This window comes from Mytilus galloprovincialis, chromosome 11 (genome assembly GCF_965363235.1).
Source record: "Mytilus galloprovincialis chromosome 11, xbMytGall1.hap1.1, whole genome shotgun sequence".
Classification (NCBI taxonomy): domain Eukaryota; kingdom Metazoa; phylum Mollusca; class Bivalvia; order Mytilida; family Mytilidae; genus Mytilus; species Mytilus galloprovincialis.
In genome coordinates, this window is record NC_134848.1 from 56,650,776 (window position 1) to 56,794,954 (window position 144,179).

General features: G+C 32.3%; 3 protein-coding genes, 1 long non-coding RNA gene and 2 pseudogenes across 5 annotated transcripts; 3 read left to right on the forward strand and 3 right to left on the reverse strand.

The window, feature by feature from the left end:
- Positions 1-16,272: 16,272 nt before the first annotated feature.
- On the forward strand, positions 16,273-18,860 carry LOC143050830 (cathepsin K-like; annotated as a pseudogene).
- A 6,232-nt stretch (positions 18,861-25,092) lies between these two features.
- Positions 25,093-31,007, reverse strand: LOC143050831 (uncharacterized; annotated as a pseudogene).
- A 5,796-nt stretch (positions 31,008-36,803) lies between these two features.
- Positions 36,804-71,218, forward strand: LOC143052427 (cathepsin L-like). 2 transcript variants are annotated; one of them, XM_076225461.1, is made up of 9 exons: positions 36,804-36,960; positions 37,531-37,676; positions 38,031-38,136; positions 38,981-39,133; positions 41,250-41,373; positions 44,853-44,953; positions 66,782-66,944; positions 68,354-68,459; positions 68,981-71,218. In XM_076225461.1, the coding sequence occupies exons 1-9, from the start codon at positions 36,955-36,957 to the stop codon at positions 69,078-69,080; spliced, it is 1,005 nt and encodes a 334-aa protein (XP_076081576.1). In that variant the 5' UTR covers positions 36,804-36,954; the 3' UTR covers positions 69,081-71,218. The 2 variants fall into 2 exon arrangements, with proteins under 2 accessions (XP_076081576.1, XP_076081575.1); XM_076225460.1 differs by lacking the exons at positions 66,782-66,944; positions 68,354-68,459; positions 68,981-71,218 and adding exons at positions 46,119-46,281; positions 47,709-47,814; positions 49,111-49,318 and having other exon boundaries at positions 36,805-36,960.
- LOC143052428 (uncharacterized) lies at positions 54,986-59,305 on the forward strand. Its single transcript, XR_012971117.1, has 3 exons — positions 54,986-55,129; positions 58,438-58,499; positions 58,817-59,305. It is a non-coding gene; the product is annotated as an uncharacterized LOC143052428 (long non-coding RNA).
- A 2,069-nt stretch (positions 71,219-73,287) lies between the features above and the next one.
- Positions 73,288-83,432, reverse strand: LOC143052426 (uncharacterized). The gene is made up of 3 exons (XM_076225459.1): positions 83,390-83,432; positions 77,341-79,237; positions 73,288-75,895 (listed from the first exon to the last, which is right to left on the reverse strand). Exons 1-3 carry the CDS (start codon positions 83,402-83,404, stop codon positions 75,756-75,758), a joined length of 2,052 nt encoding a protein of 683 aa, XP_076081574.1. The 5' UTR covers positions 83,405-83,432; the 3' UTR covers positions 73,288-75,755.
- A 6,495-nt stretch (positions 83,433-89,927) lies between these two features.
- On the reverse strand, positions 89,928-93,774 carry LOC143052429 (uncharacterized). Its single transcript, XM_076225462.1, has 3 exons — positions 93,684-93,774; positions 90,837-92,733; positions 89,928-90,223 (listed from the first exon to the last, which is right to left on the reverse strand). The coding sequence occupies exons 1-3, from the start codon at positions 93,687-93,689 to the stop codon at positions 90,084-90,086; spliced, it is 2,043 nt and encodes a 680-aa protein (XP_076081577.1). The 5' UTR covers positions 93,690-93,774; the 3' UTR covers positions 89,928-90,083.
- Between the last annotated feature and the right edge of the window lie 50,405 nt (positions 93,775-144,179).

The window sequence follows — 144,179 nt, forward strand, 5'->3', positions numbered from 1 at the left end:
AAACCTCTTAGTAGTAAAACTTTAAGATTGGTACTCTTTATATTGTATAACTTTCATATTCTGGCTTTCTCCTCAATTTTTAAATTATATTGAGAAGTCGCGTTGTAATGCCACTTGCAGATCTTTTATCATTCATTATACCTGTATATAATTAAGTCAAAGTAAACATTAAACTTATGAATGGCGGAAAAGAAATATATGTAAACGTTAGATGCAATGTGCATGCAGCCTTGCAAATGATATTTAAAAAATATATTTATTTACTTTATAAAACTTAGGTCTTTGATTTAAGTATTGTTGATGGGATGTTGAAGTTTCAAAAGCATAGAAAGCACACACAAAAATCTATCAGTACACTATTCTATCAAAATGTGTTTGGTGTCAATTTTTTAATATATTGTTTAAGAATTTTATTATTCATTCTGACATCTGTGTCCATGGCTCTTAACAAGAATTTGTGAAGACGTTATGCCAATCTGTTCACCTTTAAAAATGATTTTTATGCCCCACCTACGATAGTAGAGGGCATTATGTTTTCTGGTCTGTGCCTCCGTTCGTCTGTCCGCTTCAGGTTAAAGTTTTTGGTCAAGGTTGTTTTTGAAGAAGTTGAAGTCCAATCAACTTGAAACTTAGTACACTTGTTCCCCATGATATGATCTTTCTAATTTCAATGCCAAATTATAGTTTTGACCCCAATTTCATGGTCCACTGAACATAGAAAATGATAGTGCGAAGTTCAGGTTAAAGTTTTTGGTCAAGGTAGTTTTTGATGAAGTTAAAGTTACATCAACTTGAAACCTAATACACATGTTCCTTATGATATGATCTTTCTAATTTTAATTCCAAATTAAAGTTTTGACCCCAATGTCACGGTTCACTGAACATGGAAAATGATAGTACGAGTGGGGCATTCGTGTACTATGGACACATTCTTGTTCAACAGAATATTAAATATATAAAATTGTTTAATTTTTGTTTTTCTTTGCGAAAACAAAATAGCCCTAAAGCTAAATGTCATCGTCAGCATGTATAATAGAAGACGATTAACACTTTAGAATATACACCACCTGCTGGATCTTTTTTCCTGGGCACATATCTCGTTACGTAACAGTTATGAATGTTAAATTCTCGATATGGTACATGTATATTCAGCCGAATTAATAGCAACCTGAGAATATACACAGTATCTCTGGACTGGGGTATTTAAGATATTTTGATCTGATAATGAAACATGTAAATTTATTTGTGCTTTATGTAACCATGTTTTTTAAACTTCGTTAAAATAAGTTGACTTTGAGCATATATTTATTTAAAAACCGAGGACAAATCGCTGATTTCAAATTTTAGACCAATCTCATTATTATCAGCAGTGGGCAAAGTATTTGAAAAAAAACTTATTTAAAAATGTATTTAATCACTTAATTACTAAGTAGTTATATTTCAAATATACAAAATGCGTTTCTGTTTCAAGTTCAAATTCGCCTTTTGAGAATACTAATGCAGGAGTTCCACAAGGCTCTGTATAAGGTTCTTTACTATTCCTTATTCATGTATATGACATAGGTGGTAATTTGGTAAGTCTAACTCGATTGTGTGCTGATGAAACATCCCTTTCTCATTCAAGTACTAGTCCTTACACATATTTCAAAAGGGATACGAAATGTCTTAATTGATAAGTTCTACATTGCATTTAAAACATCTATTGAAAGAATATTGTATAATAAGAAATCATTGTCCGCTGTTGGAAGTTCTGTTTCGCCATTTTTCGTGCTTGTCATAAGACGATGTTTCAGGGGTTTCGATTGTTAAGGTCGTTAAATCAAATAACGAACATATTCCATCTCAACCTGAGAAAGAGTGGCTCATTTACATTTATCAATGATTATCGTTTATAAGATGTTGTACTTTCAATGCTATTTATAAACGCCGAGTAAAATTTTAAATGTTTGGTATACAAATGATCTTAAGAAATTTTCAGTAGACAATGGGACATATCGAAGAATCATTATTTATTTATTATATTATAACAATTTTTATTCACAAAGGCTTATAATGATAAATGAAATCAATCTTTTGCTGTCAATATTACAATTTATGTATTGTTCTCTGGTGATGAGTCTTTGAGTTCTGACGAAAATTATAGTGTTTTTCTATCTTTTCACAAAGAATATAAAAGTACCAAGCGTTTTTCTCAACTTTGACAACCTTCTTCTGTAATAGATGTAGGCAAAATTTTTCAACGGCAATTTTCAAAGCGCTTAGACAATTGCAGTGCACCGTTACGATTCAAATATGATGTAATGGTATAGACAACCCTTGCAGCTGAGTAACTGTTGACAAAAACATGCTACATTTGAGAAAAATGGCTGTAAAGATTTTACATATATCTGCCGTCGCCATATTGGGATAGTCGTAATTCCAGTTACGGTTATCAGTTTAATACCAGTGGAGTTGAGAAATATGGTACAGTTATTCAAATGCAGATATAAACCTTATCAATATTAAACCCAATCCCGCAAGCAGCTGTGTTCATCCTGTTGAGGATAGTATTCACTATTTCTTAAGTGCCCTTTTATCAAAAGAACTACTATATCCATTTTGCTTTCATTGGCTGGTGAAGGAGACCTTTCATTTCAACTATTGTATCTTCAATTATATTGTATGTTTCTCTGGAAACTTGTATTTAGTTTTTAGAGAATAAAGTATCTATTTATCTATTGATCTATACCAGAAAAAACAAAGACATTTTTGAGTTTATATAAAATAACGATTAACGACTCTCGTACAGTGTCGCGTTTATATCTTTTTGGTGCATTGGTGCAATTGGATGCAAACAATAATTACCATAAAATGTCAGGTTTGCGAGATCAGACAGTAACCTAACAACTAAACAATTGAAAACCTAGAGATCAATGTTTAACATTCGCCATCAATGAGCAATTTTCATAAATAAAACATGATTTAGTCGAATACTTTGCGCGTAAAGAAGAAGAGACTACCATAGATTTGTTATTAACCCCAAATGCTTGATGGGTACAATCAGTATTCAGGAATTACATCTTTTGCATTACACCACATTACACCAGAATTAGAAAATACATGTAGGGACTCGAAGTATTTCTAATACATTGTTGTTTTCCTGTTCTATGTAGCTTTCGTTCTGGCAAACACGGTTTTATAAATGCTGACAGGCACCGACCATTGAAAAGCAATCGATCTGTTTAAAATAAGAAATGCAAATAATTGTTTTTTTATGGCAAATAAGAAAAATTACCGTTTAATTTAAAATTGTTTAAAATTATTTAGAATAGATTTATGAAAATAACGTATTTTAATGTGAAAAGGCTGGACTTTAATTTGTGCCGTAGGGATGTTATTGAGTGGTTTTGTTTACAATTATTTCCCACGTATTTCCCTAGTGAAACCTGCAATAATTATTATATTATCATGTTGTTGGATTTTCACATTATAACAAAACTAAGAATATGACAGATGAATTTATAGTTAGGTGTTTAATGTCAAGTGGCAACTATTAGATGTATCATTAGGAGGACATGTACAATTTTATAATAACATTAGATGTATGTTTCATTATAATACGTAATTCTAATTGGCTTCTCTGCAATCTTGCGTTATTCCTTATTTAATTCCAATACGCAATTAAATGTATAATTCATGATGACACGAGGTCCGAAAATAGAGTGCACAAGTAAATAAAATAAAAACTTGCTAAAAATGTATCGTGTTTTCATAATCGCTTTATCAAAACTAGTGAATTAGTCTAAATGTCCGTACAATGTACATGTAATATTCTTTTCATGACTTGTTTATTCTTAAATATAAGCGTTTTCTATTTTTATCTGAAAAGTCCACACCTGGACTTTTCATTAGTCTAGAAAGTTTGCTACAGTGTTCCATCAATGTCTTAGTGCAGGTTCGAGAGCTTAGTGCACCAAAGCGGGCTAGGTGGTTTTTAGCCGTACCGACAAGTCCCTGGCGCACAATAGCACAATCATCCTCTTGATGATCAATTTGTTAACTTGCTGGGACTATCATTCCAATAGCATAATAGTCCCCGTTAAATCAGGGCTTTACCGTTAAATAGTACTGTAATTGTAATTAATGTTATTATTTTATTTTTACGCTGTTTTAATTTGTAATTTTATTTAGTTATTTTTAAAAGTATAATATAGTGTCTTGTAAGTCATTTTTGGGCAGGATATTGTTTGTTTTAGAGTGTATGAATAATCATTATTGCGATGAACTTAAAAAAAACTAAACTATGTGGACCGTTTGTCATCTAATACATTTTACTTTATACAAGACAGCTGATTGGATAAATATGATAGGTTGTTACGCCTACATTGGTACTGATGTCCGATCGAATACCAGCAGACACCTGTCAGTTAAAACAAATTGCAAGCGTGGATAAATTAGAGATTTATTTGTGTATTCGATATTTGAAAAATAAGTTAGATAGCCGCTATTCGTTTACTCTTTTTCAGATGAATTTCAATAACTGTTTTTTTTTTTTTTTCACTTTCTTATTAAACAGAAAGGTATTTAAATATGAGTGTACAACATGTAACGGAATTTTACAAGCATTTTATAGAGCGACTTGTGTTTTCTGGAACGTCTTATTTTCAATATTTCAAAGACCTCTGAACAAGTTAAGATCATACAGGTTTCATCTACCATGTACATAAAAAACATTATCAAATTATATTTGTAGATTGTATAAGATTAAACATATTTTTAAATCTGTACTAAATAATCTGAAATAAAATAAAACATTTCTCTCTGTCTGAATGCAATCGAAAGCAATTGTTTTTTACTTTGTTCTTATCTATTTGCAATGACGAAGAATTCTCCTTAAACTGTGAATTATTAAACAAACATACTATCTTTAAAGGACTAAATACTAGCGTGTACTACCATCCAAGGAAATGAATTTCTATAAAGTAACTAATCTAAGTGGCCATCGATGTGTAATATTTGACACTAGACATTATTTTTGGAGCAATGAAATAGATATAATGTATACTATCAATCAAAATTAAAGACTTTTGAATGTAATAATATGGTACAAATCCATTTGATTTACTGATTTTTTATATATATTTTTTTTTATCTAAATGAAAATGTCGTAATCTGCTCCCAGTTAATGTAAATAAGAAGATGTGGTATGTGGGTCAATGAAACAACTCTCCATCATTCAGGTCACATGGTATAATTTAATAAGAGGTCAAAAGTCCGACCTCAACACGGAGCTTTGGCCCTCATCGAACAGCAAGCTATCACGGTCCCTAAAATGACTAGTGTTAAACAATTAAAAATGAAAAACAAAAGTCTAATCTATAAATACGGTCATTTCGCTACGTTATTTTATAGCTTTTTGATCAATTCCAAAATAGCAAATAAGCGTCTCACTCTTTTTCAAAATGAGTAGTAACACTGGTGCTTCAAAAAATCTGATACGAAACAGAAATATAAACCATACATTAGATTTTATCAATCGTATCTTAACTAACGTTGTTTGATATTTTTCTATGATATGATTTACTCTTGTATTTAGTTCGTGCTAAAAAAAATCAAAAGAGTTATCGACATCGGTCTTTATATGTATATAATGGTCAATATAAACTGTCAATTAAATTTTTAAAATATGCTAGTATAATTGTTGCATTAATTTAAAAAAATAAAATAATGTTTTATTTGTAAATTTAATAATTTAACCCGGTTTAACCTTATACATCTTATATAAAAGATAAAACATGGAACTTCATTCATTATACGTCCAGTGACACGAATTAATGGCAGTGGCGGATCCAGGGGGGGGGGGGGTTCCGGGGGTGCGCACCCCCCCCTTTATTTTTGCCGATCAATGCATTTGTATCGGGACATATGTTTTGCACCCCTTGCACCCCCCCCCCCCTTTGCCCTGGGTTAGCACCCCCCCCCCCCTTTCGAAAATTCCTGCATCCGCCCCTGAATGGGTAATTGTTTAGGTAGTTTATGATCATCCTTTTCAGTTGACTGTTTAAATAATCCGTTTATTAAAATGTAAATAATATTTACCAAGCAGCTGTCATCTGTGTAGAATTTTAAAATATAAAGTAAATTATATACTTAAAATATGCGTTTCTTGACCAAATTTAGATAAAATGTAAATCTTTTTTTTTATTTGGTATTTGTCTGATTCCGCGTGTGAAATTTGTTTTTCAATATTCGAAGACACCTCAAAATACATGACGTTAATTTAACCTTAGGCTAAATAATTATAATATTAATTTTCCCTGTTAATACATGTTACATTTCATAATTAATTTAAAAAAAAAAGATGTGGTATGATTGCCAATAAGACAACTCTCCACGAGAGACTACAATGACACAGAAACTAACAAATATAGGTCACCGTATGGCCTTCAACAACGAACAAAGCCCATACTGCATAGTCAGCTATAAAAGGCCCCGAAATGACAATTTAAAACAATTCAAAAGAGAAAACTAACAGCCTTATTTATGTACAAAAAATGAACGAAAAACAAATATGTAACATATAAACAAACGACAGCCACTGAATTACATGCTCCTGTATAAGACTGTTACTAGCATATAAAAAGAATGAACTTTATTATGATAGTACAAAATGTCGAATAGAATGAACTTCTGTAGCTGTCTCATGTTGTATGATTATATACACAAACAATGTACAATGTACACCCTGCACCTCCTTAGATAAATATACATATTAAAGAAATACATCATGTACATATGTACAAAGTAGCATACAGAATATTAATAAGATAAAGTTGTATATATATTTGAACTTTATTATGGTAGTACAACATGTCGAACAAAAAGAACTTCGGTAGCTGTAAAATAATGTGACATATGTTTTTTAATTACAACAAATTTATCATTATTTATCTAGTTCTGCATAGTTTATAAATAAAAGAACAAAATACGAGAGCGATTGACGACCTGAGAAATGAAGCGGACAGCATCGTCACTATGGAGACATAACGTTGCTTATTAATATCCATGAGCATCACAAGAGTTATTTGCCTCTGAAAAAATTGCCTTAACATACCCGCGTGGAAAGTTCACAATTGGGAAGCTGAACTCAACTCGTTTATCGTAAACATTGTCGTTAACATTGAACTGCGATTTAAACAGTAATTTCGTTCGTTCGTAATAGAATACAGAAATAAGTAGGCTATTTTTTCTTAACACAAAACCACAAATTATGGTGCAATTCTTATCAAAATGAGTGATTTTATAATTCAGCTGCTGTTTCTTATTAATTCAAAGCAAAAGCATAGTGAAATTAATAATCAAAGTACTAAAAGCTCTCATGGAAAGCTCCATTTCACGAATGAAAAAAAAAAGGTTTGATTCAAAATGCAATAACGTCTATTATTAATTAACTACACTGTTATTGGACTTAATATGATGAAAACTGCCTATGCAATATAATGTGTAAACTAGGCCAATACAGAATAACTCGGCCAATACAGATTTTTTTCTGTATTGGCCGAGTTATTCTATATTGGCCGAGTTGACACAAGTGCAGGAATTCGGAACGTCTCTAGATTTTACATCGAAAGTCACGATAAACACAAACTGAAAGTAAACAGTTGTTTTGAAGACGCAGTTGTCATTTAGTGATCTTAAACATGCTGAAAATGTCAGTATGGCATACATTTCAGGCGAAAGACGGTCACATTCATTTAAAAGGTATTTTGAAAGCAGACGATAGAACTATTTCAGGTTTGGGGAACGAGTAGATTATCACAAAGTTCATTTCTTGACGACCTCATAATTTCACGATTGTACACATCGATTTTTAATTAGTTTCTGCATAACACATGCAATGGCAGTACCTTTCCAATTACTATTTATGTGTTGCGTCTAAATTTAAGTTGTAACACTTTATAGTGACTGAAAAGGGTAGAAAAATTCATCAGATGAGAAAATGCTGAAGACACCTAGAAACAGCACCAGATCATTATGTATTGCATCTACATGTAATACAAAGAAACAAACTGAGATTTGGATAGTTCCACTTCAAGGTAAAAATATTTATCTCTTGAAATGATATTAAGAAAATATTGTAACACTGTAGTTAATTAATAAAGATATTATTACGTGTATTTCTGTATTGGCCTTGTTATTGGTCCTCGGCCAGCTGTATTGGCCTTCGGCTTCGCCTCAGGTCAATACAGCAAGCCTCGGACCAATAACAAGGCCAATACAGAAATACTTACGTAATAATATCATAATAAACTTTTATGGCGTCGTTTCATTTGTATTCGTATAGTTGAATGGTCGATTGGTATGGGTGCCTTATGAATTGAAAATAGTATAAAATCCTTTCTGTTTCAATTGTAAAACATGATGATTAAGAGCATTTCTATATTTTTGTTCATATTTTGTTCGATATTGACATACAATTCACAAATGTTAACCTTTCCAAAACACTGATCATAAGCATCTTGAAGGTTTGATAACAGGCTATATACTTGATATAGTTACAGATAAAGTTAATTTTGATACGAACTATTTGTTTAAAATATTTTTCTTTTCCATTTAAAAAGCATATAATATGACTGGCTATATGAGAAAGTTAATGATATATTGATAAATCTTTAAAAATGAAATCTGGAACATTATCACTATAGATGAAATCAAAAACCAACAAATGTACAAGAACAAAATATAAAACAGCCAATTGAATAGTTCGAATACCTTTTGTGTAATTAAGTGAAGAAGAATATTGTCTGTGCAAAATTAATGAAGGGGTGTTCTTCATTTATACTATATCGAAAATGCCGGAACCATTGAGTACCCAAAAACAATGTTATTTATATAAAAAAAAAATTGCAGCACATTTAGTTTTTCGACAGTTGTATTTACAAGCATAGGTGTTGATTATTCAAAATTATACAGTTTAGTCATTTGATGTTTTAAAGTAAAAATGTTGGTCCCAGAAGATAAGCTAACATTGTCACATAATAGATAAAAACAATTACTTCATGTTAGCCTGTTGTTTCATACATTCCAAGGTTATACCAATTAACATTGGAGATTGATCAAGGCATGTCACTTAGCAAGTTTGATATAATGAACTTTTTTTAAAAACTAATTATGATATGTGTTAGAATTTAAATAATGCAATTTGTAAATTGTCAGATTTAAAAAAAAAAACGAAGCTTTGTATATTAAAATCAGCAGATGTTCTTCCAAAGGGGTCCCCGGGTGTTAACAACATTTCAGTAAATTGCATTTTAACTTAACCATTGCATTTTGTTTGGTGTTAAAACAACAGTGTTTGACCTCAGCACATATGTACCATAGCAAATAACGGAACACGTTTAAGGTAATAGTTACTCGAAAATACGTGTACACGCTTTGATGGAAATAGCAAAAGATAGTACATGCATTGAAACTGATACATTGATTATTATTATATAATTTGACTATCTAATTAAAAAAAAAAAAACCATATGAAATATTTTCGAAAATAATCCGTTGTTTTTTGTAATATGTAATCGATTAAAATAGTGCCATTTTTATACTTGTTTGACGTCAACAGCTACCAAGTTCAATATATAGTATCATTATCGCTATTGATAGTGTGATTAATATATATAATGAAATTGTGACATTTGATTAAGGTTATCCTTTGTAGAATTAATAAAATAAAATGTTTGTTTGTGATAGTGTCTGTCCTTGAGACCTTTTTTATAATTTGTGATCATACATGTTAAATATGAGGACACGTATATAATTATGCCTTTTTACATTATATTATAATAGTAGTAACAAATACATATAACCGGAAAAAAATGTTAACGTATCTTACTGAATGACTTTATTGGTATCTCATTGACATGTCAGCAGCATTGGCACCCTTTAATTTTGAAAAAATGATACAGATAATTCCAAGCCGAAGTTGGTACTTGGTCATGTCCATTATTAACCAAAGTATTCTTATAATAAAGGGGTATGTCTTTTTGATAACAGTAATATACAGTCAAGATTCTACTTCGTCAAAATTATCTCCCCATTACGCCAGTTCATTTTCACAATCGTAGATATTGAAGCCATTGTAGGGATGACGCGCTACCAATTTTGCTCATGGAAACCGATAAATTTATCCATATTGCACCATTACGATCCTTATAATTTATGTCAGTTGTATTTTAAAAGACAAGAGTATTAACTAGCTAATGAGCAACAGTTAATGATCTTGTCTGCATTGATTTAACTTAAAACTGTTGTCTGATCGGTTGTCAGGTGGAATTTTTGAAAATTCATAAACATTTAAAAAAATTCTAATTAAAAATTTCGTGGAAGGGCAGACTAGATTTGTTTTAGTGTATAAAGACTATAAACCCTAGTTTTCGAAGATATGCATTTTCATCATCCAACTTGAAAGACTGTCGTCAAGTACTTTCAGTAAAGAAATAGCTATTCGAACACACCTTCTCTGTTTTTGTGACTCATTAGATAGGTATTTCACTTGACCCATATATTTCTTCTTTTAGTGCTGTTATTTTTTTGTGTTTTAAAGTCAATCTGTAGCTTTGATATATAAAAATAATAGAATCTGAAGCGAGACGATGTAAGAAATAATCTTACTTTGTACGATATCAAGACAAAATATTCAACTCAAACACGCCCTAACATAAAAAGGCGCACTCGATTTTCTCTTTTCGATACAATTTGTTACCCTTTTTTTTAATTTTTTCTTGAGTCACACAATGGAAGGGCAGACACGAAAATTTTTGAACTAATAGATTGATATGTTCTCCGTCCGTGGTATTTTTTTTCAAAAAAATCGGAGATTATGCATTTTCTTCATCCAACTTGAAAGATACCCATGTCGTCGACTTGAAATCTTATTGTTCTGCTTAACTATGTACTAGATAAATTGAAAACTTATGCAAATGGTGTTTTTAAAATAAAACACCTCGTAATTGAGAAGAAAATTGTAATTTTGTTTGTTTCTATTAACTTTTAAAAATTTTGTCACTATAGTAAACAATACAGTACACATTTATCGCCTTCTCTAACAAAGAGCTTCGATTCTTTTGTTCTATTTCAACCGGGTTTCCGACTGTATAAGCTACATATAACCAAAGTTGTCAGTGTCCGAAAGATAATAATTATGAAAGGAGTTTAGGTGGTCTCCTAGTCCTTTTTTGTTTTTATGGTTGACGGTAAGTCATCATTGGTGCCTATTTATACTTCAGTCGTCGTCCTTTATATAAAAAGTAAAATCACAAAAATACTGAACTTGAGGAAAATCAATTCGGAAGTCCATAATCACATGGCAAAATTAAATAACAAAACGCATCAAAAACGAATGGACAAGAACTGTCATATTCCCGACTTGGTACAAGCATTTTCAAATGTAGAAAATGGTGGATTAAACCTGGTTTTATAGCGCTAACCCTCTCCCTTTGATGACAGTCTCATGAGATTCCGTTATATTTACATTGATGCGTTAACTAAACAGACACAATAAATACAAAAGTTAAAATATAGGTACATCAGTCATTATCGTTTAACAATTTTAAAAGGAACAATTTAATAGAACACAAAAACATCTATCTACAAACACATTCATTGATTTGTGTGTCTGACGTCAGAATAGATTTGTCGTTCAATGTGCATATAAACAATTTTAAAATTCATATAGGCAATGTTAGCATATAGAGTTAAAAAAATCAAAAGTATGTAAGAATAAATTTCAGAAATAGACCGAGATTGAAAATAGTCCAAAAGTTATGGTCGTTTGTTTACTTGTTTGTCTTTAAGAAGAAACACGTGCAAATGATCATAATCGAAAACAATACTAAGATTAGGAAATAGGCCTGCATTAATATTTTGCGCAAATTGTCAGATTCGATAGTATGTTAGATTAATAGACATATATAGTAACGAATTCGGATAATTCATGGAAGAGTCAATCATAAATGGTCAATGTTTTTGTTTTAAAAGATAAACACAAGCTGTTTTTTTTGTTCGTAGATATTTATAAGTTCTCTTTTATATCAATATCCTATAAATGTATAAAGTATTTTGTTTAGAAATAACGAAAATGTATCAAGTGTTTATAAATGTAGTAAAAAACGAGTTTTTTTTCGCTGTATCATTGACTTTTTCATGAAATTTGGTACAAATGCTCTTCATACGTAATCAAACCGAATGTCATTTTAAAAAAGAGGGTTCCATGAACGTGTTTAAAAGTTAAATTAGTTTAAATGATTAAAATCAGTCAAAAATGTACCTTTTTCCGATATGTTACAGTTTGACGTCGCGAAAATAGCATTTTACGTTAGCAACGTCATTAACTCCCATGTAGCTGTAACAAATGCCATTAATCACGTATATGAGATTGTAAGTGTAAAAAATAAAATTGTACCTAATTACTTCCAAACTTAATATCAAAAACAATTTTTGTTGTTTCGTGCATTCCAGGGTTATCACAATTGACGATGAAAAGTAATCAACGTGGGATATTGACAAGTCTAGTACAACGATATCATACAATTTTAATTTAAAATATGTGTTAATATTTAAAATAATTTCGAAACTGTCACACATTGTAAATTAAGTACATGTTAGAAGCAGCATATGTTACGACTTAACGGTCCCCCTACGATTTGATAATTTTTCATCAAATTACTTTTCGTAACACACTCATACTAAATATCAATATCAAACTTCGCTATGGTATCAATTTGTCTTACTTTCTTACAATGTTAAGATTTCTTCCATTTTTCTGTTCATCCTTTGTTGTTCTGTTTTTATGTTGATGATTTATTAATCTGTTACCAATTAAAGATCATTTGATTCAAGATAACATCCTGACTAATCCCTTTGCAGAATTAAGGTTCGCCTGAAGTTCAGAGTTTAAAATATGAAAACTGTCGATGCTTTCATACTAGAAAAGATTATTGTGAAAACCGTACAATTATATCTTATATTCAGAATTCTAAAAAAGGGATATGCAGTTTAATACTTGGCATGAAAAATCATTTTTCTATGATGAACAAATCGGCATGTCTCCCTCAGGCACGGGAAATAAATGTATACATTTCCCCCATTACATGTGCAAGATAATTTTAAGGGCAATTAACAATACGTTCATATAGATCCATTCAATAATTTCCAAACCCTCATACATTGTAGCGAATGTAATTGTGTCCTCGTCCTAGCAATGCACAAAATTAGTAACTTGTAACGTTGGACGTCAAGAAATCAGTTATTAACGAGCGTATTTCTCTAACACATCAATACAAGTTATATTTGAATAATTCGATAATAATCACAAGAAATGTCGATATAAAATATATCAGAAAAAAATAGATGTATTAAGGATGTACTTAGGTGAGGTTACGTGAAAATTGATAAATCAAGGATTTAAAATTGATACTATAAGCTTGTAGAGCATTCGTTAAGGATAAAAAAAAAAACTCAAAATAATGAGAGGTCATGGACCTCCTTTTCGAGATATTTGAGATTTAAAGTATGGGGGGAAAAGGCTGACTCGGACTTTTACCTTACATTTGCACTGGTATTATTTGGGTCTCAAAACAGAAGAAAGAAAATCAAGAATCTTCTAAAATTTTGGTAAATGACCTTTCAGGAGCTATTAAGTCTTACGTGAAAAAATAAATGGGTGTTATGGGGCAAAATATTTTACCTTGTATTGTATGGAAAAACACCAAGGAGTCCGAATATTTGACATGAATTCCAAAACCTTACCTAATTACATCCTTAAGGAAATAATATTCTATCTGGAAGTTTACTAACAAATTATATTGCACTTAATGATTACAGTTATAATATGAACCATTCATAACAATTCTGTTTTTTAATTAATGAACTTAAATAGTTAAGGTCACTATTGTATTGTAACAGTTGCTTATTAATTAATCACGTGATGTGTTTGTTTATTTCATTACACATTGGGGGGATGCAGGGATAAAATGTCAGTGTGAAAATCTATAATGCATTTATCTCTGAATTGCAAGAAATCAGGTTTATGTTATTATAACTTTTCATGAGATCTGTATTAATATTTTTTAATAGTTGTTATTATCATTGGATTATGAGTGAATGTATAAAATGAAATAAAATTGAAGTACTTGTAATACTTTTAACACGAAATTCTTATGTATAATAACATGAATAACATCAATGATACAAAATATATAAACTTCTTCACAAGACTTAAGTATATTTTCTATCGACCGGAATAAATTTAATGTTCAGGTAATAACAGTTTATTTTTAACGAGGAAGTTGATGGCATCACGAGAATATGAGTCAATATCATCAGTTTTTCTCAATCAGTCGTTAAACTTAGTATTGCAGTATTTCATTGAAACTACAACAACAGCATGCAGGTATTTTGTGTACAGCAGCAATTTTTACTTGTACATTTTGTAATTTTTGCACAAACAACTAAATAAGTCAACATGCAACTGTGACTATTGTCATTGTTGTGTGTATTTCTTACAACTGTTTTCTATAGGTACTGTAAGGCTTTACTGCTCTGATAACTTAATGTCATCTTTAATCGGGACCATCCGACTGCAAGCGGCCTGGTACAAATATCAATGCTTTAGTCAACAAATCGCAGCCCCACCATATAGCAAAAATGAAGTTAAATTATGCGTCTGGTGTACCAAGATACTCGTGTTATCTGTGCATTTACGAAACTTTTTATTAACTCTTTAAAGATTCCGTAGCAGGGAAAAATGTAGGTTCCTACCGACACATCTGCCACTTTGCTAAGGATCTTTAAATATAATTTTTCGCCAAAGTCGACATATTGTTCAAACTACATCTGCATCAAATTTAGAATGGAAATGACGATTATGTCAAAAAGACAACAACCCGACCAAAGAGCAGACAACAGCCGAAGGCCACCAATGGGTCTTCAACAAGGCAAGAAAATCACACACCCGGATGTGGTCACTTGATGGCCCTTAAATAAAAGTGTGTACTAGGCTGCAAGTATATTTTATTAAATGAACATTCCAAGCACTATTCGGGGAGATTTATTTCTATATATTAAACTTCCAAAAAGTGAACCCCAATACTAACACATTACTTATGTATGCACTAGTTTTTGTTATCTATTAGTTTTCATTGTAAATCGTGTTTTATATGTTGTTGTTATTTTCAAATCCGAAGTGTCTAACCAGACTTAAGACTAAGAAGAATAACAAATGTCGGGAGCTTAAGACACAGTGTGTTGTGTTGTTTGATAATAGCAGGGTCATGCTCTACTAGCCTTTATAAATATACACAATACGATTGTGTTTTAACGAAGTATTAATTACATTGTGACAGGAAACTAACACTTACAATTGGTATACATAGTTGTCCATTTTTAAAAACTTCACATTAAGTGTACAATTTAATCTTCTGTTACATCTTCTGACATCGATAAAGGGGAGAGTTGAGATCTCATAAACATGTTTAACCTCGCCGCAATTTTGCGCCTGTCCCAAGTCAGGAGCCTCTGGCCTTTGTTAGTCTTGTATGATTTTTTATTTTAGTTTCTTGTGTATAATTCGGAGTTTAGTATGACGTCCATTATCACTGTACTAGTATACATATTTTTTAAGGGGCCAGCTGAAGGACCCCTACGGGTGCGGATGTTTCTCCCTTCATCTAAAACCCATTGGTGGCCTTCGGCTGTTGACTGCTCTATGGTCGGATTGTTGTCGCTTTGACACATTCCCGATTTCCTTTCTCAATTTTCATAAGAACTTGAAATAGTGAACTTATATTGTATAACTAAATTCGTATTAGTATTTTGATTTTGTTGATATATGGCCGATCATGAAAAAAATCACAATAAGATATGTGTTGTCCCTTGGACTTTATAAAAAAATCAAGTCATTAAAAAGAATAAGACCAAACGTGACAATGTATTGCTAAATACCATTTTAACATACATTTGTGCATTATTGTTAAAATCTATCTTTAACACAGATAGGTCGTTAATGTTTTAATAAACGGAAAGACATTGTTTTTTTTTTTATATAAAATAAGGAAATGTGAAAAGACCTTATGTAAAGGATAAAACTAAACTGAGCGAGGCTGATCTTTTTTGCAGGCGTCAACTTCATTCCAGCCCAATATCTATAACATAGAAATGGTGTAACAGTACAACATGCGTAAACAAATTAGTTAAAAAGGGCTTTATGTTTGTTTTTTGCTATCAATTTCATGTTTTCTATTTCAGATCTACGTAAAACTGTCTTAATTTTTGTTTGGCAATATAGTTTCTTAATCGCTGAAATACACATCCATTAGTCTAAACAATTAATGGGAACTCTACAAGAAATCTTATAATAAAGTGTATAAAGATAATATTGAGAATTACAAAGGTAGGCTTTACGTTTTTTGATTATCAACAATATAGCCCCGAGTTTTCTTTGTAGTGCACCCGAAATATTGCACAAACCAATGCCCATAGTATTTGATCTAAAATACTTTATAAAAAACTACTGCAATCAGGAACTATATCATGTGTATCAGTTAGGTAATACACGAAAAAAGTTACTGTTGTCTAATAGAAGACACGTAATTTAACAATCGTTAAGTAGAATGATATAATTATGTCACTCTTTATTTATGTTTTGTACATGTTGTATAGTTCATCATTTGTATTTTTTACAAATTTTTTGCAAATATGATATATACTAATTTTCATGTGTTTTGAACGTATTTTATTTAGGCTTTGTTTCAACACTATTGAATTTTATAATAAATTACTTCTGTTTTGCGCACACGACCTTATATACGTTTAGGCGTTGTGCAACAGTACGAAATGTTTAAAAATTTAATTGCATGTCTTACTAATCAAATCTGCTACTACTTAAAATATATCAATTAAAGATTATATCTGATTGCATTTCTTTCCTTCTAATTAGACGAGTGATATGGGAAGACAATATCCGTTTTATTGAGCATCACAATGTGGCAGCAGATCGTGGAGAACATACTTACTGGCTTGGAATTAATCATTTTGATGACATGGTAAGCGATTAATAAGCGCGAATTTAACATTGAATTAACATGAAAAATTACTTGTTAGTAAGAAAATACTTTTTGTTTCCAAACGCATTTTTCATACCTAAAAAATGTACATAACGGTCGAACGTAGGGTGATTAATATCGAGTATTAAAATATAAACAGAACAATTCTTTGTAATCATTTGGAGAAAAACAACATCAACTTTAGATATAACAAAAACATTGCATGGACAATTTCTGTTATAAAATATCACTTCGGTGCTGACATGAATATCAATTATATGGTCATTTGTATAAATGAACTGTTTGCAAAAATATGAAATATTCGAAATATTAATGATTATCTTATCCCAGTCATAAAATAACCGTAGCCAATTCTTTGAATATTGGGTAATCAATGCTCGTCAACTTTGTACTTGTTTTGCCCTCGAATTATTTTTATTTGAGCGTCACTGATGGGTTTTATTTAGACGAAACGCGTGTCTGGCGTATTAAATTATTTGCTTGGTACATGTACCTTTGATAACTATTCTTTAATAATATATGAGTTAACATCAATATTGGGAATTGATAAAAACACGACTTTCGATCATCTTCTGTAATCAAACAATTAGTTTAATTCGTTATCTTCAATGTCAGTCAGAGAAAGAAGTATCTCAGAAAATGTAAGGATACAAAATGTCAAACAATGTAATAAAATGGGGTTCTACATATCTCCCGCCAGATAATTTCAAAGTTCCAGACGAAGTTGACTGGCGACAACAAGGTTATGTGAATCCTGTGAAAGATCAGGTCGGTATTCTTACCCTTTCTCAGACTTGTTTTGTGTGTTCGTCGTTTTTTACCCTAACTGCCATCGATTTAAAAAAAAAAAAATATTCATATCTGAAGAGAGCAAACGTTGATTTGACGTTTCATATTTTATTAGAGATAAATACTTTAGCATAAGCTATATTTGTTTGCAAATTAAAATTCCAACTTAAGAAAAATATCCTTAGACATTCTGGATTAACGGCAAATTTTATCTTAGATACCAACATGTCGAAGCTAGAGGTGTTTGGATTATTCTAACAGAAAGAATAGTTGACGCTATATAGTTATCAGCACGATCAAGTACATAAATTTGTCGCACTGTACCACGTTTACGTGATACATTTGATTGATTGATTGTTGGTTGCTTTAAGGCGCATTAGCACAACAAGGCTATATCGCGGTGATACCTGGTACATTATAATAAGATGCATAATACGTATCTGTGTTATCTTAGGTATGAACATATTACAGGTAGATATAGTCTGAATATGCAATCAAAACGTTCGTTACAAGAATAAAAATATTTTCTTTATTCAGGGACAATGTGGATCTTGCTGGTTATTTTCTTCAACTGATGCTCTTGAAGGTCAGCCTTTCAAGAAAACTGGAAATCTGGTTTCCTTGTCAAAACAGAACCTTGTAGATTGCACTTTTAAGTATGGTAAATATCAGGCTAACATGTCATTCGATGTTAGGTCAATGTTTTCAGATATCGACCAGATAAAAAATACATGATTAGCATCTTCCTCTATAAAAAAAACCCTCAAACACTGAAATAAGGAGAACTTAAATCTGTTCCATCAGTATCGCGCATATTTCATTAATAAGAATTATTAACGTAAAATAAATAGTTTATCAACAAGTTGGAAAACAGACCCCAGATAACTATGCTACGTTTGTTGTATCTATACTTTCGGCCGCTGCTCTTCGCAACTTTGATTAAGCACTGTCCTAACAGGACGAAAACATCAATGCTAGATAAACATTTGTAAACAAATATCTTCAGACAAGTCCATTATATGCTCCGAAGTCAGCAGGATATTGTGTTGCGGACATGGAAAATATGATACTAAAATTTGAAATGAATGTTAAATAATAGGTGGGTGGAGGGAATCGACTTAATCTTACGTATAACACAAATGATATAAAATTAAGGAGTCATTACGTCCTTCTTTCAAGGTACCAAAGAAATATTATTATGTCTGAATGTGTATATGTTTAATTGTGTCGTATTTTAACGACATAACAAAAAATTGTTACAATCTTAGACCCGTCACTTAGAATGTCATCATTTCCTCGTATAATTGTTAGAATGGGACCTGTAGATTTCGAGAGTCCGATGTCGGAGCTACAGACACAGCTTATACCAAAATCCCACAAGGTGATGAACAGGCTTTGAAATCTGCCGTTGCAACAGTAGGACCAATATCAATAGCGATTGATGCTGACAGAAAATTTTAACATTTCGAGAGAGGTTGGTTCCTTATTAAAATATAAATTCGACTATACAGTAAACAGAATTGCAAAAACTGTACTAAATAGAAGTGGGTTGGTTTTTTTTAAAAGGGCCTTATTGACATTTTCTGACCTTTTATACATCAATGAAGAAGTGATAATACAGTATTGACAATGTAAAATCACAAAAAATACTGAAATCCGCGAGGAAAAATCAAATCGGAAAGTCCCTAGTAATAAAATGATCAAATGGCAAAATCAAAAGTTCGAACACATTAAAAGAATGTATAACAACTGTCCTGACTTAGTACAGGCATTTTCTTGTGTAGAAAATGGTGGATTAAAGGAGTAGGTCCGGTAAGACCCCTTTTTGGCCCCAAAATATAGCAATTTCACGAAATTGTTAAAGTTAAAATGTAAACTATTAGTTATTTATTGGACAGTAGAATGCTTCTGCTACATGAATATAGGCTGTTTTTTTACAATACAATGCACATATATCGAGTAGTAGCAGCATAAAGTCATGCTAAATTACTGAAATCTTCACAATTATAGCATTTTAGTTAAATTTTAGACGGTTTCCGTGTAAAACGAAAGTGGCCGCATTCGTGTTCATCCTTAATATTGAAATGTAAGTTGTATTGGATGATAATACAAAACATATATAAAGGTTGAGGATGAACACGGATGCGGCCACTTTCATTTTTGACAAAAACCATCTGAAAAGTGACATTTGTCTGCATATTTGGTAGATTTTTCATATTTGAGCTTGAACAGGGGCGTTTTAAATGACTTATTAAGTTGAAATCTTTCACATTAACTAATTGAATCAATTGAAATAGACACTTAAGTGTTTAGAAAGTGTCTAAAATCTTTCTTTAGATGAACTTGAAAATTGAGGCCGAGATCGGCCCTTACCGGACCTACTCCTTTGTTTTTATAGCTAGCTAAATCATTCTTTTGAATAGAATTAACTAATTTCAGCCTGTAAACGAAACGATACACAAGTTTAAACTCCACGTACTATAAGATATGATAATAAGAAAACACTGTTAAATTATAAATTGAAAAACATTCATTTGCATAGCAAATAATTAAAATAATCTGACCAAATTGGATAGTTTGAACACTTCGTGATGAAAAACACAGGTAACACATTCTTTTTTACAGAAATGATGACAAAACCCGGCACTTCAATTTGGTGCATTTTCCATGTCTGTAAATTTTTATTGTTTGTACTTTGATTATTATGAATCTGTATCCTTTTTTTTTTTTAATTCATCGAGGACAAATTTTGCGTAAAATTAAATGTATTTGACATCCAAATTTAAACAGATCATGTTAAAGTTCAAAATTTTAAATTTCAATATCGATTTTGAAGTTTATTTATGAAAATAAGACATGTACGGTTTTTTTAATAATACTCCCCCCCCCCCCCCTAAAAAATCGCGGTTCTGCCTAAAATCAATGGTTTTGATAAAAAAAATGTAAATATTAGACCAGTTGTGCACTTATTTACCTTGGTACGGTGTTTAAAGTTCCTTTACATATGGGAAATGCATTTCCTTGTTTAGTTTCTTATATTGACTACACTGGTCTAAGTAGTTACTACTGTAATCACTAGCCGGTCAACACTGAGGTGGAGGAATACTGTCTCATTCGCCATTACTCCATATTGTTAACTGGTTACTTAATACATTGTAAATTGTGCGATCTTATAATATGTATTACAGGAGTTTTTGACGAACCAGCCTGCAATGCCTCTTTCACTGACCATGCAGCTTTGATTGTTTGATATGGTGTACAGAATGGACAAGACTATTAGTTGGTAAAGCACAGGTACGACGAATTTGTAGTAAGACAAAAATTAAAATTTGTTTAACCAGTTTTGAATGAAAGTTATTAAAAAAAAATGAAAACTTTTCACATGGCTATGAGAGGGGAGGTTTGGCATGCCACAAGGCCAGGTTCCACCCGCCATTTTTTTCTTTGGGAGTGTCCTGCACCAAGTCAGGAATATGGCCATTGTTATATTGTGGTTCGTTTCTGTATGTGTTATATTTTAACGTTGCGTCGTTTGTTTTCTCTTGTTTTTGAGTGTGGATTCGCATTGCCATAGGACGTGTCACGGTACTTGTCTGTCCCAGAGTCCGTGGATTTTGTTTGATGATATTGCATGTGGACCAATGACCTGACGGACATAGATTCTATTTTTTGTTTTTGTCAATCACTTTATTTTTCTTATTTTTTTTATTTATGTGAGCTTCAGCCCATTGTTGACATGCCTTTGCTATTTCTTATTTATTTTTTTAAATGATAAATAACATTGGTTACTGTGTGATCCTTGTATCACGACAATACCCTTCTTTGTTGTTTCGAAAGGAGCACCGATTAAACATGTGTAATGACTTTTGTATGTGTTTTAAGTAATCAAATATAAAACATTAACAGTATTAACTTTTCACTGCATTTGTCAAAGTACATGTGACAATATTTCTGTATAGAATTTCTGTATGTGTTTTTTATTATTTGTATTTTGATTACTATGAATCTTTTTACTACATCCATTTTTTTGCGTATATTTCACTGTTTTGCGTGAGATTGGAACAAGGCGGTAAACACTAAAACTGAAACGCAGAGAAAACAACTGTTCCGTCTTTAAATTAGACCTGCCACTTCTTTTTATATTTAAACATTCGCTGTAAATTGTGATTTGTCTTCAGCTTTTAATATTTTTAATATGTCTAATATGGCCAATAAAGCAAATCAATTTCAGTATTCGTTCTTTATTTCATACCAAACGGAAACACATGATATAACATGGTGTATCAAGGTATGCCACAAAGTCCATAAATGAACATGGAAAACGGAGAGCAAAGGCACGGTCCTGCTATTGCTGCTGATTCCATCTCAAAGATAAAAGACACTGTTAGATCTTTCATATGCAATTTAAAAAAATACTTAGTGCATTCAATCCATAACTTCCTAATCTAATGAGACTATTTTTTCTGAAACCCTTACCCTAAAGTAATTAGCAAAAATGATATAAGAAAGGAAACAATCCGACCATGGAGCAGACAACAGCCGAAGGCCACCAATAGCTTTTCAATGTAGCGAGAAACTCCCGCACCCGTCGGTGTCCTTCAGCTGGCCCCTTTGAAATATGTATACTAGTACAGTGATAATGGACGTCATACGAAACTCCGAATTATACACAAGAAACTAAATTATAGTTATCAAAGTTATTATTAGTTTCTTGCAAACCCACAAATGTATAAGGAAAAGGAAAAGAAAGTAAAATCACAAAAATACTGAACTCAGAGGAAAATCAAATTGGAAAGTCTCTAATCACATGGCGAAATCAAATGAAAACACAACAATAAACAACTGACAAATGAGCGACACTTACTCGCCAGAAAAATTCACCAGTGATACATGTAAGCATTGATTGCATGAAGGCTCGTTACTTTTTACACGCTAGTACATGATTAAGCGTGATGAAACTGTTTGCTTGGCATTTTATTGATAGATAATAGTTAAAAGGTACCAGGATAATAATTAAGTACGTCAGACGCGCGTTTCGTCTACATAAGACTCATCAATGACGCTCATATCAAAATATTTATAAAGCAAAATTGGAGAGCATTGAGGATTCCAAATTCCAAACATTGGTTGTGAATTTTGTCCTCATATTTATACTGCAGAATTTCATCAAATTGTTTATGGTTCAAACATTTAAAAAAATAACCTGCTTGAATAATTCCCGTACACAGTGGCGGATCCAAAAAATTTCCTAAGTGGGGGCCCACTGACTGACTTAAGAGGGGGCCCGCTCCAGTCACGCTTCAATGATTCCCTATATAAGCAACCGAATTTTTTCCCAAAAAGGGGGGGCCCGCCCCCCCCCCCTAAATCCGCCTCTGGTACACATGTGAGTATCGTGTTTAATCCTAGTTAAATGACGGCAATCTTAACAGTCTTAACAACTCAAGTCAACAAAAGGCCTTAAACAGTTATTAAAAATGATTGGATACACATAAAACAATGTTACGTAATCTGATTAATGTATAACACAATACAAGAAACAAAAATATGATATGCATCAACAATCATACGTTTCAATTAGACATAGAACCTTGAGTCTTCATATTTGTTTAGCATTCAATATTCAGTTATGTTTTAATTAATTATTTAACAAATACATGGTAGTTCAGTAAAACAACTATTTGGATATAGGTTAACGCCATTACAAATTAAACCTGAAAGGTACACGAAGTCTGCTCTGCGTGATATTAACTTTCCTTTTGTTTTCCAAAAAAATAAGTAAGGCTCATTTGATAAAACGTACGTTCACATGATTCTTTGTCATTGTTTGCCGTGTTATAAATTCTTTCTAAATAATTGTAAGCCATTATCATACATTCACGGAAGTCCTATCGTCGCTGGGCTTTTAAAATGTTGTCAATTATAATTTTTTAAAGAAAACAATATCTCACAAGCAGGCTTTACAAATGTTGGCAAAATGCATGCTTCCAAAATTTCGTATGTGAACTTGAACATTTTTGTAAATAGCAGTGAAACAAAAACTTTGACATTTCTGGATTATCCAAGAACTTAAATTATTTTCACAGAACGACGCTATGCTTCCCGATATGAATATAACTTTACTTTCCTCAAAAGAGGAAAAGAATCTTCCCGTTGTTACTGTTGTAAACATATATAAATTATAAGTGAAGGTTTATATTTTGAAAGATATACTATAAGAAGTAATTTGGAAGAAAAAATGGTATTTTCTTTATAAAAATCAGCAAATCGTACACATTGTAGATATGCATTTTAACCTTATGAACATGCTAATTACTCATAAACTACTGTGTAAGCAATTCTGTGTCGTCGGTGATGTTATATATTGTCCTCTTAGTCCAAATTATATATCCAGATAAAAGTAGTACCAGAACAGTAAGTACTCCGACAAATACAGCTAGGAGGATAGTCTTTGAAGCTGAAATATACAAGAATTACATCATCCGTTTTATCATCATATAAATCCGACAATTCACGAGTAATCATGCTAAAATATGTTTTTTCTATTGATTATCAAAAAGGGGAAGGATACCAAAAGGCTACATTATTGTTCTTAAAGATAAAGTCTTCTGACGTTAAATTTTCGTTAAAATCTCGTTCTAAAATCATTTCCAAAAAATGTTATACACGTGGAATGTATCAATAAATTCAAAAATAATCATCAGCAAACTTAATTTTGTTAAAGCAAATGTGTCTTTACTAAGTAATTTTGAAGTTTCGAAGAAGTTATACTTCACAGACCACACCTTTCTAAAATATTATGCGTTTTAAATATACACCAAAAAACAAACTCAACTAGTGCTTGAAGTTATTGAACGTATCTTCTAAGGAACTATGCAATGTCATAATTATGACGTAGACTTCTTATAAATAAACCCACTTAAAATTATTATAGAATAATTTTGTGGTTTGAAATTTTGTAATTTGATAGTTCCAACTTTGAATGGGGGTAATTATATTCAGTTTGTAAGTATTCGATTATAAGGGCGACGAAGGTTGAAAATTTAAATTTTCTTCCTAACGCTTTATTTCGAAGATCTGTTCCTACCTGAAGAACTTGTTTCTACGTATATATATATACTGTAGATGTTGTTTTAACGTCACCTGACATCTTCGTTAAATAGCTGTGACATGTTGGTAATACCTTTGAACTATGTAGCCTCGAGTTCTAAAAATATTCATTTAGCAGTAAGGCCATACCTTCCACCATATGTTTAGCAATGTGACAGTGCATGAACCATACTCCTGTGTTTATGGCTTCTTATTATTACATATCCCCCGTATGGTACAACTATCGTATCTTTGCGTTCAGGATTATCTATGTTGATACCAGGTATGTTCTTGTAATAAGTCCAAGACGATTTTTTCCATTTTGCATTATTACAACTACTGACAGAATTTGAAAGTTTATTGCTGCATATAATATCATCTGTAAATGCGAATGCGCCACCAATTGTTACTTTTGGAACTCCATTTTGAGAATTTCAAATGTATGGCCATGCATGTGTATAGGATGAGAAATGAAAGCGCCCCTACCGAGGTTTAGTAAAACGATAACAATTTCAGATCCGGATCTCATGTTCAATGGCTACAATGACAAATCTCTTCAAATGTACATCCATTACAGTCGTTATCAACTTCAGATGGCTGTGTAAGAGCAGACACAGTTGGCCATCGAAAAACTCTGCCATTAATGGATGACTTATTTCTTGGAAAACCGAAGTTCAAGAAATGTAAGGTTTTTTTTCGTTCGACTTTGATATATCATTAACAAAATATTTGTCATCATCTACATTTCCTCTTGCTTTCAGATTGTTTACAGGAACGCAAATAATATTGACTTTGTTTGGAAATGTATTAAATGGACAATTGGGGACTCGAATTGTGTTGCTCTTTTCATAAAGCTTTGCCTGGTGAGAACTGCTTTCGGAAACTTTGAGGAAACCAAGTCCAATGGGCCGTTCAATTGTTAGATTATGTGACGAAAGGATGCTGACCGTTATGTTATATACCCCTTCCGTTGCATAATCAAGATCGAGTTTAAAATAATAGCGTTCAGCAGGATATATAATAATTTTATCAAAGACAGTGGGAACAACTTCAAAACCATCGGTTTCTGTTACATCTAACTTTAAACCAGGTATAGAAAACAGGAGTACATGCCTTGAACCGACGCCTATTAGTCTTAACAAACATTGATTGCCTTTTGTAACATGAAATGTTTCTAGAGGTGCAAGAATATCTTTAAACTCTCCTCTTCCGTTAATTAAAATTAAAGTGGACCTATCCTCAACCTTTGCATACAACCGTTCCATTGCGTTATATTGATGATTCCATTCCTGTACCTGAACAATACTTTGAAATTTAAATGGTACTGAGTTCCTTTTTTCGAATAACGATAAATGGACCCATGTCTCTTTGGTTGCCCACATGTGAGTGATACCAGTAGGAGCCACCAAATGTCAGTTGGAAAGTGTAATTAAAAGTCTGTCTTGGTAGTATTGGACATTGAAAACAAATGCAACGCCATCCATTGCTGGCCATCCAAGTTGGTCAATACCGTTCCAGTGAATAGTTACAGCTTCATTTATCATATGGTTTGTAACTAGAATCGTTATTGTCTGGTTCTGATAAATAATGATAGGTGGTCCAGGCATTGATCCATTTGCAGTCAGTAGATGTCTTGTATGATTCCAGCCGTCAGCAGTTATTATTTCATCTATAGGAACTGGACCATTTCTTTCTGGATTTATTGAATATAGTTCACGATCCTTTGCATACACTTTACCGATAGCTTGGCCCATCATAGTGAAAGAAGATTTAATATTCAGTGATGTTGAACAGTGAAGAGCATTTTCATCACAATGAAAGCCAACAACGATACCGATTAGTCCATACACAGCAAAGACAGTTTTTGAAACCTACAAACATAATTATTATATCATATGCTTGTGATATTAATAAAGTCGATTTTTTTTTCGTTGTATTATTTGTCCAAGTGCTGTGTCAACCATCAAATCAAATTTCATTTATCTGTGGTGTAAAGCGTTCAAGTTATTTTTCATTTATCATTAATCAGTTTACTTCTATTCACAATATACTTGGGCTTTTTGTTGATATACACCTACTTAGCTTAGATGAACACTTTATCCGAACCTTTATCAAATATTGTATACATTATTTAATTTTAATTGATGCATTACAATGTGGTTTACACAATTCACAATAAAATATGCGAGCGATTCAAATAACTTCATACAGAACAAAGTAACACGGATGTGTTAGATCAGACGATGAGTCTTTTGTTTTCGTATAACAAAGCTTAACAAAGGGATTTTCTGGTGTTTCAATTAAATTAAACAATCACGTCAATGTACTCCTTTAAGGACACAAAACGTAACTTATCGAAGTAAAATAGAACTATTGTCCGAAAACTAACAAATTGATTTGAAAGAAGTTTTATTATATATAAGAATAAAGGTATAACCAATAGTATATTGTAAAAAAAATGATTTTTTTCAGTTTATTTATGGACAAGATGCTGTTGCTTCTTGATTTAAAACAGCCCTGTAAAACGACTGAAATTACAACACTCAAATGTTTTATGATTGTTTAGGAAAATGTATTAGCCAATGTAAGTTATATATGACAACTACTGTTATCTTACACAAAAGTCATATATATGTATGTATTGTTCGTGTGTATGTGTGTGTGTGCGTGTGTGTATGTGTTCTTGTATTTGGCCATGTTTCATGAATATGAATCATAGGAGTATGATAAACCACTAATGTTCAAGGTAGTAGGGATCTTTGTGTAAACAGCACATAACTGATTATTAATGTAACAGTATAAATATATGATAAAATTGAGAATGGAAATGGGTAATGTGCAAAAGATACAACAACCCGACCATAGAGCAGACAACAGCAGAAGGTCACCAACAGGTCTTCAATGCAACGTGAAATTATCGCACCCAGAGGCGTCCTTCGGCTGGCCTCTAAACAAATATATACTGGTTTAGTGATAATGAACACCATACTAAACTCCAAATTATACACAAGAAACTAAAAGTTAAAATGATACAAGACTAACAAAGGCCAGAGGCTCCTGACTTGGGACAGGCGCAAAAATGAGGCGGAGTTAAACATGTTTGTGAGATCTCAACCCTCCCCCATATACCTCTAGCCAATGCAGAAAAGTAAACGCATAACAATACGCACATTAAAATTCAGTTCAAGAGAAGTCCGAGTCTGATGTCAAGAGATGTAACCAAAGAAAATAAACAAAATGTCAATAATACACAAATAACATCAGACTACTAGCAGTTAACTGACATGACAGCTCTATATAGTTCATAGTTACTCTCTAGCGAAAAAGTAAATTACATATACAATAGGTAGAAGCTTTATATACAACTGAAGCACATAATTGTTGCCGACGATATTTTGTGTAGATATTTATGGTAGTTGAACTTTCTATGACTGGTCAATACCATACAAAATAGCAGTAGTTGATCGGACATTAACAACACGTAGTTGTTTACCTTTGACAAGACAATCAAATATGCATAAATTAGTGGTTTATTATAATGTCCCCCGCACATGTATTACGAAGTGAAGCTCCTAATGGCAACAGCACACACAACAAAAGTCTAAAAGTCTGAAAAGCCAGTTTTTGTCTTAATTTGCATGAACTTTTACTCGACATTCTCCAAAAATATGACTTGTGCCTTAATATTTCTTGACAAGTTCTCTTTTATATTAAATTTGTATGAAATTTACTCGACATTTCTGGACACTCTTAATATGGTCTTTAAATTACTTGACAAATTCTTGACATTTGAATACTGGCTTGCAATCTCGACATTCTTATTTTTTCTCAGTATGGATTGAAATATTCTGAACATTTTGAATTGTGTCTTAAATGTACTTGAGTTCTGAGCTTTACAAATCAAGACCAATATTCATGATACAACTTTAATCTTTATTTCTCTACAAATGATATACTGTTGTTTCAAGTTACACTTCTGACAACAAAAATAAAAGTTGGGCATGTAAAATAATTAAAAATTTACGTATATAAATATTTTTAAAAATACAAATGTGGCTATGAAATCTAAAGTATAAAATAATTTAAATGTGGGTTTTTAAAAAATTATAAATAATAATTATTGTACCAAAAGATGGCATGTGTAAATAGCAAATTATGATGATATACAAATCATGCATTTAACAAAAGAAAAAAATGTTAATGTCATCTGTTTGAATATATATTTAGTATATAAGTACACATGGACAGGATGTTCCATATGCATTTAAGGTATTACACACCACACAACTGTCAAATGGAAATCACTACTTTACCTGTAATCAGCCATACAACTTATCAGTTGATCGACCATGCCACTACAGTTTAAAAAATGTGTTGATAGATGAAAATGAATAAAAAAAAAATTCAGTTTATTCATGGACAATAAACTGTTGCTTCTTGATTTAAAACAGCCCTGTAAAACTGTAAAAAAATTTTGAGTTAATTATTTTAACATAAAACAAATTGAATAAATTCCAAAGATTAAAAGAAAATTTTTATGAGACTGTCATCAAAGTGAGAGGTTATGCGCTTTAAAACCAGGTTTAATCCACCATTTTGACATTTCTACATTTTAAAATGCATGTACCTAGTCAGAAATATGACAGTTCTTGTTCATTCGGTTTTGAGGTGTTTTGTCATTTGATTTTGCAATGTGATTATAGACTTTCTGATTGGATTTCACTCTGAGTTCAGTATTTTTGTGATTTTACTTTTTATAATCTACTCCGATAATAATTAAAAAAATGTATTTATTATGAGTCCCATCAATGATTTCTATAGAAATTATTGGTCTCCTGAAATGGGTCTCAAACAGACATGCATAATAAAACGTTTCTTATCCCATGCATAGATTACCTAAGCCGTATTTGGCACAACTTTTTGAAATTTTGGATCCTCAATGCTCTTCAATTTTATACTTGTTTGGCTTTATAAATATTTTGATATGAACATCACTGGTGAGACTTATATAGACAAAACGCGCGTATGACGGACTAAATTATAATCTTGGTACCTTTGATAACTTTTTTATAGATCTAAACATGTTTTTCTTTTCAGGAAGGAGTTATCCTAAATATAAAATATAAAATAAAATATAAAATTCACCCCCCCTCCCCTTTCCTTCTCTTGTTCAGCCGCACAAACCAAAAAAGATGAATTGTGGGGTCCAAAAGAGACACATGGTCACATTTTAAATCTCACTACAAGCTTGATACACCTATTTTAGTAAAGCAAATTTGACCGACAGTTTTGCGAACGGCAAAAATCTAACTGCTATTGAATGTCATAAACAGTTCAGAATAAGTCTGTTCACATTGGAGGCGAAAGTTATACTGTTGAGATAGTGTCAAGACATATTTAAGACTGTCAAAAATGTGTCGAGACCTATTCAGACATTATTTAGCAAATCAAGAATACTTGACATATTCAGACATTATTAAGACTGTCAAGAATATGTCAAGACTGATCGAGACAAATTTAAGACAGTCAAAAATTGGTCGAGATTAATCCATACTCTTATCAGATGATACAGGAAGTGTAAAAAAAAATTAAGACAATGTTCATACTGTCAAGACACTTGTCAAGAAAAAAAAGAACCTTATAAGAAAAAAATCATACTTTGTCAAGAATTTTTAAAAATTATTCAGACCAATTAAGAATGTCGAGTAAAAATTCATGCAAACTCAGACAAAAACTTGTTTTTTCAGATTTTTTGACTTTTGTACTGACATACATGCTTGTTTAAGTAATTGATTGATTGTGGGCTGCTAAATGCCCAGCGGATGAATGACCAAACCTTAACAACTCAAACCGGAAGTGTGTTTGTACGTTATCACAGAGTAAGCATTTTTATCAACAATTGCACATTAAAATTAATTTTAAATTATTTAAATGATACATTAGGAACTGTAAAGGGGAATTTGATTGCATGAATTATAATAAACAATACTATACCCGCATTCTATTTATAACACAAACCTTTATAAACTCCATCATGATGTCCAATTGCTTTTTGTCTATAGAATGTGATTTACCTACATGTAATTGTTAACATCCATGCGAATAAAATACTTGTTAAGTCCTTATATAGGAAAGATATCATACCAGGAATACCATTTAATGACATAAACAAGCTCATTAGGATTTGAATTGATTGTGTAAATGCTAAAAAGTCGTGGGTGTAAAGTCTGAGTAAAAAATACAGTGACAGTATTTTACTGATTCCAAGAAGAATTTTATATTTAGATTTTAAACTTAGGTCATGTATATATATCTTGGAACGTCCCCTTATCAGTTCCAAAAATATCATATGAATAAATACAACTACCCACTTTTAAATGATTTTCTTAGAAAGATACACATCGTGTTACAATGGTAGTATTATAGATGTACACAATATATAATCCTTTTAAAATTATTTAGTTTTTCAATACAACTTGATCACGTTTAACGATAACATATATTTGCAGTTCTGCGAATCATCGAACTAATCATGTTGAATCTCCGCCAAATCGAACAATGCAACTACCCGGATATTGTCAAAACATTATGATCATATGTGAAATATCATATTAAACAGCTTATATATATACGTCTGAGTCAGTGACAACCCTACAACAGATGTATCCATCGGATCGCCATCAATGATGGTGATACATGACTGTGTACATAATGTATATACAACTCGTCTAAACAACAACCCAACAATGTTAGATCTTCATGCCTTATATATCATGTACTGCAGTACGCCGCTAGATTAAAACTGACGTGGAAAGGTAACACACGGCCAGCGAAAGCTCTTTTTTTGAGAGCCCAGGTGGTCGTGTGGTCTAGCGGGACGGCTGCAGTGCAGGCGATTTGGTGTCACGATATCACAGTAGCATGAGTTCGAATCCCGGCGAGGGAAGAACCAAAAATTTGCGAAAGCAAATTTACAGATCTAACATTGTTGGGTTGATGTTTAGACGAGTTCTATATATATAAGGCATGAAGATGTTATTGTTACAGATCAGCTAAATTATCTATAGTAAAGGATCCTACAAATTAATGTAATATACAGTCACAGAAAATAATTATATTTATAAGTACGTCTGAGTCAGTGACAACTCTACAACAGATGTATCCATCGGATCGCCATCAATGATGGTGATACATGGCTGTGTACATAATGTATATACAACTCGTCTAAACATCAACCCAACAATGTTAGATCTGTAAATTTGCTTTCGCAAATTTTTGGTTCTTCCCTCGCCGGGATTCGAACCCATGCTACTGTGATATCGTGACACCAAATCGCCTGCACTGCAGCCGTCCCGCTAGACCACACGACCACCTGGGCTCTCAAAAAAAGAGCTTTCGCTGGCCGTGTGTTACCTTTCCACGTCAGTTTTAATCTAGCGGCGTACTGCAGTACATGATATATAAGGCATGAAGATGTTATTGTTACAGATCAGCTAAATTATCTATAGTAAAGGATCCTACAAATTAATGTAATATACAGTCACAGAAAATAATTATATTTATAAGTACGTCTGAGTCAGTGACAACTCTACAACAGATGTATCCATCGGATCGCCATCAATGATGGTGATACATGGCTGTGTACATAATGTATATACAACTCGTCTAAACATCAACCCAACAATGTTAGATCTGTAAATTTGCTTTCGCAAATTTTTGGTTCTTCCCTCGCCGGGATTCGAACCCATGCTACTGTGATATCGTGACACCAAATCGCCTGCACTGCAGCCGTCCCGCTAGACCACACGACCACCTGGGCTCTCAAAAAAAGAGCTTTCGCTGGCCGTGTGTTACCTTTCCACGTCAGTTTTAATCTAGCGGCGTACTGCAGTACATGATATATAAGGCATGAAGATGTTATTGTTACAGATCAGGTAAATTATCTATAGTAAAGGATCCTAAAAATTAATGTAATATACAGTCACAGAAAATAATTATATTTATAAGTACGTCTGAGTCAGTGACAACTCTACAACAGATGTATCCATCGGATCGCCATCAATGATGGTGATACATGGCTGTGTACATAATGTATATACAACTCGTCTAAACATCAACCCAACAATGTTAGATCTGTAAATTTGCTTTTGCAAATTTTTGGTTCTTCCCTCGCCGGGATTCGAACCCATGCTACTGTGATATCGTGACACCAAATCGCCTGCACTGCAGCCGTCCCGCTAGACCACACGACCACCTGGGCTCTCAAAAAAAGAGCTTTCGCTGGCCGTGTGTTACCTTTCCACGTCAGTTTTAATCTAGCGGCGTACTGCAGTACATGATATATAAGGCATGAAGATGTTATTGTTACAGATCAGCTAAATTATCTATAGTAAAGGATCCTACAAATTAATGTAATATACAGTCACAGAAAATAATTATATTTATAAGTACGTCTGAGTCAGTGACAACTCTACAACAGATGTATCCATCGGATCGCCATCAATGATGGTGATACATGGCTGTGTACATAATGTATATACAACTCGTCTAAACATCAACCCAACAATGTTAGATCTGTAAATTTGCTTTCGCAAATTTTTGGTTCTTCCCTCGCCGGGATTCGAACCCATGCTACTGTGATATCGTGACACCAAATCGCCTGCACTGCAGCCGTCCCGCTAGACCACACGACCACCTGGGCTCTCAAAAAAAAGAGCTTTCGCTGGCCGTGTGTTACCTTTCCACGTCAGTTTTAATCTAGCGGCGTACTGCAGTACATGATATATAAGGCATGAAGATGTTATTGTTACAGATCAGCTAAATTATCTATAGTAAAGGATCCTACAAATTAATGTAATATACAGTCACGGAAAATAATTATATTTATAAGTAAATAATTTATAATTATATATATAAGTGCCTATAAATAGCAGCACATGACATACAAATCTAAGGGAGTGTGGATTAATCAGTACAGAGATTAATTCAATTACACAAATAAAATTATAGATTGCCTAACAATGTAATTTTAACACACTATTTAGTATGTAAATATAAGAATGTTTAAAATATTTACAAAATGATGAAAATAAACGCAATATTTCGCTAGACCAACTAGCTTTATTTTCAACTACCAATTATGTATTTTTAAGGTAGCTAAATCCAATACAACATATACATTGAGCTGCAAAATTTTCTTCTTTTCAAAGCAGCTAAATTCAATTGCTCATAGACATTGAGCTGCAAAAATTTTTCTTATTTTAAAGGCAGTTAAGTGCAACACAGACGTTGAGCTGCAAAAGTTTCTTATCATCTACATTTCACCTGGATAGATGCACGCTTGATAAAGCTAGTTGGTCTAGCGAAATATTGCGTTTATTTTCATCATTTTGTAAATATTTTAAACATTCTTATATTGACATACTAAATAGTGTGTTAAAATTACATTGTTAGGCAATCTATATATATATATATATATATATATATATATATATACAACTCGTAGAGTTGTCACTGACTCAGACGTACTTATATATAATTATATATATATATATATATATATATATATATATATATATATATATATATATATATATATATATATATATATATATATATATATATATTTAAGTTATGCCTATTTACTCATTACATATATATAATCTAATGACCACTGATGTCATTAGGACGTTATAGCTATGCACTCGTTTGTAGAATACTGTAATCTTTAAAGGTTTTCTGTTGCGTGTCCATTATTTTTCTCTTCAAACGACATTCGCCACCTGCTTAGACAACATTATGTTTTGTTTAAATTTTTTGTCGGACCCATATTCATTTTTTTAAGGCACCAATGTTTTAGAAGGAAAATATCAAACAAATACATAAAATGTTTAGTGAAGCTAAAATTCTGAAAATATTTTGCATTAAATTCAATACATACTTGCATTTTATCTGAGTAACTGCTGTTTGAATTGAATGAATCCAGCTTAATTAAAACAGAAAGAACAAACTATGCAAAGCGTCACCTCTCCACATCCAAGATAACATGAACTGTATATACTTTTACTTAGAAAAGAATAATACCTCCTTTATACATCCCTTTTTGGGGTAAATAAGATAAACAAAAAGACTTTTACAAACATTTGAAAGACGACCTTTTGTCTAATCACATCTTTTCATACATCTTACTGTGTCAATTTGAGTATTTTAAGAAAGTGCAAAAATAATAAGCGATCTTTATTTTGTTTTGACTTCAGTGGTTTGTCAAAAGACCAGGATATATGGTCCGAGACCACAATTGTCGTCCCTTGATTTTCGTTGTCGACGAATATAGTCCCTAGTTTTGACAGTGTGTTACTTGCCATTAATTTTTATACCTCTTCCAAATTTATTTCTCCATATGTAATCCCTCAAATTGCATGTAGGGGGTGAAATTACACTGTAAAAAGGTTAGAAATTAGCACTTCGGAAGCTGTCAAAAGATTTCAGGACGCTCTTAAAATAAAGTTGTCCATATTTAGTGTTAGAGCCGATGAAGTTTTCTATAATTTTGATATAATTTGTCCCAAACGTAGTACAACACACTGTGAAAATTTCATTGAGAAAGCGCAGGTGGGATTTTTAAATTTTCATTTATGTTCTAAAAGAAATACACTACGAAATAATTGTGATCTCGGACCATATTACCAATATACGCATCTTTAACTGTACACATTTAACAAATACATAATTTGCTTGATTTCATATTTATAGTATTAGCAATAAAGTAAAACAAATCTAGCACCCAGGTTGATTTTTTTTTATTCCATACCATCCAAAAGCACATGAAAACATCGATGAGGGGTATGCTGTTTGTTTCAGTATTTATATTTGTTCTTTGCGTGTTATTTGCAATAAGAGAGAGAGGTTTGGCTAGCCACAAAACCAGGTTCAACCCACCATTTTTCTTAAATAAAATGTCATGTTCCAAGTCAGGGAAAGGGTATTTGTTCTCTTATAGATCGGTTCTGTTTGTGTTACATTGTCGTTTGGTTTTTTGTTTCAATTTAGTGTTTCTATAATTTCGTTGTTTTCCTCTTAGAGTTGCTCGGTGTTAGATTGTTATTTAAATTTGTTTTCTCTCAATCGATTTATGACTTTCGAACAGCGGTATACTACTGTTGTCTTTATTCAGTAGTTTTTGCGATTTGTATCGATCTATTGAGTTTAACCCTTTTAAAATAATTTTTATAGTTTCTCTTATGTTGTGCAGTAAATTTGAAATTTCACAGATGATATCGGATATGTTCCGTATGTCGTCAATCGCCTTCCCTTTTGACGAATGTGACCGACTGAATTAGACTATTTACTGGGTTTCTAATAACATGAGCAACACTTTAAATGCCTCATGTGGAGCAGGCTCTGACTTTCCTTCAGGACCACCCCAGTTTTTGGTGGGGTTCATGTTGTGCAGTCTTTAGAATTATATATTGTGACTTGTGTACTGTTGTTTGTCTGTTGTAGCCATGGCGTTACCAGTTTATTTTCGATCTATGAGTTTGACTCTGATTTTCGCCACTATTTTAAATTATTATAATTGAGAACTCGATTTGTTTGGACAAATTAAGTCGACCAAAACATGCAATGTAAATATATATAAATAGTTAACTCAATCTAAAAATTCATAGATATTTGTATGAGAACGTTCATTAAATGTCAACAAATCAATCAATGTATTCGGTCGGACACAGTAGTCTCTGTAATTACACATCAATAAACTTTATATTTACATTGCGTAATAACTTTTACAAGGGCTGTAGATAGATGTCATGAATTATTCAACCTGTTAAATAAGGAAGTATTGTTCAGTTTTTAAGATCAGGTATTTAAAGTTCATTTATAACTAGGAAGTCGAAGTAGCACTCAACATAATTTGTTCTTCCTGTTTTAATTTGTTTGAATATTGGATTCAATGTGTTGAAACTGATGAATCTCAGATAAAATGCAAGTACGTATACTACTAAATATAATTTAAAACTACATTTTTCAATTTGGCGACGTAAGTCTCCACGCTCCGATGACGCCTTTTGTTAGTTTGAACGCTTATTTTTGTTTACATCTGTATCTTACTGATTTCTTCTATTTCTATAAGATTTCATTGATTACATAGGCTAAACAAGAGGACACAACAAATGATTAAATTTTTAAGTTAACTAAAATACGGGAAGTTATTACAAACTGCCAATATTAAACGTTATCTAAATATTTGTTTATGAAACAAGTCAGTGATCCTGTTTGAATTTACATTTCATTTAGATAGAACAAATTACAACATTGTGTTTACACATACTTTTATGCTAATGAATGTGTAAAAAAATACACAGAAAATACATTAAACTAATGACATACATAAGAAAACATGTTTACAGAGCATAACAAACATTGTAAAGTCGGCCTTTTGCCAAATAACATTATACATGCATTTAACTGTGTAATTTCAAGTAGTTTTAGAAATTGCAAAAAAAAAAAAAACCATCTATATTTTTTTGTCTAACCAATTTGACATTTAATATTTCAGATACACGTAATACTATGTACTGTATTGTTTGGCAATACAGTTTCTATTTCTCTGAAGTTCACATCTTTTCGTCTCGGCAATGAATGGGAACTCTACAAGAAATCATTTAATAAAATATACGCAGATAACAATGAAGAAATACAAAGGTTAGCTTTTAGTACTTCAAAATAGTATAATATATTGGGGTATGTGATATGTTTTACATAAGAAAAATGGCATAAACCATTGCCCATATCCTTGAACTTAATGACATATAAAAATGACAACGCAATAATGAACCGTATCATTGGTTTAAATGAAGCAATACACAATACTAGTTACTTTGAATAATACGAAAACATACAATCAAAAGTCATCAAAACATATGAGATAAGTGTTTACATCCTAAAGTATCGTCACTAATTGTGAATGTTTTATATGTAGTTCGTCATTTATAATTAAGTTATGTCAATTAGTTAATACTAATTAATAATATGCAATACACTTTTTTATGTAATTAGACGAGTGATCTGGGAAGACAATGTCCGTTTTATTGAGCATCACAATATGGCAGCAGATCGTGGAGAACATACTTACTGGCTGGGAATTAACCATTTTGCTGACATGGTAGGTGATTTAAATGCAGACACTTTGATATAGATAAAAGCGTCTTACAAATCAAAGCAAATCGAAGATTTATGTATTGTCGATACATTGGAAACAAAGTAACACAAGCTCTAGTGAGCTTTTAACATCGATATCAATATAATGCATTACAGTCAAGCAAATTGACATACAAACCAACACACGAATGTGACAAACCAAATTAGACTAGTTACCGGGTTTCTAAACACATGAGCACCACGACGGGTGTTATATTTGGAGCAAGATCTGCTTACCTTTCTTGTGGAGATGAGATTGCCCCCATTATTTGGTGGGGTTCGTGTTGATAAAACCTAATTTTCTATGTTGTGTCTTTTGAACTATATGTCTGTTTGTCTTTTTATTTTTTAGCTATGACGTTGTCAATTTATTTTCGATTTATGAGTTTGATCGTCTTATATATGGTATATTTCGCTCCTCCCTTTTAAGACAAAAATACACACATTACAACAAAGTACCTTCTGAAATAGCCAAATATTAAGCTCAAAACATCAAACGAATGGAAAAAACTTTCTCTCGAAAAAGAATTTTCAACTTGGTACACGCATTTACTTTTGTAGAATGTATTGGATTTAACCGAGTTGTATATCTAGCTAAACATCTCAGTGGAATGACTTCTGAAAATTTAGAACAAAAACAATTGTATATACTTAATGAAATACAAACAACACCATCAACTTAATTTAAAAATAAATAAATAAAAGGTGTAACTGCACAGCTTTATAAACTAGTATTCATTGAGTATTGATGAAGTCCGATCTTCTTCTTGAACCGTGGCATCAGGTCAAACTGTATATTCCAATTTTAGTCAGAGAAAGAAGTGACTCAGAAAATGAAGGGATACAAAATGTCACGTGATGTCATAAAAGATGGCTCGTCTTATCTTCCGCCAAATAATGTCCAAGTTCCCGATGAGGTTGACTGGCGACAAAAAGGCTATGTTACTCCTGTGAAAGACCAGGTCGGTACACTTTTTTTTCTATTTCATACTTGTTTAAGTGTTTGGTATTTTTTTTTCCTTAACATATATTAATTGTCTAATATCCTAAAATGAGGATAGCAAAAACCAAAATCAGAAAAAATACTAAACTCCGAGGAAAATTCAAAACGAAAAGTCCTTAATCAAATGGCAAAATGAAAAGCTCAAACACATCAAACGAACGGAGAACAGCTGTCGTATTCCTGACGTGGTGCATGCATTTTCTCAGCAAGCTCTATTGTTTATTTAGTTGTTTAATGCACTGATATTTAATAATTGGTGTTATGCATATAATAGTGTTATGTATTGGGTGTTTCTATATCAATGCCAAAACTTAAAGTCAGTACAGTTGATATAGACCAAATACGACATTTAGACATGAACAGGATTAATATGACAACATCTATGTCATGACACCTGTATTAACAAATGAATTACATTTTCGAGTTTTTTTCAATAAAAATTACGTCACTGACGTATAAAAACTTGAACTACAAAAATACAAAACTTCAAGGCAAATTAATATCTGAAATTCTTTTTAATGACATATCAAAGTTCAAACACATCAAACAAATGTATTGCGGAATGTCATAGTCCTGACTTAATACAGGCATTTCCTAAAGAACGGGTGGATAAAACCTGGTTGTATAGCTAGTTTAATCTATCACTTGTATGACAGTGGCATATAATTAAATTATATATCGACAACAATTTTTATATTTTGCTTGCAATACAAACGGACATCATAAATTTGGGTGTAGCAGTCAACATTGTATTTTAATCTCTATCACCATAAAAACAAAATAATGTTTAATGACGAAAAACAATTGCACGTATGTTAACAAAAAAGCAACGGTCAGGTAAGAAGACCTAGGACTGGAATGACGAAGAACCAAGTAAATCAAATCCCTCTGCTGCCGAGGCCTTTTTTTAAGACGAGGCTTCATCGGGAAACTCTCCATGTGTTGAAGATATGAGAAATACTAAGTCTCCCTAAAAATTCCCTGACATACCTCTGATAATGTGTTTCTACTGTAAGACATGAATGAGGGTGGTAATGGAAATACCTTCATGACGAATAACGGTGAAGATTCCTACCAAATGACGTTAACGGTAATTGCTGGTGCATCACGATTTTGACGAATCACGTTAATTTTTTTCTAAAAATAACGGTAACGGTAATTATTTGAGACCTCTGACAAATCACGATAAAGATATTTTGACGAATCACGGTAAAATTTTAATCGATTTCACGCTAACGGTAGCCGGAAATTGCCGTTTGACGCCTGACGGTAAAGGGCATTACTAGCCTAATGTACAAGTGCGTTTTTAACCTGTATGATCAATGAATCGAAGGATCAGGTCAATTGGTTTAATTATGCGTTTGTACAACAGTGGCTAGTCAAATTGGTGCATAACCAAGATTGTCAACCCTAGACATTATATAAAAAAGAAGATGTGGTATGATTGCCAATGAGACAACTATCCACAAAAGACCAAAATGTCACACACATTAACAACTATGGGTCACCGTACGGCCTTCAACAATGAGCAAAGTCCATACCGCATTGTCAGCTATAAAAGGCCCCGATAAGACAATGTAAAACAATTCAAAAGAGAAAACTAACGGCCTTATGTACATGTAAGTAAACAAAAAAGAATATTTACTTCAAACTGCACTATAAGAAAAGTGTAAGATGAACGATTTTGATTATTCCATATGTATATTATTTTAGAAGGTTTTCTATATTATTTAGTAAATCAGCATATTCACCTGCTAGAAAAGAATATACATTTATTAAAATTATATTGAAAATTGTCGCAAAAACAGTTATTCACGATAATCATGATGACGTTGGTATATATGACTTTATTAATAATTGTGTTGACAGTAAATATAACAAAAGAGATGCAAATGCAACAAAAATATGTAGTAGATAAGGTCGGGAACGTTGGGTAAAGGGGCATATGTAGTGTCGATCGACATCATACAAAGGAGATCATAGAGACGCACGTTATGGTCCAAATCTCATGATGCAGGTAATACTGTATACATTAAATAAAATATGTACATTGTATAAATCTTTCCTTTATTCAGGGACAATGTGGATCATGCTGGTCATTTTCATCAACTGGTGCCTTGGAGGGTCAACATTTCAGGAAAACAGGTCAATTGGTTTCTTTATCAGAACAGAACCTTGTAGATTGTACATTTAAGTATGGTAAATATCAGACATATTTATTTTCACCACGGGTCTGCTATTCCGTAAAAATCGCATACACGGAGTAAAGTAAACGAAGTCAAGACAAATATCTTTATTAGTTACTTTTTTTTTATTTGTACATGTGTTCAGATCTGTAGTGTTACTTTGTATTAATATTTTGTGGAAACAAATGACAGGATCAGCTATAATAATAAGCTTTATCAATTTGGAAATATAACAGTTTTATAAACCGTTGATATATAGTTAAAATAATCTAATTTATCATACTCTCGTTTTCCTGCATCCCGGACGATCACTTTCCAAGACTTACCCCTTATATATATAATTAGAATTCATCCTGAATGAGCATGCAACATTTGAAACTATTCGTTAAGCAAACAACTAAATGCACAGTATGCATTCTCTCCTAATGTTTAGTCATATGTTATATGTATCTGTATCATGTCGCGAGCGAGTGCAGTTATGACCCAATACACTGTGTCTAAACCACACCGGCAAAATTTGATCGGACTCGATGGTATCTAACATCCGGCACAATAACGGAACATCAATAGACAAAAGAAAGCTATGCTTCTCCTTATTTTCTTATTTTTTTTATGATATCGAAAAATATATATACATATACAACTATTTTCTATTGTGATATGCAATATTTTCTACAACCGTTCTATATTAACGGCGAAATAAGTAAAAATGCAGGTCAAAATGACGAATTGAGTGAACCTTGCCTCGAAATAGTTTAATTGCTCGTTAAATTGTTCACATTGTACGGAAAGAAAGGTACGGGAAGATAGATATTGACACGGAGATTGCAAAACTAGTCATTATAAGCATCTCAATACTTGTATTTCTGTGTATGGAACGAAAGAAATGGGTCATGTCAAATTAAAATACACCGGTTTCGTCATTGTTGTTTCTACATAATCACCCGGTTTCGTCTATATGTATCACCCGGTTTTTTATATTTTTTTAAAACCAACAATTTATGACAAGCAACGTTTACATGGATCTGAACACTGTCTTTCGAAAGAATTTAAATATATATTTATTATAAAGTAAACTTGGCGTGTTTACATTTATTTACATAGGTAATTATAGTACTACACATTTTCCTAATGAAAGGCGTATCCGTTATTTCACTGATCTTCAAACTAATTTTAAATGGAATATAAATACTCAATAGCAAACACTGATATCTTATTATTTTTTTAACATTAACATTATGATATTTTTTATATAGGTTTTGAGATGCATCGCAATATGTGACCCCCCCCCCTTTTTTTAACAAAAAAAAACACTAAATAACGCTTAATAAAAAAAATTAAAACATCACCAAAAAGTATGCAGAATTAAGTTAAGATTTATATTATTAAGAAGTGTGTAAATTTCGATGCAATAATGATAAATCGTTTTGAGATATGGCGCGACATGTTAAAAAACACACTCCTGTTTTACTTACAAAGTTCTGTAACTCAAAAAGATTTAAATTGATTTTCACTAAAAGGTTTACAGATCGTTTGACCATTTCAAGAAATAGCTTTGTTAAGTTTCATGAAAACTAGATAAGCTGTTCTCAAGTTACGGTGCGACATGTTTACGCTGGACATAAGGATAGACGGATAGATAGACGGACGGACAGAATGACTGATAATGGAGGAACGGACAGATGGAAGGAAGGACAGACGGACGGACGGACGGACGGACGGATGTATACAATAATACGCCCTGTCAAAATTGTGACGGGCGTGTAAAAACGCAATGAAAGGAAAAAAAACTCTAAATTAAAGGTCAATAAGTTTTATTAGGATATCGGCCAAGTCGATTTATTTGTATATCTTCTTGACTTTCTAAGTCATTTTTGCTACATGACTTTTATATATATGTTTGAAAATAATAGATAGAAATTGATAAAAAGAACTTCAAATTTGTCATTTAAGGGCAATGCAATAACTCCTTTAAGAACTTATGTGAGAATTTTATAGTAAATGGACAAATGGTAGAGCTCAACATTTTGAATTGTCTATGTCTACGGCTATTTTTAAATAATTGACATCATGCACTTGCATGGCCCCCTTTGTTTATTTCTTAGCCATGAAGGCCATCTTGGTTGACAAGCGGGGTCACAGTAAACTTTTTAAAACTAGATACCCTAATTATAATTAAAAAAGACACATGATTTTAAATAAGGTTTGTGAAATGCAGCCTAGTAATTTTAGATGTGAACATTTATGTAAAAAATTGTATTGAAAGATAATGAACGCCGGTCGACAGGTGCCAAGTGATGAAAAAAAAAAACTTTTCCTGTTGGGTCAAGTGAGGTAAAAACAATCAAGAGTTCCAAACAAAATTAAACCGTTCTTGAATTTAAAAAAAAATGTGTAACAACTGAAATTTCAAATTTCACGAACCGGATCGGTTAAATGGTCGCAATTCAATTTATGATGAAGGTCTGTGGCCGAAGGAAAAATAATATAGAAATGAGGTCAAGGGCAAGGGCAATGGACATATGGCAAATAGGGGAAAAAAACGTTAAATCTGTGTTCCATACTAGTATATGTTACAGTCAAACCTTCTAACTTTTGACGTATGCAGCTTTATACAAATAGATATAAACGCTATGAATTCGAATCACTTAGTGTCGCTTGTATAAAAATATCAATGAGAATGTTTATAATATACATAATCAAACTCACATAATCCGATTTCGAGGGTGTCCCTGTTTTCTTATGTCTTACAATATTTTAATTCGGTATACACTTTATAAGATAAGTAGCGAATCTAGAAGACGTATATATTGCACCACCCCCCCCCCCCCCCCCCCCGCCCCGATCCCACCTTTGATGTATTTTTTCAGTTTTTATTTGATTTTCCTTGGTAAAAGGGAGACAACTAAAATAAATCTATGTACTTACGCAAAGCGTTATTGGGTCATAACTGCACTCGCCCGCGACATGATCTGCGTACCCTTTCGGAGCACCTGAGATCGTCCCCTTTTTTGATGGGGGTTCGTGTTGCTGTCTGTTTTGTGTTTCCGTGCTCAGAACCCTTCACTTCCCCATATATTGGGGGGCTGAAAATATTATTCATTAATATATGAATGGGGGGTGTCACATTCTAGCCGCACTTTGGTATCCATTTTTAACTGAAAACTGAGGTTATCCCACTAACCTTTTCATGTTGAATTAGTGCGATTCCCCGGAAGGAAAAGCTCTTGAGGTGTAAACATGTTAAATTGCTGAGAGCGTTAAGGGAAAGTGTTTCCGTGTAAGGTTAATATTTACCGTATCTGCCACAAAATAGAATTTTAATATGCCGGACAGACGCGTAACGACGGAAATGATGATGGCACGTAATTTCGTGAAGGACAGTCGATCCGCACTGTTTTTTTTTCCGATTTTGCCATGTGATTATGGACTTCCCGATTAGATTTTCCTCTAAGTTCAGTATTTTTGTGATTTTACGTTTTCTACTTTAAGGTAATGGTGGTTGTAACGGAGGGTTTGTATTCAGGGCATACCAATATATTAAAGACAATAATGGTATAGATACGGAATCATCTTACCCGTATGAAGCTAAGGTAACCATTTCATTATACGACTTTATCTTTACTTTTTGCGTTACCATGTCCGTTTTAGTGTTTTATTTTTTTTAATCGGCTTTCGTTCAAAATACGTGCTTATCAACAGAAACATGTTATTACTTATAACTGTTTTTTTTTTCTAAGCCCGAAATATTTTGTGTATACGAAACATACATGTATATTATTAATGAGTAATGGAAAATTCATCAGCCTCCATGGTCTCGTGTGTGATTTAATCAATTGTAGAATGTTTAACGCTACTTTCAGTTTAGGTTAAAACAAATAGGTTTTTTTAAAGATTGGGGGTCACACATGTCTGTATTCAACTTCATACGAACTAACAGGCTAGTCAAAAACGCTTCTTAGACATATGCAGGGGTCCTTAATTTCGGAATTGGTCCTTAATGGTAACACCTATGATTTTAACTCTGGTATTTGACAATGACCCGGATTATTTGCAATAAGCATCTGTTTCGTATTCGAAACTAACAAATATACGATTTGAAATACATGTATGTCATGTGCTCAACATTCTTGTTCGTGTAACTTTAATTCAATGTTATCCTTAAACTCCGCCAAATCAATCTTTAACTGCAAAATTTTTTTAATAAAAAACGATGTCTTTTAAATTTTTGTTATACTTAAGGAAAAACGTAATTCTAAGAATACAATGTAACATTTTGAGAAGCGTTTTTGTTACAAGTTTGAAAAGCTATAAATTTGATGGAGAATGAATGAGGAGTTTGTATTTCAATTTGAAAATATCATAAATACTAAAGTCATCAATTAAGCTTTTTTTTTTTACACATAAACCTACAATAAAAATTCCTCGCATCTTCATAAATTCAACATCAGAAATGATTGCACTAATAGTGATAATTCACCGCATCTATAGGTAAAATAGATCGCTTTCAATAATCGATATGCCATATTATGTTGCTTTTACAACACTTAATTGAACTTTAATGCTGTTGTTGTAATTTACAAAGACATATCACAATAAAAAAATGTTGAAACTTACCTAAGTCATTTTGGGGCCTTATAGCTTGCTGTCTGTGTGATTGTTTTATTTTGGGTTTGTATTGGTTTGTTCATTAAGTAACAATCCTATTGTTTGGATTTTTAACTAATACAATTCTTATTCTTATTCTCTATTAATTAGAATGCCAGTTGCAGATTTCAGAAATCTGATGTCGGGGCTACAGTAACAGGAATAAAATTAATAAAGAAGGGGGATGAAGAGGCTTTAAAATCCGCCGTAGCAACAGTTGGTCCAATATCAATAGCGATTGACGCCGATCGCAAATTTCAGCTTTACAAAAATGGTAGGTTCTTATTTAAATTGTAATGTCGTCATAGTAGTTTTCGATAAGGATAAAATTTACGTACCATTTAAACAATATGTAGTGTAGTTAATAATCATTAAAAAGAGTTCTCAAGTAGATACAAGATGTATTTATCAACTAAATCCAAACCATCATTCTTGATTACAGGAGTCTACAAAAGAAAAGGAAAGGAAACTATTAAAATGTCTATTACTAATGACTAACTACCACAAAACCAAATAAACATAATATACTACACAATACGTACTTGTTTGTTAACATGTCATTGTCCGAGTATTCACCTTTACAAGAATGGTGGGTTCTTATTTATAAATTATAATGTCCCCTTTACAAGAATGGTAGGTTTTTATTTATAAATCATAATGTCCCCTTTACAAGAATGGTAGGTTCTTATTTATAAATTACAATGTCCCCTTTACAAGAATGGTAGGTTCTTATTTATAAATTATAATGTCACCTTTACAAGAATGGTAGGTTCTTATTTATAAATTATAATGTCCCCTTTACAGGAATAGAAGGTTCTTATTTATAAAGGACAAGGTACACTAAGGGCCGTATTTGGCAATACTGGTGGTTAAGGTGTTGATAAATACTCGTTCAATTAATATAGATAAACAAAACATTACTGCTTTAGATTTCCTTATATGTATTTTACAATTATACATTTTGATCCATATACGTTTTTTTGTTTGATAAGGTTTAAAATAGCATATTATTGGCAGGTTTCAAATCTGTTGCTAGGCAACCAAAAAATGAGAATCCCCCCCAAAAAAAATGCCATTTATTTAAGCTTCTATACCTAGTCTATTGAAATTATAAAATTTAATGTCTTTCAAGAGGGGGCCAAAATTGGCCCTTATTGTACCTTGTCCTTTGAATGTCCCGATATTAGTTTTGAATGAAATCGAAATAAGAAAAACAATCATTAAAACGAAACGTTGTTATATGTCATCATGTCATTGTCTGAGATCATCAATCTGCTTTAAACAGTATTCTAATTAAAACTAACTTAAGGAAATGTCCACAGTCCGTACCTCTTCACGCAACAGAGTACAATTGTAATATTACATTAAAAAAAACTATGACAACATTTTTTATTGAAACGTAATTTAGAGCTGTCTAGTTAAGTTCATGTTTTTCTAAAGAAGTAACATGAAACATTTAATTGGTACAATTCTTGGGGAAATTATACTGCTTCATATTTTCTTTACACGATAAACTCTTCGGAAAATAGTAAAATTTCCCCTCTTACACCGTTTAAAGTTTGATGTTACTTATTTACGTCGCTCTTAATTGACCGAGTACCAGGATGTCGTAGGTAACATGTCAAAAAAATATATAAACCGGAGTCAAAAGTCGGTAATATGAAAATAGTCTATTAACTTCGATTTTCATTTATATTACAGGGGTGTTTGATGAACCAGAATGTAACAGCACTTTCACGGACCATGCAGTGTTAATTGTAGGATATGGTGTAGAAAATGGACAAGACTATTGGCTGGTTAAAAATAGGTAAACAAATGTGTATTACACCTCAGCTATCATGTTCTTTATAGAATTAGTACATCGTACTTTGACCTATAATGGTTTACTTTATTAAATTGCGACTAGGATGGAGAGTTGTCTTATTGGCTTTCATAACACATTTTCTGATATCTACACACTATTTTCACCATTTTTAAGCGTTCAACTAATTGCTCTTGATGGAACTTTTCGACAGCAATTGTCATTATTTTTGCAAAATTTCAACGGAGGCTACAGGATTGGCTAAATGTTTTTGAAGAGTTCATGCCGGACTATATGAATTCATCTTAATCATTTATGTCGATTCCGGAGTCGTTCCTACATACACACTAATTTGAAAAAAAGAACTATTAAGTTATCAGAAATTTACATATTGCCATCCATCTTTTTTAGAAATGCATATTTACAATCTGATAATTGTCATCACTATGTTTATTGTTCGCTAGCTTGCATCTGGTTCCATGGTGTAAATGTATGTGTATGAGACACAAGACACGTAGTGATGACCATGGAAAATTGGTCAGAAGTGTCGTTCGGTCCTTAGCAAAGCTTTGTGTCTATTGGCTCTCTCTGAATAATAAAACACTTACTGACAAAATATTCGTAGAATAATTGCATCTCGTGGGACTTAAAACTTACTACTCCATTCATATCTAGTCGATAACTGAAAAAACAAAAACATTTAAAAACCATCACACATTCAAGCCGGTTGGAGATAGTACCCTTCAAGAAATCACAAAAACTGATTTCGTACAAAATTGGTACTATTTCAATTTCCTGTGTTATCACACTTAATAAAGGAAAATAGGAAAACATACCTTGCTAACGGAGATTAATTTATACTGATACTGAAAATGGTAGTTTTTTTTCAAAAGTCAAGTCTTTCAAGTAGATACAATAGATTGGATATTTAAGAAGTTAAATGAGGCGGGATACTTTGAAAGTTTAATCGAGTGGGATAGTTAGGAAAAATAAAAAGCAAGATACTTTGAACGTTTAATTAGGGGGGGGGGGGGGGGATAATTTTGAAGTTTAAATAGGTCTGACACTGCCGCCCTTGTTTCAGTGCCATGATAAATATTTATGTATCGATTGAATGCTTGTTAATACATACTCTAACTTTTTGTATACCAACAATCTGTGGGTATCCTACAAAATTAGAAGCTTTTTTTTTAAATTTCACAAAATTTATCAAGTCATTAAATACACAATGTAGGGGATTCTTAATGTCATATCATAGTTCCATGAATAATAAAATTATGTCCAATTGGTGTTTGTTTTCAGTTGGAGTGCAAGCTGGGGAATAGACGGATATATAAAAATGTCGAGGAACAAAGACAACCAATGTGGAGTAGCTTCTTATGCCATGTACCCTCTTGTGTGAGATCACCTTGTGAGGACCAGACGACAAAATTAAACTTTAATAGCATCTCGCTATGACCATTGTATTGCTTAATAAACTGTATTTATGTTTATAAAACATTGTATATTGTGTTAGATGTACTAGTTAATGGGGAGGGTTGAGATCTCACAAAACATACTTAACCCTGCCGGATTTTCCAAAAGTTTTAAGTCGGGAACCGCTATGGTTTATGTTTAATAGTCTTGTATTTTTTTTTTTTTTTTTAATTTTGGTTCATTTGCATGATTTGAAATAGAATGTGTCGTCCATTTCGCTGAGCTACTATATATACATTGGTGTATTTAGTTTAAACATATTTATTTGTAGAGGATTGGAAACCAATTTATTGCAACTTATATTAATACCTCTCCACTTTGCGAGTGCTGCCTTGTAGCAGCATCAGCCTGCTCTCTTTTGAAATCTACAAGGCTCTCTTTTACAAGTGCAAGTGATGTGGCTTTTTCTTAACACGGGTCAGCCATTTATTGTGCCCTTCCGATGGACTATCATCGTTTCCTGAAGACTGCCATACTCGCGAATGGTTATACCAGGAATCTTTGTGTTAGTTGTCCAATGCACTAACCACTACACCACGGCTCTATGATTTTTGAATATGGTATCTGGTCGGTATTTGGTCTCTTTCCTGTTTCTATTTTTATTATATATGGTATGTTATAGATCCGAAAGAGTCAGCGAAAGGTCGTGTTTGATATTTGCTTAGAAACAATTAAAAACCTGGCGAATGTTTGCTATGAAAAAACACTGTAAAAATGTTGTATAAAATTGGAAAAAATACTGTTCAAACATTGTGTCCTTTTCTACATACAAATACAGACTTTTTTCTAGAGATTTTAAGAGTAAATAAACGCTTGTCCTACTTTAATGTTTCAATATTTTTGTATGTGCATTGTAAGAGGCCAAGTCGTGTCGACCTTGAACACAAAACAAAGTGTATGGTATGATTAACCAGAAGACACCAGAGAACAATCAGTGTAGAATATGTATATCAACTTTAGATCACCGAAATGTACAAATGTATTGTAGATCACCGAAATGTATTTACCATGTTATTCCCGCTAAAATATTTTTTTTGGGGATTCGGGCCATTCTGGTAACGTCAGTTTAGCCATATCTATAATACTAAAATTATGAGGTCCAATTTGTCAGCCGTCATCGGGTAAAAACGACAAATCAAAGAATTCAACTCTATATATAGCTAATATAGGACAATGGTGTAGATTAAAAATTACACCACTCCAGACCCTTTTGTTTGCCACATAATTAATATTGCCAATAATTAACAAGTTCCGGGTCAAATCCGATACCGATACCAATAATATATTCACCTGTTACCTATTACCTTATCTGTATGTTCCGCATTTGACAGGCGCACCACCAAACGGTGTATTTAGGATTTTGCTATATACACGGGTCATAATCAAAGGGTACGTTCCGCATTTGACAGGCGCACCACCAAACGGTGTATTTAGGATTTTGCTATATACACGGGTCATAATCAAAAGGTACGTTCCGCATTTGACAGGCGCACCACCAAACGGTGTATTTAGGATTTTGCTATATACACCGGTCATAATCAAAGGGCCGACACTAATAAATTCAATCTTTGTCAAATTTTTCCCTATTGTAGTTTTATTCAGCAATCAGCAAGACTTTCTAAGATAACTAATATGGGACAATGATGTTGATTAAAAAATACTCCATTCCTAAATAGCCAGGACCTTTTGTTTTCCAAATAATTAATATTACCAATAATTGACAAGTTCCAGGTCGACGGGTTCAAACAGAAAGATTTGACAGCAGAGAAAACTGTGTATCTTATAATCGACATGACTTAATCAAATAACAATACCAACTAGATTTGCCATTGCAAGCAATAGCGGATGGCACCCTTTCCCCATTGCCCGGCCAGCGGCAGCCATTCAGAAAATTTTTGCTGTTTCCATGGCAACAGAGGCCATTTTGAAAATTCGAAACTCAAAAGTTAAGTCTACATAAGCTAGGCAAAATTTGTTATAAGTTTTATTAAATTTAAAGCATTTTGAAGTTTTTCATAATTTTGCTGTTCCCATGGTAACGGCGGCCATTTTGAATATTCCAAAGTCAAACCTCCGCTGCAATTTTTTCCCTCCATAATCATATATACCATCATATACCATTTAATGTCTCTAGAATAAATTTAACATTGATGTTCTGGAATGTTCTGTGAAAATTCAAAGTTTTGACCTTTTTGCATTGTTTCCATGGTAACAACAGATATTTTGGAAATTCCAACGCCAAATTCCACATCTTCCAATGTTGCTCATCGTTACTGTGAAGTTTCATTAAGTTTTGAGCATTTTGATATTTTTGAAATTTTTGGTGCAGTTTCCATGGCAACATAGAAGTTCCAATGAGTACCAAAATCATCCAACACCTGTATATAGTGGGCACCTACATTGTATTAAAATATTATGATTCTGAGTTAAAGCATATTCAAACAGTTCACTAAAACAAAAAACTGGATTTTTTCACATTTGTTCTGTTTCCATGGAAACGGTAGCCATCTTGAACCATTCCATGCTTCCTGCAACTCTGCACGTGGGGGTCCTTATTATAGTAGAGTTCCATCGACATTGGTCCATTGGATTTCAAGAAATCCCCTGGACAAAATTTGTTGCAAGAAAAAAAATAAGAAAAAAAAGAAACGTAGAATAACAATATGAACACCTGTATATAGTGGGCACCTACATTGTATTAAAATATTATGATTCTGAGTTAAAGCATATTCAAACAGTTCACTAAAACAAAAAACTGGATTTTTTCACATTTGTTCTGTTTCCATGGAAACGGTAGCCATCTTGAACCATTCCATGCTTCCTGCAACTCTGCACGTGGGGGTCCTTATTATAGTAGAGTGCCATCGACATTGGTCCATTGGATTTCAAGAAATTCCCTGGACAAAATTTGTTGCAAGAAAAAAAAATAAGAAAAAAAAGAAACGTAGAATAACAATATGTCACCCCAACTCCGTTGAGGGTGCCATAATTACTAAAATAAGGCTTAGGCATAGTTGTATACTTTAATTCAGTTACGGACCAGCGATATCACCATGATCACGGGTGTGTACTTGTGTCTATTATTTGTGCTGGCACCATTTAAAAGGGAATTTTCAGTTGTAATACAAGGAATTATGCAAACCGTAGGATTTTATAGTAAAATTAATACGTGTTTACATAAAAAAAGGATTGGTATTATATGTATATCGAAATGTTTTCAATTCATAGAATAGATATTATTGGTTCCAACCGAAATACTGGATATTTGAGGATGCCGTGTATATGGAAAGCATGCATGCAATTTTTGTATCGTTTATTGCATCTTTTTAATTCAGTTGAAATTAGTTGGAATTATATATGTAACACGATTCCTCATAACTTACTTAAAATCTTTATAAACAATGATAGTTGTACTTTTGATTTATTTGTTTTTTATTTTCTATTTCTTACTTCGTTGTTGTTCCTCCTTATCATACTTAATTACACTAGAGGCTCCCAAGAGCACGTGCTACTCACCTGTATCTCTTGTTGTTTTCGAAATCAGGATAAACAAACACGATAAAGTTAAAATCAGAATTAATAGTAAAAGATACCCTTATAATGATTGAGGCCAAGTTTGGTTTGATTTTGCTCAGTATTTGTATTAATACAAGGTCATCGGATTGCAGTCAAGGTCATCCGATTGCAGTCCTGCAATAATAAAATTAACTGAAGACCCCTTATCATTATTCAAATTAGCTTGCAAACTGTGACCAGTTAAAATTGTTATCCTTTTTTCAATTTTTCATTTTCCCCTTAGACTTCTATTTGTTCTATTTACAGCTATTGAGGACGTTGCTCGATAACATTGAAAACATTTTTCAATCAAGATAGAGACCCTATTACAAATTCAAAAAAGGTTTAATTCTATTTGTTTAAGTATATATATTTTTTTTTTCACAACGAAATATTGACTTCAAATAGCAATAACTCCTTTAGGGGTCGATTGACAATTTTGTTTAAATATTTCGTTTGTTACTTTACTGAACACTATAGCAGTTAAAAGTTGATCTCTATTAATAATACCATTTAAGATAACTGCAAAATTTCTTGAATTTACCAATTCATATGCAGCAACCCAACGACGGGTTGTCTGATTCGTCTGACAATTTCTGGGCCGCTAGATCTCAACCTGATTAAAAGTTTTACCTCGGTCATATTTGCTCTAAATGGTTCAGTTTCAGAGATAAAAGAAAAAAAAAAACAGCATGTAACCACTATGTACGGTCACGTTGTTTGAGGAGCGGATCACCGAACACATTTTTAAACTAGATTCCCTAATTCGCCCAAGTTTGGTTAAATTTGGACGTGTATTTTAAGAAGTTGTTTGTAAATAGTTAACGGACAACGACGGACGGACGCCAAATGGTGATAAAAGCTCACTTGGCCTACTCTTATACTTAAATAAACATCCAGGCCTATGGGTTTTTTTCCTTTCTTTTGGATGATTTACACTTTGCCTACCCGGTCTTGAACACCATACTACATATATTTGATATCATATTTTATGCAGATATTCGCACCCTGTCTCAACAAGGAAACCATTTATTAGTGAATTATTACCTAACTAACGTTTTGAATTTCATTGCAGTTCGATATTTCTGTAATTTCATTTTTTAGTATCTACATGTAGCTAAGTTACACGTATCTATCGTTGCAAACATGAAGGAACCTTTAGATTCCACAAGGAAGCTATTAAACCAAGAGTTCCAAATAGTGAAGTTGAAATCATCCCTTCGTAAATTTTACGGACGCCATCACGAGTTGGTTGACCGTTATGGAATAACCGTTTCACAAATGATATCGGATATGTTCCTTACGTCGTAACTACAATCCCCTTCCCTTTCATGAATATGACCTACCGAATTAGACTATTTACCGGATTTGTAATCACATAAGCAATACGACGGGTGCCACATGTGGAGCAGGATCTGCTTACCCTTCCGGAGCACCTGAGATCACCCCTAGTTTTTGGTGGGGTTCGTGTTGTTTATTCTTTAGTTTTCTATGTTGTGTCGTGTGTACTATTGTTTTTCTGTTTGTCTTTTTCATTTTTAGCCATGGCGTTGTCAGTTTGTTTTAGATTTATGAGTTTGACTGTCCCTTTGGTATCTTTCGTCCCTCTTTTAGATGTGTTTTAACTTTTGATGTTTGTGAATGGCTGTTTTTTTACATGTTTTTACTACATGTATGACCTTATATATTTTTATTCATATACATGCATTTTATACGAGGAGGGTTGAGAACTCACAACATATATATCACACCACGCAGTTTTGTGCCTGTCCCAAGTCAGGAGCCTCTAGCCTTTCTTTTTTTTCTGTTTTTAATTTTAGTTAATCTATATATTTTTTGGAGTTTAGTGTTATGTCATTTTTTTGGCAGGAGCCAGCTGAAGCCCGCCTCCGGATATTGAATTTTCTCGCTGTGATAAAGACACGTCGGTGGCATTCGGCTAGCGCTGTTTTCTGCTATTTGGTTTGGTTGTTGTCTCTTTGACACATTCCTCGTTTCCATTCTCAATTTTATTGACGATCTTTCACTAACTTACAGAAGAGATACAAAAACAAACTATCGTTAATAGTTTGTTACTAAAAACTGAACATTGAAGGAAAATATGTCATGTGAAATTTATAAAATAAATTAACGACGAACGGAAATCGTAAGGTTCAATTGCAAGATCTTCCTTCTTCCTGTTGATAACTACGATGAAATTCAATAATAAAAACAAGTTATATTGAGTATAGGACAGCTTAAAGATAAGAAGTCTCTTGGGGCGACAATAAAAACAAGTGTCAGAAAGAAGGTTAAGGTCATGTGCATGTTTTTCTTTGTTTGTTACGTAGCTGTCTATGTGAGATTTTGTGGTAATTGTGAATACAAATGTTCTTGAAATGAGAATTGAATTTCACAGTTCAAATTTGGAAAAAAACACGTGTCTCAAAATGTTCGCTTTGGAAAAAATTTATTCAATCGACTTGAATAACAAAATGTAGAAATTCGCCAAAAGAAATTATGTAAAAACTACACATTTTACTGTTAAATTCAACAAAACTGCCAAATTGAATGTACTTTTTCTTGTAAAAATGAGTTAACTTGAATATTTTTCTCTCTTTTCCCTAGCTATAAGACTTATACAAACTTTGTTATAATACTGAGATCTTTTGTTCCATAAACAGATACTTTACCATTTTAATAACTCGCTGACATGTTTACCATAAGCTAATAGTTATTGTCTCCCGCTTGAAACAATTGCGACCGTATGTACAACAGGTTTTTTTTTTAGATAAAAAAACGAATAATATAACTTAAACAGTTTGTAGTTTTTCATGCTGTCACGTTAAGGGCATACGATACAGTTTTGATCCTGTATTTACAGTTTGATGAAAATTTCCATATAGGCTAGTTTTTGCCTGCTTCAATCAAATATGTAATAAAAAATATACCTTCATGTGCTACTTTTCGAGTTAAATGAGGTCGAAATTTTGTAAATTTGCTCAAAATTCGGATTTGTGGCCGTATTTTCCCTTTCGAAAGAAAGCCACAACTTTTTTGTTTTAAAAGATAAACACAAATTGTTTTTTGTAAGGTAATTTGTATTTTTTGCATTTTATAAGTATCCAAAAAAAATATGCATTTTTCATTCAGAAATAACTCATATTTATCAAATGGTCATGAATTAAGAAACAATCGCATTTTTTTGCTGTATATTTATCAAAATAAAAAAAATCCTCTATTTACAGTTTTATGAAATTTGGTTCACATAATCTCCCTGCAAAATGAAACAAAATGTCGTTTTACAAAATAGGGGTCCATGCACTCGTTTTCAAATTAAATCAGTTTGAATGATAAAAAATAGTCGAAAAATGCATCTTTTTTCGATATGTCACAGTTTGACGTCGCGAAAATAACATTTTACGTTAGCAACGTCATTACCTTCTCTGTAACTGTATCGTATGCCCTTAAATAATGTTAGAACTTACTACGGCGGCATTGTTCTGGAAAGCTCGATAGCATGCACGTGTAGGTCTTCTTTTTTTTAATTTTAGTTCATTTATATGTTGGAGTTAAGTGTGACATCCATGTACACAATTTTATTTAGGGGCCAACTGAGGATCACCTCCGGGTGCGGGATTTTCTCGCTGCGTTGACGACCTACATGAATTTGTTGCCTTCGGCTGTTGTCTGCTCTTTGGTCGGGTTGTTGTCTCTTTGACATAGCCCCAAATTCTATTCTCAATTTAAACCATTAATTTTTAACTTTGAGAACTTTTGTTCTGTTGATTGGTAGACATACGCGTAATCTCATTATAAAATTATATGAAAATGGCGACTCACTACTGATATTATCGTTTTGAATTGCGCAATATCGTATTTCTGTGTGTTGTTTATAATTTGTATTACTACGTGGTAGTGCAGCGACCAATATAAGAGTGTAGGAGAGAGTAAAATTGTCCATATAGAGCTCGGCAGTTACTTTAAATGATAATAATACGAAACTGTATGGGATGATTTTCTTTTTTATTATTATTTGACACTGAACTGTTAGCAGCCACTACTTAATATATCATCATCTTTTTATATCTAATTAATTTCTTTTATAAATATTAAGGTTAGAGTTACAGAGGAAATCGACGAGAAGTTTAATTACAAGTGTTATCCCACCATATTGTCATTTACAAATATAATCAGGAAACTAGACACTCTGTTTTATTTTATACAAATTATATATGTCTTAATATGTTTAAGCATCTTGCTTAAGGAAGCTTTTTTTTGCAATCTCTTAATTAATGCATGATTTGTCAGTACACGAGTCTACTTAGGGCGAGACATAGTCTATGCTTTATCGTCTATTGTCGTACCTCTTTGATACTTTTTGAGAGTGTGTGTGTTGTTTAGTTTCTCTCCAGTTATCACCAGTAGTCATGCCAAGTGGTATAAATTTTAACATGAATTCGAAAAACACACAAAGAGGGCAATGTTTGTCATGGCTAAATGAAGATAATCTGTCATCAATTTTGATAATGAAAACCGAAGGGTGAACGGGGAGTAGAAATATGGTCACTTTTGGTTTTTTGACCGATAGTAAAACATTTGCCAAAGCGTTCGGTCCGTCTTGCGTTGTTGGACGTATAGATTCGCAACCACGTCCAGTCAAAATAGCAATACCCCAAGTAGACATGCTATCACATTCTCTACACGTTATGAGCTCTTAATACAACTGTTTGAGGGTTCCGTAAGTGTCTTCTTGCAAGGCTTAATTGCTTCCAATGATAATTTGATATTCACGATCTTCATCCCGGGCGGTCCCTATTACAGGACATATATATTAAATGTATTGTTAATTTGTTCCCTTCCTGAACATGTATGAAATATTTGCTATAGAACGTTTAGCAATGATCAGTCATTTAAGCAATCGATGTTAAATATATATACTTTATATCCCTCATAGTTCAGTTTGTGGTACATTTAATAATAGATGATGATAATTTCTTGTTTTCGTTTAGATCAATGCATCTATTATTTTATATAGATTATTCCACCACATCGAGTGTGTTGCGACATTTCGATTTGATTGTTTAAAGATGAAGCTCGTTTTCAAGTAAATATTTATCAGATTGTGTTGAGACAAATTTTGCTAAATATTTACCAATCATTTTCGGCATATAATTTACTATAATTGGTGTTTGTCGTTTTTCTTTTAGCAACGTGTTGTATGTTTCACTGGACCTTTGGTTTTTGGTTGCTTCTTGGTGTTTATTTCTAGTTGTTTTCTTCTGTAGTTACAAAATGTACATGTAATGTACGAACATGTTGTTTCAGACGCAACGGGTTATGTCATTATTGAGTGACATACTCTAGCTGATGTGTCGGATGGCACCCATGATTTATTTAATTTAATCGTGTATATCTATAACTGGGTTTTATAGTTATATTGTATGTTTTAATGTTACACCACTGATCTAGATTAGGAGGAGGGTTGTGATCCCGTTAACATGTTTAACCCCGCCACGTTCTGTATGTACATGTATGTGCCTGTCCTTAGTCAGGAGTCCCTACTTGAGCGTTTGTCTTATGTTGATGTGTTACATATTAATTTTTCGTTCATTTCAGAAAGACCGGGAAACTAGTGTCGTTGTCGGAATAGAATCTTGTTGATTGTTCATCTAACTATGGTAAGTATTATAAAACTGATGAGATGGTTTAGGATCCCAAAAAACAAACACATTGTCTTCAACAACGATAACATTATAAGAATGTAGAGTTAACTTTAAAAAAAAACTTAAGAAAGACAAAATTTGAAGCATTTGTCATTAAAAAAATATGTAACGAAAGGAACTATATATAATGAAACAATACACGGACAAAATTGTGAGACTACAACCAACGGAAGTACAGGCTCCTAGATTAAGAAAAAAACGTAATTAATATGACATTTTTGAATATGTTTGTAATATTTTAGAAAATTAGTTTCTATTTGCTGTTTTAATAGATCGGTACGAGGCAACCCAAAAAGACATGAATTTTAAATCAAGACACTAAACACCGATAAAGGAGCATTCGCCGTTACTGACTGCTAGATTAGAGCTCAATCAGTCAACCAATCAATCAATTAGGAAAGTCGACTGCTGGCGCTCGTGTTGGATGGAAGATGAATACAATATGATGAAAAGAATAAAGACTATATCGAGTTGTATTACCTGCATGACCACTGAAATACTCAATTAATAGTACGCAAAACCTTTTTAAAGGCCAAACATTAATAACTAAATGTGAATTTTAAAATAAATTAAGTGTGATACTCGTATTGGATGTAATTATAACGATACAATCATGTAACTGTAATTATTTAATTTAAGAATGCAAAATATAATTAAACAGTTAAACAAATCTTTGCCTTTTGTGGGGAAAACGGGGGCCATTTTTTTATTTCAGTTTCAAATGATTACATTTATCAAATAAAAAAGTGATTCAATTGTCATACATGTAGTTATTCAGTTATGGATTATGTACCCTTCGGTTGATTCAATGCTAAACATAATGAAATTTTATAGAAAATCCACAGCCTTTGATATCACGCGCGTCTGGCGTATAAAATTATAATCCTGGTACTTTTGATGACTATTTATCTTTGTACTATCATATTTGGCAATGGGATGATTGATAGATATAGGATTATTGCATGCAGTGCTAGCATTTATTTCCCTAAAAAAAGTTTGTTAATGTAGTTATAGGTTAAAACAAATAAAAATATGGACCAAGTCAAGTACACCTTTTAGGGTGCACTCGACTTAAGTGACTCACCACGAGATATTTTAGAATTTACAGGTTGGTTAGAACTTTTTGTACAAAAAAACACTAGCACATCATAGAAAAGCAAGTGAGTAATTTTGTTTCAAATTTTATAACAAAAATCACTGTATAAAAGGCTGTGGATTTTCTATCAAAATCTTGGTTTATTTGCCACAAAGTACTATTTTTCTTTTAAATGCAATAAAACGGTAAATTATAATGCTTTCCATCAAGTTTCACCTTAGTATATGTACAAAATGGCCTGTCTCTATTATTCATTATATCTGTAGTTTTGGTACAATTGATTTTTGAAAAATTCGTACAAAAATGGCTACAAAAGGGGTCATATTCCTTAAGGATTACCAATCCGAGACCACAGATTAGCAGTTTATGAACACAGATTATCAATCCGAGATCACCGGTTAATAATCCGATAATCACGGGTCGTTTTTATTTTGTGTTCCTTTGTGGCTTTCGTAGTTATACGACTACACCCATTTACCATGTGTTTACAAAACGTTAAACTAAGATAAATTATTTACATGATTAATATCAATTGATCTAAAAATGTATCTATAATTACTTTAAACCTTTACTGGTTCTTAAAATAAATAATTTTATTTTGATCTTCTCCTGTGTACTATAATTGTTTAAGAGTTTTATCAGAGGTATCAAACATGCCTTTCCATACAGTCAGGTAACAAAAATATTTATGTTTGTACTTTTTGAGGTGTTCTCCACATCATATTGTATTCATCTTCCATTCAACACGAGCTAGCAGTAGTGTCGACTTTCCTAACACGTCTATTAATTATATAACATTTTCCATAAAATTCATGATAATGCATTTTCTAACTGTAGTTAACAAGAGTGTGACGGCGGGTATGTGTTTAAAGCATATCAGTACATTAAAGAACCAGACTCAAGCTAGCGACCAATTCTAGCGACCAATCAAGCTAGCGACCAATTCTATCGACCACTTAAGTTAACACTGAGCATAAACACATAACAGAACCATTTCGAGATATGTCTGAAAATCACAAAATGACATTATACTACAACGTTCTACTAAATTAAATATTTAATACGTGAGGTATCGCTGTTGATAGAAAAAATACATACTTAATATACTTTGAAAAGGAAACATTGCAAAGGAAACACCTATTAATTTTGTTTTAATTTTATTTTGGATTCCAACAAATAAACACGAGTACCGTACTTGCTTGCTGGAGGCTAATATTCTAAATTAGTTATTCAGTTTTTGAAGACTTTATATTACATGGTATTATACATTCATTTCAAATCGAGATTTTTGTTTTAACTAGATATACTGTTTCCAGATTAGATATTTAAAAAAAAACCGTTATGGTCCAAATACCTTATATGGTCCGGCCAGTTGATAATAAAACGAGTATAATACTAATATGGTCCAATCATACGCGGCGTACGATCAGACCATATGAGTATACGCATATGGTCATGACCGCACGTATATGGTCCAAATATTGATATGGTTCGGAACATATTCGTAAGTATTGTAAAACAGAATAAAAAAATATAAGTACAGCCGTTCAAATGTCAACTTACGGTGAGATAAAGTGAACAAGGAACTAGAAAAATATCGAGTATTTACTGAAAACCATTTAGGTTTGAGGGGAGTGGTTCTCAAAACAGTATAATGGGTATAGTCCAAGGCACTTCAGATAATACGGAAAGCAGTAAAACAAATAAAAATATAATAAGAAAGAAAAAACACAATGTATTCAATGCAAGTCAAAACATTTAAACTACGTTCAGCCAGATGCATTTTTTTTTAATCTTTAATTCAACATTTATATACAACAGATATATTACATATTACTCAAAAATATCACAAGAATGTTTTAAGTATAATGACATAAATAATCAACCCGAAAATTAGAAAATAAATGTTATGAATCCTTCAGTTTCTAGTACAACAATGTTGTTCTTTAAAAAGTGTTTCTCAAAAATATTTCTCATACATCTTGCATAAAACAAGTATTCATACAGAGTAGTTATATAATGTTTTATACTGTATAAGGTCAACTTTACTGTTGAGCCTCTTAAGTAAATTCCTTCTGTGAAGATAAAACTTTTTTTTTCTCGTTTCAACCTTTATTCAGACATTATGTAGCATGTTATTAATAAAGTGACCAATAAAGACAAAAGAGTAATAAGTTGTCTAACAGATAACATTTTATACATTATTCCTTATTCAATATATTCTTTTAAGATAAATTATTCGTATTTTTTTTTTTATCAATTACACAATGCATTGTCAAGAAAAAATTCTGATTTAATGACAAAAACTAATGTTGTGTGAATATTCTTTCTTATCTTCTCATATGTGATCAGAGTAAGTTTCAAATATATATCTTTGATTTCGTGTATCGACTTGTTGTTATTTTACCTTTATTCAATCATTCAACTTATACATTTATAAATCTTTGTCAATAAGTATAATATTTAGTTCATTTTGGTATCAAATGAAAGCATATTCACTTAGGATCACGAAAAAATTAATAAAAAACAGGGCATATTTCCCCCGTTGTATAGTTAGCTTAGTACCTGTTTTTTATTCTGAACCAGAAGACAGCAATACACAGTTAGGAGTTTGGTTTCGCATTTTGGCCCCTGTGGATTTTTTTTATATGAAAGTTGTTGTGCAATAAAAATCATTTTCAGACAGCTGACTACTAATTTAGCATTCAAAGATGGTTAAGAAAAACATCAATGTTATTTTTACATGTTTAATGGGCTATTTTCTGTTTGACTTTCCGTATTTGCATAGCTATACCAGCCATAGGTCCAGAAATTAATGTAATATTTCTGGTGCACTTTCCCACCCGGGCATTTTCATGAATAAAAGGGTCTGGGACAAGCTTTCAATCCCACTAGGTGTGGGTAAAAACTTTGCCGTAGGGAACTGTACAGAAAGAGTTAAAATATGAGCCCATACCCATTTCTGTATAGGTACCTCAAACTTTGGATGGATAATGAAGTCTTCAGGTGCACTTTCCCACCCTTCAACTCGTATCAATCCCTGGGTGGGAAAGTGCACCTGAAGACTTCATTGTCCATCCAAAGTTTGAGGTACCTATACAGAAATGGGTATGGGCTCATATTTTAACTCTTTCTGTACAGTTCCCTACGGCAAAGTTTTTACCCACACCTAGTGGGATTGAAAGCTTGTCCCAGACCCTTTTATTCATGAAAATGCCCGGGTGGGAAAGTGCACCAGAAGCTGACAACCCCATTCCCAATTTCTCAATTTTTTCCATTACGGGTGGTGGCAGCAGTGGCTTTACTGCCACCCCCCCCCCCCTACGGCAAAGTTCTTGACCGCAGGTGGTTAGATTGAAAGCTATTATCCATATCTTCAACTCGTATCAATCCCTGGGTGGGAAAGTGCACCTGAAGACTTCACTGGCCATCCAAAGTCTGAGGTACCTATACAGTTATGGGTATGGGCTCATTTTTTCAGTCTTTCTGTACAGTTCCCTACGGCAAAGTTTTTTCCCACACCTAGTGGGATTGAAAGCTTGTCCCAGACCCTTTTATTCATGAAAATGCCCAGGTGGGAAAGTGCACCGGAAGCTGACAACAACATACTCAATTTCTCATTTTGGTCCATTATGGGTGGTGGCAGCAGTCGCTTTACTCCCACCCTCCTACGGCAAAGTTCTTGACCGCAGGTGGTTAGATTGAAAGCTATTATCCATATCTTCAACTCGTATCAATCCCTGGGTGGGAAAGTGCACCTGAAGACTTCACTGGCCATCCAAAGTCTGAGGTACCTATACAGTTATGGGTATGGGCTCATTTTTTCAGTCTTTCTGTACAGTTCCCTACGGCAAAGTTTTTTCCCACACCTAGTGGGATTGAAAGCTTGTCCCAGACCCTTTTATTCATGAAAATGCCCAGGTGGGAAAGTGCACCGGAAGCTGACAACAACATACTCAATTTCTCATTTTGGTCCATTATGGGTGGTGGCAGCAGTCGCTTTACTCCCACCCTCCTACGGCAAAGTTCTTGACCGCAGGTGGTTAGATTGAAAGCTATTATCCATATCTTCAACTCGTATCAATCCCTGGGTGGGAAAGTGCACCTGAAGACTTCACTGGCCATCCAAAGTCTGAGGTACCTATACAGTTATGGGTATGGGCTCATTTTTTCAGTCTTTCTGTACAGTTCCCTACGGCAAAGTTTTTTCCCACACCTAGTGGGATTGAAAGCTTGTCCCAGACCCTTTTATTCATGAAAATGCCCAGGTGGGAAAGTGCACCGGAAGCTGACAACAACATACTCAATTTCTCATTTTGGTCCATTATGGGTGGTGGCAGCAGTCGCTTTACTCCCACCCTCCTACGGCAAAGTTCTTGACCGCAGTGGTTAGATTGAAAGCTATTATCCATATCTTCAACTCGTATCAATCCCTGGGTGGGAAAGTGCACCTGAAGACTTCACTGGCCATCCAAAGTCTGAGGTACCTATACAGTTATGGGTATGGGCTCATTTTTTCAGTCTTTCTGTACAGTTCCCTACGGCAAAGTTTTTTCCCACACCTAGTGGGATTGAAAGCTTGTCCTAGACCCTTTTATTCATGAAAATGCCCAGGTGGGAAAGTGCACCGGAAGCTGACAACAACATACTCAATTTCTCATTTTGGTCCATTATGGGTGGTGGCAGCAGTCGCTTTACTCCCACCCTCCTACGGCAAAGTTCTTGACCGCAGGTGGTTAGATTGAAAGCTATTATCCATATCTTCAACTCGTATCAATCCCTGGGTGGGAAAGTGCACCTGAAGACTTCACTGGCCATCCAAAGTCTGAGGTACCTATACAGTTATGGGTATGGGCTCATTTTTTCAGTCTTTCTGTACAGTTCCCTACGGCAAAGTTTTTTCCCACACCTAGTGGGATTGAAAGCTTGTCCCAGACCCTTTTATTCATGAAAATGCCCAGGTGGGAAAGTGCAACGGAAGCTTGTCCATTATGGATGGTGGCAGCAGTCTTTCTGTACAGTTCCTTACGGCAAAGTTTTTCCCACACGTGGCGATGTTGTTTTTTTTTCGTGTCCAACGTACATTCTTTCGGCAAGCCTCGCAAGCTCCATACGGTAAAGTACGCCACCGGACATGGTAATAAATCAGAGATGAAATGATTTTTTGGGGGTTAAAACCTTCTGGAAATTGAATCCCACCTACACTTTCTCAGTAACATCCAAATATTAAAGAAAAATTACTTGGCTCTAACTCCAAATGGACAATTTTATGTTAAGGGGTCCTTAAATCTTTTGAAAGCTTCCGATGTGCTATTTTTTAACCTTTTTCTAATCAAACCGGACCAAATCACTACTTACTCTAAAATTCATGACCCAATTTTTGTTTACAGTGTGCTTTAATCCCCTTAATTGCTATTTGAGGCATAAAACATGAAGAAATACATTTGGAAGGGGTATAAAAAATGGCAAATAAAACACTGTCCACACTAAGGACTATATTCGTGGACAACGAAAAATCAAAGGACGATAACTGTGTACTCGGATCATTTGAGGATGCTGAATGTATAGAACGCCAGTATATAGTATTTCTTTCGAACATAAGATATTTCTTATTTCGTTTATTTGAAAGCTTAAACAATTTACACAGGAACGAGTTTAAGTCAACTCACATTAAATAGTTGTTCTATGCTACGCTTACAACAGTAAAGACCGTATCTGATCTGTAGGTTTGTTCGTTCGTTTGTTTTTCCGTGTATCCATCCATTTATACTGTATTAGATTGAAAGACGACATTGCAGTCAGATCAAGTTGAAACTAGGTACACATATTTATTAAAATATATTCTTTTTAAAATTATTTACGGTTCTCTGAATATTGAAAATAATTGTGCGAGCAAATCATCATAGACAAACACTGTTGGTTTTTTTCTAATTTAATTCGTTTACTTTTTATTCTCATTTCGTATCCGTAAATTACTCGTATATTATAACTATTATGTGATTGGGGGGTATACAATCCGTTTTTAATAGTTTATTTGCAATCCTTGATTTTTGTTTACCATCTCGGTTAAGAATTTGGGAAACTGAGAAAACGTAAAGAAGGCATCAAAATATAGTATATGCCCTTCTCTATAGAGTAAAATACGTAGAGGAGCGCACTTTCCATTCTATAAATACATATATAATAACTGTAAGTATGTGTTTATGTAGGGGAATAAAAATCGTCGCTAAAAAGATTGTTCCTTTGCTTTTTGTGTATTTTGCGCTGTGCATTTGCTGATTGAAGATACCCTGTCTCCTTTGTTTTTCTATTGTATTACGATATTTTGACTTTTTACGATTTTCTGGGACGTTCTCCCTTTACTGATTTATATTAAAGCAGACATTTAGCAAGCACAATAGTCAGTGCATTAGGCTACAGACGGCATTGATGTTGTAGTGTACCTTCTGACTTGATATGATGGATACCTCTAGTTATTTAAAGGTAAAAAAACAATATAAACCGTATTGGTAGCCATATTTTATTTTTAACAGAACGTTGTTTCATTATGTCGTTTTGTGGTTTTCTCATATACCACATTATGATTCTTTGACAAGTTGATTCTCATTGTGTTCTTTAGTGGTCGCTAGAATTGGTCGCTAGCTTGATTGGTCGCTAGGATTGGTCGCTAGCTTGAGTCTGGTCATTAAAGACAATGGAGGGATAGATACTGAATCGTCTTATCCTTATGAAGCTACGGTTAGTTGAGTAGGACACATTTAACAAACTATTTATTTTCAGAATACCCTAGGTTGTTCACAGAGAATAAATCGTATATATATTTTCAGCTATTGCCTGGTGTCTTGTTTTTTTTTATTCCCGATTGATGGGTATTATGTTTTCTGGTCTGTGCGTCCATTCATGTGTTCGGATGGGACACCCGTGTACTATGGACACATTCATCATGTTCTTGTTTTTATGTTCAGTTGAGGAGAATTAAACAATAAAATCTTGATAACTTCTGGTGGTTGTTTTTTTCCAATTCTTTATTTATTTGTTATTGATTTTGGGCGATGGTCAGCCCTATTCTACAGGATACTATAACATTCCGCAATAAAACATTGTGTTATGTTAGTTTAATCAATTAGTGTTAAAATTGTAGGATGACATTTGTAGATTTAGGGAGAATGATTTTGGAGCAACAGTCAAAGGATTTACCAACATTGAATCTGGAGATGAGAAGGCACTTCAGTCTACAGTAGCTACCGTTGGACCAATAGCTGTCGGAGTACATGTATACCGGCCTTTTCAATTCTACAGATCAGGTATGATGACTACGTATGTTTTGTATTGTTACACATATGAATTAATATACAACTCATCCTTATAATTCTTTAGCCGCCAAGGATGTTTTTTTTTCCTTCAAGGTTACCGTAGTTTTTGGGACGCCGTATCTTTGTAATATAAGGCAGGCATTACCTGTAAATGGGGACGAAGTCTGTATGAATTATTTTTTTGTAACTAAAATATTTGTTTAAAAAAAGAAACGGAAATACTGTAACGTTTCCGAATTTGGTTCTGGTGTTACGGATTTTAGTTGTGACTTTATTTAAGTTATGACGTCATATGCAATGTAAACAAAGAAACGCTATCATTAGGTAACGTTTTTTTAAAAATTGAAATTGATATTGAGTTCCTTCCTATTTTATACTAGACTGATTAATATATGTTTTACTCAAAGTTTCATGCAAACGAGACCGGGAAAAGAAAGTACATTGAGATGTCTGCGCAGATGCGGGAATTCAAAACATGACATAAAAAAAATTCAACGATTTTGAGTTCATTAGTACAATGAAAATTTCGGGAAAATTTTCCCGATTTTTAAAAAAAAAATTTTATTGAATTTTCTACTGTTATTTGGGACTTCGTCCCCATATAAACTGTTTTATACGGTAAAATTATAAGTTGTCTACGGATACGAACGTACATAATGTATGTATTTTTCGGTCTAAATCTGGCGATTGTTTTTAAATTCGACCACAAAGTGTAACGTGAACGCAACATTTTTTTTAATTTTGTTTTACTTTTTCAAGGTCAGTAATCCCATACATAACTGAGTGCAAATGATCGAAATAAAAAGATAAAACCATTTGTTGATTAAAAATTTAATACAGACATCATGGATAATCTACAGAATTCTATATTTCGAATGAAACAACCTTGAAACTTAGGGAAACGCGCGCAAAGTTCCACTGTGTAATGAGTAGCAACGGCCGAGTACCCTGATTAGAAACTTGTAACGACGTGCGTTAACCAATCAACATCTTAGAAGTATAATTAGCCTGGAGTAATAATTCGTATAACCCAAATAAAATAGTATATGAAGCAGTGCTTTTCTTGACAAAATTTTATCAACAAAACTTTAATCGAAAAATGTGTAAGTTACGGATATACTACGCTGCAATCACACCTAATTCGAATTCAAATCGCATCAAATAATTCGTATTATTGAAACGCTCTATTTTATATTTCCAAAATGATTAACATAAAACTTTATCAATGTAGGTAATTTTTTTAAATGATTATTCAATAATGTATTATATATATTTGTTTTTATTTCAGGGAATTTTTATCGTCATATGAAAACTTAATTTGTGACTCAAAGTATTATATGAAATGTTCGTTTATCAATTATTACACCTATCTTGTTTCTTAAGATTATTTATACTTTCAGGTATATTTGACGATCCAACTTGTAGCTCTGTGACTTACAACCATGATGTTTTAGTTGTTGGATATGGGACGGAGAATGGTCAGGATTACTGGTTAGTGAAAAACAGGTTAATATTGTTATAATGTACTCTACATGATTTTTATCTGGTCTTTTTATGTAGGTATTGTTAAGTGATACATTTCCTCTCTAGTTAGTAAACTAGTAGTCCCCTCATTAAGGGATAAACAAAATACGGAAATGTCGCATGATGATAAATATCATATGAGACATATGAAATATATTAATTAATGTAATAAACTATAAATTATGAAACATTAATGTCATACTATCATAGGATATACTAGCATAATACTCGCGCTAGCACGGTTTTACAGATTATTCTGTTTCATTGGGAAACATTAAAACAGGAATGCGGTATAATCAGCACATACAAGATGCATATACAATGTATACTCACGGAGCATGTTATTCTAGATATAATTCATCTTGCATGTCTTGTTATGAAAATATTTCTAATTTATATTTAGCACAGAATTAATATTATGCTTTTAACCCTAGTGTTTTTTAGAAGCACGCTATCTATAATTAATACACACACTAACTGTCCTTTTATCCTTTTTCTTACAGTTGGAGTGCGTTCTGGGGAATGGGTGGATACATCAAAATGTCAAGGAATAAAAACAACCAATGTGCAATAACCACCGATGCGCTATATCCTCTTGTCTGAATTGATTTTACGTTTTAATTGTTTACCTTCAATTATTATTTTTATACCCCCGCTTTAAAAAAAGGGGGGTATACTGTTTTACCTCTGTCTGTCAGTCCGTCCGTCCGTCAGTCAGTCCGTCAGTCAGTCCGTCAGTCAGTCCGTCCCATGAAACTTTCGTCACATTTTTCTCAGGAACTACACATCCACCCTTTCTGTAATTTGGTATCAACATTTATATATGTCAGCCATACCGTGTGATGCGTTTTCAGATTCATCACTTGACAACTTCCTGTTTACCGAACACTTGTCTGATTTTACACATGATAGCCAAGTTGAAAATTTTCGTCACATTTTTCTCAGGAACTACAATACAAGGATTTCTGAAATTTGGTTTCAGGATTTATATAAGTCAGCTATACCGTGTGATGCGTTTTCAGATTCATCACTCGACAACTTCCTGTTTACCGAACACTTGCATATTTTTACACTATTAATATTATCCACTTGCGGCGGAGGTATCATCAGTGAGCAGTAGCTCGCAGTTTCACTTGTTTATTTCTGTATTGAAATACAGGACCTTTACATATATAAACTAGCAATAATTGGATAATACAGTGAAACCTGGTTAAACCAAACCCTACATAAAACGAAAACCTGAATAAAATAAAAATGTTCGTAAGAACCGTCATATCAAATTGTATGCGTTGTGATAAAGCCATAAAATCTTAAGTCCCGAAGAGACAGGTTTCACTGTAATAATTGTAATCTAATGTAGAATTGTCACGATATTTACAGTCCCATACATAATAAATGTAACTTTGAATGTGTATACAAAATCAGACAAAACTGGCTTTATACCACAGTTATTCTCTACTTCATTCACAGATATATAAACATCTCAATTGATTTGTATTTAAATGTCATGCTATACGCGTCGTTTTCAAATGTAGCTACTAAAACAAATTTATTTATTTGAATACCAATTTCAAGAAATCTTAACAAATTTATGATAAATAAATGAACTGTTTATTTTAATTTCAACTTACACCTGAACAGATAGCGCAATAGAACAAATTCTATAAATTGATATGAATCTACACATCGTTGTTATCTTATTACATCATATTATATTTCGAAAATAATGATTTTGTTAAAACATGTTTATTTGTATGTACTCAGTTTGAATGCCATCACTGTTGTCATTCACAGAGTACATGAAACTAAAAAGTTATCAAAAATTTCACAAGTACATTTACCGCTATATCAATGCACTACATTATTATATTTTATTTACATTTTAAAAGAATTAAGAATTAAAAGTAATTTTAAAATTGTTGGAAAAATGCAATTTTAAGTAATGATTGAATGAATAATACTGATATGTGTTATGGAATTTATTACATTCAAGCTTCCATTCCTTTTAATGAAATTTTGTTTTTTATTTTCCTTTTTTTCTTTAATGGATGTTCATATGAACACTTCAACAAACAATATTATCAAAAATGTCATTCCCTTTTAGGGAGTTCGCTTCTCAGTTTAAGAAAAAATAACTTTTCAAAACACTAGTTTAATTGATAGGGGATTAATAAAGAGCAAACAAAATATAGAGGTCAATGTGCTTGTTTTCGAGATATTAGCCATTGACATTTTGGCGGGAAAATATTATCTCTTAAAGTCATAAGAAACGAGTGACTGGTGAAAAATAATGTTCTTCCAATTCTTGAACTAATGCATACAAACATCCTAAACTTCGTCTTCTGTGCTCGAATTTATCATTTTTTTCGTGTAAATTTGGTATAATTGTCAATTTTTTTTCTCAATCGGTCAGTGTTGTGAAAATATGGCAGGTAATTAAAGTTCGTGTTTTGAAGCCGAAGTTTAACGATTGTCACCTGTTTGTCAACAATTGACGAAAAATAAACAAAAAAGCATGGAAATTGAGCACGTGTTTAACATGTAAATTCAGATAATAGTTTATTTTAAGGACATCCATGCGTATTGTGGTCACCGGATTTTTACGAGATGGGTAACACTGAGGTCACCTTGCATACGGAAAATATGTCGGGGGAATAGCTTGCTGGAAGGAAGCTATTCAAATAAAGTAAACTTCTTCTAAATATGAATAAATTAAAGAATTTTCTTCAGAAAAAAGTATATGTACATAAGTTTTATAATGAAAACTATCCATTGAGTTATAAAAATCATATGCATTAATTTTTTTTGATTTGAGGTTTCTTATGACTTTAACCATTGTTAACTTTTGACAAGTTTAAGTTCTCAAAAATTGTTTAAAAAAAAATATAAGACTTTTACAGATGGCTTATTATTATACATGTAAAAGATTTATAAAAAGAAAAATAGGGGTCAATGGGCCAATTTTTTTTAAGGCATTCAAATGGATTCAACCAGAGGATTCCAAAAATCTGACAAAAATCCAAAAACATGACAAGCGAACTTCCTTAAATATTGACACGAACTGGAAAGTAATTCAATCAGAAAAGAAGATCATTAGTTTCGCTCAAATCCATCCAACAGTAACGTGTTATAAAAAATAGTATATCTTTATATAACCTTCATTTATTTTGCCCGTGGATTTAAAAATAAATTGTTAACCCATTTATTTAGATACTTATAAACAACTTATAGATTATTACATGGCATTTTCCATATTGACCCTGGTATCAGCCCTATACTCACATATCAAGCCAGAGGGCTTTATACCGAAGGCTTGATATAGGTTGTGGACTGATATCACGGCCAATATGGACAATGACATGTAAAAATCTATTTATCACATACTTTCATGATGGAGTAAAAAGACAGAAAATATCAAATTATGTTTAATATTTTCAACACAAAATCCAAAAAAACGTTTAAAAAAAAGCATCACAGTAAATTAACGACATTTGTATCACAGTGAGTTAACAAAATTCGTTTCACAATAGTATACCGCTGTTCAATAGTCATAAATCGATTACGGAAAACAAATACTGGTCACAATCGAAAACAGAGGATAATCATCAATTATGAGAGGAAATCACAGAACTGCATCACAAACAAACGCCAAAATATATAGAAAAGGACAATTCGATAACAGCATTCAAGTTCTTGGTTTCTTTTGTGACTCATTGCGTGCGCTGCATTTGTAGAAACAATCGTTTGGTTTTCCTATGTAATTATATTGTATTTTTTGGTATTATTGTGCGATGTTTTCGTTTTAACCTTGATGATATGTCTACTTGTAAGCTAGTTGTAGACCTAAATTTATCATATATTTACCCTACCTTTAAATTATATAAATACATTGTTTATTGTTGTAATTGAACGCTATCAACATTTTTATTTTCCACATTTTTGAATATTTAACATAGTTTGGTTTAATATGACCTCGATCTGAAACAAATTGAAGCGTTGCGAGGATTGTGATATATGATTTATTTAATACACTGACCATTGTTTAACATATAAACAAGGTGTGTTTACTTGGAATTTTATGTTTTATGTGGAAAAAAAAAACTGACGATGTAAATAGAGCGATATTTTAATCAAGTAATTCTACTGCAAGTAATAATACAATAAATATAAAAAACAGGTAATTAAGTATCATTTTATTGAAGTTTCATTTTCGAAATTCTTTCCATCGTTTCATTATAATCTATATTGTTGTAGACGACACCATAGGTATGCATGAGTCACTTAAGAAAGCATATTTATGTATTGACATTGATGATGCATGCAATTGAATATTTAACATAATTTGGTTTAATATGACCTCGATCTAAAACAAATTGAATCGTTGTGAGGATTGCGATATACGATTTATTTAATACACTGAGCATTGTCTAACATATACACAAGGTGTGCTTAATTGGAATTTTATGTTTTCCTATGTAACTATATTGTATTTTTTGGTGGTATCGTGCGATGTTTTCGTTTTAACCTCGATGTTATGTCTACTTGTAACCTAGTTGTAGACCTAGATTTATCATATATTTACCCTACCTTTAAATTATATATATAAATTGTTTATTGTTGTAATAGAACGCTATCAACATTTTTATTTTCCACATTTTTGAATATTTAACATAGTTTGGTTTAATATGATCTCGATCTGAAACAAATTGAAGCGTTGCGAGGATTGCGATATATGATTTATTTAATACACTGAGCATTTTTTAACATATAAACAAGGTCTGCTTACTTGGAATTTTATGTTTTATTTGAAGAAAAAAAAACTGACGATGTAAATAGAGCGATATTTTAATCAAGTAATTCTACTGCAAGTAATAATACAATAAATATTAAAAACAGGTAGTAAACTATAACTTTATTGAAGTTTCATTTTCGAAATTTCTGCCATTGTTTCATTGTAATCTATATTGTCGTAGACGACACCATAGGTATACATGAGTCACTTTAGAAAGCATATGTATGTATTGACATTGATGATACAAATACGGCTGTTATCAGATTAGTCCCGATGGTGCTAGCGCTTTAAATTCATTTACTTGTTAGTATCTTATATTCTCCAGTATTAGAACTACATGCACTGAAATATTGCGTTTCCAAAACTTAAACAAGAATGAAAAAGAATGGAATAGCACAACAAATTATACAACAAAAAATATATGACTTTTTTGAAGAAAAAAAACACACCAAAAGAATAAAACCCTCGACCAATACAGTATCTTCAAAACCAGATTAATTTAGAACAGGGACTCTCCCCTCCAGCTTTCCAAACCCCGTTTTTTCTTGTCCTGAACATATCTTTTGCGACAAAAGAACAGTTGTAATTATATAGGTGTTTATTGAATACATCATCTCTATTGTTTTCTCTTTATATCGTATTTCTCTGGATATAATAACAACTGTAACATTAGTTATACCGTAACAGCTTTTTGAATCAACAGACCGCATTGTTATACCAACACTTTATAATCCTTAAGCAATGAGTTAATATTTTACCTGTATATAGAGATATTTTAAAGTGAAAACTTTGTTCATAATACCATAAAAAAGGACTTATTCACAAAGTTATATCTGGTTATGAACACTAATAAAGAAGAACACTTTGAATAATTAATTCTAAATATTTGAACTTTCTGACTTTGATGACGTATTTTAAGTCTTTTAGCATGCCGGGAGTGGATTAATCTCATTTTCAACCTGGTAACCATCCAATAACGCGACTAAAAGAGCATCTACGACTTTTGGAGTAGCTACTAACCGACTAATAATTCCAAAAGAAAAGTGATCAGCCGTGCAACGGACGGATATGTTCAACAAACATATTTATTATATAACTGGTAGCGTAATAAAAATGCATGTTTGTATCCTCACATATTACTCAGTCGAGGATTTGACCTACTATACAAAGCATTGCCTCAGTCTAGTATTGTATAAATACATTATGTATTATACTAACACCACCTGAAAAAGTCATGTAATTTTAATCTTTTTATTTTAACTAGAGTGTTTGGCCTCAAGGATTCACGGATGCAGATATGAAAAAAACATAAATGAGGAAAACACAGAAGTGTCCATCTTTGATAACAAAAAGAGGGACTTAAAGATACAAAACGGACGATCAAACTCATAATTCGAAAATTACCTGACAACGCCATGACTAAAAATGAAAAAAAGACAAACAGACAAAAAATAGTACAGAAGAGCAACATACAAAACTAAAGACTGAGCTACATGAGCCCCATCAAAAACTTGGGGTGATATAAGGTGCTCCGGAAGGGTGAGCAGGTCCTGCTCCACATGTGGCACACGTCGTTTTGCTTATATTATAACAAAACCGGCAAAAAGTCTAAATCGGTAGGTCAAATTCATAAAAAGGGAAGGAGATTGTAGTTATCCGATATTATCTGTGAAACGGTTATTCTATATCCACTATTACTGATCAAAAGACACAAATGTCAAAGCATGCTGGTAATCAGATAAGGTGAGGTTTGCATCTTTTTAAACTACATAACAAAAATAATAAAACAATAGATTTCGAAAACAATTGTACACGGACCAACAATATATGACTTTAATCTTTGACTTATTCTAATATCCATTAGATATTTCTTGTTTCAAAAACTTATTTAAAAACAAGATAGTTACAAAACAACAGATTATAGTATTAGGTATTTAAAAAAATATATAATATAAAATTACATTTTCCGTATCAAGTTAGTTAGAAAAGTTGAATAACTATTTCTATTATCATCTTTTTGGTGACCCGGAAACTGTTAATACTCTCCTTGTCGGATATAACAGCCGTATGCTTGACAGTATATTGACACTTAATTACGGCTATATATATATAAATATACGTTAGGTTACTCTGCTTGTTTTTGGAATTTGTGGTTTAGGGATACATGTATATCGTGGTTTCTAGACAGAGAAATGTAAAAATGGCGGCATGCGCAGATTTGATTCTTCAAATTTTAAATCGTTGATGATCACTAATGTAACAGAATTAAACTAAAATCCTTATGAATTTGTGCTTTTATACATATATAGTGAACATAATATCATTTTTTTTGCGAAGTTTGCCTTTAAGCATATGTTTAGATGATATTTTTTTTTTTAAATACGATGAACAAATGACGATGAACTGTATCACTTGTCAAATAAGCCAACATACTACATTATACAGACAAAAGTTAATTGTATGATAGCGCTAAATGTATAATAATTCTATAGTCTCGGCTGATGCATTGCCATATCATTGGATGTGGTTGAGCCTGTTCTCTTTTTCCAAATTATATAAACAATTAAAAGCAGTATTACAACTAACAAAATTCCGACAACACTACCAAGTCCATATGTTGTTGAATCTGAAATAACAATGTAATAATATCTTTATAAAAATTTTCAAAATTCATAGTACTCTTCTTAAATGTGTTAAAATTAACAATTTTTATCTTTCTCACATTTTTTTTCAGATTATTTGTAGATAAGAGATATGAATAAATGAATAATACATATTGGTTTGTCAAGAATTAAGATTGATGAACAGATGATACATTGTACATGCCAAGAAAAAAGAATTGTTTGTAAAAACAGAATATATGTTGAATTTTTGTTCAGAATTAATGTATGTAAGCAGTGTATGCTTATCTATCTTATCAAGCTCATATATCACGGATTATATTCTGATTTTTGTGATTTCAAATTAAAAGAAGGATTCTCGTTCGAACTAGCTCGAATATCCGCGTTATAATTTTTTATCGGTATCTGTTAATGTCAACGCGCATTTACAAAGTAAAATTGCCATTTAAAAATATGACCAACTTGACATCTGATTGCAAAAGAAGTTCTGCTCAGGGATTTCAAAAAGTAATACATCAGAAACGCATATATATATATTTTCAAAGAACGTACCCTACTAATCGCTTTTTTTATATTTCAAAGGCAATACATAAAGCAGTTATAGATAATAAACACTCGCAAACTATTACATCATATAACGACTGCTTCATATTTTTGACATACATGTATAACTTATACAATATTATGGTCGGTAATTATATGTTTTAGACTTATGATCATTAAAACCAATTTTTAATTAACAAAACTACGAACTTGAAAAACAGTTGTAGTATTAGGCACACTTTTTTTTTTAAATTTAGGCCCTCAATGCTCTTCAACTTTGTTCTTGTTTTGGCTTTACAACTTTTTTAATCTGAGTGTCACTGGTTGGTCTTGTGTTGACAAAACACGCGTCCGACGTATTAAATTTAAAATCTGGTACCTTTTGTTAGCGATTATTCGTGTCTTTCTTAGCCCTATATGTTCTCCTGTTTATTTGTATTGTAGTCCTGTCATGAAATGTTGTCATTTTAATGTTATATTTAACATTGTCATAAAAGCGGGAGGTGTAACATGCCACAACACCAAGTTAAACCCAATATTCTCTTTCTTGAAATGTTCTGTACAATTTCAGGAAAATGGCCATTGATATATAATAGTTCGTTTCTGTGTGTGTTACATTTTAATGTTGTGTTTCTGTTGTGTCTTAGTTCTCTTATATTTGATGTCTTTCCCTCAGTTTTAGTTTGTAAACCGGATTTGTTTTTTTCTCAATCGATTTATAAATATCGAACAGCGGTATACTACTGCTGCCTTTATCTAATATAAAAATCAATTATAAGACTTTGTTTAACCTGAATCTAAGTATAAGGTACTAATATTTCTATTGAAATAATATGACTTTGTAAAAGCAAGTTGCAAACGATTTAAATTGGCTTCCCGATAAATATTTCAAAAGACATTATCATACCTGTTGTAGAACTTGTTTGAGATACAGATGATGCGCTTAGTTTACCAGACATTTCCGTCAGAAAACTGTGACAAGTTGGTAATCCATTTGGAATAAATCGCTCAGTGCTCTCGAAAGATTCATTCAGCATTAATGCCATACCTTCCACCATATGTTTATCAATGTGACAGTGCATGAACCAAACACCTGGGTTTGCAGCTTTTATTTTGATTATCACATATCCTCCGTATGGTACCACTATTGTATCTTTGCGTACAGCATCAATTGTATTTATTCCAGGGATGTTCTTGTAATCATTCCATGACGAATTTTTCCATCGTGCATTGTTACAACTGCTTTTAACATTAGGAAGTGTATCACTACATTCTATATCGTTTGTAAAAGTAAAGTTTCCATCAATGGTCACTTCCGGAAATTCCATTTTAAGAACTTTGTAAGTATGGCCATGCATGTGAATAGGATGCGAAATGAAAGCTCCGGTACCAAGATTAAGTAAAACCATAATTATGTCAGATCCAGTTTTTAAGTTAAGTGAATGGCTACAGTGACAAGTGTCTTCATCAGTACACTTACTACAGTCGTTATCAACCTCAGATGGCTGTGTAAGAGCAGATACGGTTGGCCAACGAAATATTCGACCATTTATGGATGATTTACCTTTCGGAAAACCGAAATTCAAGAAATGTAATGCTGTTTCGGTTGATTCTTGCATACCGTCGATGGCAACAAAATCTTCATCTTTTACAACTCCCCTTTCTTTTAAATTATTAACAGGAACACATGATACGTCTTCTTCGTGTGGGTATGTTTTAAATGGACAATTTAGAACTAGACTTTTGTTATTTTGTTCATAATCCTTTGCTGGCAGGCTATTACTGTTAGAAACATTAAGAAACCCAAGTCCAATAGGAGGTTGTATTGTAAGTTTATGTGACGAAAGAATGCTAATCGTTATGTTGTATAAACCCTCCTCTACATAATCAAGATCGAGTTCAAAATCATAACGTTCAGCAGGATATATAATGATTTTGTCAACGACAGTGGGAACAATCTCAAAACCATCGGTTTCTGTGACATTCAACTTTAAACCAGGTATAGAAAATAAAAGTACGTGCATTGAACCGACGCCAATAAGTCTAAAAAGACATGGATCCCCTTTTGTAACATAAAATATTTCTAGAGGTGCAAGATTGTTTTTTAGCTCTCCTCTACCATTAATTAAAATAGAATTTGGAGATTTTACCTCATCTTTCACATTAGCATACAACAGGTCCATTGCGTTATATAGATGATTCCATTCTTGTATCTGTACAATATGTTGGAATACAAATGGTACTGGGTCCCTTTTTCTGAGAATGACAAATGCACCATACATGCCCATATCTCGTTGATTACCTACATGTGAGTGATACCAGTAGGATCCCCCAAATGTTGGTTGGAAGGTGTAATTAAAAGTCTGTCCTGGTAAAATTGGACATTGAGAAACATATGCCACACCGTCCATTGCAGGCCATTTATGTTGATCAATACCGTGCCAGTGAATAGTCACAGCTTCATTTATCATGTGGTTTTTGACTATAATTGTTATTTTCTGGTTTTCATAAATGATGATAGATGGTCCTGGCATGGATGAATTTGCCGTAATTAAATGTCTTGTATGATTCCAACCGTCAGCAGTTATTATATCATCTATAGGGATTTGATCGTTTATTGCTGCATTTATTGAGTAAATTGCCCGATCCTTTACATACACTTGACTGATGTTTCCTTTGCCAATCATGGTAAACGCGGATTTTATATCGAGTGACGTAAAACAGTGGACAGCATTCTCATCGCAATGAAAGCCAACAACGGTACCAGTCATTCCATATACGATACAGAAAACAGCACTTAAAACCTGCAAATAAACAGGAACTAACATATATGTATGATATTAAAAAAAAAAACATTATGTTCCCGTTGTAAAAACTATTCATATACCAGATTGTTGTTGTATTCAATCATTGGTCATTGTTGGTGTGGGTTCGTCTTGCTTAGTCGTGTGCACTATTAAGTTTCTATTTTTCTTTTTGTCTTTTTTTTCTTTTTTAGCCATGGCGTTGTCAGTTTATTTTCGATCTATGAGTTTGAATATACCTGTGATACTTTTCGCCCCACTTTTACTTGATCATAAAAAAATTTTTTATTTAAGAAAATACAACATTGAAATCATGTCTATTTGTCGAAATGTAGGGAAGTTTCTGTATTATCAATATACTTTTGTTCAAATGTGATGATGTTCAAATATCGTTCATCGAATTGGAAAAATTAAACACAAAACCGAAAAAAATGCAAATACATATAGGAGCGAGGATATGTGCGTTACTTTGAGTAAGGTTGTCCTTTTTTGTTTTATACTCCAGCTTCCATCACCAATATGAGCTGGCTACAAAGAAATAGCACATTAATGTTCAAACGCAAAAATGAAAAGAAATTTGTAAACATCATTTAATTTCCGTCTTACGTCATTAATTAACATCATCAACATCCCACGACCTTCATCCCACATTTCCTTTCAATGTTTTTTTCTACAAAGTGCACGTCTTATATCTTTTCTGGGGGTAAATGAAATAATAAAAAAACATGTTTACTTTTTATGAAATAGACACAAGGACTTACATGCTTTAAATAAAAAAAAAACATACATTTATCTGTTCTGTTCTAAATCTATTCCTTAATATGTATGTCAGTTGTTAGCAAAAAATGTAAAATTTTATATATGTACGAATAATGAATGTAACATCCTTGAAACAAAACGATTATTTGTTTAGGGTAAAAGAATATCATCAAATTGATATACCCGTACTGTAAAACAAAAATATGCGCATATGCCGAGTAGTACTTTTATTAATATGTGTATAGAAATAGAACCCAACAGTGCTTTAGATAACAGTATTGATCATACAAGTAACAAAAAAAATATATTTGGAGTATGATTTGGGCTGATAAAATCATTTAAAAATAAAAGATTTCTACAAATTCGAGGAAAAAACATCAAAAAAAGAAAATCAACATCATTGTGAAAATGTATCTTATATATTAGGCTAGCTTTCCTGCAGCCATTGATTATCGTTATAGTGGCTCAAATTATTTGCCATTTAACGGTGTTAATAATTTGTACGGGTACGGCATTCGTCATTAATACTCTTAGCATGTTTATCTATTGTCTTAAAAAATCATAATATCTAATAACATAAGTAGATTTAGCTAACGAAGTCCTTATTTGTATAAAGTAACATTCATTTTTAGTGGAAAATTGTTTTAACGTTAATTAAACTATAATTAAAAATTGTGATAAATGTAAGATAACTCTGTTCATTTCACCCAATCGTTCTTTTATTGTGGGGAGATAATATATTTCGATGATGAAAGTGTTTAACAACCTTGACCGGATAAACATCCTTCGCACGGACAATCTTTTCATTTATAGTCTTTTAAAAAAAAAAAAGGTTCTTTATGTTGGTAAAGATTAATTTTAAACATTACAAACCAAATAAATGAAATTATATATATTCATAAAACAAATTTAATAAATCAATAAAGAATACTGAGGTCTAGTACATTTGTAAGTTTTGGAGCAATTTAAAGCTCAATAAAATAACTAAACGTAAAGATTGAATTATGACCAGTTCAGGGTAGACAATCAACATTGACATTTTTGGAATTGAATATAGTACAAAGGAATGCAACTCTTGCATACAAATAACACTTCAAAAGAATTATTAAACACGAATTCGTGCACCACCTTTAATGACGATTCTAAATTATCATTATGACCTACAGTTGTAAATCTATAGAATAGTGACAGCTAATGAATGCTAAACCACAGTGAAATACATTTGCTTGAAAATTGTAAAACCTACTCGGAAAAATGCACAAACTACTTGAATTCCATAGCTCAAAATTAACATGTTTACACATTGATAAAATATGGTGTTAAAACATTATAAATCTTTAACAGTTTACGATTTAATATGACCTCGTATGCTTCAACTTACCCAAAATATATCTTTATTTAATGCCAAATCATTGTGTATTTGTTAACATTAAAATCCATCTTGGAAATTTTAAAATTATCACAAATCCCGTTTAAGATTTGACTAAATACCAACATCCAGATATGTTCAGGTAAATATGCTACATTATACTGTTGGGCTTTTTTTAACACAGTTTCTAATAGACTTGACATCGACCAAGTCATGGTAAAAATGTAACACAAATACCAGGCATGTAATGTGGAGTAAAAAAAACAACTTTAAAAATAAGAAGCATTAGTGCTGACCTCATAAATTGGAAGGCCAACAATAATCAAAATGGAAGTACATTTGAAGATCGAAAACATGCTAATAAATCAATATGAACAGGTCAGTCTAGAATGTCCCAAACAGAAATCACATATTTGGTCCATTACCTCGATATTTCAAAATATCATACAGAAATTATCTACATTTATGTTAGGCAAATCAAAAGACATGTGGAATACATATCATTTAAAGGGTCGCACACAATCCTCACCAAAAAACAGTTGTCTCAACTCAGGTCAAAGTCACAATAAATTGAAAAAAATAGAATCCGAGCCCATCAACTGTCACACATTAAAATGCCCTGCTTTAGATAGACACGATGACACGTACCGGGTCTATATATTTTTCGACATCTCAACTCATCCTTTACAAACGAAAGTTAGAATAAATAATGCATACTTTTCGGATAGGAAAATATCTATACTCTACATTATAGTATCATCCGAATCATTTACAAAAATCGACATAATTACAAAAAGTTATAGTATTAAAAACTGCTCGTAATTCCTGAACGTATGTACCAGGTGTCTTCTGAAGAAATAATTTGTGTTGTTTAGTACTTAAGTGGGGTATGTGTGTGTTATTAAGACTTATGAAGTTTCAACATGTATCTACAAATATGTGTGTAAATTCCATGATGCAGATGGCATATTGGACATATAATTCAAATATTCGACCAATAAGGTAAATTTCATATGACGCACAGTTTATAATTCGTTTGTTGTGATTTGGTGTGCTGTCGTAAATTCATTGGATATTTCCGTTGTTTTTCTGTAGTTTACATGTACTAATGTAATATTATATTTTATTTTGTGTATTTCTCTGACAAGTTATTAGTACTGTATTGCTGTCATGTAATTTTATCATTTTAACGGAATTGTTAACATTGTCATAAAAGCGGGAACTCAATTTTTATGACAAAAATGGGCTTAATTCAAAAATAATGTAAATGGTATGGGTTGTATAGCCGTAAACTTTATTTATATTCTGTTCTACACTTGCTGTTTTTATCTAATCACAAATGTTTTATGTTTTTTTCATATTTGAACGATGTAAGTTGCCATAACATACATAAATTTTTAGTCAATGTCTACTGTATAATTTTCATATTAGACTATGTATTGTAAGTAAAGTGAAAGGTACAATGTAACCACAAATCATGTTAAAGATTTAAATGTGAATTTAGGATCATTTATCGTAGGATGGAAGTATGATAGTTTGTTTGAGATATATAAAGTATATGAGTGACTTTTAACATTTTTGTCTGCTTCAAATATGCTTAAAATGTGTTATTCTGAAACACGAAAAATGCGAATTTAATTTCAAGGATAATGTAATACGGCTATATCTTAAGTACAATTGAGAATAGAAATTAGGAATGTGTCAAAGAGACAACTAATCTTCATAAGAGCAGAAACAGCCGAAGTGCGACCGTATATGTTTAAAATGTTTTTGGACATAATTTTTTTTTTCATTTACGTGGTTTTATTAAATAATAAAACATGATTTAATCAAGATATTAGCAGTTTTTTAGGTTAAGCGTTTTATATACTCTATTGAATTTTTCTAGGCACCATTTATATTTGAAAAAAAAGATTTAGAAATGATATTTTATAATTGATATAGGCATTATAATTTATAATACGTAATTTCATTCAAGATATCGACAGATGTATTAGAAAAACACAAAAAAACTTAAGACTTACCTTAAGAAATTCCATTACCGGATGCTAGCAGTTCCGGTTGCCTCTTGTGAATGAAATACACTATATTCAAAGATGGGACATTATATATGCTATTCTATATTTATTTTCGGGAGATTACCGATCCTTTATTTTTAAATACTTTTCATAGAAAGGCGTTTCTTCATTTATTTTCATTTATATGTAAAACTTGTAGTATTATATTTAGGAATGTTTAAAAATACAAACCTACAAAAATAGATAATATATAAAGGTGAAAGGGATTATTCATGGGTGAACTAGGAGTTGGAGCTCAACTAAGTAATATTTAGTTCAGTCAATGTGGTAACAATTATAGATGAAGACAATTTTAAAAACTGGAACGAAAACTCGGTTGACACTTAACTAACAAATAAACTCGTAGTTGATAAAAAAAGCAACCACAAAATAGATGTGTTTTTTTATAATTTTTGCACGCATTCAACTGGATTGATTTAAAGGTTTTTATATAGACTAAAGTTTTTTTCTTGAATAAAACCGAAATCCACAGACTGAGAATATAAGATAGTCCCGCATTCAACTGATATTTTTCCTCATATTAGCTTTATATTAATGGAGTTTAAATGCCCGACACGTTTATACATAATTTAATTTTATAAACCTTTTGCTATATTGTAAAATTTGATATAAGTTTGATTATGGTCATGTATTACTGCCATGTTCGATTGTTGTAGTTGGACATATAGCAATGGTGAATGATATTTGACATTAATGATGTTATGATGACTTCTTTTATCTTATTTAAATATACTTAAAATTAAAAGATACCACGTATTTGTTACTTCACAACAACGAAAATCTAAACCAACATTAATCTTAACCTAAACACCTAGTACATCAATGCCAATTGTCAAGTCATTTCGTGAGAATGACCACTTACTACTTCGTCCTTTCCGTTGACCTTTGTTGGTATATCATTGACGTATCATGTCTTAATCGTATAGTCAAATCAGGTTATTCCGATATACGAATGTAAAAAAGACAGATTGAAAATAAATATCTATTTAAAAAAAATTATTTATCATAATTCTTATTATTGTTTGATTAAACATCTATTTAAGCGTGTGCTTTTTTTTTTCTTGGGTTAAATTACACACAGACGTCGACAGGACCACACTTATTTCTGATTAGTTTCGTGAACATTTGAGCTCATGTGTACAAGTATCATACTGTAAGGAGATTTAAAATAATGTCAATGATATACCTGTCAACTTAAGCTAATATGTTTTATGTTTTAACACAAATACTATGAAGTCTTGTTTGTGATATTTTATGCAACTATTATAATACATAAAAGAGGGTCGAAAGATACCGGATACTCACTGTACGAAACCGGTTATTTAGTACTGAAAATGATCAGATATAGAGGACCTTGTATTAAGCATTTAATAAGTTTAAGATTGATTTTGATTTTTAATGCAACAACTATATAACTGGTGAGCTTAAGAGACTAATTGATTGATACCCGGATTGTAGTCGCCTTAATTGCACGCCTTTAGTTCACGGAACCTACATAAATCAAATTCACAACTTGATATTTTTTTTCAAATGACACATCCCATGGGAAAACCCGTCTTTATAATTTTCTGATAGATGTTTTTAGTTATTGTGTTTCAAAAACACAATCCTTTTCTTGATATCATTGATGCTAATCCGGAATCCGCATTATTTCATTCGTTGAACATAAAGTATTTCTATTTTTAAATAGCTACAATAGAAAGAAAGCGTGTAGTAGGAAAATACAGATTTAAATTATAGGTTACCCGGAACTGATCATATTGTATAGGTCTGTAACATAATATTTAAAGTACTGTAAAGTTATATATAAATATATGTAACATGATTTTGTAATTTGATTATTCCCTATCATGCCTAAGTCTAAAGAACATTAGTGAAACGTATTGTCTTACTTATATTCCTGACAATAGGTATTTGCGAAACTTTAATTATGTGGTAGTTTCTGGTCTTTCATATGCTCATGCATTAATGACACAAAAAAAAACATCCTAATATGACATGCTTCTTTCGCTTTGTAAACAACACCGTGCTAAAATTCTCGATATATCTATACTTAACGCATACATATACATAACAATGAATGTAATCTCCCAGGTCAATCCACGTGTTTCTAGACCTATTTACAAACACTTTGCCGATTTCATGTTTTAAATATTGGAATTGAAAAAAAAAACCTACTGAACTTTTATATTTATTCGGGTGCATAACAAAAAGAAAAAAGAATATATGCACAAGAGCTCAGAGAAATCTACAAAATAAACATAAAATAAAATTCGCGTAAGTCCATAAATGTTTTTGGCGGGTTAAAGTCATTTTAAAACATAACATCAAACATGAAAACGCTTGAATATATTTTCAGTTACGCGAACTATCGGAATTAGTATAATATTTTATCATGTTTATTAATATTGATTTTTGAGGTAAAGTTGTTTTATTTTCTATTCTATTTCATTATTCACATAATCACTGATTATAGCAAGTCAACATGACAGCTATTTAATAAAAAAAAATGTCAACTTTGGATTTGACGTAAGCTGACGAAAAAATACATGTAAATTAGAAATGGCAAATTGGTTTCAGAATGAACAGAACTAAAAGTACATCTTGTCTAATGGTACGCTCGGGATAAAATTCGAATATGACGGCCTATGCCAATTGTAGATTTCAAACATATATATGGCTTCCCTGCATTATTTTTTTTAATGTTGCTGTTTTGTTTCACAATTAATCGTTTACAAATTGCTAAAATTGGATTTTTGTCGGAAGAAAAAAAATATTTATCTTCAAACATATTTCATCTTACATATATGATAATTATTTTATATATAGCAACACACTGTTTTTTGACGAGGATTAATTAAGTACAATATCTTCTAAAGCCAAGGATAAAATAGTATATCTCAATAACGAATTCCTTATCACTTGTTATAAATGCATATCTTCAATGAAAACTCATCAAATACTCTTTAGAGAAGATACATTAATAATATAAAAATGTTTTGTTATATGTATATACATATAAATGAAAAATCATTAATATCGCATACGATAGAATATCTCAAGAACGGATGCTGACTCAAGTCCATTCTATTAGAAAATCGAATAATGACAGAAGAGTGACGTGTCCACCATTTACCATGCACTGCACTATTATAAATATAGTAGAATAGAATGATCTACAAATGCATGAAAATAACATTTGCATATATACATGATATACATGTAACAGTAAAATACAAGTATTAATTCAATGAATATCAATAATCCAGAGTATAATGATTTGTATCACTACAATATTATAGTTATTACGGTAAGGATGAATTTCCTGTCATTATTTTATCATTTACGCTCGAACTTGCCCCAGAAAAAAAAATTATATTTGTATATTAACCTCACTTTCAGGTATAGAGATGTGATTTTTTTTCTGAGACCAGTCGTTTTCGAACCATCCACAAAAACTTGCGGTCATCTAATGTTCATATTTTAGTTCTTTGATTCGTAAACAAAATTAGGTAAAGAATATTTATTCTTGTCATTCAAATGAATATATCGGTTACGTCGATTACAAATATGCCTTATCAAACAGTTCCTTTATTCAAATGATAATTTCAAGAAGTCCAATCAAATTTATGATAATTAAAATGAACTTTTGATGTATACATTTAATTTGTGATGACCTTCCACTTATCTGATATGCACTCTTGAGAAAATTCTCTGAATTCATATGAAATTTCCAAAAAATTTAAATCTCTACAAATGTTTATTTGAAGTTATCTAATATGGTTGTTAAGAACTGAATAGATAAAGAATACTAATCTTCAATACAATGTGTTTTTAAATTAATTACATTCAATCGCCCATTCATTAAAATGAATATTTTCTTTGTTTTTCCTTAATGTATGTTAATAAGAATAACCACAACCCAAAATATTTACAACATTGTCTCACCTTTTCAAATGGATACATGTATGGGAGATTACTTATCCAATCTGATTAGACCGATCTTCGTCCAAATCCGTATCAGCGTTGCGTTTTATTAAATATACTATACTTATAATATCAGATTACTTTTTGCCTTTCTTTTCATTTTAACTCATTTTGTATACGCCCGTCAACATTTTCCACATGTCCGGCGTCTGTCCGCCGTTTGTCCGTCGACCGGTGTAAATATGTCGCGTCGTAATTTAAGACCAACTATTCCATATTTCATAAAACTTAACATAGTTGTTTTTTATGAAGGTCAAACGATCTGAATTTTTTGTTGTTGAAAATAAGATTAAAAAGTTTTGAGTTACGGGACTTTGTAACTAAAATGGGGGGGCATGTCGAGCTGTATCTCAAAGACGATTTAGGATTTTTATTACTTAATTTTTACAAACTTCTTAATTATATAAATCTAAAGATCTGTAAACTTTTTAGTGATGATTCATCATTTTATTAAAGAGTTATTGAATATTTTGTATCAACAAAAGGGGAGTGAGTCACATGTCGCGCCGTATCTCAGAAACTGTTTATGATTATTGCATAAAACTTCACACACTTTTTGGTTTTATTAATCTGAAGATCTGCATACTTTTTGGTGATTATTCAAAGTCTTATTTTATAGGTATTGAATTTATATTTTAAATAAGGGGTTTTCAGATGTCGCGACGTTTCTAAAAAAGATTTATGATTATGGCTTAAAAACTGTAAACACTTATTAATAATATTAATCTGAAGATCTGTATACTTTTTGGTGATGCTTCATAATTTTATTTAAGAGTTATTCAGGGTTTTTGTTAAAGGGGGTTCACATGTCTCGCCATATATCAGAAACCATTCATGATATTGCATAAAACTTCGCATTCTTGTTAGTTTTATTAATTTGAAGATCTGTCCACTTTTTCGTTATGATTCTTTATTTTATTATTGAAATAATAAATTTTTATTGAACTTTTTGGTCAAAAACCATATAAAACATTTTAGAATAAGAATATAATTAACATGACTTCCTGAACAACCCCAATGTTATTTCAAAACCTTTAACCGCAAGGCGACGGGCGTTGCATGCGTTCGTGGCGCGTTTAAAATGATATCTTCAAACAACTTTGCAATCATCATGAAAACGCTCGGTGTTACACGTCAACCAAGTTAAAGATTATATAGTCGTCAAATGTGTAAATACCTTTATCGTTTGTCAATTAAAAATGTTTTCTTTGGGGGGGGGGGGGGGATTGTTTTGTCTTTCCCTACTCAATTTACGTCCTCTAAACAACAGGGTTGTAGTTTTTTGTGTTTTAGTTTTTTTACAACGGTTTATATATAAATATCCATCATCGTCAAATTGGTATTACTTGACTGTCGTTTTATTTTTACTACAATTTCCATTTGTAACATTATTGTTGTAGATGACACCCTCTGTATGTGTGAATCCCTTAAGTGAATATATATTTGTCTTTATCTTACCTCCTATACATTTCGAAGAAAATGATTGTTTAAAAGCGTCCGAAAGGAGACCGTGTATATTCCATATTAGGTTAGTAGGGAGATGAGGCTTATTTCAATACACGGTTGGTAGTGGAGCTACGACTTTGGCACTATTTGATGATTTGGACGAAACCATCTGTATGCGTAAGTCACTTTAGTGAAGATATATTTGTCTTTACATTGAGGGTACATATACGGCTGTTATCAGATCTGTCTCGATGACGCTAAGGCTTTATCTAATTCACCTGTTTGATTAAGTCAGTCTCTTATCCAGTTTTGAGATATGAATATATGGGTTCTCTTCTTAAGATTGAACATTGTACGGTTTCATGATTGTATATTATCAACATTGAATCAATAAGTCGCATTTAGTCGTATGTTATTGTTTATATAACATAATCAGCATAATATGAATCGTTTGTTGATATTTTTTACTTATGTTCTATTTTAAGCAAGATCGGCCATATTGGTCGGCTAGTGAGGTAAACACCGTTTTGTTTTACCTTACTACCCAAATTATGATTATCATGATTATGGTTCAGCTTTGTAAAATCAGCTTCAGTAATTGTGTAAATGTTAACGACGACGACCACCAAATGATGAGAAAAGTTTGTTTGGCTCTTTATGCCATACAAGCTAAACTGAATAGCTAAACAGACTATACAGCAATCTAGATGACTCTCTTAAAAAAAAACAAATCAGAAGGAGAAAAAACCGACCAACAGAGGGTAAATATGACTAGACTGAATTGATACAGCCGTAACCTGTTTGTGCGTGTCAGATTTCATCACAGGTGACAGAAGTTTCAACCCAGAACAGAAGAACTTTAATAAAAAAATATATATAAAGGTGAAATGCTTTTTTTCTGGGTTTTTTCGTGATTATAAAACAGAACTGTATTGATAAATTGAGAGCTTTTCAAATCTACAAATTACATTTTTATAACGTTATTTCATATAAAAGAAAAATGATGAATTGGACATTGTTACTTGTTTAAAAAAATATTAAAGAGATCTGATTAGCATAGTTTTATTATTTAATGTTTAATTAATAGAGTAACATGTATCATTTGTAAATATATATATAAAAAAGAAATATTCAGATAAGTCAGCACAGTACATCATATACATTGTATAAAGGAGATAAACGTGTTAACGCAAATTGTAAAATAATCCTAAGTATTCATCGCTTGCATTTCTACATTATTGGAGGAGGTAGAGGTTGTTCTTCTTTTCCATATAATATAACCAAACAACAGTAGAACAGCAACTGCCAAAACACCGACAACAGCATACAGTACATGTGTTGTTGAATCTAAAATAACAATGAAAGAATCTAAATAACAATGAAATAATAATAACTTATTGCAAAAGTCACAGTATCGTTCTACAATGTGTTCTCGCCAACTTACTATTCTTTTTTTTGGTCGTTTTCAAATATGATTTTAATTCATTTGTTGATAAGCATTAAGAGTAATTGATAAATGAATGTTGGTGTTATTGAGATTCGTGAACTGATGACACATGTCAGGAAATACGTTAATTGTTCGATTAAGTTAAATAGATGTCATTTTGTTTAGAACACATTTACTAAGTATGTTAGTAGTGTATGTCTATCTATATAAACCACAATTCAATCATAGTTAATAAACACTTGTAAATTATTACATTGTACAACAACTGCTTTAAATATATGACCTGAATTTTGCTAATACAATAAACTTATCATAGATACCATGATAACAGAGGCGCGTTTCGGACGCTCGTTTTCCAAAAACGCTAGAAGAGCCAAATAGAGTACGAAGAGTTAACCTGAATCTAAGAGTTAAGTACTTATATTTTTATTAAAACACAATTGATTTGTTCAAGCAGGTTGCAATTACTCAAATGGGGTTTCCCGATAAATGTTTCAAAAGAAATTATCATACCTGTTGTAGAACTTGTTTGAGATGCAGATGATGCGCTGAGTTCACCTGACATTTCCGTCAGATAACTGTGACAAGTTGGTAATCCATTTGGTATATATTGCCCAGTGTTCTCAAAAGATTCATTCAGCATTAAAGCCATACCTTCTACCATATGTTTATCAATGTGACAGTGCATGAACCACACACCTGGGTTTGCAGCTTTTATTTTGATTATCACATATCCTCCGTATGGTACCACTATTGTATCTTTGCGTACAGCATCAACTGTATTAATACCAGGGATTTTATTGTAATCATTCCATGACGAATTCCTCCATCGTGCGTTATTACAACTGCTGTTCCTATTTGGAAGTGTATTGCTGCATTCTATATCTTCTGTAAATTTAAATCTGCCATCAATAGTAACTTCAGGAAATTCCATTTTAAGAACTTTGTAAGTATGGCCATGCATGTGAATAGGATGCGAAATGAAAGCTCCCGTACCAAGATTAAGTAAAACCATAATTATGTCAGACCCAGTTTTTAAGTTAAGTGAATGGCTACAGAGACAATTGTCTTCATCAGTACACTTACTACAGTCGTTATCAACCTCAGATGGCTGTGTGAGAGCGGATACGGTTGGCCAACGAAATATTCGACCATTTATCGATGAATTACCTTTTGGAAAACCGAAATTTAAGAAATGTAATGCTGTTTCGGTTGACTCTTGTGTAGTCTCGAAAGCAAAAAAGTTTTCATCTGGTACAATTCCCCTGTCTTTCAATTCATTAACAGGAACGCAAATTATGTCTTTCTCACGAGGGTAGGTTTCAAATGGACAATTCAGGACTCGACTTTTAATATTTTGTTCGTAAACCTTTGCTGCCAGATTATTATTGTTAGAAACACTAACAAATCCAAGTCCAATAGGTGATTCAATTGTTAGATTAGGTGACGAAAGGATACTGACAGTAATGTTATATATACCCTCCTTTGCATAATCCAGATCGAGTTCAAAATCATAACGTTCAGCGGGATATATGATAATTTTATCAACGACAGTGGGAACAACCTCAAAACCATCAGTTTCTGTTACATTTAACTTTAAACCAGCTATAGAAAACAAGAGTACGTGCATCGATCCTACGCCTATCAGTCTAAACAAACATCGATCCCCTTTTTTAACATGAAATGTTTCTAGAGGTGCAAGATTTTCTTTTAACTCTCCTCTTCCATTGATCAAAATAGAATTCGGAAATTTAACCTCATCTTTCACATTAGCATACAACAGGTCCATTGCGTTATATAGATGATTCCATTCTTGTATCTGTACAATATGTTGGAATTCAAACGGTACTGAGTCCCTTTTTCTGAGAACGATAAATGCACCGTACATGCCCATATCTCGTTGATTACCTACATGTGAGTGATACCAGTAGGAGCCTCCAAATGTCGGTTGAAATGTGTAATTAAAAGTCTGTCCTGGTAGTATCGGACATTGAGAAACAAATGCCACGCCGTCCATTGCGGGCCATCCAAGTTGGTCAATACCGTGCCAGTGAATAGTCACTGCTTCATTAATCATGTGGTTTGTAACTAGAATCGTTATTTTCTGTTTTTCATAAATGATAATAGATGGTCCTGGCATTGATCCATTGGCAGTAATTAAATGTCTTGTTTGATTCCAACCGTCAGCAGTTATTATATCATCTATAGAAACTTGGTCGGTTATTGCTGGATTTATTGAATAAATTGCCCGATCCTTTACGTACACTTGACTGATGTTTCCTTCTCCAATCATTGTGAAAGCGGATTTTATATCTAGTGATGTAAAACAGTGAGCAGCATTTTCATCACAATGAAAGCAAACAACTTTGCCAATCAGTCCATATAAGACACAGAAAACAACACTTAAAACCTGCAAATGTACAGAAAATAACACATATATGTATGATATTCACACAAACATAGTACCAGATTGAGGTTTTATTTAATACTTGACCTTTTAAATGTATCATTAAGGTTAATAAAGTATTGATAAAACTTATTAAAGTTAGTGTTCTGAATAATATAGCATTTTCAAAACTGTGCTTTTACAGGAAAGGGATGCATTAAAGATACAACTAAGATGGTGACACTCAATAAAACGAAACGTCTACCAGCATTGGTATTAAACACATGATTATAAAATCTCATCAAAGATATCAGCCGAATAAAAGAGTATGTCTTACGTATAAGACGCATTAGTGCTGCTTCAACCTACACAGAAAGATGGCATTAACAAATACAAATCTACATTTTGTACGGTCATAACTATTACACATACATGTGTACAAGTAGTTTCCTTCATTTTATATGTGCTTTTCCCTGCATGACATTCTGAACAGAACAGCTTGAATAACAAGTTCACTTTAGAACGTTTTTTTAGTCGTCGTAGCATTGAGCATATTTAAAATGATAAAGTTTAAGTAATATCCAATGTTAATAAAAGCAATGCTATATAACACAGCATGTATCATATTAAGTTCTGTATTTCTTACGGCAAAAAGCAGTTGAGAACAATCGAGATTAGAAGCTTTTCTTTCATTCCTAAAATGTGGACAAATGAATTTAGAAAAACAACATAACATTCTGCAGTAGTAAGATTCAATAATAAGGTACAGACGCGTTTTGTTTTTAATCTGTGAAATCAAACGGTATTTTAACAAACATTTTGAAAATAAGTTTTGACTAAACCTTAAATGTCATCTTAATTTCAAGAAAAAAAATATATACATAATTAATACTTGACAAATCAATATTTCACAAAACATTTGAAATAACTACCCACTAACATGTAACATATAAGAAAATGCATTTAACTTTTACCTTCATTCTTCAACTTTTTCGGTGTTTCCACCCTAAGAGACTTGAATTCCTAACTATACCTTATATATGATAGATACCAACAGGATTACGGAAGAGTAGGTAATATGTACAAGATGTAATTTTCCGTCTTACGTCATAATTAACATCTCCAACATCCTAGGACCAACACCCCACATTTCCTATTAATGTTTTTGTTCTACAAAGTGGACATCTTATATCTTATTGACATTTTATATCTTTTCTGTGAGTTAATGAGGAAAAAACATATTTCTCTTTTACGAAAGTCACTAAGAGACAGATGTAAGGACCAACGTGCTGTAATTCAAATGATATAAATCTATTTCTATAATATATATATATATGTCTGTTGTACAACTGTATACACACAAGTTTGAATCTGATATATGTACTTATTATGAATGTAACATCCTTTAAACCAAAGGTTATTTGTTTAGGGTAAAATTATTTCATTAACTTGATACACACGTACTTTAAACAAAAATACGCATATGCCGAGTAGTACTATTATTGATGTGTGTACACAAACAAAAAACTTAACTGTGCTTTAGATGACAGTATTTATCCTGACAGAAGCAATATTTTTAGAATATGTAACTGGTTGATAAAACCATTTAAAGAAAAAAGATTTCTAAAAATTCGAGGCAAAAACATCAAACATAGGAACTCAACAGCATTATGAAACTGTACTTTATAGCTGAGGCTAGCTTTGCTGGAATTAGTTAGCGTTAGCGGCGCAAATCATTAGGCATTTAACAGTGTTTTTACAGGAAGGACATTCATCAATAATACTATTGGGCTTTATGGGACAAAGTTTCTAACAGCAGTGACATGGACCAAGTCATTGTACAAACTCAACACAAATAATTGAGATTATAAAAAAAAAATATTTTCAATAATCTGGTTTAATTCAGTTAAATATTTGTGTGGGTGCGTGGGTGTTGTAGATCATTGCCATATTTGATATGGCCATAGACGGCGCTCGCAGTTTGAATCAGAATTTTGGAATTAACGTATCAGCTTGAATTAGAATTATGGAATTCCCGTATCGGGCACTTTTAATTTGCTGTCAACCAGAAAGAAGGTGTTACACAAATTAGTTAAACTATTCACAACCCATCCAACCTCCCTATGAGAATAGTTGCTGCTGTTTTTGTTTTATATTTTCAGGCACCTGTTTGATGTATTTGATTGCAATATTATGGTTACCAGTATCCAAGCAGGACCTTCATAGTATAGAACCAATACAGGATAGTTTGGAAAAAAACTTGCGTTTCTATGATTTCGGTTATTAAGCACGTTATTAACATATGGACTATTGTAATTTAAGCATCCAGCATTAATTTTAGTTTTTAGTAATTAACAATTTTTATAATTGGACAAGAAACAACACCTTTTAAAGAAATAATTTTGTTCTACTATCCTTCAATTTTGAATGGGGGAGGTCCAGGGATACTGGTAGTGATTGGGGGATTTTTCACTCGGCCCTTGCTCTGGGCCTGACAAGTTCTTTAATTTGCAGGTTTGGAAAATGTGGTTAGTGGTAACGGTGGGGTCTACAGATGGTAACTCTGGGACCTCCTCCATCTCATCTTATAGAGGGGAGACCCACACCTGCCAACAGAGAGATAGGTCGGTTAATCTATATTGAGTATGCGGCTATATGGGCGATTGTTCTGTTAATCGGATTGGTTATACGTCTGTTACCAGTAAAACACACAATTTAATGTTAAACTCTATTAAATATACAGAGTTTTGGCAAAATATAAGAAACAAATCAAAAAAGAAAGTGTCTGACAAAATGATATTTATCATAGAACATTTTTCACCTCTAAAAACATTTCAAAATTTCTGAGCAGTTTTCAGTAAAACTAAAAGGAGTCGCGCAAGTGTGTAGTATTTATGCTTATACGCATATCAATTTTTTTAATAAAAGGCGAAACAAACAATTTTAAATATCATTTAAAGGACACAAAATAGTTCTTTGGTCCTAAAATATAAATTGACATTAGAAAATATGTCATAATTGAAATATAACGTGAGTTATAACACATTTTAGTAAAAATTATGGGAATCAAGTCTGCTGATGGGTTGGACAATTGAAATAGTGTCAGATAAGAGTTATTTAGCCATGACAATAGTTTTGCTACATTAACTTTATATTTCCCATTGAAAAAGTTAAGAATGAGATTGTCTTGAGTAAAAAAATATAGCATGATATGGATTGGCTGCTGGAATATGCATGAATTTATTATTAACGTTTTCAATCAGCCTTAATTTTTGTGTCTGTTCAAAGTAGCAAGATTTCAAATCCGACTGAACGTTTCTTTCTAATACAACACAGTGCATATAATGTGTTGTCGTTCTGATATGTACATGATATTTATCACTGGAAGTTTAAACCTAATTCGTAAGCATCATCACATTGGTTCTTTTCTTCTATTATTTAACCATCTGTTGTTTACAAATCATGGAAGAAAATGGAAAAGAGCGAATGCAGCTACATATGGTTATCTTAAGTTTTATTTCGTTGTTTTGTTTAATTCCTGTCTAGATAAGTGCAGAGGAGAACTGCAGTTGTCCGCATGTCAACTTCTAGCATTTGTTACCAATATGATTACATCGCAATCCGTTACTGTTTCAACACCCAGAGATGTTTCATGTCTGTATTCTTAAACATTTATTATTTTTTTTCTCTTTTTTAGCAATGCATCACTCCCTACTGACCTTATCTATTATTCTATATTCTGTGTCTCCATCCAGATTCTTGTGGATACCATGCGGATCCGGAATAAGGGTGTTGTTTATTTCTGTATTCTTTAAATTGTTATGTTACTTTTCTCTACATTTTATTTATCTCACTCATTATTCCTTCTCTATTTTTATATTTTAGCATTCCAATATATTTATCGTACTGATGTTTCGTTACATTACGACGTTTATCTCTGATTAATATACTGGTTACCAAATTGAATGTAAATGACAAATTGGTGTCATGCATGACAATTAAACATAATCCACATGATATATGCTACCATTCTTGGATGAAATCAATATTACTTTAATATTAAACTTTTTGAAACCATTTTTATCAGTTTTCAATATCCATTGCCTAAATTTTTAATTGTTCATGTGTTGGTTCCGTATATCATATGTTTCATTGCTCATGCGTTGTTTCCGTATATTTTAGCCGCTCGTCTTGAGCCTACCCATTTGATCCGATAACACCCCATATAGCAAAATATTTTTACTTTTATTGCCATTCAGAACTCTTAACAGACCAATTAACAGACCGAGTTTTATACATCCGACCCATTAACAGACCAGGTTTGAAATAAAAATTGATTTATGTCGTCAAACTACAGATTTTCGTGAAAAAAAATTCAACCAACATGTCGTGTTGTGTACGTTTTGTGTGTGTAAACTGTGTTTAAATTTATTGATGAGTAACCCGCCTTTTCATTTTTTGGATCGTACATCAAAGCTAGAAAAATAATAATTACACCACTGGATTCAGTACATTGAATTGTTTTGTTATACATAAATAATTTTCATGAGCAACCTATATTTGAAAAGTTATACAATGAAACGTGCTTAGTTTTTAATATTTTTCTCGATAACTCCTGATTATCAGAATATAGCCCACCCGATTAACAGACCAACCTCTGATATAGCTGCATACTCAATATAGATTAACCACCCAATCTCTCAATTAGACGAGTGTCGGCCGTGTTCATGTTATGAGAATAAATCCATAACAAAAATTGTTTTTCTCTGCAACATGGTAACTCTAAGTTATCCCAACACAATTAACGCCACAAGTATTGGCGTCAATTCATGTGAAATTTCAGTTGTTATTCGTTGGTTTACATGTTGTAATATATCATTACATTATGTATTTGATATGGTTTTCTCTGTCATGAGTGTTATTTCTGTCAAGTAAGACCACACCAATTTGATTTATAGTTCTTTGGATTTTACCGCTCCTTTTTTTTTTTTTTTTTTGAAAAATCAAGTTTTCAACAACAAAAAAACTACCGCTTCCGTATTTTTTTGGTCTGCATGCCGCTCCGAAATTAGTCTCTCCTTGAATTTTTTTTTTCTCACTGACGCTTAATTTTTGCATATAATCAAACCTGGGTTCAAACGCACGTGTGATCAATCAATAAAAAATGAAAGGAAATATAAAAATAAAAATGTCAAGCCATCAGTTGTTGTGGTTTCAGCATTGAGCCGAGGACAGGCAATCAGTGAACAAACGACTAAACGAAGAAAAACGAAAGCGAGGCTGAGAGAAAGAAGACGTCTGAAAGATCCTGAGAGAATTATTCGATTTTTCCAGTGTTTAGTCCATATATTCCCAATTGTATTTTATCCGTGTCACACCTTGTATAGTGCATTTAAATATTTATCAGTTTTTCTTTAAAAAATCATAGTAATTTTTGATATTTTTAAGGATTTAGTTTTTCATTTTTGTTTAAACTTCGCGCCCGGGGTCCGCCATCTTTTCCCATGCTAAAGACACCTGGTAAATACCGGTTGTACAACACTATAACACCTATGTCACTTGTTAAAATCAGAGGCAACTGTTTCAAAATTAACTTGGGTGATGCCAGAAATAAAACTTGTAAACGAAAAGCCATTCTAATTTCCGATAGCAAAGGAAAATACATCCAACAAGAAATATCAACAGAGAAATTTCTGGACCTTATAATTATTTCTCATCCAGGGTTACAAATAGACAATACAAATTTTATTTGGTCAACATTGAAAAGAACTATAAAAAAAAGGAGAAAGCTATCATATTTTTGTGGATTTGGACTTGTAACCTTACAACAAAAACTGACAAACACATACAGCTGACCCACGATATACCAGAATATCATAGTTAGATTGATGATATAGCAAACCGTCTGTCAGATTGGAAAGCACAAATCCAGGCACGTTATAAACACACAAGAGTCATTATACTTGAGTGTCCGCCTTACAGTATTGTAGCATACAACGACGTAAATGGTCACCCAAATCCTACAGAAGTATTTTTAGGACAAACTGCTAGGCTAGAACAACAATATATTACCTAAATGCACTTAGCAGGAACATTAACAACAAAAACCTCAAAGTAACGACAAAAGCAAAACAAAGTAAAGTAGATTTAAACAACAACCTAGAGGAATCCGACAAAACAGTCAAGACCAAACCGAATCGCTACACCTCGTCAAACTTCTCATCCAACGTTCTACGTCAAAAAAAGTTTCAAAGACAAAAACTAAATATTACGTAGATTATAAAGTATACACAGACGGAATTCACCCAGGTCCAACATTGGCAAAACTTTGGCTAAGAAGAATCTGTAAAAGAATTGTACAACTCTGCTATTAACAGATTTAAACCGAGCATGACTCAAGCTTGCTAACAATATACATCATTTAGTACAACTCTGCTATTAACAGATTTAAACCGAGCAAGGCTCAAGCTTGCTAACAATAGACATCATTTAGTACAACTCTGCTATTAACAGATTTAAACCGAGCAAGGCTCAAGCTTGCTAACAATCGACATCATTTAGTACAACTCTGCTATTAACAGATTTAAACCGAGCAAGGCTCAAGCTTGCTTACAATATCCACAGATTGTTGTGTACTTTTCAATTATTACTCTACATCTCAAAATACCTGTCAGTAAACCTAGCTTTAATGTCAATCTGTGATTTAATTAAAATAAAGAGCTGCATTTCAACCCATCAGGCAGAACAACATAATTAAATGCAACAAAATACTACTTTTATGCCAATATAGCAAGGATATAGCTTGCTGGGTACAACTATATCCATAGTAAGATAACTTTTAGTTTAAAAGCAAGATTATAACTTGCCCCTAAGAAATCATACTGAGCTTAGAGCCTGCCTGAACTACAAACATTCAGAAACCATTAACAACATATAAATATACCAAACTATATTTAAGATTAAATATAGCAAGGTTGTATCTTGCAAGGTAAAACTATCCTACATTTCAGTAAAACCTTGTACAAGCAAGGCTATAGCTTGCTTGCTACAAATTTCTATATCAAGTACACCAAGATTTGAAAAGCAAGATTATTACTTGCCTTTGTAATACCACAGTGAGCTTAGACAATTCATCTACAATCAAGACTGTAACCAAAAGTTACCATTGTGCTAACATAGCAAGGATATAGCTTGCTGGCCACAATTTCCTATATCAAGTACATCAATATTTGAAAAGCTAGACTATTACTTGCCTTTGTAATACCATAGTAAACTAGTAAAGGCAAAAACCAACCTGAATGTTAAGGGAAAAACTAAGATAAACAGCACAACAAGCAAAGAGAAAACTGTTCTGAAATGGGAAGAAACAAACATTGAAAACTACCAACAGAAAGTAAATCAAGTAAGGAAGAAGAATGAAATGCACAATGAAACTGATGTAGAACAACAAGCAATTAATATCATAGACATTTTACAGGAAGCTACTGAAATGAGTGTTGTCAAGAAAATAGTTGCCCTGAAAGGACCAAAGTGGAAAGCCTCACCAAAAGTAAAGGAATGTATAGAAAAGAACAAAAAAGCGTTCTATGCATGGAAGCAAAAAGATCGACCAAAGAATGAAGGAAATACAGAATATCAAGAAATGAAAAAAAAAACATAAAAGAGAACTAAGGAAACAAATAAGAAAAAAAGATTATATTGATAAACAAAACTTTTATAACAAGCTAATTAATAAACCTGATTCAAAAGCTTTTCATAGACTGATCAGGAGAAACAAGCATGAATCCAAAGATGCAAACCCCAAGGTAATTAAGAATGAGAATGAAGAAGAAATCATGACTTCAGAAGAACAGTCACGTATATTTGCAGACTACTATGAAAAGCTAGCAGTTCCATCAAATGAGGAGCAGTATGACTAGGAGTACGTAGAGGATAGCAAGCACAGGCTGGAGTTAATGAACAACATTATTAAACATCAAATAAATACATGTAACATTACACCATTTAGTGAGGAGGAAATAATAAAAGCAGTAGGCAAGCTCAACTTAGGAAAAACAGCAGACGAATACTCACTCACAGCAGAACATTTCATCTATGAAGGTAAAAGCATAAGCCCAAATATAGTGTCTCTATTTAACAACATAATGCTTACGGTGAAATACCTAAAATATGTCATCAAAAATTAAGTGGAACAGCCATCTAAGCAAGCAATTTTCAATAAAACAAGGAGTAAGGCAAGGGGGAGTTTTATCAACCAATTTATACAAGTTATATATAAATGAACTACCTGAAGAGCTAGAAAGAAGAGGCTTAGGATTAAATATAGGTCTTGATTACTGTGGAAGTCCATTATGTGCTGATAACAATGTTTTGATGACCACAGATGAAACAGAAATCCAGGCAATGCTAAATTTTCCTGTCAACATCGCTACAATATTCATCCAGAAAAGAGTACACTTATCAAAACAGAAAGGATAAAAACAATTAAACAACAACATCCTATAACTCTGGGAGAAAAACCAATAAAAGAAGACCAACAGACAACCCATCTTGGCATCATCAGAGCAAGTAAGAACGAAACAAAACTGAATATACAAGAACATATCAGTGTAGCCAGGCGGACACTATATACTTTAATTCCTGTTGGACTAAATGGACAAGAAGGGTTAAACCCTATAACAGCATACAAGATATACCAAGCCTATGTGCTCCCAAGATTACTATATGGATTATAAGTACTATCACTGAATGCCACACAAATGTCAGAGTTGAAGCAATTCCAACTCAAAACTCTCAGATGCTTCCAATCATTGTCAATTAGGACCTCTAGTGCAGCAGTTTACATGCTAATTGGAGCCCTTCCAATTGAGGCAGAGTTACACAAAAGACAGTTGAGTCTCTTATATTCCATACTAACATCGGAAACACAAAACTGAAAAATGTAATGGAACGACAGATGACCATAAATGCAGGAAACTCTGACAGCTAGGTCCTAACAACCACTTAACCTTTTATATAACATGGTACATAGACTCAGCTCTGTGATTCTTTTCAAAGCAGAACCAAATGCATTGTACAATTTAAAGTTCCAACCATGTACTTGGGTCCGAAGCTGCACATAAATCATTACAAAAAAAGATTTATTTCGTTTCAAGCCATTGTTTCCCTACTAAACTATTATTCTACTTACAAGTACACTTGGTACAATCAAAAACCTCAGCTGATAAAAAAATTGTTCAAATACGGTCTTTGAAAATAGTGGAATACATTGCTTTTTGAGTGTCAACATTCGTTCGAAGTACTTGATAAATTACATGCTTATAATTGGTGCTTTTGTTTTTTCTACCCTATATACCACTTTGCCTCATAGTCTTATTAAGAAAAATTCACACACCTCATTAAATGGTCATTTAGAAAAAGTCAGAATATTCAAACTCTTTTAGGTCATTTTTTTTTATTAGCAACAAAGGGAGCTTCAGTCAATACATATAAACAATACACCAACGTATCACGAGAACTGCCGAAAGCATTTTTGAGTTATTTTTGAAAACTAGAAATACCACCTTTTTCTAATGAATAAAATTCTTTAACTCAATAACATAAAATCTAAAATTAATAAATATCGAAAGGGAGTTTACAACAATAGATATAAACATTTCAGCAAAGTTTCATGAGAACTGCTGAAAACATTCTTTGTGTTAATGTCTGAAAACTGGAAAATCCCCCCTTTTTAATTAATAAAACCCGTTAACTCGGAAACGTAAAATCTAACATTTATAAACATTGAAAGTGACCTCATGTTAATACATAATAATGTAGATATAAACAATTCACCAAAATTCCTTGCTTTGTTAAAGCATTTTTGAGATATTATCAGAAAACTGAGAAAAAAAAAGCACCAATTTTATTGAATAAAAACCCTTTACCCAGAAACTTAAAATCTAAAATTTATAAAAAAAAAAAAAAAAAAGGAGCTCACGTCAATAGATACAAACAATTTCCCAAAGTTTAATGCAAATTGGTTTAAAAGTTTTTGAGTTAATGTCCGACATGTTGACAACAGACGGACAATAGTATACCATAATACGTTCCGTAAACGAGCTTATAAAAATTTTTTTATAATATATAGAGTAGTAATTTAAACACATTCTAGAAAAGTCATAGAAAATGGAATGCATTACAAAGGGTAAGATCCATAATTAGAAATACTGATTTGTCAAAGACCGAATTATTTTAATATTTCATTTACTGTTATCTGTTTTTGTCCAATTTAATTATTTGTTATCTGTTATGAGCCACATCAATTTGCTGTTTTGCTGTTATTAGGACCCCCTTGCCCCCCTCCTTACAAACTAATATGATATAGAAAACTGCTAAAAGAAGCTTAAGGTCAAGGATCAGTAAATAAACTAGTCCATAGATTTTTTTAAAACTTAGAACTCAATTTAGATATTGAAAATGTAAAAAAGAGTATATGTCACCGACTTCGTTTTCAAGAAAAATCCATTTTTAAAATGGTCCGAGAGGGTACTAAATTACATTGAATATATAAGGTAAATCTATATTTTTCTTCTACAATTTTTGGTTTCTGGTATAAATCACGAGAACCGCTCCATAGAATTTTTTTTTAAATTAATATTGTTTTCCTCTTTGTCTTACGAATTAGATGATATTAAAAAAATATATGGTCACCGACTTCGTTTTCCCTGTAGAAGCGACGCAAACCCAACATTTTGACAAAAAAAAAACATCAAAATTCGTGACGTCGTAATTTTTATCATATAACGTCAAGTTATCATGCTAATAATTTCCAACGTTCTTCGTGTTGATTATGCACGATGACTATGTGTTTCGTATTGATAGATTCCTTTTATCATAAGAGTCTGGATAATTATCATAAATTTTTATTTAGTATTACCAATATTCTTTATTCTTGATATGTTAGCACCTCATTATACACTTTTTCTTTTTTTTTTCTTTTTTGCATTTTATTCTGCAATTTTTGCCCATTATTCTGTATTCCGGAAACCCCAATCAGAACCTCTTTTATTGAACATTTTAAAAAGAAATTATACGTTGTAAAAAATGTGATACATGTATGTTCATTATCAATATATATATCTAAATCAATTACTAATTCAGACAAAAATACGTTGTAAGTACATGAACGCAAAATGGTAAAATCTTAAAAATAGAAATCATCAAGGTTACTGTCTACAAGTTGTAAATGAAGCTATATTTTTTATGCCCCCTCAACTACCCCTGTACGTCTGTCCGTCCGTCATTCCGTCTGGCCGCCCGTCCTTCCGTCTGTCCGTCCGTCCCCCTTTATAGTTTATAGTTATTCCGCAAAACATCTACAGTTTGAATCCTAGAACGTACTTTGCTGTCTGTTTGCATGTGGTCAGGGTTTTGATCTTTATTAATATTTGCTCTAATGAGAGATAGTTGAACTTTGTCATTTTTGGGTAACCAATTCATAAATCTCTTAGACTATCTTGTAAGTCATCTGTTTACACTTTTTCTCCGGTCCGATATATGATTTGGCCACTTTTTTTTAGCAGCGGAACATGTAAAAGCTTGTGTTTTGGTACTACAGTGGAGATCAGTTCTAACCTCTCATAAATTCTGTCAGAATCTGTCAGGAGAACTGTTCTAGAACAGTATGTAGAACTGTCAGCCTGACACCTTTTAGTCAGTTCTAGGTTAGAACTGTTCTAGCTAGAACTGATTTGGTCAGTTCTACCTAGAACTGATTTGGACAGTTCTAGCTAGAATTGATCCTGACAGTTCTACCCTAGAACAGTTTTAGACAGTTCTAGCTAGAACTGACCAAATCTTTGGTCAGTTCTACTTCTAGAACAGTTCTACGGTTAGAATTGATTTCAAATTCTACGGCTAGAATTGATTTATAAATTCTACGGCCAGAATTAATTTATAAATTCTACCGGGCTAAAATTGATTTATAAATTATTCTACGGCTAGAATTGATTTATAAGTTTCAAGAAATATTTGTCTTAATATAAAGGCTTCAGCAAAATAGCGATTAATATTATATAGAGTTTTGCTATTTTGCCGGTTTTATTTCAGATTTATAATCGGCAAGAGAACATGTTTAACCCCGCCATATTCTGCATGTATGTGCCTGTTCCAAGTCAGGAGCCCGTAATTCGGTGATTTTCTTTTGTTGATGTGTAACATAAAACATTTGTTTTTCTTTCATTTTTTGTACATAAATTAGGCCGTTAATTAGTATTAGGGGGGAGGGGTATTATTTGAATTGTTTTACATTTGTTATTCTGGGAGTCAGGATGGCTCGTTATCACATAACAAAATTATCTGACCTCATTAACCAAATTTAATATCTGTTAACGAGTAGTTTTCATACCTCAGACGGACCTGTTTAACAAAAATCTTTTGACCACATCAATCTAAACTGACATTATTTGCTCTTTCTTTCTGCAAATCTGTTTGGCTGCACAGTACTTCAGTTTTAATTTTAGGTCAAGAGGGACTGTACTATACAAGTTACAGCAATATTGGAAAACTATTTTGTTCCCATCAATTTATAGTGCCAGCATGCAGGGGCGGATCCAGCCATTTTAAAAAGGGGGGGGGGTTCTAACTATAAACCACCCCCCCTTGATCTGCCAATGAGCATGTCCTCTTTTTATTCAAAATATTGAATCATAAACAAATATCAGTAGTTTTCATACTTCAGACTGAGTCGTATAATAAAATCTTTTGACCGCATCAACCAAAACTTACCATATTTGCTTTTTTTTTTATGTAAATCTAAATAGCTGCACAGTAGTTCAGTTATAATTTTAGGTCAAGAGGGACTGTAGTATATAAATAACTACAATATTGGAAATCAATGACCACAATTTTTTTTCTCGCATCAATTGAGAGGCCCAGCATTTCCTATTTTTATTCAAAATATCGCATCAGAAACAAATATCAGTAGTTTTTATACCTCAGACTGACAGTAACATGTAATCATGTAACAAAATTATTTGTTTGCATCAATCAAAACTGACCATATTTGACAGCATCAACCAAAACTGACCATATTTGACCGCATCAACCAAAACTGACCATATTTGACCGCATCAACCAAAACTGACCATATTTGCTCTTTTTTATGTAACTCTTATAGTCGCATAGTAAATCTGTAATATTTTTATGTAAGGATGGATTGTAAAATCATGAAAATACAAATGATAGAAATATTGGAACACAATGCTACCTAATTTCATTTGCATCAATTTAGAATGCCAGCATGTCCTCTTTATATTCAAAATATTGCATCATAAACAAATATAAGTAGTTTTCATACCTCAGACTGACTGGTATAACAAAATAATTTGTCCACATCAACCAAAACTGACCATATTTGCACTTTATTATGTACATGATGTCAATCTTAATAGCCGCAAAGTAAATCATGTATATTTTTATATCGGGATGGATTGTTTAATATAAATGAAAGCAATATTGGAAAATTAAATTATGCTCACATCAGTTTATAGTGCCAGCATGTCCTCTTTTTCATCAAAATTTTGAATTGAAACTAATTTCAGTAGTTTTGATATCTCAGACTGACTCCATGAATATAACAAAATTATTTGTCCGCATCAACCAAAACTGACCATATTTGACAGCATCAACCAAAACTGACCATATGTGACAGCATCAACCAAAATTGACCATAATTACACTTTGTTATGTAAATCTTAATATATATATATAGCCGCATACTAAATCACTTATAGTAATACATATTACGATGGATTGTATAATTCAAATAGACAGCAATATTAATGAATATTGGAACACATTGGCTACAAAAAAATTTCCACATCAATTTAGAATATCAGCAAGTCCTCTTTTTATTCAAAATATTGAATTGTAAACAAATTTCAGTGGTTTCGATATATCAGACTGAGTGAGAATTGTTTTAACAAAATTATTTGACCGCATCAACCAAAACTGAACTTATTTACACTTTATCATGTAAATATACATGTATATGGCCTCATTGTAAACATGGTAAACCAATATCATTTCTATGTGAGGACGGATCGTATGATAAAAATGACGCCAACTTGAAACACAATACACCTTATCGCTTATCCTGGCTGACCCGGCCTCTTGAACTTTTGAAGCATACCCCTAACAATGACTTTTCCATTGTGGCGTCAGATATTTTGTTTTAAGACGTCAAAATTTTACGGGAACCTGTGTGATATCCAGTAATGGCAGACAAATAGCGACAAGGTGTATTTATACCACATCTAAGAATTTAGCGCGCAGTTATTTCCTCTCTGTATCCATAATAATGAACCGTCATTAAAAATTCTAAAGTGACTTTTTAACATGTTTAAGTCAGTAGTTTGTGATGGTTTTTTTTTTTAAACAAAACTATTTAATGGCATCATCCAACACTCACATGACTGATTCATATACTTTATTTTAAAAATAAAATAAAAAGTACATGTATGGGAAGTTCTCTTCTTGGAATAGAATACTGTCAATATAATTTGAAGAAGGCAAAGAAAAATGCATGGTTTTGTTTGTAGCCGAACGTCCAGGGTCAAATGTTTCATTCATGTTCAGATCCAGTATATTTTTCTGAGTTGCAGACTCCCAGATATCATTTATATTCGTTATGGATAAGTGTGGCTAAATTGACGAGATGGTGCAAATGTATAGTTTGTTTACGTTGTACAACACTTTTTTCATTAATATCCCATAATTCATCCACTGTACAATTTTCGTTTGAACATTTGTCAAAACAGAATCTTAAATGAACGTAAATCCAAGGCAAACAAGGTAAATTACGATTAAAATTCCATGAATTAAATGAAGAGTTTTATTTAGAAAGAGACTGTTAAAAACGGGGAACGAAGAAACGTAAACAATGATGTTTCCGTATGCAATCTTATAAAAATATTTCTCCGATGAGTTGGGTAACCTTCTATTCACTTCGATATTTGTACATGTAACGTAATAAAAGTTGTTTGATCAGTAAAAAATATAGAAAATCTGCTATTTAATATATAGCAAAGTAATTGGAAGTGATTTATTTCTTCTAAATTCTAAAGTGCCCTTACTGCAGTGACGTCATTTAGAACTGTTCTACAGTCCTGACTGATTTAGTCAGTTCTGCTGACAGTTCTACGGTTAGAAGTGATTTGGACAGTTCTACCTAGAACTGACTTAGACAGTTCTACCCTAGAACTGATCCTGACAGTTCTACCTAGAACTGATTTAGTCAGTTCTACCTAGAACTGATTCTGACAGTTCTACTTAGAACAGTTCTAGGGTAGAACTGTTCTAGGTAGAACTGTTCTAGGACAGGTTAGAACAGTTCTATGACAGAATATTCTGACAGTTCTAATGAGAGGTTAGAAGTGATCTCCACTGTATATCACGACGGAACGTGTTCTGTCCATATACTGCTGCTTAACATCGCATATAAAAACAAACATTATATCAATGATTCTACAAATTCTTGAAAGAGTGTCGTGTGGTTATTTATACATCTTCAAGTTAACAAGTAAAACACGCAGACAAACTGACATCTTTGTTAATATCTTTTTTATTCTGTATAAAATTTATTGTATACAAGTCTACAAAAACGTTTTAAAAAGGTTTACTAAATGGTTATTGTTCCATAAGTGTACATATGTATGCTCGAAGTATATATAGAATCAGTACATGATACACAACATGCGACAAATAAAGGGGGGGGGGGGGGTAGTAATGACAGGAAACTAAATTAAACTAAGGCTTTGATGGATGTAAACTTTAATAAAACTGGAAGTTACATAAGGGGAACAGGAAAATAAGAATATATTGCATCACTTACAACAACCTTTAAATTGAACAGTGATTCTTTATTCATTACTGACCAGCAACACCGAGATAATCCAATGATTTTTAAGGGTCCATATGAAGTGTTGACCTAAATGTTCTTTATCTTTAGATATAACGCTTATTCTGTAAAATCTTCAATTAACGATTTTGTAAAATTCTGTACATGGTCTATTATATTAAATAATTATTTTATTTTCCGTTGTTATTCTTTATAATTTTGCACTTTTTTGTTCAATTTTGACATTCGCCAGTATTCCTTATTCTGCAACTCTCTTTGAGATCTAATCATGTGTGACAATAAATTATTGTGCTTCTCTCTCTGAATTTCCCTTTCTCTCGAGACATTTGTAGTCTTTGTAGTACAGTGTATTTTCCAGAAAATACATCGTGTAAAAACATTTCCGAGGAAACCAAATTAACGGAGGTTGAGACATATGACATAACAACAGCTGTACATATTTATGTTTGATATGTCTACAACCCCTCCCCCCCCAACCGAAAAAAAAACAAGAAAAAAACAATCGCACACAGGCTGAGACATGACTGGTAATATTGTGTTTTGTTATTTAGTCCATCTACACAAATGAAGGGGGACCTTAAACGGGACTCCGGGATCGGGTGTTTTTCAGCACGGGATTTTGGGATTGATCCTTTATGGATCCAGCTATTTTTTTTCGAATTTCGGTATGGCGGGATTGAAATTTCTATAAATTCGGGACCTCGGGATTTCATGTTTTTAAGTCCGGGATTTCGGAATCAGGACCCCTGCACCCCACCCCAGTCAAATGCATATCATAAGATGTCTTTTCCTTTTTAATTTTCTTTTGGCCTTGTGTTGTTGTCTGGTTACTGTCTTATTGAAGTACTCACTACTTACGGGATTTACATTTAACTTTAGGTACTGAAAGTCTGTGACACTGTGCATATTTTTCAGTCGGTATATATAGTAGTACTATGATATAGAGGTGATCGATATAATCTCGTTCTCAACCTTCAAGTTTTATGAGTGAAATAGAATTGAGAACAGTTCTATTGTATATTTGAAATGCTACTTTCAGCTAGGGTACATTTGTTTTTATTCGGTTAATTTTTACCCATATATATATAACAAATTTCCTTTGAGGAGACAACCGTACGAATCAATACTATTAGGATACTAAGCCCTGTATAAATCTTTAAACCATATACTATTTATACATGTATCTATTTAAAGATTTGTGTTCTATTTTTAACATCGAAATTGCGGACGTGAAAGAAAGCACCATTACAAAAACAAAGCAAAAAACAACGTTAGATTACAAAATGTAGCGATGGATTAATGATCGTGAAACATCATTTTTGCTTATTTTTAATTTGTTATAGTCTAAAAACTGTGTATGAATATTAAACTATTGTTCCAACCGTGAACAAGGTTAATACATTTAAGTGTATTATGATAGTTTAGTGCCATCTATGACTGACGCAGCGGCGAATTTATGACCAGTATTAGTTTATGTGGTTCATTTCCTTTTCTCTAATTTGAAAATATTTTTACTTGTTCCGACTAGTGTGATAATTTTCAAAATATGGGAGATATTATAGTCTTACCGTACAATACTAAGTTTTAACTTTAGTATTAATGTCCCAAAGTTGCACCCCTAGCTTCTGCTTATTTTCTGCTAGACGATGTCTTTTCCCAGTGAATATAGGGTTTTTGAAAGGACAGTTTTGACATACTACATATAGAATACTTCCGAGACCACACTGTTTTTTCTCATCACAATTATGTAGAAATAGTAGTGAGCAACAGTTCTCACACTTGTTTTAACTGGTCGGCAGATATACAAACTCTACCACCCTATGTCCTGATTTTCATTTTGAAGATCGTCTTCAGGACTGTTTTCATATTCATTTTCAATTTTTAATTTTAGAAAAACAAGTTCATTCTCCTAGAAGTAACATACTTTCCGTCAAATTTACCGTTGACGTTGTCCCATCGAAAAGTCGCCAGGTGCAATTTTAACATAGCAAAATCTGGTCAAAGGGACGTAGTTCGTACAAAACGTCGCAATATTTCGCGGAATCCGCTAGACGGCGTTCATTTACTGTTACTTGACCTTAACAAGAATCCTTACACGCAAGTTTAATTTGAGAAATTCCAAAACTAAAATATAAAAAGAAACAATGATGTTCATTTTCCACTGAAACCTTTTTCAAATGATGAAGTCGTACAAGTACTGAACCATGAAAAACTTACTATTGTACTTATATTCTGTAAAATGGTTCATCTCATCTCGTTCGGATAATGCCAAATATTTATTAAAGAACCATTGAATCTGGTTATACACCTGCTGAATACTTATGTAACCTTGAAATTCCACAACGTATTAATTCCACAACGTATTACACTTGGACTGTTATTATTCGTTGTCTATTTAGATTTTAAACCAAATAGTTCCTGGAATAATTTGTCAAAGATTTTTACGAAATATAAATTAAGATATACAAAATATTTCATAAGGAAAGCTCAATTATGAACATAATCCTCAATAGCATAGATACAACTAAGAATAACTTTCAAACAATCTAACGAAAATTAATACTACAAATGTATCAAAATAGTATGTGTTCCAACGGGAGTAGCTCTGGTATAAAAAAAAAGATAAGTAAAAAGTGACTAGCAAACAAAAAATGTTCACACTTTTGTTATAGGTATATAAATAAAACCATATGCTTTTGCATACATATATTTATTTAAGAAATGTCTGAACTATTTTAACCTTGCAAAATATAAATACCGGTAGATCAATACCACATTTACAAGTTCCGTCTACCATAATCTGATCGTAACTAAAGCGAATAAATCCTTATGCTTCCTGAAAAGTAATGTCAATATTTCTCTAAAGAAAGGAAAATAAGGCATACAAAATTAATGAAACTCAAAGACAAAGTTTAGTATATGCCAGAAGACAGGTTTGGCATTTAGCCTCATCATTTAATTGAGGGAGCGGATTGACAGATTTATTTTATAATGCAATTAACGATATGTATAAAACACATCTCTGTGAGTAAAAACTAATTGTAAATTGAAGACCTTTCCATCAGATATTGGTGTTCGTCAAGGGGATAATTCAAGCCCTACATTGTTTAAACTTTTCATAAATGATTTATCAGAAATTGTTATTCTAACTGTTGCCCAGTTTGTTAAATAACAGTACATTTTACTGTTTAATATATGAGGATGAAACTTCATCTGTATAACATATGATTGTTTAGACAATTTAATGCCAGGATTATAGTAATAAATGGGCACTAGAAATTAACATGAAAAAAAAACACAAAAAATAACAACAAAATATCAGTCGTATTTTTTTTTAATAACACAGGAAGAAGATCAAAGATTAAAATTCACATGTATCAGCTTATTAATAATGAGAAAAATTATCTGGCATTATATTTACTGAATATATTTTCTATATAATAAGCATTACAAGCCTTTTCTTTTAAATAAAAAAGACATTTTACTCATTTTAAACTTATAATATCAAAACACTTTTACATCTTTTTGACCGCAGGGATGATTCCACTATATAGTTTAGGGCCGCTGAGCGGCCCTTAGATCGGCCAGCGGCCCCCCAAAAAATGTACATGAAAATGAATTTTCAATTCAGGAAAATAAAATAAAATCGATATTTCCGGAAAACTTTCTGTCACCGATTAAGGCAACTATAATTTTTCATAGTTTGTAACAACGATTTAATTATGTCAACATGTGGCAAAAAATTTTAGCAGCCGACTTCAATTGATTAATATGTTATGGGAGTATTCGATTTGTAGAAGCAGATCGCCCAGCAGGTTGATAAAAATGGGTGTCAAAGCAGACCTCAGCAGAGAGCAAATTTAAATTTTGATATAACATTGATGGATAAAGTTTAATGGTCACCGATCTCATAAAAGCAGATCGCCCAGCAGAGCCGGTTATATAATATGATGAAAACTTGTTTTGTATAAGAAATTATTTCCTCAAAGACAAAAGTTTGAGCGTTTTTTGAAAATAATGTTGATGATAGACCATTCATGAAATACGATGTCATCATTATGGAACTATTTCAAAAGTTTTGAATATGATCCAAATAATTTTAAAGAACACTGGTTCAATGCTTTAAATATCTTATCAATTAAGTATATGAACTTTTGTAATTGCTTTTCTGAATTCGACAATTGACCAGTTCAATTTGAAATCCATTTAAATCAAGGTAAATTTATAGAGATGACCTGCTGTGGAAAAAATACCCCATGAATGATTTTTTTCAGTGGTTTATGTTAGCTGAAATATATTTTTTGTAATAGGCCTACGTAACTATAGCTAAGATGATAGACTAGCAATGACTAGCAGACTAGTGCATCATGTTCAATGATATTCATGTAATAACAGTAGCCCATCCATAATTATTCAAAATGTTACAACTTACATGAACATCAGCGTACAGGTTAAACATAATAATAATCATTTTCCGTTTTTACAGGAAAATAATGTTATTTCGTCTTAGATTTTATGCTTAAAAAATTCCAAAATAGAATAAAAATTCCCAATTTGTTGTTCTAGGGACCCATTTGAAAACACCTGGAATCATCCCTGTGACCACATACTGAAGCCAATTTTATCATATGGCTCAGCAATTTATTCTACAGGTACCTTGAAGATCAACTAACCTAGCAGTGATGGGAAAGTTGGGGCGCTTATCCCTACCTCTAGAGATTATTCTTAATATGACCAATACATTTTGAGTAAAGACTTTCAGAACAAAATAACTCCCTCGTTAATGAAGCATTTGAAGAGTCCAAAATTTTATGAAATATGTGAAACCAAAATTGGTTTGGAATAGATATAGGAAGATATGGTATGAGTGCCAATGAGACAACTCTCCATTCAAATAACAATTTATAAAAGTAAAACATTATAGGTCAACGTACGGCCTTCAACAAGGAGCCTTGGCTCACACCGAACAACAAGCTATAAGGGGCCCCAACATTACTAGTGTAAAACTATTGAAACAGGAAAACCAACGGTCTAATCTATATAAAAAAAAAAACGAAAAACGAGAAACACGTATAAATTATATATAACGTATAATTCGAAGCATTTATTCATTATTTAAATATCTTATAAAAAGCTGTGCAAATTTAACAGGGTCAATAACTTTTCAAGTAAGTCTTCTTAGTTAATCACCACTCTTCGATTCTACTGTTTATTGTATTTTATTTCATATTTTCATCTCATCTTGTCATGTGTGTTTATGTTATGATATATCACTTTGGATGACCTTCTTTGTACCATTGTTACTTTATGGTATTTGAGAAATAAAGAATCTTGAAAATCTTTGTTTAACCCCAGAATATTTGTTAACTACAAATCCTATATATAAAAGACAAATATCATTAAAATAAAATCCGAATAAAATATGATGAAATTCGACCTAACCAATTCAATATTGACAAACCTGGCATTGTGCAAGGAAATATATTAAGAACCTATAGATTATTTAAAAATAACAGTGGCCTTGACAAATATTTACTGTAAAGTAAATGTAAAATAATAAATGAGTTAACCAAATTAAGAATCGGTGTCCATGAACTTGAAATAGAAAAGGGAAGACACAAAGGAATACCCCAGAAACAAATTTGTAAATTATGTAATAATGACATTGTTGAAGATGAAATTCATTTTTTTCTTCAATGTCCATCAATTAAAACTGAAAGGTCCAGTTTTATCTATTCACGAAAATTCACTAAATTAATTTTTTAAATGACCAATCAAAATGTGTATGGTTGATGTCAAATGAAGATCCATATGTTAATAACATAACGATAAAGTAAATAGATAATTTGATAAGGACTAGAGGAGCAAAACTAAGTGATAAAAACATGAGTAGACCGCTCTATTTTAATAATTCATCGGTACTGATTGGTCACTCACTGAGGGGGGACAGGGGTAAGGGAGACAGGGAGAAAGGGGTGGGAGAAAGGAGAAAGGGGTAGGAGAAAGGAGAGGAAGGCTGGGAGAAAGGAGAAAAAGTTGGAGAAAGGAGAAAAAATAAAATATCTCCTTTTAAAAAATTATCTAATATTTCAAGAAGAAATATCTCAAAAGGAGCCTGTTTTATTCTAATGGGAGAAAGGAGAACGGGGTAGGAGAAAGGAGAAGAGGGTGGGAGAAGGGAGAAGGGTACCCCCTGTCTCCCCCTCCTCATCTTTGGGAAAATGCTGTGGTTGAAGTCTCCCTTCCATAGTTTTATGGCATGCAATGTACTTTTAATTAGTTCAATGAAATAAGTGTAACAATTATTTGTACTTTAATTTAAACTGTAAATTACTGCTCCTCGGAGAATCTTCATTGACAATTAAAATTGTTGAATTTGCCGCATGGAATCCACACAAGGAAATCTCGTAAAAAGATTATAAATAAAAATGGTGCAAAAGATCAGTACGTTTCATTCTGCATTAAAACAGTAGACATTAATCAGTCTCTGCGAGTGTTTTATAAAGGACTTTCAAATTGAAGACAAATCTAAGCGGTTACTCTGGTAATCATTTGGTTGATTAACCGGTTAACGTCAACACATTTCACACAGGTACAATTCGTAATGAGAGAGAAAAGAAAATAGGGGGAAAGGCGGGGCATCGGCGCTATACACCTGACAACGTAAGCGCTCGACTTTCGTAAAGTAGGTGTGTCAAATGTATTTATGTAATATCCAATTGTCATATACATTAACTATAGGTAACCATCTTCGAAAAATTATATTTTTCCATGTGGTCGCCATGTGCTCCTATATTTGAGTTAACGTTAGCTCTTGACGTGAGAACCTTCATAAATAATTCATAATATTAACGTCACTTTATGACGAAACGTCATTCATGCGTTAGTAAAAACCACCAAGTATAACTTCAAAGGTTTAAATATTTCTGAATACTTCCTGACAATATGTTTTTGTTTTATATTTGAGTTCAATTATCTCCTGCCTTTCTCCTTGGATCCAAATTGAAAAAGGCTTGTTACGTCAGATTTACGGTTCAGCAACCACCAATGAGATTATGGTATACTAAACTCACCAATAACCAAACAAAACATATAGGGTACAGCGCACCGTGATAACTGAATTTATGTACAAGACTTAAATTCTATTAATGAAAAAACAATAGAAGTTCCTAAAAAAACCGTGTGAACAAGGAGAAATTGATGGACCCAGAGAAACTGTGTGTGACCTTATTGACCTGGCTATAGTACTATAGAGTGATGGTGGTCTTCAGATACTTTTAGAATTGGGGACAACTGTGCAGAATAAACTTTAAAATGCTTTGTAGTATATAGACTACATCCTGTCCATAAAAGACTGCAATTTACTGTGAAATATGTCAAAATTCTACTATCAAAATAAAATCTATCCGATATTAAAAAATTAGTCATTCCCAGAGTGCATCTTACAATTCACAGTAATAGCTAGTTTTGATGAGAACACCTATCCTTCTATTTTTCATTTTAGTTTCCAAGCACAGCTCTTAATGTTACAATAAGGAGATGTGGTTAATTGCGAATGAGACAACTACAAAATGTATCCACCAGCATTCACAAGAAGTAGATGTAAGCAACCAAAAATTCTTCAACCATGAGAAAATGCCATGTTTTGTTTAGGGCTTTTCCAGAATTAATTGTATGGGGGAGGAAGGCACCTGTATTACACTTTGTTGGGTTGTGGGTATTTAAGAAAGATTGCTTGAACATTTAAAAGAAATATCCAATTTATAATATATGGGTCAAATAAAAAAGTACCTTCCTTCCCTTTCCTTTCCTTAATTGTCATGTGTTTTGCATGCTCTTTACATTGTGAAGGTCATTGGTATTGCCATTTCTAAGTCACATTTTAGAGTTTCTTGTTAAATATATGCTGCTGCAAGGTGAAATAGTCTACAGTTGTTTGCTTAGAGTCAAACTAATGTATTCAAATGGGATAACAGGCCTTATCCATCAAAACATCAGTGCTTTTCCTTCTTATTCTGTTTGATAAATATAGCTTGTAACACTTTAAACAAAAAAGATATCGCTCGCTCCTCTTACATACCACTTGCCTGTCAAAAACTCATTTTCAAGAATTATTTTTCAAATTGGTGTGACCTAATGTTGTCTTTTTAACTATTTTTAACATTGTCACATAAGCGGGAACTTAATATTTATCAAAAGTTACGTCAATTTTTCTTTTCCGATTTTCGTGCGGTAAAAGGTTTATTTGCAGTGGCGGATCCAGAGGGGGGCGTAGAGAGCGTACGACCCCCCCCCCTTTTGCCTTGGAACTTTTTTTTTATGTAAAATAATTAATTTGACTAGACTTAGTGAAATTTGCCATTTCACGTGTATGATGTTTTTACGTGATAATTGTCTACTAAAGATATATTTTACTCGTTTTACTGTAATATATTATTGGTTTTGTCCAAGTCATGTGGTTCGCTACGATGGAGTTAACCAGTGCATCAAAAAAGATCAATCAGTCATTTTGAAATTCAAATTACAGTAACACATTGCTTATGCTGAGGGTGACAAGCATGACCCATTCAAAGCGACAAAGAATTGAGCTTGTATTTCAATGTTCCACCGAACAGAAAGTAATACTCTATTACACTCTCATGAAAAAAAAAGTTTCACAGCAGTGTTATTTACCTATATACGAAAACATATGAACCCCACACGCCCAGCCTATTAATAACATAGCTGAATAATGATCCCCAGTCAGTATACTCTAGATAGCGTCTAAGGTACGGACCATTTGATTTGAGGGGGCATTCTGAGATGTTTAAGAGAAAAAAATATTACCCAGATTTTTGTCATATACAAAAATTCTGGTCGTATCTGGAATGAAAACAATAATCTTGTCCACTTATTTACTATTAGAAACAAAAATTTCCAACAGAATTATTTAGCATTAAATGAACATGATGAATAATAAACGGGCGTAATTTTTTGGGGCCGGGGGTTTGAATGTAAATCCCGTATAATGCCAGAATGCCTGTTTCGCCGAACTGAGATATTGAATACTTTTTTTCAAGGTCCGACTGCAACCTGCCTGCTGTGTGTGGCCCTAATGTCTCCATTTGCCTACCATCATTCATAAATTCGTTGTCATTTCAGACTCATTTGTAGCCTTTGATTATGGAACCCCTCACTTCCCTTGTTGGGTGAAACATTTCAACCAGACATTTTGATTGTCTGTCTTAAATCGTGTAGGTTGTGTTTTAAATTTCATTGAATAGTCTGGCGTATATCTTGTTTACAACAATACAAGAAATCTGTGAGGTCTTACTAACTAAACCGACAACAAATTTTCCATGTCCATTTTTACTAACAAATCCGACTTCAAATATATTAGTACATAGCTTTGGATTTATCCAATCATTTAATTGAGAGAATACGGCATCAAAAATGTTTAACCCTTACACTTAACAGCAAATATTAGATATACATGCCCAAAGTCAGGAACCGTTTAAAAAGTGCATTTTACACTTATTCTGATGTTTTTTTTTTAGCTTAAAAAAGGTCCCAAAAATTTAATTGCTTAACCCCCCCCTTTCCAAAATCCTGGATCCGCCCCTGATTTGATCGCTTGTCTCATACATACTATTCGTCAGTGCGTTGATATTGAAATAAAACTATTATAAAACATTCGTTCGTAACAGACCAGTCGGTTGTCTTCGGCTGTTTTTGCTCTTTGGTCTGTTTGCTGTCTCTTTGACATGTACCCCATTTCTATTCTCAAGTTTAGGTTGTTAGTTTTCTCTCATTTCAATATGTTTAACATTTTTCATATCAGGGCCTTTTAAATCTGAATATGCGGTATGGGCTATGCTCATTTTTGAAAGCAACATGGTGACATATAGTTGTTAATTTCTGTGTCATTTGGTCTCTTGTGGAGAGCTGTGTCATTGGAAATCATATCATATCTCCATATTTTTACTGGAAGTCTTGTTCTTCTTTATAGTTAGTGACGAGTCCTGTTGACTGCACTTTATTGCAAAGACACTGGAAATATTTGAAAATACACAAATAGTGATTCTCGGAAACGCTGATCTGGCAAAATTATAGACAGCACCTTAGTTGTCAATAAAGAAAGTTGTTGGGTTCCGAAGAATCTGACGTTCGATGTTACCAGCCTTCAATATTGCAGAGAATGTTGTAGCAATGTCCCCTGACTTCCCTAGTAAAATTACAAAGACTAGTGGAAACATTTCTCCATCAACAAGTTCGTACAATGTGTTAAGTGTAAAATTGAAATTAGTTTATACCTTCTTTCTTTTTAATTGCAAGCATTATTTCTAAATGTATTTACAACAAATTTTATAGAAACAGGAGTGCACACACTGAAATGTCTTGACTTCTTTATTAATCATTGATATTATGTTGATAGTCCTAAATATAAATCTGTATAGCAACTGTCACATGAACTTAACAGTAACCAAGAAAACTAAACATTGACCAATGAACCATGAAAATGAGGTCAAGGTCAAATGACACCTGCCGGCAAGACATGTTCACCTTACAATCATTCCATACACCAAATATAGTAGACCTACATGTATTGCATACAGTATAAGAAAACTGACAAAAACACAAAATTTTAACTATAACCACTAAACCATGAAAATGAGGTCTAGGTCAGATGACACCTGTCAGTTGGACATGTACACCTTACAGTCCTTCCATACACCGAATATACTAGACATATTGTTTATAGTATCTGAGATCTGGACTTGATCACCAAAACTTAACCTTGTTCGCTGATCCATGAAATGAGGTCGAGGTCAAGTGGTAACTGTCTGACGGGCATGAGGATCGTACAAGGTACGCACAAACCAAATATATTTATCCTATTACTTTTAATAAGAGAGATTCTAATATGACGTGCTTCTTTCGCTTTGTAAACAACACCGTGTGAAAATTCTCGATATATAGCTATTGCTCAGACTCAGAAATATACATAATAATAGATGTTATCGCTATTTTGTGCATTTTTCTTTTGATCTTTTTTTGTGATAATTTTCATATCATGCTTCTCGCTTGAGATGGAAAAATTATCGCTAGAAACTAAGGAGGCCACGTGGTGTTGCTAACGAAATTGACATGAAATTGACAACGTCGTCATAGGTAAAATAGCGATAAACAGATTATCATTGGTCATCTCAACTCGATTGCTTTTCTCACTTTCGCTGTACCAGCTCAAGCGAGAAAATCAATCTCGTTGAGATGATCAACGATAATCTATAATTACAATATACCTCCCACGTAAATCCACATGTATTTGAACCTATTTGCAAACGCTTTGCCAAATTTATTGTATCAGAAATTGTAACACAGCTATGATATTTTGTGCAATGTCAATTTCATCATGGAACACTTTCTCCGCAATCAGGGGTTCGTTAAGGGATGAAAAAAAGCTTGATATTTATGTTACAATAGTTGCAATATAGAAACAACATTTAGTCAATGTCACAAAAATATAAACTCGAAGTTCGTATAGTAATGTATTAAAATGGAATTCTGAGGTATGTTTTATTTTGTTTTCTATTCTATCAAGTTGCATTATTCGCATATTAACTGATTCAGCAATACAACATGGCAGCTCCTTCGTTACGAGATGTCAGTTTTGGATTTGACGGTAGCTTACGAGAAAACATGTAAATTAAAAATCGCAAATATTGGGTTTGAGAATTAAACATATTTTTCAAGCGGTTATTAACGAAATAATCAATGCAGGCTAAAGATTTATGAGAATATTTGCGCTTTATCTAAAATGGAGTAAAAACAACATCTACACACACGGCATACCCACCCTCGCTTCAGTATTTGAATGAACTTATTTGTCCTATTAGAATCGAAATAATTCATGAAAGCCATAGATTTGTTGTAAATTTACACATGGCCTGGGGCGTGATATTCGTTAATGTTATCCCTCGCTTTCGCTCAGGATAAAATTCGAATATCACGGCCTAGGTCATGTGCAAATTTCCAAGAAATCTATGGCTTCCATGATTTTTTTCTTAAATTTAACATTACAAAATATCTTTACTTTTTTTTCAAGTAGTCACTGAACCGTGAAAATGATGTCAAGGACATTGGACATGTGACTGACGGAAACTTCGTAACATGAGGCATCTATATACAAAGTATGAAGCATCCAGGTCTTCCACCTTCTAAAATATAAAGCTTTGAAGAAGTTAGCTAACGCCGCCGCCGCCGCCGCCGCCGCCGCCGCCGCCGCATCACTATATATTATATATCCCTTTGTCGAGCTTTCTGCAACAAAAGTTGCAGGCTCGACAAAAATGAAATTAAAATTACATTATTGACATTTGTTTTTAAAATAACGTAACATAGTCGATATATTATATATATCAGAAATATGACTATGGTATGAATGAATGGGTGTTTTTATAATGGCCCTGTTATATGTCCAAGGTCTGTAATAATGGTCGAGGAAGTCTGTAATGGCCCGAGGCAACGCCGAGGGCTATTACAGACATCCAAGGCCATTATTACTGACCGAGGACATATAACAGGGCCATTATAAAAACACCCATTTCTTAATACATTTATTAACCAACTGAACAAAAGTGTATGTGTTGCTGCTAACTTGATGTACTGTTTTACTCTTTTAATGACAGTTTAGTTGAACAAAATAATTTGTACTTCACCATTATAAAGCTTTAAATATACCAAATATCCAAGATATTATGTTGAAAGAGATATGTGTTAAAAAACAGGATGGACAGTGTTCCCTTTATATGGTTCTTTAATGTTGGTTGCTGGTTACTAAATTAAATAAAATACAAAAAGGTATTATACTCTTTACAACTAAGTTTTATTAACTTTATCAAACAGGGCTTAATACAGACAAACTGGGCATTATAACAGGGCCATTACAGAAAAACAGGGCCATTACAGAAAAAACAGGGCCATTACAGAAAAACAGGGCCATTACAGAAAAACAGGGTCATTACAGAAAAACAGGGCCATTACAGAAAACATGTAATTTTTAATAAACAATCACTTTTGGCAATTATGCACTGAGTTGGTTAATAAATTTTTTAATCAAAAACATTTTTGTTCACACAAAAATAATATTAAATTTGCAATAATTAATTCTTGTTTATTTAGCAAAACAAACAACAGTTACTTTAATAATTTAAGAACATTTTACTTCATAAAATAATGTGGGACAAATACAAATTTTCATGTGGGACAATCAGAACTCCAAAATTTTAAAAAAGTGGGACAATCGGTAATAAACCAACACAACAGTTAGCAGGATTCCCGTGAAATCAGTTATGTAATTTGACACGTGTCAAACGGTTCATTGATTTTCGGCATATCAAAGAAAAACAGGCACGTGTCTAAATAATGTTGAATATCTCGTTTATTTATGATTATATTTCGTCAAGCTTCAGTGGATTCAATCAACACTATCATAACTGGACACATTACACAAAATATGGCGCGTGCAACGTAAAATGTTAATAAGTCTTCGATTTTTGAATATATTTACACATAAATTAAATATATGGTCTTTATTTAAAACTTTATCGCACTGAAAGTTTTTATTGCTTATATGACTGTTAGTGTAGTTTCAGGATCTCAGTGCACCAAAGCGGCTTAGGTCGTGTTCAGACGCTCCCCTTGTAGGATAAGGATTTGTAAAGTAATAACTATAATTCAAGTCGATACCATAAAATGATTTTAACGTAATAACCATACACGTATAGTATTTAGTATTGTTTAAAGTTCTGTTCCAACTATATTTCTTCCAAGAAGTAATGGGTCATAATGGCCATATCTTTTTGAAGATTGAAACGATTCAAGCTGATGCAATATTTTAATTGAAAGATATAATAGATCGTAACTATGAATACATTATCTCCAGTTTATCTTCTCCTTTTCTAAGCAATTACATAGATTATTGGAAGAGATGTGAAATCGTATGAATACATTTATCTTCAGTTTATCTTCTCCTTTTTTAAACAATAACATTGATTATTGGAAGAGATGTGAAATCGTATGAATACATTATCTCCAGTTTTGCTTCCACAAATTTAGGGTTAAAAATACCAAACGCTAGACAAAGTTGGTCAGCAGATTCTACATTTCTTAAGGTGTACAATATTTCCATAGTGTCCTTGTCAATAACTGAAAACTCTCTCTGGTTCATATTAATAAAGAATCCCAGTCTTCCTGTGGCAGCTGTTTCAGCTGTATTCCCCAAACCTATTACTTTAATGTGTTCCCATGTATTAGTCATACTCATGGCTGAAAGGCATATTTGAGAAAAGCAATTATGAATAAGAAACGACAATCCAATGTTTCCCGCGTAAAACTGATTGTCTATTTCTTTACGACTGGTCACTCCTACTTCGACCACTAACAATCTATTTGAGTTATTATAAAAGGACGATAAAATTTCGTACGAGAAATTAATTTCAAAGTATATTTTACTTGTATTAGTGAGACATTTATCTCCAATTGTTCCTTTGTACGTGTTAAACTGTTCCGGATGATTAACAACATTCGGAGTCTCTTCACTGAACGAATTAGCCATTACTGTGTTATCATCAGAAAGGAACAGTAATGAATGTGTTGATTTCCTGTCAAATCTCAACGAACATGCGTAATCGGTCTTTTCATCTGAAATGAAAGTTTCATATTATTCAAAAAGTAAAAATATAAAATAAAAATATCATAAGCACGTTTTTATTTATTGTTCTTTTAACATCAAAATTTATTTTTGTTTTTTATTTCAAAATACATTATTTGTTTTTCGTTCATTTTTTTATATAAATAAGGCTATTAGTTTTCTCGTTTGAATTGTTTTACGTTGTTTAATCGGGGCCTATTATAGCTGACTATGCGGTATGTATACTGACATCAAAATAAAGCATTCTAAATATAAATGTTTGTACCATTATCTTATACCATACTCTTGGGTGATATCCATTTGGCTTGGCTAAGTACTTATACATCTTGTCATTATGTCATTTGTATGGTACTTTTTTGTATTAATGTCTTTCATTTTTGCTAATGTTCTTTGTGCATATGCCTGTTTGTGTTTCTTTGTAAAATATATGACGTGGCTCTGTACTTATACATCCCGTCATTGTGTTATTGTGCTATGGAAGAGAATTGTATTCTTGTTTTTCGATATGTCTTTCTGTGTTTTATTTGTTACATACCGTAAATTAAGAAATTTTGTAGTCGGGATTTTTTTATGGTTTTCTCTCGAAAGACATGTGTTTTATACTGGTGTGTGTTATTTTGGTGCTTTATCAAATTAATATGTTTAATTTTATATTATGATATGACGTGCTCCTTTCGATAACTCTCATGATATAATTCGATTATGTGTAAATATCCAACAAATATATGGCTTCCATAAATTATTTCTGAAATAACACTATTGACCAAACTCATTCTTTTTTGCCTTTATTTATACTTAATTGATAAAATGTAATTAAATTTCAAAAACTAGAATTTGAAACACAAAGGTAACTACATGAAGGAATTTGGAATCAATTTAAAGTAATTCCGTATATCGTGGTTCAAAGCTGGAAGAATATATAAAATAAAGTCTTAAACATTTAGATTAACTGTTCTAATGTTACACCACCAATTGTTACTTCATGCAAATATTTTTCGGGGGTTACTATGGGATGAAATGGACAATCGCTTTATAATATCTGCGCAAATTAGTACATATTGGTTCCTACTTCTCTTTGAAAACCCGTATTTGATGTTTTGGTAGTAATACCTTTGGAATTTATACTAAGTACCAATGTTAATGTCAATTAATAATATTAATAAACATTAGTTACACATACAACGTTAAAAGTGTAAAAGAGGTGCGAAAGATCCCAGAGGGACAGTCAAACTAATAGACAAAACATAATCTGACAACGTCATGGCTTATAAATAAAACGACAAACAGACAAATAATAATACACAATACACAACATAGAAAACTAAAGACTGAGCAAAACGAACCCAACCAAAATAGTGGGTGATCTTAGGTTCTCCTGAAGGATAAGTAGATCCGGCTTTACATGTGGCACCCGTAATGTTGCTCTTGTTATTACAGAACCTGTACATAGTTTAATTGAGTAAGACTCATTTGTATCTCCTCAGGAATCAAAAAAGGGATCGAGAACCGGATCTTTGACAGAATAACCAGTAACGGTAACACTATACATTTAGCTATAAGACATATGATAACAATGAGAAGATTTGGTATGAATGTCAATGAGACAACTCGATCTCCGTGTGTTTATGTGTCCTGAAATAAAATGTATGCACCTTAAGAAATATAGTTTACCCTTTTCCGAAGAAGTAGATTTTGATACCATGAGTGGAACAACTATCGATAGTGTTAAGACTACACCACATATAAAAGTAAGTATTGGCCACGTGTGCTGCTTTGTTCTAATACATATGTCTCTGGTAGACACAATCTCTTTTTCTGGAGCCATCTAAAATAATAAAGTTAGTAACACAAGAATAAAATAAATATGAAATATATCACGTTTTGTATTAATATCCTGAAATTTCATCGGGATTTAAAAAAAAATTGTAATTAAACTGTATATAATTATTATTGTATCTTTATTTGCTTTAAATATATGAATATATGTTACTCATATAACAACATAACATCACAACAATGTTAAATCTGATTCTTCCCTCGCAGGGATTCGAACTCATGTTATTTAGATATCGTGATAACACATCCTGCATGACAACTCGGATACCTAGACTGATCTAAAAAATCAGCTGTTGATTGCATATATATAAAGTGCTACCTTTCCATGTCAGGAAAATTGAAAGTTATGACATACACTGTACATTATATATTATACAAAATTTAAATAATCCAATTTTGAAAATACATATGTATGTGAAGCATTCAAAATCAAATGTTATTTATTTGTCTAAATCTCTGCTAATACTCCTTTAGAATAATGTGAAAATAGTTGACTGGTTTTTCTGGTTTTCTAATTTTGTAATTCTATTGAAAAGAAAAAAAATCAAAGCATCAAACAAAAATTGAGGAAATCACAAAAACGCAAACAGGAGCTAATCAACTGCTATGCATGCATCACCCATCATTTAAAATGTCACAATGAATTTAAATAAAAACTGAAACCACAAAAACAAATAGTAAGCCTATACCTCAAATTGCTCAATGAAAATCACACGAATATAAATCATCCACACTGATTAATTCAAATTTCCAAATGATTTAATCAAATTTCACACATTTTAATCTAAATATAGCCCAATGTATACGAGCACATGTTTAAAAATCAAAAGATAATGATTAGAAGAAGCAAACGTATATCATATATACACAAACTTGTGCTAACTCCGAACGATTACATTTACTCACTCATTGGTCATTAGTTAAATTGTCATATCTATTTTAAACAATTAAAGAATAATTAAGTCCGAAAATCCAACCACAGAGCACATATATACACAAACTTCGTGCTAAGCCGAAACGATTTTTGACCATTTAAAGATAAAATTTACTGGCTCATTGGTCATTAGATAAATGGTCATATCTAAGTTAAACAATAAAAGAATAATTAAATTAAAAAATTCGGCAACTGACCACTACAGAGACTCCTTAAATATTTACAGTATAAAGTTATCCCTCTTTTTATAGAGGTAAAATGATAAAACTACATAATTAATCTTCCCTGCGGTCTTAAATTATCTGCAATTTACCCCAGTAGTCAGTACTTTGGTTATTTAAATCATTTATAACAAACCTTTCAACATTTGAATAAAATTTGAAATTATTAGAAATTAAGCTTTCAATTCTCTCAGGTAAAGATGACCTTAATTGATTGTGGCTATTTATGTAGGTCCGGTTTAATAGCTCTTTATGGAACGCCATGACTGTCTTCTGGTGTTGATTGTTTAATTTGTTCGGTACTTTATGCATTATGTTCAGTAGAATATATATTATGATCAGTAGTTTTCATATTATATTCAGTAGTGTTGACATTATGTTCAGTAGTGTTGACATTATGTTCAGTAGTGTTGACATTATGTTCAGTAGTTTTTACATTATGTTCGGTGCTTTGGTTATTATGTTCAGTAGTTTCATTATTATATGCAGTGGTATTTAAATTATGTTCGATACTTCTGATGTTATATTTATAGTGGAGTGACAAAGTCGATGAATTTTCAACTTTAATGGACCACCCTACCTGCAGGCTAAATTATACATTTTTGGATAGAGAAATGATTAAAGTTTAATGTTTGCCTGGTCGTAGAATCGAAATATGGTGCATTTTTTTTAAATTGGGGTTAAAGTGCAGTGGTCGATTTTTTCACCGAAGTACATTTATTTCACATGGGGTTATGAACAATCAAAAAAATAATATCACATTTGCTTTAATAAATAAAATTTAATTCATAAATGAAGCAATAAACTGTAACAATTCACTATCAAAAAAAAAAAAAAAAAAAAAAAAAAATGGCGATTTTAAAGAAAATTCAGATCAGCAACAATATTTACACACATGTTAAACATGTTCATGACCTTTAATTGGTATTTTTTTCTTCACATATACATTTTACGATGTATTTCTGATTTATACGTTTTCTCAAATTAAAAGAGAGTAAATTATGCTTCTGGTATGGTATTGGCCATTTGTCAGTGGCAAATATTTTTACCAAAGGTATGTGAATGAGATTGAAACAATTAATTCCAATGCGTCATTGTTATGTGTACTCCAATAAAAATACATATTGTACGGATAGAAAAACAAACTTTCCCTTATTGCAGGACAGCTATGCATACATGAAACCCATAAAACAAATAAAAAGTGGTCAGTCATAAAGGGCAGTTGCAAATGCAAAACAAAACATACACAAAAACAAAGAACCAAACAAAATACACAGGTTCAAATATTCGCATAGTCGAAGTGATATTAACCACAAAGAAACCAACTGTAATCATTTTGTTAAAAATATTGTCATGAATATATACAGCTTTACATGATTCACTCAGACGCCATTTTAATCGTCATCTTCTTCACTAATTTGAATGTGAGTAAGATAGTTTCTACAACTCTCAGAACCTTCACACGAACAAATAGTTGTACAACCTAGATTTTGCTGGTTGCAGAAACAATTTTTATCGCAAGCCTTTTTACCCTTGCATGTGCAAATAAGGTCTGAAGAAAATCTGCTGACATAGGTCCTTCAAACAAAATCGGTAGTAAACCATTTTTACCCTCTTGCCAACCAGAGTTTTTGGGCTGTCTGATTGCTGGTTTTGCAATGTGTGAATGCATCCAAACTTGCGTCTGTAACATGGCACGGAGGATGTGTTGTAAAAAGGACGCCTCACATGGGGATAATCTAACAAGATTCATATCTTTTGTTGTGGCAAATTTCACCCTTAACTTGTTCAGGTCTTCATGTAAATCACTGAATTTCCTCTTCGGATCGTATAACAAAGCAACAAATGTGCGTCCATCATGAATGGCGGATTCCTGATCTCCCGTTGAAAAACCTATCTGAAGGGATTGGAAATTGTCTGCACTTTTCTGCAAAAGTTTGTACATAGACTTCTTTCCGAGACCAAAAAAAGAAGAAGTCGTGTCGCATCCTGTGAGGGCATGTGTGGCTGGCAGTAAATTACAGATTGAGGGTTCAAGTGAGCGACATATACCCACCGAATCTTATTATATGGGAATGAAAAATATCCGGCATAGACCATTTCACCTGTTGGGCGACAGCATATAATTGCTGATCAAAAGTTTGTACAGCGTATTGTTGACCAGCACGATTTGACATATCTAAACATTGTTTCATGGTAGTATATACTGTTGCCATGTCGCTAGATTTGGCGTCAATGACCGGAGCATAGGCTACAAACGTAATTTGTTCATTACTTTCTACAGAAATAGGAATAGGATCAATGCTGCGTCTCGACAGTATTCGAAGGAATACCCAGAAATGTCAGCAACATCTAGTATTGAATCAATAAAGCTCGACACAATCTTGTCATAAGCATCTGCATATCGTGGGGGCCATAACGTTCTTTTGGCTTGTCATAATTTAAGCATGCCATAAGTTTGGTATTAGAATCATCCAACGTCAGAGATCTTTCTGGTCCACGTTTAACCTTAATGGAACTAATACTTGCGTTGGATGTGTCATTTTGATACTAATGCTCTAGCCATTGAGTGAAAGGTATTTTTACCATCTATAGTTTCAGCATTAATATCAATATTATCAGCCCCCTCCTGAATAATATGAACACCTTCTTCAAAAGAAGCAATCCCATTAGGTAAATATGATGTGTCTTGAATTCTGACTATTTCAAAATTTGCTAGACTAGTCAGATATCTTCGTACTTCTGAGTATGATGAACAAAAGCCATGTGAATTTAGATTTTCAATCAGGTTTTTGGAACCAAACTCATGGTGGAGTTGTAATGCCAAACCAAGATGAAATGGGGTAAAAATGCCTTTATTCAATGAAACAATACATTCGGCTATTGCAAGGACTTTACGCATCACATCGACAGGAAGGTCAGAAATATTACCCTCTCCATTGTATGACTTATCATCAATAATCCACAACAAAAACTTTGTTAATAAACAATGAGTGTGCTGTGTAGAATAAGACAACTATATTTCAGATGGTGTCTCATTTGATATATCTAAGGACTGCAATTGTCTACGGATTATTGAAGCGGCTGCATGTAAAGTCTGGTCTTCATTTATAGGTCCTATTTCAACTTCAGCTTCAATTTCCGAAAGTTTTAACTCACATTTTAAATAGCTAGCTGCTTGAATGGCTTCGGCAATTGATATAGAACTGCTGAATATTATATTAGATCTTCCCTGCTCTTTCTGTGTCTGAATGACGATAGAATTTCCATAATGCTTTTCTAGCCTTCGTTGAAGTTTGGCTGAAGTATATCTCGTTTTTAATTCGGGAGATAAGAAGAAACAGTATTTTCTAAAAGAAAAGACATTAAGTATGCCTTTTTGTGAATAAGCAAGTCTTCATTTATGTGACCAACGAAGGATTGAAAAGCCTTGTCATGTACAGAAATGTCCACCTCATCATTGAATTATTCTTTCTTTGGAATGCTAAGTAAATAATTAGCAATGCAAGCTCTGTGGTAAAGAGCTTTAGATTTAAATTCTTCCGAAAAAAAGAAGTGACTTCAACTCTAAATCACGTTTATGGTCTGCTAATTCACTTCTTTTTTGTAGTCTTTCATCACTTTCTAATTGACGTAGGTTTTTGTCGCGCTTATACGACTTGTGCTTACAGAAAATGCAAGTAGTCCAATTAAACGGCGTGAACAATGATCTGGTCTGAACAGGATGGGAACAACATGGTTGATTCGCATTGGAAGTGTCTTTAAGATTGTTAACATCAGGCATTACAAACTTTTCTAAATTGACTCTACTAGTGTAGGATTTGTAACAAGATTTGTTATAACACAATCTTTCAATATCTACATCTGCAAGTGAACTATATTCATCATGAAGTCTACGAAACACGTCATCTTTTCTTGTATTCACAGCATCTAAAAGTGTTTGCTGTCCTTTCGTAGATAAAGAGGACAGTTTTTCCACTGTTGAAACTTGACATATAATGCAAAGATTCCACTGGTTTGACATACGGCGAATGTTAGCTTGCGAAGCCGTAAGCTTCAATGGGCTACTAAAAGTAGACATTTTTCCGGATAAACAACTTATCTGCACCAATTCAACTTTTAAATTATAAAAGACCTATTAATTTGTCAAAGTAAAAACACATTTTAATAACCATTTGACTCAAAATTAATCAGTAACAATTAAACACTAACAATGTTTAATAACCCTATAATACAAAAATATTAATAAAACGACTTTGAAAAGGAACAAATAGGAAAAATACTATGACAAAATGTTGATGTGATTCATCCAGGTAAATCAATCAAAAGTAATAATACTGCGTATCGGTAAGGAATTAAAAATCCGGAAATTCAATGAACTGCATAGCAATGTTTATAAATTGCTAAAAATATAGATATACTCATCCGAATGAGCTGAAGTTGGTCTCATAAGTTTAGAAAATGTAGTTTTATTACTTTTCACATAAAAAAACTTTGTAATACATCGATAAATTATGAATTACAAGTGTTGTAACCTGTCCGTTCAAATAAAAAAAAGAGTATGCATTTTTTAAAGGGGATAAAAAAGTTAAAACTAAGGTTCAATAGAACAAATTTTCATTTTATAATATACATGTGTAGTTACTCTCTTAATAAAATCCAAAATTAAGAGTTTGTGGATTATAAAAATGAAATCACGTTAAAAAATGTTTTTGGAATGCATTTCAAGTTAAAATCGAAAATTCATTTTCTTTTCACTCTCAAAAAAAATTGCACCGTACGAAATGTCTACGACCGGGCAAAAAAGTTACTAAATGTATTGGCTTTGCAAAATATAATTTTCAGCCTGCAGGTATGCCGGTCCATTAAACTCATAAAATAAGCACCTTTTTCGTGATTTGTCACTCCACTATTAGTGCATTTTTCGTTATGTTCAGTAGATTCAATTTTATTTGCAGTACATTGTGTAGTACCTCCAGTGATTCCGGTTTCTTTATATTAAATTCATTATTCATTATGTTCAGTAAAATAATCAGTATTTATATACTCGGTTCAATGACCCATATGTTCAGTTGTTGTTTCATTATCATGATACAGTAAAAGTCTGAAAATCAATAACGGAAATTATCGGGAAAAAAACCAATTCGATTCTGAGATGTTAAACCACGGACAAGAAAACATTTATTCTACCATTTTACTTTCGTCTATACAGCAGATTTGTGTGCATGTATCAATTTTGTAATCATTTCTCTTTAATTCAAACATATGTTTAAAGGTGAACACTTTCATGTTTACATGACTACTCTGTATGTTTTGACTAATACATACACTACACTACTGTTGTGATATCATAAACCCCGCCGCATTGTGCGTCTGTCCTAAGTCATGAGCCTCTGGCCTCTGATAGTCTTGTATTATTTTTAATTTAGTTTCTTGTGTACAATTTGGATTTTAGTATGGCGTTCATTATCACTGCACTAGTATATATATTTGTTTAGGGGCCAATTGAAGGACGCTTCCGGGTGCGGGAATTTCTCGCTGCATTGAAGACTTAGCTGTTGGTGACGTTCTGATGTTGTCTGTTCTATGGTCGGGTTGTTGTCTCTTTGAAACATTTCCCATTTCCATTCTCAATTTATCTGTATATTAATAACACTGCACGCCGTATAAAAATTTTGACGAGACGTATTATGGTATTAGTATACAAATGTCCGGTGTCCGTCCATCCGACCGTCCGTCTGTCTGATTATTGCATACAAATTCACACACAAGACGACAGGCGTAGACATGAATTATCATATAAACCAACTGTTATTGAAAATTAACTATTAAATTGCAACTTCGTTACTATATGGTGAAAATAAAAACGTTTAATTGCACGGAGGTTTGTCAGGTCTATAAAATATATACATGGACATTGTACATGTACGTGTGTGCTTATTTAGGCAACAAAAAAAAAGATCTCAATTTTTGAAACAATTTGACTTTCAACTCCAGCCTCGTTTATCCATCGAAAATTTACACATGATACATACTATACTAAAGAGATAAATGAACCTCATAAATAATCCTTGGTATACTGCCTCTCTCTTCAAGAACGTGTATACTAAAAGATATGTTATTTGGCGGTTGACGCGAAAACAAAGCGAAATATCTAATAATTTATCAAAAAAAGACCTTTTGATTACTTCTTTTATATAGTACTTCTGCTCAAATGTTTATATAATTAAAAAACGATACTGCGCAAAGTAAAGCCAATATACAAGCTTCCCCTCCCCCTTTTAGCTGCTTCATGAACATTTGTCCGTACAATCATATTTCTGGTAATAACTTTATAGGGTATTTAAAAAAATCAAAATACTAGTGTACAGATTCGATTTATAATGCTCGTCCTTAAATATTGGTCAAATTGCAAAAATAGAGACACAGTATGAGAGCGAAAAGCAAAGAACGGGGATCGACTTCAAACGTATTTTACAAGCTTATTGTTATAAATAGTTAATATTAAATTGTTTAAATTCAGTATTTACTTTGTTTTATGACGGACTTTCAATTTATCTAGAAATAACACAAAAATTCACGTAGCATCGTAGCAGTGCACCAGTTTGCGTAATATGCAGATTCGATGTCAGTATACATGGAACACCTGGTCGAAAAAACACAAAAATCTGCGACGTATTGTATAGTTGAACTACAAGCTACTTTTTACTAAATTTTCAAGTTGAAATTCAATTTATCGACCCCCAGGTCAAAACTTCCAGTCAAATTATTCAAAATTAAGCCACAATCGTTGAAATAAATGATGTCCTTAGATGCATTTGTGTACATGTACTTTTAACTAGCTACAACTATTTCTTAGTTGATAAGCTACAAATTGTTTCATAGACACCTAGGTGTCATTTTTAAAACGTTTAGTTTCTGCCCATACAGTTCCAGAGACCATAGACGCGTTCATTGAAATAAACGCTAAACTCTTGAGTCTTTCACAAATACACATAATAAAGATAATTATATTTCAGTAACAAAAGTCTTAGAACAATAATTTAACATTTTTAATCAATCAAAATATTAAAAAAACTTTTCGTGCGCAAGGTAATTCCTGCGTGAAATTATGCGCAGTCGAATAGTGCCGATCCACCTTAAGACAAACCAGCAGCACTGGACACTATGTCTGAATGGATCAAAGATAGTCAATCATGCATTCAGATACTACGATGTACTATGAACACAACTGTTTCTACCCCATTCAAGAAGAGGTTGTTGATGTTTCTTCCTCTTTGCATGAGAAATATGTCGTTATTCTAGCAGATAAAGCCTCTAATGATATTACCTTCGTATGTAAAAACCAGTTTTTGCAATGTCTTACAACAGAGTTTGCAAAACTCCGTATACAGAACGGTACATGGCTGGATCAGCAAGATGTTCGAATAAACACCTTTCTTAGAAACTAACGTCTTTTGTTTATACAGTAAAAGATGACATCCCAAAATATTGTGATTAGATACATTCTATCGTTTGTAATAATTTGATAGTTCTTAAACGTTCTGAAGATCTACGGCTAAATCGTAGATCAAAATATCTGCACTTATGCAGCAACAATAAGACTTTAGATTTTTTTTAACTTTACACGACTATTGCCCGTGCTCAATTATAAAGTCAACTTCACCATCTTCTCTACTGGTCATTTTTTTTACCTTTAGTTAATGAAGCAGAATTCTTTCAGAACCTTCTAACAACCAAAACGAAAAATTACCTTTTGAAATTCTCCAAATTTACTTTCAGATGTATTAATGATGTCCTTTTATCGAAAAACAAATATGTCAGTCAGTACTTACACATCATGTACAGTGTATTCCAGTGAACCTGAAATGCAGGATACTACTGAGACAAAACAACTGCTTCATATCTTAATCTCTTCCTTACTATGGCCTAGATAGACGACTTCAGATTTAAATTTATGACAGACGGGACGATTTTAACTTCCTAATCACCAATGTGCTCCTTACGCAGAAACTCTAAAAACGTTATTAGGAAGAATGATTAAAAATGACACTTGCAACTTTTATGGACGCCATCAGGAATTGGTTGATCCATACAATTTGTATGTATCTAAACTAATAAAAGAACAAATGACAATTTACCCCGTCTTAGATTGTGGTTTGCCATTTACGTCAGCTGGTCTTTTAAGTACCGAACGTGACCTATTCCCGAATATGACTGTGTTGTGTGAGTGTGGTATGACTTTAGTTTAAAGCAACTTTATGCAAAGGATTTATTTGTTTTACACAGTTTTATTCAGAAGATAAACCGAAATAAAGAAATAATACAATTACATTGAATTGCTAACACAATTATATTATAGTATACTCATAAAATACACCAAATAGCATAATAACAAACATAATATTGAATTATATCCAATATTTAGAAATTTTTATAATATATTGCATGTGCCTGCTCCAACTCAGGAGCATGTAGTTCAATGGTTTTTGTTTGTTGATGTCTTTTATATGTGTTTTTCGTAATTCATGTTGTTTTAAAATAGGCTGTTATTTTTTCTAAATTGAACTGTTTCATATTTTTCAATTCATGGACTATTGTAGCCGACAATACCGCCATGTTTTTTTCTCATTGTTGAAGATTATATGGTTGCCTATATATAATTGCTTACATCCACTACATTTGAACTTTGTTGGATAGTTGACTCATTTGCATTAATACCAAATCTCCTTATTAAAAGTTGAGGGGTGTGTGTGTTTCTTTTGGAAAATTTCAATGTTTTTCTCCCAGGTCACCCAGTTTGAATAGAATATTTTGACATTTTGCTGTACGTGCTCTTGGATTTGAGTTAAGAGCCAACCAAAGCTCACGGCCTGTTGGTGGGTAGTTGATGACTATATGGTAAGCTCTGGATGTCTTTTTGAGTATTGCATACGGTTATTTGGTGATGTCTTCATGCCATGCATTGTCCCATTACTTTATATAGACACTTATCAGTCAACCTGATCTATCAAGTAGCTCTCCTCGCCTTTTGTATAGTCAGACGAAAAACAAGATATAAACTGACTTAGCTTGGTATATACATGTTTATTTAATATACTCATATAAATATAAAAAAGAAGATGTGGTATGATTGTCAATGAGACAACTCTCCACAAGAGACCAACATAACACAGAAATTATCAACTATAGGTCATCGTACGGCCTTCAACAATGAGCAAATCCCATACCGCATAGTCAGATATAAAAGGTCCCGAAATGACAATGAAAAACAATTCAAACAAGAAAACTAACTTATTTATGCACAAAAATTGAACGAAAAACAAAAATGTAACACATAAACAAACGACAACCACTGCATTACAGGTTCCTGACTTGGGACAGGCACATACATTTTGAAGTGGCGGGGTTAAACATGTTAGCGGGATCCCAAATTCAAGTCAAATTGATATTTTAAAACAACATAAAAGTTGAAAAGTGTAAAAAAAAAATATTTTAATAAATGTTGAAAATATTATTGTGTTTGTGAGTGGAAAACTACTTCAAATTGTAGAAATATTCAAAAGTAGCTCTCGCATTTTTGTTCTACGGCTACGTTAACGGAACATCAACCAAGTAATCGATCTTCATGACTATATGGCTTCAATATTTAATGGTATAAAATATCATATTCTGCTTGTCGTAGACTCAAAAAGACTTCAAGTTGGAATAGATCTAAGAAGACTAAAGACCGTTCATGTGTGGTTGTAGCAATTGTACATGCCCACGAAACCGACGTCCAGATATTGTTCGGAAGATGTTTTGAGAAGTTCCGATGCGACCGGACAAGTAAAATTAAACTGTTACAGTATATTACAGAACACAAAACTGGCTATCTTTGCTGTAAATACAAGTTAAAAACCTGACATGGTTTACATTAAAGCTAAAAATCCTAATCCCACGGCATCAAATAATTTATAAAACAACATATGACCTTTAACATTGGAGGTCTAAACTAGCATTGACCCGTGTCCAGGTCCGAAATAGAAAATAAAGAGATGTGGAGTAAATGTACACGGGACAAAATCGCACACAATATATAGAAAAAATACAAATTATTAATGAACAGGGCTTTTATGCCTGTTCTTCATCTTGAAAGGAGCTGGAGGGTCTTCAACGAGGAACTAGACCATTGATCCTCATTATACAAAAGTAACATAGGTTAGTGCATCGGACTATACAAAAACATAAGTTTCCTGGTTCGATCACCGTTCCGGTGAGAAAATTTCCAATCCACTATTAATAAATATGTTTAAACTAACAATAGCCACACACTTGACTTTGTGGATTACATTATTTTTTTCATCATCCTACATATGTCTTTTGATATTGTTCATACATGTAAATACTAAAAGTCTTACACTGTATCTATATATTTTGCTACGAGAACAGAACATAATAAAATAGATAAATTAAAACTTGCGCTTTAGATTAAGAAAGGGTGTGAAAGATTTTGTATCATTTTTTCCAGTTCTTCTGGAGTCATTGAGCCCTTCCCTCGCCAACAATATATAGTTTGCTTTATTTGTAAAAGAGGCTAGTTACGCTACAATATTATCATCTTAGATTAACCTCTCCAAACTTAAAAGTAAAGATCACGCACCCTTATTGTTTAGATTGATAAAGACTTTTGCATCCGTCGACATTATCTTCGATTAAAGTAGTAGTATTGATCTGACAACCGTTGTGCATGTATACTTTAACGACCTTTAAATGAATGACAAATGACAACATTGTCATTTTTTGAATGACAATTAAACTGTGTTGGAAAGATAACATAAATACACTTTTGCTTTTCGATTTTACTTTTTGAGAAATCAAAATTGAAAAATGAAAATACTTTTGTTTTTCGTTTTTTGTTTGTGAAAACACTTTTGTTTTTCATTTTGGTTTTTAAGAAATCAAAAACGAAAAATGAAAACACTTTCGTTTTTCGAATGGTTTTTAAGAAATCAAAAACAAAAAATGAAAACACTTTGTTTTTCATTTTGGTTTTTATGAAATCAAAAACGAAAAATGAAAACACTTTCGTTTTTTGTTTTTTGTTTTTGATATTTAAAAACGAAAAACGAATGGACGCAGATATACACGGACCTGTGTTCTAGTTTAGTTCAATGTTCTTTACGATTTAAACGGATTTCATCTTATTTAATATGTTCTAACATGTAGCTCCAACCCCTACTCATACCATGAAAAATAATAATATATAGGGGCATCGTATTAAACTACTCTTAGTGATATATTGTATTCATTGCAGCAAAAAAAAAAAAAAAAAAAAAAAGTAAATATATATAATCCTTTTAAAACTAAAACAAACCAAAAAAAAAAAAAAAAAATAACCAAACAATAAAAATTCTAGAAAGCTCATGTAAAAACGACCATACATAGTTATGATCTGGAGGTCCAGTTAAAGTTGGATGATTCTAATTCTAATTGTTTTTTCAGATCACAACATTATATTTACTAAGGAAATAGGTCTTTTTTATCATATTTTGAATCGCAAGGTTTGATATTGTGTAAACGAAAAATGTTTGAAATATCTGAATGAGGCCAAAAATATAATTAAGATTGTTTGATGTTACCTACATATACCTATCTACCTGAAAAGGGTTCCTTGCAAGGGCAACGTGTCTGTCATCCAAGGTTATGATAACCTCGTCCTCATATCATGTTTTCGTAGTCAAAATTTATAGCTCAGATACTATAAGTAATAAGTGAACTACTGTATTTTTATAGATAGATATAGGAAGGTGTGGTGTGAGTGCCAATGAAACAACTCTCCATTCAAATAACAATTTATACAAAAAAAAACCAACATTATAGGTCAATGTGCAGCTTTCAACACGGAGCCTTAACTCACACCGAACAACAGGCTATGCAGCATGGATGGAATGATTGAATGAAATGTAAGTTTTATTTGACATTGACCTGATTTTATGGTTTATTGCTCAGTGTTAAGTTTTTGTGTTATAGACTGTTTTTCTTCAACTATAAGTAATAGGTCAACTATATTTGTTGTATGGACGAATCGTTAGCTACAGATGCCTGTTTGGCCTGGTTCATCTGACCTTGACATCATTTTCATGGTTCATTGATCAATGTTTAGTTTTCTTGGTTAATCTTTTTATGTGACAGTTGTAATAAAGCTTTATGTTGATCAGTAAAGAAGGCGAGACATTTCAGTGTGTACACTCTTGTTATGTATTAGTTTGTGATTAGGTCGGTTTATGGGGGAACCACTAGTGGTGTGTCAATTGTATGTGGTATGCAGTTGTATTAGCATTGGTACATCTCATTTCCATGGAGATTGTTCAGCCATGTACCTTCAGTTATGGTTCAATGACTTTGAACATTTGCAAAACTTACATGTTCAAGTGTTGCTATTTTAATTTCAACATTTGCATTATAAAAATTACAAAAAGCGAGACATATCTCTGTGATAATAGTTATCAAAGGTACCAGGATTATAATTTTGTACGCCAGACGCGCGTTTCGTCTGCATCAGACTCATCAGTGACGCTCATATCAAAATATTTATAAAACAAAGTACAATGTTGAACATCACAGTTAATGTCAGTTAATTAAGCTTTAAGCAATACTTAAAATATATTTTGTGTATGGAATAATTGTGAGGTATATATGTCTGTTTGGTAGGGCTCATATGACAAATGTATGACTTTGACCTCATTTTTTATCCGTGAATTGTAATAATTTCTATTGATTTTTGTCCATTTTATAAAATTGTGTCATTCTTTGAAGTTCATACTATCGTATTCCTTTGTCAAATTCTGAAAACTGGAAAATCTATCACAAAATTTGATATCCCCGTTTTTAGCTATTCAATTCAATTCAATATTTTATTTACGTCTCACCTTATGTATAAAATTACACAATACATTTATAAAAAATACATTTTGTATACATAAGCCAATCTGTACAGATTTATGAGAGACGATAATCACTTAAAAGAATATGTATATGTACATAATAAATATTAAACCTAAATGGTAAAATTATACAACAAAAGTATTTAATTATTATTTACAATATAAAACTTCTCGGCGTCGTTTAAGAATAAAATTACAGGTTTTGGCACATAATCTTATAATATCTTGATTCGAAAATAAAAATACCATTTTCTAACTATCTGTAAAACTATTAAAATGTTCATCAATTTTAAGAGACTCAGTAAAAAGAACTTGTCTAAGATTATTATAAACAGGACAATGTAAAATAACATGATATTCATCTTCGACAGTATTAAAACAATTAAAACAACATCTCTCTTCCAGCGGCAAATTTTCATACCTCCCAGTTTCCAGTCTAATAGGAGCCACCCCACATCTAAATTTTGCAAAGGCGCTTCTTTCACAAAAAGGCATTAACAGTTTGCAGTAGTTTTCTACAACATACTCCTGCTTAAAAATATTATAGGTTCTCAATTTATTACGCCCATTTCCCCGTCTGGAAGAGGATGAACTAACAATACTTTTCCATTCTTCAATATAAATATCAAACATTCTTGACATGACTGTATCAATAAACATATTTTTATTAATATTAGTGTTTGTATAACAAAAGTCAACCAATTCAAGTTCCGTGAAATGTTTTTTAACAATGAAATTCCAATTTTTCACAATTCTATGTTTCAGACTGAACTCATCTGCCCATATGAATATCTTCCTATTAATACGATCTGGCTCCATATTTACTAATCTGTGCCAGTGTCTTGCAATTACTTTCCATTGAGTATGGTAAATTGGAATCCACCCCATGTCTCCCATAATAGCTGGCTTAGGTGTATATTTACCAACACCAAGGAAGAACCTACACGCTCTCATTTGAATCGCATTAATAAATGAGAAATTCTTGCATCCCCAAATCGCGGCACCATATTCAACAATAGGACTTACAAGTGCATCAAATAGTTTTTTATAGACGTCATATGACATGTCACCAATAGCTTTACACTTAGCTATAACCAGACCTAGAGCTCTGTTTGCTGACCTAGCAACTGCTTTTGCAGTAATACTAAAGTCTAGAAACTCATTTAAAACAAGGCCTAGATAAGCATATTCGCTGCTAGTAGCAATATTCATATCCCCACACTTAAAGACGTGACTTGATCGTTCAAATGAGGTCGGTCTGAAATGGACAACATTACTCTTACATGAATTAATAGTCATTTTATTGTCAGTACACCAATGATATAACTCATCTAAGAGGTTTTGTAAATCATTCTCAGTATTTGCTAACAGTACGATATCATCAGCATACAATAAAATACATACTTTTTCTCCCCCAATGTCAACACCAAAATCAAATGATTTTAAATATACAGCTAATTCATTTATAAAAATGTTAAATAATAAAGGAGAAAGTGGACAACCTTGTTTTAAACCACAGTTCACAGTAAACCAATCTGTGTTGAAGCTATTGACTCTGATCGAGCACCTGACCCCATTATAAAGGGACTTAATAGCCATACACATTTTTACATCAACCCCCAGAGATGTGAGTTTTCCCCATAACAGTGTCCTATTAATCGTATCATACGCCTTCTTAAAATCGATAAATGCACAAAAGGTGGATTTTCGTAGTTTTTTACGAACATCGACTAAACTAGTAAGTGAAGATATTTGATCTATGGTACTCCTTTGGTTCCGGAACCCATTTTGATCATCAACTAAGGACTTATTATCTTCAACCCATTGAGACAGCCTCAAGTTTAATATGTTACAATATAATTTATATGAAGCTGGGGCTAAAGCAATACCCCTATAATTTAAGGGGTCTCTTTTATCTGACATGTTATTTTTGGGTATCGGATCAATAATTATATTATTCCACATCTCTGGGACTTTACCAGTTTTAAAACACCAATTAAACAATCTATGTAAAAATATAATACAATTCTGGTTACATAAAACATCAGCTGGAATATTATCTACACTAGAGGCTTTGCCTCTTTTGCTTTTACATACGACATTAAAAATCTCTTCAAAAGAAATGTCTTCTGTTAAAAGAAAGTCGCTTTCTGTCAAAACGGCAGGGCTCTGATCGACTGGAATGTTCCTATCCGTACTAACCTGGTTACCTGTTTGATTAAGTAGATCGGCATAGTCCGATTTCCACTTTAACAAAACATCATCAACATTTGAAGATACATTACCATTTGCGTCTACAACTTCCATTGGTATTAAAGTTTTGCGTTCCGAAGCAATTCCTATCTTACCTATCTTCTTCCAAAACGTTTGTTGATCAGCTTTTGATTCCAACAATAATTCTTGCTGCAATGTGTACCAGTACTTACGTTTTGCTTTTTGAACCTCACGATCGAAAACCCTTCGTTTTGACACAAAACTGGACTTTAACTCAACACAAGACACACGAGACAATTTGCCCTTTTTCCATAACTTTTCTGCACATCACATATCATTTAAAAATACACTTAAATTATCATTTCACTAAGGTTTTTTAATTCTCTTTCTCTTATTACAATACGTACTATCAGACATGACAATTACTTTTGAATGCAATTTCTGATTCATTTCTTCGCTGACAATAGCACAAAAATCAGTATAAACTTGGTCAATATTACATTGGGATACTTCATTTGTTTCAAGACCATTGATAGTATCTAAAAGTCGTAAATGTATATCATCGCCGTGACAAAAATTTGAAGGTATGTTTTTACATCAAACTTAATAAATTCAGGACTACGCTATCCTGAGGTATGACACGACAGTAATGAGGCACTGATATTTAACTCACAATACAACTAAGAATGGTCGGGTATCGATCTAGCATCCATCCCAGTCATATTAAGCTTAGATTTTATAATTAAGTCCGAAGCTCTAATAACTTTGAAGTCTTGAAAAAAATGAAGATGTTCATAGCTAGTAATACAATAATTATTATCTCAAAATTAAAAATCCCTGACCGGATTACACGAGACAGCTTGGTGCTGTTTAATGTAATATTACACGCACCTCCGCTCGTACATATAATGACAGAGGCATTGTAATGGCCGGCCAAATAGCCCTAGCACGATTCGTACAAATAGCCACTCCGTTCTTAAAAAGTGAGAGAAAAAATAAAACAAAACATCAGTCAATCGATATTTAAAATGTGTTAAGTTTGAGAATGTTTGCAATTCAATACAAAGTATTGACTAGCTGGTAGATTGGTTCAAAAGTAAAATCACCAAAATACTGAACTCAGAGGGAAATCTAATCAAAGAGTCCATAATCACACATGACAAAATCAAATGACAAAACACATCAAAAACGAATGGACAAGAACTGTCATATTCCTGCCTTGGTACAGGCATTTTCAAATGTAGAAAATGGTGGATTAAACCTGGTTTTATAGCGTCAAACCTTTCACTTTGAGGAAAAGTTTTCCAAAATTCAGTATGAATTAAAAATTCCATTTGCGACACTTTATAATTATTTAAACTTTTGTTACGTTAGTTGAATGCATTTGATATCATGCAATCAGTAGAAAGAAAATCATCATTATTGATAGCTAAATTATTTTCTTATTTTTGTTTTATGACAGACTACGATTTGTTTTGTTCTAAAACCTGATTGTACGGAAAACACGGTCCGTGTATATCTGCGTCCATTCGTTTTTCGTTTAGAAATATCAAAAACAAAAAAAATAAAAAACGGAAGTGTTTTCATTTTTCATTTTTGATTTCATAAAAACCAAATTGATAAACGAAAGTGTTTTCATTTTTCGTTTTTGATTTCTTAAAAACCAAAACGAAAAACGAAAGTGTTTTCATTTTTCGTTTTTGATTTCTTAAAAACCAAAATGAAAAACAAAAGTGTTTTCGTTTTTCGTTTTTGATTTCACAAACAAAAAACGGAAAACAAAAGTATTTTCATTTTTCAATTTTGATTTCTCAAAAACTAAAATCGAAAAATGAAAGTGTTTTCATTTTTCATTTTTGATTTCACAAAAACAAAAAAACGAAAAACGAAAGTGTATTTATGTTATCTTTCCAACACAGTTTAATTGTCATTCAAAAAATGACAATGTTGTCATTTGTCATTCATTTAAAGGTCGTTAAAGTATACATGCACAGCGGTTGTCAAATCAATACTACTTTAATCGAAGATAATGTCGACGGGTGCAAAAGTCTTTATCAATCTAAACAATAAGGGTGCGTGATATTTACTTTTAAGTTTGGAGAGGTTAATCTAAGATGATAATATTGTAGCGTAACTAGCCTCTTTTACAAATAAAGCAAACTATATATTGTTGGCGAGGGAAGGGCTCAAGGACTGGAAAAAATGATACAAAATCTTTCACACCCTTTCTTAATCTAAAGCGCAAGTTTTAATTTATCTATTTTATTATGTTCTGTTCTCGTAGCAAAATATATAGATACAGTGCAAGACTTTTAGTATTTACATGTATGAACAATATCAAAAGACATATGTAGGATGATGAAAAAAATAATGTAATCCACAAAGTCAAGTGTGTGGCTATTGTTAGTTTAAACATATTTATTAATAGTGGATTGGAAATTTTCTCACCGGAACGGTGATCGAACCAGGAACTTATGTTTTTGTTTAGTCCGATGCACTAACCTATGTTACTTTTGTATAATGAGGATCAATGGTCTAGTTCCTCGTTGAAGACCCTCCAGCTCCTTTCAAGATGAAGAACAGGCATAAAAGCCCTGTTCATTAATAATTTGTATTTTTTCTATATATTGTGTGCGATTTTGTCCCGTGTACATTTACTCCACATCTCTTTATTTTCTATTTCGGACCTAGACACGGCTCAATGCTAGTTTAGACCTCCAATGTTAAAGGTCATATGTTTTTTTAT

What these genes read in the sequence shown, in the direction of transcription:
- LOC143052427 (XM_076225461.1), top strand. An exon ending in TTACTCCTGTGAAAGACCAG is followed by an intron (nt 39,134 to 41,249) that starts GTCGGTACACTT and finishes TCCTTTATTCAG; the next exon opens with GGACAATGTGGATCATGCTG. An exon ending in CTTACCCGTATGAAGCTAAG is followed by an intron (nt 44,954 to 66,781) that starts GTAACCATTTCA and finishes TTAAAATTGTAG; the next exon opens with GATGACATTTGTAGATTTAG.
- LOC143052426 (XM_076225459.1), bottom strand. An exon ending in TCAAACAAGTTCTACAACAG is followed by an intron (nt 75,896 to 77,340) that starts GTATGATAATGT and finishes TTGTTATTTCAG; the next exon opens with ATTCAACAACATATGGACTT.
- LOC143052429 (XM_076225462.1), bottom strand. An exon ending in TCAAACAAGTTCTACAACAG is followed by an intron (nt 90,224 to 90,836) that starts GTATGATAATTT and finishes TTGTTATTTTAG; the next exon opens with ATTCAACAACACATGTACTG.